This window comes from Nannobrachium achirus (assembly GCF_963921795.1).
Source record: "Nannobrachium achirus genome assembly, chromosome: 5".
Classification (NCBI taxonomy): Eukaryota; Metazoa; Chordata; class Actinopteri; order Myctophiformes; family Myctophidae; genus Nannobrachium; species Nannobrachium achirus.
This window is the reverse complement of record NC_137814.1, coordinates 50,997,540-51,141,718: the sequence shown is the minus strand read 5'-3', so window position 1 is coordinate 51,141,718 and position 144,179 is coordinate 50,997,540. Positions and strand designations below refer to the sequence as shown.

At 42.8% G+C, this 144,179-nt stretch overlaps 3 protein-coding genes across 4 annotated transcripts; 1 reads left to right on the top strand and 2 right to left on the bottom strand.

Annotated features, from left to right (window-relative positions):
- Nucleotides 1–41,963: 41,963 nt before the first annotated feature.
- On the top strand, nt 41,964–42,749 carry LOC308285387 (nicotinamide/nicotinic acid mononucleotide adenylyltransferase 1-like; the record flags this gene model as incomplete). The annotated part of the gene is made up of 1 exon (XM_080726122.1): nt 41,964–42,749. One exon carries the CDS (start codon nt 41,964–41,966, stop codon nt 42,747–42,749), a length of 786 nt encoding a protein of 261 aa, XP_080582248.1.
- A 7,619-nt stretch (nt 42,750–50,368) lies between these two features.
- epc1b (enhancer of polycomb homolog 1 b) lies at nt 50,369–104,324 on the bottom strand (the record flags this gene model as incomplete). 2 transcript variants are annotated; one of them, XM_080726512.1, is made up of 15 exons in its annotated part: nt 50,369–50,610; nt 51,271–51,661; nt 52,572–52,713; nt 53,439–53,557; nt 57,335–57,789; nt 58,521–58,669; nt 59,528–59,617; nt 60,725–60,889; nt 61,335–61,482; nt 61,811–61,959; nt 63,634–63,840; nt 67,558–67,703; nt 74,163–74,322; nt 102,175–102,273; nt 104,061–104,324. In XM_080726512.1, 13 exons carry the CDS (start codon nt 74,260–74,262, stop codon nt 50,538–50,540), a joined length of 2,334 nt encoding a protein of 777 aa, XP_080582638.1. In that variant the 3' UTR covers nt 50,369–50,537. The 2 variants fall into 2 exon arrangements, with proteins under 2 accessions (XP_080582638.1, XP_080582637.1); XM_080726511.1 differs by lacking the exons at nt 102,175–102,273; nt 104,061–104,324 and adding an exon at nt 99,982–100,134.
- A 1,138-nt stretch (nt 104,325–105,462) lies between these two features.
- LOC308285960 (integrin beta-1-like) lies at nt 105,463–137,961 on the bottom strand. Its single transcript, XM_080726907.1, has 16 exons — nt 137,647–137,961; nt 119,209–119,275; nt 118,371–118,456; nt 115,724–115,946; nt 115,126–115,296; nt 114,095–114,333; nt 113,245–113,400; nt 112,461–112,556; nt 112,242–112,331; nt 111,757–111,897; nt 111,463–111,665; nt 110,695–110,933; nt 110,374–110,596; nt 109,619–109,854; nt 108,720–108,886; nt 105,463–106,883 (listed from the first exon to the last, which is right to left on the bottom strand). The coding sequence occupies exons 2-16, from the start codon at nt 119,273–119,275 to the stop codon at nt 106,818–106,820; spliced, it is 2,403 nt and encodes an 800-aa protein (XP_080583033.1). The 5' UTR covers nt 137,647–137,961; the 3' UTR covers nt 105,463–106,817.
- Nucleotides 137,962–144,179: the final 6,218 nt, after the last annotated feature.

Below are 144,179 nucleotides of genomic sequence, written 5' to 3'. Positions count from 1 at the left end.
GCAGCTAATTATGAAAGATATCATGAACATTTTTAAATTAAAAAATAGACTGAGTCCTGCAAACATTGTTCTGGGAAAACCACTGCCAGACCTAAGTCAAGAAATAGATAAATACTTGTATAGAATTCTTTGAATTGCAGCTCTAAAAGTTGGATGTTGGAACTGGTTAAAACCTTTAAGTCCAACACATCCAAAATGGAAGGAAACAGTTAAGGAAATATGAACACACACACACACACACACACACACACACACACACACACACACACACACACACACACACACACACACACACACACACACACACTCCTAGAGAGACAAGCTTGTTTGTCAGGAAAGCGAAAAATGTTCCGATTCTATTTTCCAACACACATACCCTGCATGTCACCTGTTGAATTGAATCCCGTTTTCAAGAGAAAAGAAGAGCTTAAAACACAACTAGGTTAATGCCACCCGGAAATGTACTTAACATGTTTTTTAAAGTACTTTTGAAGCATTTAACACATTTAATGCACACTAGATGTCCAAAGCCCATCATAGAGCACCAACATAGGGTTAATATTGTAAAAGCTATAGCGACATATTAAAAGCGCAATGAATGGGAGAATATGGAGGATTGCACGCTTTGCCTTACGTTATCGCTGAATGGAAGTGATCCGCGGGCTAGGGCTTCACGCATGGGCGTGAACGGTGGCATGTAACCATCCATAATATAAAGTGATTTTCTGAAAAACCCTGGACTAGTTTGGCTTTTGCTCAGCCTTCGACACCACAGGACCCTATTTAAAACTCTCGAAGTAGTTCAGGAAAGGCACTAAAAGAGTTAGTCTTCAACTCACCTGCTACGTGTGTGCTAGTGGTTTAGGAGTAGCGGAAAGATGGCGTAGCGGTAGCAGACAGCTGTATATTGTGTAGGGGACACACCCACAAGCAACGTGATTGGCTCACAAGCACACGTCATGTCACGCGGCTTATGGTCGGTCGCTTCAGGCTTGAAAGTCAAGCGACAGGTCGAGCCAGACAGACACACCTAAAAGCCACCTCTGCATTCCAAAACACACACTGGAGTGTATCGATATTGCAACATAACATTTGTTTGACGTTCCATTTGTTCAATGCGGGTGAATGTTAACCTGGTAAAATGACTTTTGGAGTGCCGGGGTGGGTCCCTTGTGCACTCGTGCGAGTACACGGTTTTGTCTATGTTTTGTGCATAGACAAGATGTGCAGCACATGCATCAGCCTCGACATCAGCAACAACCACACTGACCCCTTCCCCCTCCCTACCCTGGAGAAAGGGTCATCATTGTGTGTGTGTGTGTGTGTGTGTGTGTGTGTGTGTGTGTGTGTGTGTGTGTGTGTGTGTGTGTGTGTGTGTGTGTGTTTTTCAGAATTGCCTATAGTTCGATTCTGACAACTGTAAAATAAATAACAACACAAACTGGGACATCATTTAGGCCAGTGTTTCTTTTTTGGCTTGAGTATCCCCTTTCCCTGATTTCTGAATCCAAGTACCCCCTTTACCCAACAACATTTTGCTCATAAAACTGCAATTAATCCCATAAATATAGTGGCAGGCGCATACCAGTAAGACTCCCTAATCGGGAGATTATCTCCACAAATAGGGCAAAAATGTGTTTTTCCAAAATCTTCCTGATCCATGTTGATGACATGAGTGTAGACATGCTGTGTAGTGATTTTCGTGATTTTAGGGCAAAATCTGTAGGAGCAGTGTCCAAAAATGTGTTTGTACCAGACAAGTTTGTCTGGTACATGGGTATCTTGGAGGTGTAGCGTATTTGTACAGTGACCAGGCCCATTGCAAGATGCTGTACCCTACTACTGTGAGCCACCCTATGCTTATGTTGTGATAAGCGGTGAGTTGTCCCCAAGAAGGAAGACCAAGCACGACCCTAATCAGTTTGTTCTGGGCTGTTTGGAGCTTTAACTTTAAGGCAATTGGGGCATCGGGATAACATACAAGGATTCCATAATCAGTTAGGGGCCAATAAGTGCACCTCCAAGAGTCTTCCATGTTTTATTATTGATCAGCGGGGCAACCCTCTGCAAGAAACAAATTCATTGGTTGACTTTTTTGATTACCTTGGTACTTGTACTGTCCTCAATATAAGTTGCCCAGCAAGATATCTTGACAGTCAGATAAACTCCTCCTTGACATTAAGACTCTGAAGACAGTTGTTTCATATCCACAGGTTTTATAATGGTTCAGGAAGGTGAAACTGAAACATACAAATATGCATAATCAAAGTTCACATTATGCATAATCAAAGTTCACATTATGTCAAAAATACTCATCTACAAACATCAACAAACATGTAAGCATTATGTACATACCCACGATGCTATCAAAAGGCGTATGATGAAGTAGATGTGGCTGGATATCACAGATACAATACACAGCCTCTCTGTGCTTCTCTAAATGCAGCCATGTGCTAAACAAACTGACTTCACTTCCTGGTTTACATCCTGGTTACAGGTGATCACATGACACACTACTGGTCACATGGCTACTGATACATTCTGTTCTTAAAGTGACAGTACCATATTACAGAACATACAGAATGATTTGAAACAAAAAACAAGACTTATAAAATATTAACTTGCAACTTAAATGTTGTAACTAGACACTCCCCGTCTGGCGTGGTTACACGTCACTCAAAAAAGCTACAATAAGACAGCATAAAAACTTCTAAGCATTTGGGGGGAGAAGAAGAATTATCTCTGTAACAGGCCTGCGGAAGAGTGAAGTCCCTCCTGGTTTTATAACCTTGACCTCGACTTGGCGCACCCTGCCGTCTTTGCTAGGGAAGGTCTGAGTTATCAGTCCAAGAGGCCATTCGTTTCTCGACACTTGACTGTCCTTGAGGAGAACAACACTTCCTGGCTCGATGTTTGGATGAATGGACTGCCACTTCTTGCGTGGCTGTAGTGTTGGGAGGAATCTCTTCCGCCAGCGGTCCCAGAAGGTGTTGGACAGGTGCTGAACCTGACGCCACTGACTCTTGAAGAGGTCCGTAGCTCCAAAGTCACCTGCAGGAGCAGGAACACTGTTCACCTTCTGTGTGAGTAGAGCAGCTGGTGTGAGTAGGAAGGGATCATCAGGGTCCGTTGTCACAGGCACAAGAGGTCTGGCGTTGATAATGGCTGCTACTTCTGCCATAAAGGTTACCAGGACTTCATGCGTAAGCTTGTCTTTCAGCTGGAGGAACATGGAGTCGAGAATTCTCCTTGCGAGACCAATCATTCTCTCCCAAGTCCCACCGAAATGGGAAGCATGCGCAGGATTAAAGGTCCAGGTGCAGGCTTGGTCTGCCAAGTAAATCTTCACAGCTGTGTTGTCAATGTTTGAAGGTATCTTCAAGTCCTTGCATGCACCAACGAAGTTGGTGCCACGGTCTGACCGAATGTGCTTGACTGGCCCCCGTACAGCAATGAAACGCCTCAGCGCGTTGATAAAGCTGGAGGTGTCAAGGGATTCGATTACTTCAATATGAACGGCTCTTACGCTCATACAAGTAAAGATTACAGCCCACCGTTTACTGTTTGAAAGGCCTCCTCTGGTCCGACGCGAAGAGACATTCCAAGGGCCAAACACGTCAAGCCCAACATTTGTAAAAGGCGGGTCCATTGAAAGACGATCTGCTGGAAGGCTGGCCATTTTCTGGATGCTAAGTGGAGCTCTGAGCCGTCTGCAGGTTATACATTGATGGATGAGGCTGCACACTTTCCTCTTCCCACCAACTATCCAAAAGCCAGCTGATCGGATGGCCCCTTCCGTAAAGTGACGCCCTTGATGGTGGATCTGTTCGTGATGGTGTCTGATGATTAAGGTTGCGATGTGGTGTTTGCCGGGAATGATCAAAGGAGTTCTTTCACTCTGATCGAGGCTTGAATGGTGGAGACGGCCTCCGACTCTCAGAAGGCCTTGTGCGTCAATGAATGGATCCAGATTTTTGAGAGGACTACTTTTGGGTATCTTCTCGTGCTTTTGGATACATTTGATCTCCTGACTGTAGACTTCCTCTTGTACTGCTCGGAAGATGATAGCTGAGGCTTGATCGGATTCTTCGGTTGTGAATTCTGCCTGACAGTAATGCCAGCCCTTGCAAGAGCCGTCCTTCTGAGTTGTCTTGAAGAGACGGGCTATGTGTAAGAGGCGAGTAATAGCACGACTTAGTGACTTCCACGAAGAAAACTTGGTGAATCTTTGGGAACCAAGCTGCTTGGGAGATGTGGCAGTGCTTAACGTGGAGACTATTGGCCGGATATCTGGGTCTGAGTTTGGATCGATAAGGTCGTGAGTGGTCTCAGAGATGCTTGGGTCTGGTAAGGAGAGAAAGGCAGGTCCACTCAACCAGTTGGTGTTCTTTAACTGGCATGCAGCAACAGAACGTGTCGCAAGATCTGCAGGGTTTTGGTCTGTTGGCACATACCGCCACTGGTCTGGACTGGAGGATCTTCGGATTCGCAGGACCCGGTTACTGACATAGACATAAAAGCGTCTGCTTTCGTTTGAGATGTAACCCAGAACCACCTTGCTATCCGAGTAGTAGGTTATGGCATCGATCTGAAGGTCCAGTTCTGCTGAGACTAAGTCCGCTAACTCGATAGAAAGCACTGCAGCGCAAAGTTCCAGCCTTGGAATTGTGTGCTCAGGACGGGGTGCTAGCTTGGCTTTCCCCATTACAAACCCAACATGAATTACTCCAGCAGCGTCCGTGAGTTTTAGATATGCCACTGCGGCGATAGCTTTGGTTGATGCGTCGCAAAACACGCACAATTCTCTCCTGACAGCTGCTGAAGGGGAGGTTTTGGCATAGGGTCTGGAAATAGAAATGTTGGACAGTTCTGACAAAGAAGCTCTCCATGATGTCCAGGCTTCTGCCATGTCGTCAGGTAATGGTGCGTCCCAGTCACCATTCTCAGTAGTAAGTTCCCTTAGAATAGCCTTGCCTTCGATAGTGACCGGTGCGACAAATCCAAGGGGATCGTAGAGGCTATTAACGATGGACAAAACACCTCGCCGAGTGTAAGGTTTTATCTCATCAGAGACGCTGAAGAGGAAGCTGTCGGTTTGGAGGTCCCAATTGAGTCCGAGACTGCGTTGCATTGGGATAGTGTCTGCCTCGAGGTCCAGGTCTTTAAGGTCACTTGCATGGTCTTTGGGCGGAAAGGCTTCCATGAGCTCTTTGTTGTTTGCCGCAATCTTATGCAGCCTCAAGTTTGATTTGGCGAGGACATCCTGTGTCTTTTTTAGCAAGTCGATTGCAGCTTCGACTGTAGGCAATGACTTCAGACCATCATCTACATAGAAGTCACGCATCACAAAGTTCTTGACATCAGGATCAACGCTGAACTCGCTGCTCTCAACAGATTGCTGTAGGCCATGAATAGCCACTGCAGGTGAGGGGCTATTACCGAAGACGTGGACTGTCATTCGGTACTCCACAATATCTTTGGAGGGGTCGTTCTCTTGGAACCAGAGGAACCGTAGGAAGTTCCTGTCTTCTTCTCTCACTGAAAAACTATAGAACATCTGTTCTATGTCTGCCGTAAAGGCAATTGCTTCTTTCCTAAAGCGGATCAGTACCCCAAGCAGTGCGTTATTCAAATCAGGCCCAGTTAACAGCACATCGTTGAGCGATACACCGTTGTATTGGGCGCTCGAATCAAACACTACTCGGATTTTCTTGGGTTTCTTTGGATGGTACACGCCGAATGTTGGCAAGTACCACCGTTCTTCCTCTTCACTGATAGGAGGGGCTAACTCAGCGTGGCCATTTTTTAACATCTTGTCCATGAAGCTGAGGAAGTGTTCTCTCATTTCAGGCTTCCTCTCAAAGTTTCGCCTGAGAGACATGAGACGCTTCAGTGCTTGGGGCCTGTTGTTTGGGAGCCTTTGACGTGGGTACTTAAAGGGTAATGGGGCTACCCAACGGTTGCTTGAATCTCTCCTTAGCCCTTCATCCATTATTTTCATGAAGGAGATATCCTGGATTGAGGGAGCCACCTGATTGTCGTCTTTGGTTCGCTTGAAGACAGTGCATCCCAGGTGGTCAGGATCACAGTTAGTTTGCTCCTCAGATGTTGGGGGGTAACTGGTGACCTGCACATCACTGTAGGTTTCCTTAACATGAAACACGTTAGGGCAAGGTTCAAAGAGAGTAGGGCGTTTTAGCTCTGTGGTGTTCGTGAAGAAGGTGTTGACCGATGGTGGTTTGTGTACACTACCCAGACATACATTGCCTACAATGACCCAACCCAAATCCAACTTCTGGGCATAGGGTAGGTCGTGAGGGCCGTTCACCTGTTGGCGGACTTTATGCACCCTGATAATGTCCCGACCCAAGAGAAGCAAGATCGGGGCGTGTGGGTCAATGTCCGGGATGAGGTGTGCGACTGGCTTCAGGTGAGCATGATGGAGTGCAGCATTGGGGGTTGGAATCTCATCTCTATTATTAGGAATGTCATTACATTCTATGAGACTTGGCAGTGGAATGCAAGCCGTTCCATCCAGAGATTCCACTACATAACCACTGGTCCTTCTTCCTGTGGACTGTTTTACTCCAGCACACGTTTTCAGCGTGTAAGGAGCGCTTGGACCTTGGTCACTGAACACGTCGAAGAACTGAGAACGAACTAGCGACCTGTTGCTTTGTTCGTCCAAAATCGCGTACATTTTCACTGCTTTGTCTCTTTGATCAGCTGGATATACTTTGACAAGACAGATTTTGCAGCAGGATCGGTCTGTCAGATCTCCGCCACAGACTTTAGTGCAACTGGCGGTAACCTCAGATTGGGGCGAAGTTTCCTCCTCCTCCCCGCCGTGCTCAGGTGCAGGAGCCACCGCTACTGTCCAGGGTGCGGGTCCGGGGTGAAGCGCTGTGTGGTGTCTCTCACTTTTGCATTCGGAGCATTGCACTTTAGCTTGACAGTCCTTTGCAAAATGTGTTGACGATGAACAGCATTTAAAGCACACGTTATTCTCCTTTAAGAATGTTTTGCGTTCTTCAATGGACTTTTCCCGGAAGGCACGACATTTACGTAAAGGGTGCGGTTTTCTGTGAAGGGGACATAGCTTATTGCAGTCATCAGATTTTGTTGGGGTTTCGCCAGCATCAGTTGTTGCTTTGGGAGATACTTCAGTTTTGCGCACAAGGACTTCCCGTGGTTTGTTTGACTTCCAAACCGTTTTCTCAGTCTTAGGAGTCATGTCTGACTGAGACAAGAAATTGAAGCTTGGATCGCTTACAATGCTAGCTTCTTGGCAAATGAACTCCACGAAGAAGGAAAAGGGGGGATAATGGACATGATTTCGATGCTTAAAGGATGCACCGGCTGACGCCCACTTTTCTTGTAGGCGAAAAGGGAGCTTCTGCACTATTGGGTTGACTCCTCTTGCCGTGTCGAGGAGAGAGAGACCAGGCAAGTCTCCTTCTCGCTTGGCAGAAAGAAGTTCCATTAGTAGATCACTCAACTTTGTTATCTTAGCATAATCTCGGCTTGTAATTTTTGGAAAGGTTTCAAGTCGCTTGAACAGAGAATCTTCAATCGCTTCTGCTGAGCCATAATTTTGATCAAGTCTGTCCCATATCATTTCCAATCCATCCTCCGGGTGGTTGATGTGTATTGCTCTTAACTGTTCGACTTGTTCTGCAGAGTCTTTACCAAGCCATTTAAGCAGAAGATCCATCTCCTCACTTGCTGTCAGATTCAATCCAATGGTTGCAGACTCAAAAGAGCGTTTCCAGGCTCTGTAGTTCTGAGGCTTGTCATTAAATTGAAGTAAACCTGTAGCCACAAGCTCACGACGGGCTAGGTATCTTACAAAGTCATTCATGTTCGAGTTGTCATTTTTGTTTGGAGATATAGAAGATGGCATGGGAGTAGAACGGCTGTCATCTTGTGGTCTGGAATGCTGTGCATGAGTAGTAGGTTCAGTCTTGAACCTAACTTGAGATGCGGTAGGATGAGGGAACTGAAAAGTAGTACTGGTTTGACGTGGAATGAAAGCTTTGGCTTGAGGTTTGAGCAGTGAAGGTGACATGCTGCGGCTAGGGCGTGTATCTGTTTGTACTTGGACGCCATCATCATGTGATTGGAGTTCTGTCTCTTGTAGTTTAACTTGGTCATTTACATATTGTTCAGTGCGTTGTGCGGCATTAAAGGAATCAAAAAGGTTTAGCTCACAACTGTGTCTTTCGCTGGCTGCATCGGCAGCAGCTTCAAGTATTTCCGCTTTCGCTTCTGCTGCAGCTGCCTCTTTTCTATAATTGAGCATGTCCATGGATGCTTCCACTTGGGCCATCCTTGTAGCCATGGATGCTTCCAATTTAGCCTTTTCTAGTTTTAAATCAGCCTCCTCTTGAGCAAAGGCAAGTCGAGTTTTTGCTTCCTCCGCTGCTGCTCTCGCCCTGGCTGCGTTAGAGCCAGTCGATCGTGCTGAACATGTGGCTCGAGAGCGTGTCTTTAACGACCTTTTCTCCGAAGGTGCTTTACTAGTCATGGCGTAGTCCAATTATATTCTTCTGTTTAAGCACTGCTATGCTGGTCGACCACTGGTAGCGTGTGACGACGATTGTATCGACAACTTCCAGCTTGCAAAACGTTATCTTGCCCTCTAGAAAGCCGTGGTTTCACTGTACTGTCCTCAATATAAGTTGCCCAGCAAGATATCTTGACAGTCAGATAAACTCCTCCTTGACATTAAGACTCTGAAGACAGTTGTTTCATATCCACAGGTTTTATAATGGTTCAGGAAGGTGAAACTGAAACATACAAATATGCATAATCAAAGTTCACATTATGCATAATCAAAGTTCACATTATGTCAAAAATACTCATCTACAAACATCAACAAACATGTAAGCATTATGTACATACCCACGATGCTATCAAAAGGCGTATGATGAAGTAGATGTGGCTGGATATCACAGATACAATACACAGCCTCTCTGTGCTTCTCTAAATGCAGCCATGTGCTAAACAAACTGACTTCACTTCCTGGTTTACATCCTGGTTACAGGTGATCACATGACACACTACTGGTCACATGGCTACTGATACATTCTGTTCTTAAAGTGACAGTACCATATTACAGAACATACAGAATGATTTGAAACAAAAAACAAGACTTATAAAATATTAACTTGCAACTTAAATGTTGTAACTAGACAGTACTCATTTTTTCACGGGATTTGCCCCCAAGATGCAACCCAGGTAGCAGATGTAGTTTTTCTTGTTATCACAGTGTCACCTACTTTAATTGTGAAGTTCTCGACTTTATTGAGTTTATGACTAGATCCAAAGAGCATACATTCGGTTTTCCCTAGGTGAATTGAGAGTCTATTGTCATTGAGCCAGGTGCAGATCTTGTTAGTTCACAGTTTAGGGCCTTTTTGACCTGCAGTATGTTGCTGAGACTAGGAGAGCCGAGTCATCCGCAAACAGAAACAGATTGCAGTCACAAGCAGATGACATGTCGTTTACATAAAGCCTATTACTACATATATTACTAAACCTTTCAAATAAATGAAATGGAGTAGAAGTACAATATTTGGATCCGAGATGTAGTGGATGTGTGTGAGTGTGTATTATGTGTGTGTGTGTGTGTGTGTGTGTGCGTGCGTGCGTGCGTGCGTGCGTGCGTGCGTGTGTGTGTGTGTGTGTGTGTGTGTGTGAAGTAAACCAATGTGCAAACACAAACACAATGTGCAAACACAGCAGCAAGATGCATGAGCTGCTGTGGAGAAGGATATCAAATGGAACCCAACCACCTTAAAAACCATATCCCTGCACTGCCTGCTATAACCTTGATACATGAAAACTCTTACACTCTTTTCATTTGTACATATTTTGTTCTGATTGTGTGAAAACAGCGAAAGAGGTCAGAGAAGTGTGCCCAGCAACACCAGAGGGAAGCCAGCATTCCACCAACAATGGGGCTCCCCTGCCCTACCTGTGGACGGATATGCAGCACATGCATCAGCCTCGACAGCCACATCTATTGGCACCAGCGACAACCACACTGACTCCTCCCTACCCTGGGGCAAGTCATCATCGTGTGTGTGTGTGTGTGTGTGTGTGTGTGTGTGTGTGTGTGTGTGTGTGTGTGTGTGTGTGTGTGTGTGTGTGTGTGTGTGTGTGTGTGTGTGTGTGTGTGTGTGTGTGTGTGTGTTCAGAATTGGCACAACACAAACTGGGACATCATTTAGGCCAGTGTTTCTTTTTTGGCTTGAGTACCTTTCCTGATTTCTGAATCTAAGTCCCCCCTTTACCCGACAACATTTTGAAGAATATAAAATCAACACTGTGGGTAAAACATTTCATTCCAGTTTTCATGTCAATAACTTGGGGTAACAACTATCAGGCTCACTCCAAGTTTCTCCTTGTGTCATCATTAAACATAATACTAAATATTTTCCCCCTGCTAATTCGATGGTTTTTAATCATTTAACTATGAATAATATCATGAGTTTAACTATTTGTCTTTTTGGGGGGCATTTTCGGGTACCCCCTGCAGTACCTCTGCATACCCCTAGGGGTACACCGTACAGTACACGTTCCCCATTTGAGAATTACTGATTTGAAAAGAGCAGATCTGTAAGCTCATGTATTGCAGTTTGTAGGTGGCCATACAAATAAATACAATCCTGGAAAATGTTAGATATTTTTTATTATTTCTGAAAGAATAGGCTATATTTTTCTTTAAAACGAGCAAATGAAAGTGGAAGAACTATAGAAATAGGCCTACATTTAAATGTAAAGATAGATCAGGAACCTTCACCACATACACATACTGTAGGAGGCCTCGTTGAGACACCAGAGTCGACCAGACATGCAACCAGAGTGCTGTACAGTAAAGTTAAACAAATACCCAGCTTAAACCGGGGGTTCTCAAAGTGAGGTCCCCAGATAAATTATTTAATAAAGCACCGTAAACCTATAAATAAAGGTTCCATTATACGTATATGGCCAGAGTTACAGACTCTCAAGGAGCCATCATGGCTCCCTGGAGTCCAGGGACCCTCATGGCTCCTTACAATCTCAAAGTGTGGTACAGGGCCTGGACAACACAACTACATTGTTTTAGTGACCCTTGCAAATAAAATTAAAAGAAAACCCAAAAAACATTTCTTAACAAGTTAAGCTCTATGTATAGCCTACTTTTTTGTACAATAACGAAAATAGCTTTTGCCCATATTAATTACAATGCCAGGGAGAATGTATTTGACATATATTTTGTAAAAATGGTGATATTCTCAAACATAAAGAAAGATCAAACATATCAGACCTTTACATTTACCAAAAGGACATCAAAAGTGCTTCAAAAGCAGAGGCTGTGTGAGTGCATTAGACTATAACTCTAAGCACTGGCAGGAACACACCAGATAGAGGCATAAAGCAGTGATTATTTTATACAGTACCGGCTGCCAGGCATGGCCCCATGTATTGTAGACAATAATGATAAGTAGTTTCTAATGTTGAATGGACCATTGTAAGTTCTGATTCACGATTCTGGATAAACAGTTGAAGATGGATGGGTGGGTGGATGGATGGATGGATGGATGGATGGATGGATGGAAGTATAATAGGTTGTGTTGTCCCCCATGGTGTGTGTGTGTGTGTGTGTGTGTGTGCGTGCGTGCGTGCGTGCGTGCGTGCGTGCGTGCGTGCGTGCGTGCGACCGACCGTGCGTGCGTGCGTGTGTGTGCGCAAGTGCACGTGTGTGCATGCGTGTGTATGTATTATGTGTAGGAGTATTAGGCGTATTATATGTGTGTAGGTGTAACAGAGTAGGTTGCGTTGTCATCCATGGTGTGTGGGTCGAGAGTCTGGTAGGTGGAGTCTGCAGGATCGTTCTCATAGGCTGCCTGAGAATAACATTAATAACACATTAATGAACAGTATAATATAATATATCATATAAAACATGTGTACGATCAGTGTTAATAAAAGGTGTATATGAATGTTAATGTAAAACATGGCTATAATAACATGTGTATATATACTTACATCAGTGGGGGAGCGGTTTCCATTGGGGGAGAGGTTTCCAGTGGGGGAGCGGTTTCCAGTGGACACAGGGTGACATCTGACTGAAAAACAAAAACCTTCAAACACATCAAACACACACATAAATAATCAAAATAATGTGAATGTTGATCACATTTATATTATAGTAATTTATATGTTCAAATAATGTTCCTCACATTAGGGCATTAACGACAAAGTCGACAAGTCGACTGAGTCGACTTCATTACAAAAGTGCTCCATGTCAGCATTCAAACTACATTACATTTGGTATAACATGGTTCTATTGTGAAAATAGCAGATCTACATGTAGATCGTCTATTTTCACAATTTCTGCCTCTATATATTTGACAATTTGGACGATGTTTAATTTATCATTTTAGAGGTATTAAAAAGTCCTTAAATTGGCACTTGAAATGTGAAGATACCCTCTATATACTTAAACTTTATGTTGGTTTGTTTACAGTTGAGTGAGAAAACAATGTTGCAAATTATCATCTGGGGACCCCCCAAAATAATTGGGGGGTCGTGTGTGATGTGATGACGTCATCAAACGATAACGTCGACTTAAAGCCATACTGTGTAAGTTGCCCAACTAGTGGTCATTAGCCCTATAGCAAACCGCGGTCGCGTCCGCGTCTTTCGTCCGTTTTTCGTACCTTCAGACCCCCGCGTCTGCCTCCACCTCGCTGAGATCTATCTTTTAAGGGGTCCCTTGTTCCTGTGCGTTCAGTAATTCCAGAGATACGGACTCCTTCACCCTGCCTGGTAGGCGAAATTACCTAGAGAAGGGATGGTACAAACGGGCGACAACAAATATGGCTGCCATAGCGACCCCACTTCAAGATGCGCTGTGATTGGCCGGCAGTTGTATAACCCTCGCTGTGATTGGCCGGTAGTGTGATGACGCAATTTTGGCGCGAGATCCGGTCCACGGCAAGGATCTCAGTTTACATATAGAGAAGGCTTTACAGGCTGAAATTCACGGCGCGGATCTTCTAAAACTTTTGTGATTTAATAGTTAGGAGAATTTTAAGATTTGTTTTATAAAAAAAGTTACATAGTACAACTTTAACTCAACTTTTTACTGAGTCGAGTCGACTTGCAAAAATCACAAGTCGTTAATGCCCTACCTCACATCCTAGACCAGCAAACTTTCAGCAGCATTTTGTTAAAAATTAAATTTTGTGTTCAAAGGGTGAATTAATGATTATTAATCATCTCTAACTCTAACTAGCACCCCTGATGGATTACACCAGAAGTGTTAAAATAGTATATCTGAGAAATACTGTTTTAGAGAAATAACAATTTCATAAACATTAACTTTAATCCACTGGTTTGATTATCATATGAAATCTGAATGCTAATGACCTGTGGCCTTATACTGTATATGTTGTACAGACCTATTAGAGCTGTGATCACAATGAAGTTGATAACCAGAGAAATTATTGTGAGCGGACTGTTGGGCCCCGTCTGACAGGTTGGCAATTCGGCAATCTCTTTACACGTCGGACAGGTTGGCGGCTTGGCAGCTAAATAAAAATAAAAAATAAAAATAAGACAACTCAGCATCATTGTTGACCATATTATTGTTATTTGGGGAACAATTTTCAGACGCTTTGCAGACAACAATGATCCCTGTGTCATAGAGTGAGTGACAGTCAAAGGAATAAGGTTTCTAAACAGAACAGAGCTGTACATTAAACACAGAAATCAGGGAACAAATGTCACTACAAAATAAATTACAAAATAGCATTACAACCTATTAATAATGTTCCTCACACGGTATTTACTTGCGGTTAGGTTTACTGAATTGAGTACAATTAGATTATGCATTAAAGTCTTAAATCTTTCCACAGTCAGGATTCTTGTCATGCTTACCAGAGATGAGATGGAAGATTTCATCGAAAAAGGAGGTGTTGTCTGCTTTGGTGCAGTAAAACAGTCGGTCTTCCACAGTCACCTTGTGAATGAACAGACGGTTCACCAGCTTCACAGAGTACCTGTCTCTGAAAGTCTCATTGTAATAGGCACTACTTGTTACTTTTTTATTGTATGTTCTCAGGATCTTAACAGGACCTCCTCCCAGTAGCTTCATGTTCCACATGATATTATCTTCATCCAGGGAACATTTTAGGGTGGTGTCTAGTCCCAGTTCCACAGGTACATCGGTCCATTTCAGAGTGTGGACAGCGGACTTAAAAACTCCACAGAAAAACAACAGCATCTGTACGTATTTCCCCATGTTGTTTAAAAGATGTTTGGCGTGAGTGAAGCTTCCTTCTAATGATATCAAACTCATATAACCAATTGTGAACATCATGTGACTTCCTTTTTGTCTAACGGATGCTGTTCAAACCACATCTAAAGCAGGTAAACAACAACAGGAAGTTAAAGCTGCTTCTTTCTCAAATACAGGATATGCTGTTATAACTGCAGATGACATTGGAAGCAGTGTGGTCAAGGTTCTCAATTGTCTCAATGCAGCCGGTCTACAATCTTACAACCTTTCGGATAGCAATGCGTTGTGAACTTGTAGATCGGCTATTTACGCTAGTTTGGGTCCCTCGGAGACATCACATTTCTATTTTGTCTGTCAGGCTAAAGCTTTTGGGAAACAATGATCTAAAGTAGTTTTGCTTGATTCATAACGGAAGGAATTGCTAAGCCTACCATTATAGATAGCTCAATGGAAAGTGAGGCAGTAGAGTGGTCATGGGTCCGATCCCTATCCCAGACAATATAGTCCTGTACCTGGCATATAGTCCCGTTCGCAATTTGGTGTTAGGGGAGTTTCTCACCTGAACTGAGTCAGTGGGTCCCTAGACATGAAAAATCACAGTGGTGCTTGTCCGCCACACACACACACACACACACACACACACACACACACACACACACACACACACACACACACACACACACACACACACACACACACACACACACACACACACACACACACACACACACACACACACACACACAGATTCTCTCGGACAATTCACCACAGCTTTGCTTTTACTGGGTGATTTTCTTGCTGACACAATGGAAACCTGTAATTGTTTTGAGTTCCGTACCAAAGTAGCTCTTTTTAAACAAAAAAGGACTAAATGTACACATGTGTGACCGTGTACTGAATGAATGTTAGTTTAAGCTACTGTACTGTACTGTAAAATACACTGAAAATGTAATCTGCAAATCCAAGGTCGTCACTGACGGAACCAAGAAAGCTTTGTTTGAAATCTCTGTCACCTGTGATCACTGTTAAATATAGTATGTAGACATGGTGATCATGTGCATTATGCATTATTTTTGTATAAGGATACTTGAAGCAATTTGTACAAGTCCATCCATCCATCCATCCATCCATCCATCCATGCATCCATCCATCCACATACATGCATCCATCCACATCCATCCATCCATCCATCCATATCCATCCATCCATGCATCCATCCATGCATCCATCCATCCATCCACATCCATACATTCACATCCATCCATCCACATCCATCCATCCATCCACATCCATCCATCCATCCATCCACATCCATCCATCCATCCATCCATCCATCCATCCACATCCATCCATCCATCCATCCACATCCATCCATCCATCCATCCATCCATCCACATCCATCCATCCACATCCATCCACCCATCCACATCCATCCATCCGTCCATCCACATCCATCCATCCATCCACATCCATCCATCCATCCATCCATCCATCCATCCGTCCATCCACATCCATCCATCCATCCATCCATCCATTCACATCCATCTATCCATCCATCCACCCATCCATCCATCCACATCCATCCATCCACATCCATGCATCCATCCATCCACATCCATGCATCCATCCATCCATCCACATCCATCCATCCATCCACATCCATCCATTCACATCCATCCATCCATCCATCCACCCATCCATCCATCCATCCACATCCATCCATCCACATCCAAGCATCCATCCATCCACATCCATGCATCCATCCATCCATCCATCCACATCCATCCATCCATCCATCCATCCATCCATCCACCCATCCATCCATCCATCCATCCACTTACTGTACTGTACTTTACTGTACTCTACTGTACCTTACTGTACTGTACTTTACTGTACTCTACTGTACCTTACTGTACTGTACTTTAAAGTACTCTACTGTACCTTACTATACTGTACTTTAATGTACTCTACTGTACCTTACTATACCTTACTGTACTGTACTTTAATGTACTCTACTGTACTCTACTTTACCTTACTGTACTGTACTTTAATGTACTCTACTGTACTCTACTTTACCTTACTGTACTGTACTTTAATGTACTCTACTGTACTCTACTTTACCTTACTGTACTTTGCTGTACTCTACTGTACTCTACTTTACCTTACTGTACTTTGCTGTACTCTACTGTACCTGACTGTACCGTATTGTACTGTACTTTGCTGTACTCTACTGTACCTGACTGTACCGTATTGTACTGTACTCTACTTTACCTTACTGTACTTTGCTTTACTCTACTGTACCTGACTGTACCGTATTGTACTGTACTTTGCTGTACTCTACTGTACCTTGCTGTACCGTATTGTACTGTACTTTGCTGTACTCTACTGTACCTTGCTGTACTGTATTGTACTGTACTTTGCTGTACTCTACTGTACCTTGCTGTACCGTATTGTACTGTACTTTGCTGTACTCTACTGTACTTTGCTGTACCGTATTGTACTGTACTATGCTGTACCTTGCTGTACTGTATCTTACTGTACTACCTTACTGTACTGTACTTTAATGTACTCTACTGTACCTTACTGTACTGTACTTTAATGTACTCTACTGTACCTTACTATACCTTACTGTACTTTAATGTACTCTACTGTACCTTACTGTACTGTACTTTAATGTACTCTACTGTACCTTACTATACCTTACTGTACTTTAATGTACTCTACTGTACCTTACTTTACCTTACTGTACTGTACTTTAATGTACTCTACTGTACTCTACTTTACCTTACTGTACTTTGCTGTACTCTACTGTACTCTACTTTACCTTACTGTACTTTGCTGTACTCTACTGTACCTGACTGTACCGTATTGTATCTTACTTCTCTCTCTCTCTTCTCTCTCTCTCCTCTCTCTCTCTCTCTAACCACCCCCCACCCCCCTTCCCTCTTGAAACCCGATACTTTTGTGATGAGAATGACAAATTCACTCTACAGAGGATTGCGCAATAGGTATTGCGAAATAAGCATACAAACACAAACTGTACGGTAAATATGCATTTTGAAAAGATGACACTAAGTGGATTACGTTCAGCATAGCATGCAGTATATATTTCTGTAATAATGGTGACTTCCAACATGACCGAATGTCGGGAACCGCCGAACAAAATCAGCCTTTGGCCGTCTTGAGTTGGTGTGGCTGAGATTGGCCTCTCTGTGTAGAATCCATGCCGTACGCCACATACTGACTTGATTATGCTTAGTTTAGTGTGGTATCAACTTCAAGTACCGAAAATAGACGACCTCCAAGCTCACAATGCGTCACGCTCATAGACTGTATAAATATATGGACAAAGCGAAGCCATTGGTTTAGGGGCTTTTAAGTATGACATCATTTTGTAGGCAGAGGAGCATTTCTGCCCCCAGTTTCCGTGAATCTTTTTACTATTTTTACTATTTACACATTTTTCTTCTCTTTGTTGTTGAAAGGAAAGTGTTAGAATTATACTTTAGTCGTTATTTTTGTCTCGGATCTGTTGAAAATAGTGAGGGACAGAAAATGCTCTGGGGGCAGATTCTCCTCTGCCTACAAAATGATGTCACGGCTTAAAAGCCCCCGGTCCTTGTCATGGGTGTTGCCATCATAGATTGTAAAGGCACCAAAGGATGCTATTGGCTGCCAACGGTCACATGCAACCGCAGGGATACATGGGAGAATGTGGTCGGAGCCTCCCGAAATACAGCACACGAAGAAGAACACAGCCGGCTGGTATCAGTTTAGTTGGCCACGCCCCCCGTAACTTTATAATTTATTTTAAAATAAATTGTACCAAATTTCGACAAAACGCATATCATTGTGATTGAAAGGCATTAGTTAACTAGTGATAGGAACCATACAGTATTCATGAAAATGTTAATTAAGGTTAGAACACGAAAGGGGAAAATGAATGGGATCCAATGGAGAACAATTCTTTTTGCGATCGGCCGGGGGGAAAACAGCGCAACTAGCGGCCAATCATAGGAAGTTTTACTTCCGTATTGGAGTCATTTTAAATCGGCAGAACTATGCCCCTGGTCACGCTGCAATGTGTTGTGAGCTTGGAGGTGTGCTATTTTCAATATTGTCACCAAAAGGCCCTTTTAGACACAGGCACAGATCTGTCTGTCTGTGTCCCTTTTATGCCCGTGTATGTGCCGATTCCGGAAGACCCTGATGTTAGACATCAGCTCCTAATACGGAGATTAAGAAACTTTCTCGCTGGTTCCGGAAAACCGCGTATCGGGTCGAAGAACGCATGTGCCGTTGGGACATAATTGGTGCACTGTGGAGAACACTGTGGAAAGAAATAACGCACCTAGGTTTGATATAAACTGATTCAAGGTGTGGGTTATAGTCTCATACCACAGCAACCAGCCAATCAGAATCAAGGAATGGAACTAGCCGTTTTAGAATGCTCAATATAATATGGTACGATATTTGTCTACTGGGACTGTGTCTTAGAGGAGGGCTAGCTGTGCCTTGGACAATCCTCTTGTGCAGCACACACCATACACTGCATTGCAGGTCACATTTTTAGAACAATAATCACTTTAGCACCCCATTTATTGAGATAAGCATAGAGCAGTGTTTCTCAAACTTTCAAATTTCAAGGTCTCCCCTTAACTCTGACAGTGTACAAACGGGTTAATTGGGTTCCATTGGTACACTGTCAGAGTTACAGACTTGTATGGGTCAATTTAGGCCCACAGAGTCCCTGGAATCCACCTTGAGAACCGCTGAGCATTTACTTCTGGGCATTTCTTTTCCCAGGAGAATGGGCATAAGCATAGAATAAGGCCTAGGCTACACGGATCTGGATTTTTCATATATCACGGTTTTTCAGATATCCACATAGAAAAATATCTAGGTCCACACGACAAAGATATTTAGGTGAGGTCTAAAATAATCTGAGTCCCCAGACCTCCACTAGGGGGACAAGCACACACACAGCAAAGTCTACAGAGATATCTGTGTTCCATATGGATCCAGTGAATTGGATATTTTTCAATGTCTTCACTTATTTATCCGGTTTTGAAAATATCCAGTTTCACGGCCGAAATATCCAGCTTTGTGTGGCTACAAGCCCCAATCGCATAAAGAAATGTCTAGCTTCAGAAATATCCAGCTCTGTGTGGCCGGCACCTACAGTAAGTCAGTAATGTAATAACCAGTAAGACTCCCTAATCTTACTGGTCTGACCTACGGTTGCTTATCTCCACAAATAGGGCAAAATTTAGTTTTTCCAAAATCTTCCTGATCCATGTTGATGACATGAGTGTAGACATACTGTGTAGTGATTTTCGTGATTTTAGGGCCAAATCTGTAGGAGCAGTGTCCAAAAATGTGTTTTTAAAATTCGGCCTGAAGGTGGCGCTATATGGGACAGATTCATGTTGATGGGATGAGTGTAGACATACTGTGTAGCGATTTGCGTGATTTTAGGGCAAACATTTTAGGAGCAGTGTCCAAAAATGTGTTTTGCAAGAATCGGCCTGATGGTGGCGCTAGAAGAGGGCCATGTGAGAAATGAGGGGTGGGGTGTCCGCGTTGCCTTGGCGGACGAATAGGTACCGGCCCCGGCTCTCCCGGACGCTCCTAGCCCGAGTTACGGCATTTTATGTGAGCTGCAGTGGAGGGGGTCCTCCACTGGGGGTGTCACCACTTTTGCTTCCATTCTGGAGCACCAGGAGTGGGTGGTCCCCAGGAATTCCCCGTGAGCAGCCCCGTTGGGGTGGTCATTTGGTCATTTTTGCACATTTGGTCATGTTTTACACCTGGGGGTCCCCCAGGGACCTGGGGGTCCCTGGAGCTCCGGGGGTCCTTGGAGGTTGTAGTTTGGCAGGTAAGGAGTGTGTGTGCAAAATGTGGCATGGATGGGGGCAACGGTTGTGGAGATATGAGCAGGGCAAAAGTGTGACGTGTGACGTGCGACTCACAGAGGGACATTTTTTTACACCTGGGGCCCCCCAGGGACCTGGGGGTCCCTGGAGCTCCGGGGGTCCTTGGAGGTTGTAGTTTGGCAGGTAAGGAGTGTGTGTGCAAAATTTGGCATGGATGGGGGCAACGGTTGTGGAGATATGAGCAGGGCAAAAGTGTGACGTGTGACGTGTGACTGACTGACTCACTGACTCACTGACGGACGGACAGCCGGTGGAGGTTTTGGTAGTAAATGCGACCTACGGTCGCAATAAAACCTAACAAAGAGTAATACAACTTTTTTTGAAGCGGTCCAAGGAGTGGCTTTGTCTGTCCCGTACCTGTTTTTTTGAGGATTCCCATAGATTCTCAAGGAGTGAGAATGTCTGTCCCGTACATGTCCCGTGCCTGTCCCGCAGACCCGGCTCCAGGATGAAATGACTAAGGGGGCTTTTGAAAATTGTGAGGGGGCACCCCGGTGCGCATGAGTCGGGCTACCATCAGCTACCATCAGCATCATGCCAGTCATTCATATGAACATCTCCTCTGCTGTGTACACACTAAACTAGACCAAACTGTCTGTAATCCATGCCTGGTGTTTCACTGTTTACTGAACATTATAGTTAACAACATAATAGCTGATAAAATAGGCTAATAAAATTGAGTGCCATTAAATAGCATTTATTTAACTAAAGTGTACAATCTGCAAACTGTGAATAATGTATTCAATCAATCAATCAATTAATCAATTAATCAATCAATCAAAAAGCTATAGCACTAAATATGCAATGTGTTCACTTTCTCTCACTGAGAGAGTTGCAACATTTATTTTCTGTGAGGGAAACAAGTGAACAGGTCTATGAAAACAAGCCCAAAAGAAGCAACCATTTTCACCCTTTAGCTGTATTACATCAGCTAGTTTCAGAATTAATCTTGAAAGCAATGCCAAATAAGCAACTACACAGGAAAACAAAATCAAAGTCGCTTATAATAAGCAAACCTGGCAACAAGACAGGAAAACAAGACCAAAGTCACTTATAATAAGCAAACCTGGCAACAAGAGACTTTACAAGGAAACAAGACCAAAGTCGCTTATAATAAGCAAACATGGCAACAAGATACCTTACAAGAAACGAGACCAAAGTCGCTTATAATAGAAAACCTGGCAACACCGCAGTTCCGTGGGTCTGAATGCAATGTGCGTTTGGCAGACTTTTTCCAGTAATGCCAGCATTAACCAACATACCGGTAAATCCTTCAACAATGTAAAATCCTGCATCATTAGGCTGGGGGAAAAACACAAACTCTCTCTGTCTCAGTGTCTCTCCTTGCTAGAGAGAGAGAGAGAGAGAGAGAGAGAGAGAGAGAGAGAGAGAGAGAGAGAGAGAGAGAGAGATATCTCGCACTTATCTGACCAAGTTCTGTTGATTTCTCCAATTATACAAATACAATGATAGAGGAATTAAGCCTATAGCCTATGCGTCTGTCTCAGTCATGAGAGCTGCTGATAATAATCATCAGATAATTAAAATTAACAGTATAATACTGTTATTGTAATCTCTATGACAATAATAATATTCAGCCAATATTTTTGTTGATCACCCAAAACAATCTCATAAACCGGTGGTAGCCCCCAGCCCCCCACCCTTGCAACAACATAAAACATTATGAAGAAATAGGTTCAGCAGAATTAAAGGAGTAGTTCACCCCCAAAAAGACTTATTTTCTATTGATTACTCACGCCATGGAGAATTTCAATAATAGGCTACTTTTTTGTATTTGTCTCATTCCTAAGACAAAAATGTGGGGGACGGGTCCCAGACCCGGAATGAATGAATGAATTAAATTAGATACTTAAAGTGTGGTTCCTGTGGAAATAAGCCTCGGCTTTCTAGGATCTCCTTTTAGTTGACCTTGTATCAGTGATTTGTACTGTCATGAAACTGTACTTTTTTCTATTGCAAACTTCTAATACATTCTTCAATCAATAAATCAAAAATGGGGGTACATTTGTTGTATAAATTATTGCCCTATAGGAATATGACAAAAAAAAACTAAAAATATTATTGAACTCAAGTCTCCATGGTGTAAGTAATCAATAGAAAATAAGTCATTTTGGGTGTAGCCTTTTGGGGTGCTAGTGTGTGGAAAATGTGTTGGCTACTCACTTGCTACAGCATCATGTTGTTATGTTTATCCACATGTTTTGCAGTGTGACTTTGTTGGCTCAGTGCTCCAGGGGCGGACTGGGCATCTGGCATACCGGGCATTTTTTTTTTTTCAAAAAATATTTTCCGGGAGTAGTGAAAGTTACAGGTAAGGTGAGTGCGATATGAAATGTAAGCTTACCATAATCACAGTAATCCTTAATCATTTTCAATCATATTCAAGGGCTTTTGGAGAAATGAGACAGACACAGAGCCCTGCAGAGGGGAGGTGATTGTGTCAGACTCTGTGTCCAGCTGGCAGCTGATGCCAATAAGTAGTAACGGCCCCTTGTTAATGGATCAAAGGAAGGCAATTATGTCTCTCTGCACTGTCAACTAGCTGCTACAGATGCATACTTTAAGCAGACTGGTTAATTGGTTCTTAACTTATTTTGTTTCAACTTTAAGGAGTGCATTTCTCATAATAATAATAATAATAATGGTGGTATAAGAGCAGCAACAACACTAGTTACTAGTGTCAACCTTTTCTCAACCTTTTTTCTGCCAGGGCACACATTGCCAAAAGATCCCAGCTTGCTAATGCTAAGTTGTTATTTGCCAATGTCATGTTCATACTCCCCTTGTTGGTGAGAACTGTACGCTAACTTATACAATTTATGGATTGTGTAGTTGCCTGTGGGTTGTAGTTATCGTTTATGTTGTTCTGTAAAAGTTGTGGTATTAAGAGCTTGTGTATTTGTATGTGCCTCGACCGGATGAGTCGGTAGAGTATCCGCGAGCGCGCTGGTTGTGGGGGCTGGTCTGGGCTAAGATGCCAGGGCTGAATTTTAGTCCCAGTCCGTCCCTGCAGTGCTCTCGGCAGAAGATCATCCTTTGTTCGTTGAACAAAGGAACGAACAAAGGATGATCTTTTGCCATGAAACATGATCGGAGAGTTGTCCAACAAGTGGGTGAGCATGTGTGCAGAGGGGAATTTTTTTTACTTCCTTTTTTTCTGTATTAGAGCCAAACATGTCTGCTTAGAGCAATGGTTCTCAACCTCTGGGTCGGGACCCCCGGGGGGTCCCCACATTATTTTTTGGGGGTCCCCAGATGATTAACTTAATGTGCAACATTGTTTTCTCACTCAACAGTAAACAAACATAAAGTTTAAGTGCGTAGAGGGTACATGCACATTTCTAAAGTGACAATTTATGGACTTTTTTTTATAAAAAAAATTACAAATTAAACATTGGTCAAATTGTCAAATATTAGAGGCAGAAATTATGTAATAGCCGATCTACATGCTCACAATGCCTCGCGCTTGCATGTAGATCGGCTATTTTCACAATAGAACCGTGTACAATATCCTCAAAATGTAATGCCTCAACTCTTAGTGCTCGTCAGGGTGGGGGGTCCCCCAGTTAAAATATGATTATTTGGGGGGTCGCGTCCTGAAAAGGTTGAGAACCACTGGTTTAGAGCACTGGAAACTGATGTGAAACTGATGTGTTTCTTTGTGTTTCTACACCAATATGATACCCAAGTACCTGTCAAAATACTTTGTAAACATTAAGGATGTCCATAATTACAACACCAGAGGCAACGCTACAGATCACTTCCAACCCAGAGTCAAAACCAACAAAGGGTCAAACTTGTTTTTCTGCTATACCACCAAAATGTGGAAAGCCTTACCGAAGGCCATAAAGGAGTGTGGACTGTGGATCACTATAGCATCCTTTAAAATTGCCCTGAAAAACCACTTACAGGCAGCAGCCGTTCGCAACTGGTAAAAAAAAAACTAACCTAGCCCAACCCTACCCTCCCCTGCCCCTTCTTTGTATATACTTACTGTTTGTTTAGACTTACTGTTTTCTTTTTTTGTTCTCTCGTTTTTTTTTTTTCCTTTACATATCTACTGCATAGTACTGTGTTCTATTCGTCTGTCATTCAATGTTATATGAGATACTTTAATGGTTTCCTGTGGAAATAAGCTTAGTCTTTTCATGGATCTCCTTTTAGTAGACCTTGTACCAGTGAACTGTACCGTCATGAAACTGTACCTTTTCCTATGCAAACTTCTAATAAAGTCTTCAATCAATCAATGCGACATCTGGTGGACACAGAATGTCTCAACATTAAACAACCAGTGTTGTCTGTGGCAGGGTCGTCCGCTGCTACAAGCAATATAAGCAGTCGCTTAGGGCCAAGGGCCACACCCTCTACCACAGGGCCACATGGCCCACAAATAAATAATAGTTTATTTTTGCTTAGGGCCACCACCAGAATCCCAGGGCCGGCCCTGCTCCCACATGATCGTCCCCTTTTCCTTTCTCATGTCTGCCCGGATACAGAATCACAGTCTTTATTGTTACATCACAGGTGTAAACAGTGGGTGAAATTCATTTTTCTGCAAACTCATCATTTTGATTGTTTCCAGAAAAGAGAGAGAAGGGTGGGATGTGTGTGTATGTGTCCCCAGTTAAAATATGATTGTTTTGGGGGTCATGACCTGGAAAGGTTGAGAACCACTGGTTTAATGGACCACACAATGGAAACAAGCATTTGGCTTTCATGGGTCATCCACGTGGTGTGTTTTTAACGCTCCAGGCAGTTTTTGAGCTGCTTGATTCAATATTTAGAGATATCTGATATTCATGTTATCAGACAGCCCCCTCCTATATAAACCCACTGATCTTTGAACACTACTTGACATGGATGGAGATAAGAAGCAGAAGTTGCCTGGGCCTTTGAAGAGCTCCCATGGTGATTCTGTAGCAGCGAACAAAAGCCAGGCATGGACTGTACATTCATGCCTGCACACAATATAGCACGCACACAGACACACTTACATACAGAAAGGCAACTCGTCACTGTCAGGCAGAAACCTTGTATCTCCAATTTTCAAATGAGTATGTTTTCTTATTTTTTATTTTTTTTTTGAATTAAAGCCCTACTTCATCATACAAGAGTGTCGCACAAAAGTAGTGAAAATAGCAGATCTACAAGCGCAAAACGCCTCACGATGCGACAAAAAGGAAGATTTTGGACATAGGCTGCAAGGTTTCCACCCGACAACAACAAAATGCACAAACTGAAACTAACACTGCAACACACACACACACACACTCTCATTCTGAGCAAGCTTATATATCAATCAATTCTCTCTCTCTCTCTCTCTCTCTCGCACGCGTGCATGCGCGCGCGCACGCACGCAAGCACACACGCACAAACACAAACACACACACACACACACACACACACACACACACACACACACACACACACACACACCTCGTAAACCAATAATCCTGCCTTCATTCACGTCCCCTCAGGGGAACATGGGGGTATATAAGCCCTACACGTTCTCCTTGTGTTGAGAACCAAAGTGTGTGGGTGGCTGTGAAATTAAGATTCCCTCGGACAATTCACCACGGCTTTGCTTTTGCTGGGTGATTTTCTTGCTGACACAATGGAAACCTGTAATTGTTTTGAGTCCCGTACCAAAGTAGCTCTGTTTTCTTTTTTTAACAAAAAAGGACTAAATGTACACGTGTGACCGTGTACTGTACTGAATTGAAAGCTACTGTAAGCTACTGTACTGTACCGTAAAATACACTGAAAATGGAATCTGGCACTCGGTGCCACGCTGTGAGCTTGTATATTTGTGTGTGTGTGTGTGTGTGTGTGTGTGTGTGTGTGTGTGTGTGCGTGCGTGCGTGCGTGCGTGCGCGCGTGCGTGTGTGTGTCGGGCGTGCACAAGTCTTTCCAAGAGGCCTCTTAAAAGGCAGCTGCACACTCTGACCTCTGCGTCGTAAAGGGAGAGACAGTAAGCCTCTGTTGTGTGGTAAACAGGCCTGTCTGTGTGTCTGTCTGGACCTGGCGGGTTGCTAGGCGGCACTGCTCTGACATCGTCTATCTGTCTGTGGGATTGATTAATAGTCACGGTCAGACGTATTGACAGGTGCCCTGCAAACTGTCTCATTAACTGGTGGAAAGTAACTAAGTACATTTCGTTGTAGTCAGGTGGAAACCTTGTATGTCCAAAACCTTCCTGTTTTAGTTATTATCTATAAAAATATTTAAAATAGTGAAAATAGCCGATCTGCAAGCACACAACGCCTTGCATCGTGAGGCGTTGTGTGCTTGTAGATCTGCTATTTTCACTAGTTTTGTGCTACGGTCTTGTATGATGAAGTAGGGCTTTACTTTACGAAGAAACGTACACGTTGGAAACTTGGAGATACAAGCTTTCTGCCAAACAGTGACGATTACTCACCCCATGCACTTATATGTTTTTGTTTTCGTCACATTCCTAATCTAATAATTTGATGACCAGCAGTGGTTCCCTATGGAGACACAAAGAGCCTGCTTTGTGTCTGCACAGCTCCCTATGGAAATTCAAGCCATGAATTTTACACTTTTACGTTACTCAAGTATGTCCATGCAACGCTTTATGAACTTTTATAGTTGGCATTTAACCACTTAAAACCCAGCATCCTTATTCTGGGGGGAACATTCACCAAAAATAGCCAATATGATGTTGTGAGCTTGTAGATCTGCTATTTTTGATGAAGAGGCTTGGTGTACTGTTTGCTGAAAAAGATCACACCAAGTACAGTGCAACTCATGGTCTGTTTTACTACGTGGTTAAACTGATCAGTGACATTGATACATTCCAAATATTATCAAAGTATTCAGAGGCATCCCTGAGGAGGACTTGCGTCACGACACACATGAGAAACCCTGGTTTAGACACCACGTCTGCATGCCGTTAAAGTGCTCCAGGTTTGACTTTGATGCTTTCCGTTGAAATGAAAAGCAGACACAGCGTTGAGCCGTGACACAGCCAGGCCGGAACGGGGAGTGGTGCTTTGGAAAGAAACAACTGCCCATACATACCGACAACTCTGTAGCCTACATCTGACGTGTGTACAACATTATCATCATGAGGTCTTGATTTGATTCCAGACTGCAAGTTTATTTCCCCTTGTGTTCTCATCTCATTAATAAAGCCCTAAACGTCCAGCACATGTATAGTGACGGTATATGCGTGTATATGTCACAGTTAGTTTGAGATTCAGTTAGATTGAGAACAGGAGCGCTCGTTTTTGTGCACAATGTGGAGCAGGCGCCGCCTCCTTCGGGGAACTAGGAATAATTTGACTGAGGTTAGGGTTAGGATTAGGGTTAGGTTTAGGCATAGTTTTACTGAGGTTAGGTTTAGGGTTAGGGTTAGGGTTAGGTTTAGGGTTAGGGGTTAGGGTTAGGTTTAGGTTTAGGGTAAGGTTTGGTTAGGATTAGGTGTTAGGGTTAGGTTTAGGCTAAGGTTTAGGGTTAGGTTTAGGGTTAGGGGTTAGGGTTAGGTTTAGGGTAAGGTTTAGGGTTAGGTTTAGGCATAGTAGCATTCACCAGCGTGGGACTAATGCAGTCAAATGCTCTACCACTGCTCTACCACTGGGACATGAGGTGAACAAAAACAAGCGCTCCTACCCCAATCTAACTGAGTTACCCAAACTAACTGTAACATATACACTGAACAGATGTTCATTTGTTACAAGCTGTAGCCTATATAGGGGCAGTGGTGGGAAAAGTACTCAAATGTTTTACTTAAGCAGAAGTATCAATACTGCAATGTAGAAATAGCCTAGACTGTTACAAGTAAAAGTCTAGAATTCAAAATCGACTTGAGTGAATGTACAAAGGTATTGGCATCAAAATACAGGCCTAATTAAAGTACCAAAAGTGAAAGTGCCCATTATGCAGATTGTCCCATTTTCAAATGTATAAAAAACTTTTGAAAATAGCAGATCTATAAGCACACAATGCGAGAGGCCGAAATGTACATAGGGTTGATGGGGTTAATGTGTGTTTTGTAATAATAATCAATCTACATAGTCACTAGTAACTAAAGTTTTCAAATAAAAGTATACAATATTTGGATCCGAGAAGTATAGTGGAATAGAAGTAAAAGTACTGGAAATTGGAAATACTCAAGTAAAGTGCAGATACTTACTGTACTTATTTTACTTTACTGGAAATTGGAAATACTCAAGTAAAGTACAGATACCTCAAAATGTTACTTAAGTAGGCCTACTGTAATAAAGTACATGTATTTAGTTACATTACACCACTGTATAGGAGACATGGCTTATCTCTCCACACCATTGTTCTGCACTATTAGAACAACAGTGTTGAGGTATTTGGGGAGATGATGGTTACAGGCTACGTGTCACGGAAAGAATGGATCAACCATCTAAACCCCATACCTTGTTGAGTGGAGTCCCTCGGGGCTCTATACTAGTAGCTTTTCTGTTTTCACTCTACGTTAAAGGAGTAGTTCACCCCCAAAATAACTTGTCTTTGATTGATTACTCACGTCATGGAGACTAAAGTTCAATAATGCCAACATGAGATAATGGCCTTCCCTACAAGATTGTGTTGTGAAATGAAAAACATGTACAAGCTCACAACGTGCTTGTGACACATTGTGAGCTTGTAAATTAAATATTTTCAAATAGTCATTGTGGTTAAATAGATATTAGTGCAGTATTAACACATTTTGCTTGGCACCCCCTGGAACCCCCTTAAGAACCCCTTTAGAATCACTGCTTTAGATGATGCCAAAGGTGAACATTTATTGACAAGTGCTGCCCTCACAAGTAACAGCTTAATGCCGTATATAGCCTACTACAGTATACTTTGTCGTATCACAACAACTTGCAAAAATAGCAGATTTATAAGCTCACAACGTGACATTTCTGCCTATTTCGACATACCAAAAATGAGCAATCTTGTCGGTGAAGCCAATACAATAACACATAAAGTCTACGTTATTTTCCTATTGCAGGAAAGCAATTTGTTCTTCCCTTAATCTCATTCCTGTTTGTAAATACAATAACAGTTCTTAATCCAATTACTTAATGAACCACACACGTACCGCCAAATTCAATTCCCTCCAGTTGGTTTGGTCCAGTGCCAAAGGCAATGACGTCATCAATCTAATATGTTGAGAAATGTTTGTCGGCACCCTCCCAAATATTTATCCTGCATAATGAACAATGGACAGAGAACAAACAAATGATTAATGTGTAAATGTGCAACCAATTTGCCAATAAAGATAACTGAATTTAAACCATGCTTGTGTTTGCTCTTCAATAAAATTGAGATTAAACAACGCTTATGTCTTTGCTTATAAAGCTGCAACTTTTATGCGCAGCATTTGAACCCCAGTCTCCTGACCAAGAGACCACATTTATACGACTCTATACGAAGAAAGGATCTGTGCTTGTTCTTATGAGCCTAAAGGCCCATTCCCACTAGGAATAGATAGATACAGATAAAAAAAGATATCTGCCACAGATATTTATTTTATCTGTGGCAGATATATTTTTGAAGCGGTGAAAGCCGCTTCCAAGGAGTGGCTTTGTGTGTCCCATGTCCATATATGGTAATTTCAGTCCAGAATGAACAGGTTTTATCAAAAACTAAATGTGTGTCCCATGTCCATATATGGTAATTTCAGTCCAGAATGAACAGGTTTTATCAAAAACAAAATGTCTGTCACCTCATGTCCATATATGGTCATTTCAGTCCAGAATGAACAGGTTTTATCTGTCCTGTACGTCCAGAATATGTGTGTAGTGTCCGTCCCGGTCTGATGATTGGATATTTTGAGGATTGGTCAAGCTTCACATGACACATAGAATAAAAGTTCACCGCTTCACTTCGAACCGAGGTTTGATTTTTTATCTGTATCTACCATCCACTTTGAATGGAGAAATATCTGGAGAAAGAGATTTTTTTTATCTGTTATCTGGCCCAGGAATAGGCCATAAGCCAGGTGTCATCAATGTCCGTACAGCACACAAACACAATGCAATGTGCAACGAAAGCCCTCACTCTACAAATAAGATAAAACTATGATTTAAATCGCAAACACAGAGTAGACTTGGACCATATGGACAATATGCCCATGTATGGAGTTCCCTGATGTCATCAATATTAAGCCCATGTGTGTCACAGTGCGTGACACCTCATCCCAGCTAATCCATATTTGGAAACATATGGCCACATTTTGGCCAACTTAAACAACCAACCACGACACAACTCACGCAAATTAATTCTGTCCTTTTATGCCCATTTAGAGATCCCTGATTTCAATATTAAGCCCCTCAGGAATGCCCATATATGGACATATTGTGTCAGTCTCATGTGGTCTATGACATCAAACATCTATGATGTCAGTCATCTCCATATTTGGGAAAATACAGACTCATTTTGTCCAACCAGGTCTGTGAATGTTTTTGGTCAAAGTTGATCCCATTAATAGTCTTTAAAAGACAACAGATCGTTGCCCTTTGATAAGCCACCTTTGTAAAATATATCAGAAATTGAGTCAAAGAGTTGCAATTAGTGCCTTCTGAACACATTTATTTTAAATAGTGGTTTAAAATAAATAATCAATACAGTGATCTATACAATAAAACATGATGTATAAAATAAAACAAACAGCATAATGGCAATTAAGTATTGCTTTCACAGTAACAGTTAAAATAGCAGTTGCTGATAATCAAGTTATTTCATTTGGATCATTGTCTTAGTTTAAATGAGCTAGCCAGTGGTCTAGCATCTTTGTCCCTGTCTCGGTTGTCCAGTGGATGTTGTCTCTCCCGGTTCTGAAGTCCTGCTGTTGGAGTTTGGGGAGGTGGTTCTGGGCTGCGATGGCGGCGTTCAGGTCCCACATGATCCTCTGCTCACGCTGCTCCAGGCGCTCTGAGAAGGTGACCAGGGGTACGATGATCTTTGCTGCTGGGAAAGATGTTTTGGCCGTCGCCACTGCCATTTCCATGGCCTGTACTGCTGTGGTCGGTGTACGCCGGGAGCGCTCGTTGATTCCGAAGGATAGCACGACTGTTTCAACCTGGGGGGTGGGTTTCACCTTCTTGAGTAGCTCCACGGCATGCTGGAACTTTGCTCCTGGATAGCTTTCTATCTGCAAGTCAGCCTGCGTGAAAGGTGGGATGTTACTCAAGTTGGAGTCCCCGATGATGAGAGTCTTTTTCTTTGGGTACAGGTTCCATGTCTCGTTCTTTCGATTGGTGTTGGGGTGTCTAGTGGGACGAGAAGTCAGGCACAACCGTGGCACTGTTGTTCGGCTCTGATCGCACACCTCGCTGGCTGGGATCTGTGGGGTGGTGAGCTTCGGGTCGCCTCGTGTCCCCCGGTTCCAGCTCCGCCGAGGGGCCCTTTGGGGTAGTGGTGATAGTTCCGGAAAGTTCTGCGTCAAAGACATGGAGCCCCTCTGCAGTGATGGGGTTTGCAGCTCCCACATTCTGTGGGAGGTCAGGGTGGTCCCCTGTGGTGAGGGCTGACGATGCATGTTGACTGTTGTTCTTTTTTATATTCTCTCTGTTCTCTGTACTGCTCCCTTTTCTCGTGCTGATCTAATGTCTTTCTCTCGTACTGCTACTTTATATACAGGCCGTGCTCTGACGTCACAGTGATACAGTCGATTCTGATTGGTCAATCACAGGGCTCTGACATCACAGTGGCATATGTTTGTTGATGTTGCTATGGAAATAGTCTGCTATGTTTGTTGATGTTGCTATGGAAACAGTCTGCCTATGTTTGTTTATGTTGCTAATAATTGCATAATAATACCAGTAAGACTCCCTAATCGGGAGATAAGCGACCGTTGGTCGCTTATCTCCACAAATAGGCCAAAAGTTTGTTTTACCAATTATCAAGACATACGGGCAGTTGACAGTTGCCATGGTTACTCATTGAAGTTGAATCTCCATATATGGAGATAACCTACGCATCACACTAAGTCTGACCTCACCAGCCCATATTTGGGCATGAGCAACTTATGTCTCCATATATGGAGATATGATGACATCACACAGTCCTCAGCCGATGATGTGGCGTGATGTCATACAATACACAAACGAGCCCTACAGTATAAAGGGGCAATTCTTGCCAGGAAAGAAGCATTTCTTCGACTCAGACCTTATCGCCAGGGTTGGCTTATAGCAGCTGTCGGTAGGACCATATATGGATTCTGTTAGTGTGGATCTCCTAACAGGGCATCATCTGGGATACAATCCCTTTTATGCCCATATATGGAGATCCCTAACAGAATCCCTTTCATGCCCATATATGGAGATCCCTAACAGAATCCCTTTTATGCCCATATATGGAGATCCCTAACAGCATCCCTTTTATGCCCATATATGGAGATCACTAACAGCTAACAGAATCCCTGTTATGCCCATATATGGAGATCCCTAACAGAATCCCTTTTATGCCCATATATGGAGATCCCTAACAGAATCCCTTTTATGCCCATATATGGAGATCCCTAACAGAATCCCTTTTATGCCCATATATGGAGATCCCTAACAGAATCCCTTGTATGCCCATATATGGAGATCCCTAACAGAATCCCTTTTATGCCCATATATGGAGATCCCTAACAGAATCCCTTTTATGCCCATATATTATGGAGAAATCCCTGCTCTGAGTATCTGACATCAGTGTGATGTCACCTGTTTATGCCCATATATGGAGATCCCTGCTCTGCGTATCTGGTTGCTATGGTAAACAGTTGGTTGCTAGGGTAAAAAAACATGGTTGCTATGGTAAACAGTTGGTTGCTAGGGTAAACAGTTGGTTGCTAGGGTAAAACCATGGTTGCTAAGGTGGTTGCTAACGTACACTAACAGACCAGCAACAACAGACTGTTGCCACAGCAACGTACACAAAGGTTTGTGTACACATGTGGTGTGATGTCATACTGATGCGGAGATATGAGCAGGGCAAAGGTGTGACGTGTGACCGACGGACGGACGGACGGACGGACGGACGGCCGGACGGCCGGTGGAGGTTTTCATAGTAAACTGCTCCCTGACGGTCGCAATAATAATAAGGTACAGTAACTCAGAATGTTCTCATCGTTTACCTTAACAAACAAACAATTTACCATAGCAACCACTGGTTTTACACTAGCAACTACATATTAAACCATAGCAACCATTTATTTACCATAGCAACCACCTGTTATAGCCTAGCAACCACCTCTTGGACCCTAGGAACTGTTAATTGTACCCTATTAACCACCTGTATTACCCTAGCAACTAGCTGGTTTACCATAGCAACCAGCTGTTCTACCATAGCAACGACCTAATAGACCCAAGAAAACAGTGTTTTGAGCTTGAAGATCTGCTATTTCAAAATACTATAATATAAACAGGCAGTGCTCTGACCTCACAGTGATACGGTCAATTCTGATTGGTCAATCACAAGGCTCTGACATCACAGTGGCACTGTCATTCTGACACTGCACAACAGGCCTCTGGTCTGACATCATTTGTTGATGTTGCTATAGAAACAGTCATGTTGATGATATCACAGTGATGTGGCGTGATGTCAGAGTGGAAGCATGGCCTGGTGGCTATAAAGGCACTGGAAGGTTTAAGATAAGCGGCAGTTGTTGTTGACCTGTTGCAAACACAACTCTTGGTGATCAAAGGTCTTCTATTGTTCTTTATTGCCCGGGGTTTCAGGATGGAGTCAAAGGTCTCTCGGGTCGCACAGGGCCAGGGTTCCTCAACATCTACACCCCAGAACATGAACTACAGCAACAACCTCCTGCACCCAGCCGTGGTCGGCAGAGTCGCTCAGCACCCATTGACTCTAGCACATATAATGCCTGCTTCAGGCCAGCCTCACAGACCAGGGCCTGTTGCTTCAGGCCAGCCACAGAGCCCTGGAGAGCCCGGGGTGGCGGGCCATTTCAGGACCATCGCCGCCACACCTCAGCTGGCCGTCAGACCACCACAGACCGCCTACCTGCCCCCTGGATTTGCCATACCTCCCAACATGGTCCTGATTAAAACAGAGAGGGGCATGGCCATTGTATCGCAACACGTCCTGGCTCAAATCCAGGCCAAAGCACACCAAGGCCAGATGGTCCCCAACATCCTTCCGCGACCCGCCACCCTGGCGGCCCCAGCGGTGTTGCCAGCCTTCCGAGTCGGCGCACCCCTTCACCCGGCATGCGGAATGGCGGGCAGCAAGAACCCCGTTAGCGTGACCGCTCAGGCCAACCAGAAGCTGAGCGGCCTGGGGGGCGACACCTTCCGAGACGACATCAACGACGTGGCGTCCATGGCGGGCATCAACGTCAACGAGGAGAATGCTCGCATCATGGCGGCCAGCTCAGACCTGGTGGGCACCAAGATCTGCTCCTGCAAGGACGAGAACTTCCTGGCCACGGGCCCTCTGCAGCGGCGCATCCTGCAGATCACCAAGACGTTCGGGGTGAGCGAGGTGCCGGCTGAGGTGGTGAACTTCATCTCCCACGCCACCCAGTGCCGCCTCAGAGGCCTGCTGGAGAAGGTGTCGGCCGCCGCTCGGCACCGCACCGGCGGTTGCATGGCCGCCGAGGGAGGACCGTACGAGCAGTCGTCGGACGTCAGGGCACAGCTCTGCTTCTTCAAGCAGCTGGAACGCGTGGAGAAGCGGCGCTTGGACGAACAGGAGAGGGATACGCTTCTGAAGGCGGCCAGGAGCCGCGCCAGAAAGGAGGACGCCCAGCAGGCCTTTCTGAAGCGGAAGGCCAAGGAGATGCGGGAGCAGGAGCTGGCTCTCATTCGGCATAAGGACGCCAACCTTGCGGCCCTCAACGCTATCGGCCCCCGCAAGAAGCGCAAGTTGGACTCGGAGGTCGCTTCTAGCAAGCAGGAGCCGCGCTCGTCCGCAGCCGTCACCGCCCTCCAGACGCCCCGGAAGCAGGTCACGCGAGTCAACCTTAGGGACTTGATCTTCTGTGTGGACCAGGAGAGGCCCCGGTCTTTACTGCTCTATAAGGCACAGCTGATGTCACGGACAGAACGGCCCATACAAGGAGATATGCATGTGTGTCACGTTTGATACCACAGGTCCAATTTTATTCAGCGTTCAGGCTAAATGTAGGTTTATTTAGAGTGGTAGTATTTTCACTGCTGACAGTACATCAATGTTGACAGCCTATTGAGCTATTGTGACAGCGATTGTGATCAATCTAAAACAATTAGTATATTGTGTAAAAGTACATTTTCTTGAAACCTTCATATATTTTTTTGAAACTTTCATATGTTCTAGGTCAGGGGTTTTCAAAGTGGGTGACGGGGCACCCTGGGGTCCAGGGGGTGCCGCAAGATCATTTGATAATATTTAGAATTTATATGGACACTTAAAAAACATATTTAGTATAATGTTATACTTGAAGTACAAAATTATTTTCTGTCAGTTCTAACCAAAATGGCTTTTATCTCAACGTTTTCCTCGCAACATAATCATTAAAATATGCTATAAATATAAGGTGCTGGGAGTGAAGATTATGAATATAATGTAGGGGTGCCTCGATGAAAACAATATTTATAGGGGTGCCCTGAGACAAAAAAGTTTGGGAACCCCTGTTCTAGGTACTGTAGTGGCCATATTTGGGGTGTACATTATCGTACACTTGGAGGCACAAACGGTACTGAGAGTGTTCCAAATAAGAAGTCACCAAGTTGAGTTTCTGAGCGTTTGTTTATTTAACGAACATAGCAATAATGGTGTGTGATCTGTTTCATGACAATGAGAGAGAGAGCACGCTAGTCCAGTGACAGTCCGTGGACTGTCAGGAGAGAATGGCCCCGAATAGCAGAAAACTTATAGGCCTATATATTGGCTGGCCCTGCCCCCTAAGCACAAGGGGATGGAGCAGCACAATAATGGAATGGAACCATACAAGCAGGTTTCCGTTATTGGCTGGTCGCTGCACAACATACAATACATGTTAATTACAAGGAAACAGAGTGAGCTGCGGGTGGACCAAACAGTCAAACAAGTTAGTGTGTGTGTGTGCGTGTGCGTGTGCGTGCGTGTGTGTGTGTGTGTGTGTGTGTGCGTGTGCGTGCGTGCGTGCGTGCGTGCGTGCGTGCGTGTGTGTGTGCGCGCTCCCATAGGCCTGGGCAGACATTCATGAGAGTGAGAGAGTGACCACACAGGTTTCTGGTACGCTCAAGTATGCATGACCTTATCCCGAAGGCCTTAAACAGACCAAACCAGAACTGTGTAATATAATTGATCAAACTAATGTATAATTATATAAATGTACTGCCCTAACGACACATTGCACATTCAGTGATGTTAAGATTTAGAATTTTTATGGCATACAGCTCATGAATAGTCCATATTTTATAATATTACAATATTACACAAGACCACTCAAAATCAAGGATTTATAATAGAGAAATGTCAACCTTCTGAAGTCAGAGTTGCTTGAAGTCCAGTGGGAAGTTTCCGCATGCAGTTATGATTTGGGGTGCTAGGGCACCTCCAAAGCTTTTTTACACAATATTCTATTTCTTTTTTTTTTATTGATCTGTATATTTGTAGTGCTTTGACAAATCTGTTCTGCCTGTTGACACTTGACTTTGTAGAGTTATAAAATTACTGATACCGATAGGTTAACGTTATAATAACACTGTAACCCAATATTAAAGAAAATTATTTTAATTTCGTAGGCTCTGCATCTTTGTCTATTTTGGAGAACAGATGAATTACTAACCAATAGAAAGAGATTAACTATAGAAAGATGCAATTGGAAATTGCAAGTGCTGTGGACTCTAATGGGGAGCCAATCAAGGAGGCTGAAAGGGGTGTTTGTTAATGTTTAGCCTCAACAAATCAGTCCTCTGCATATTGTACACAGTGTAATATATGGGCCCTCTAAGACATCAGGGATCTCCATATATGGGCATAAAAGGGATAAGGACTGATCGATACAGAGATCTCCATATATGGGCATATCATTTGCGAAGCTGCCCAAATCTCTAATCTATCTATAAATGCGAGAAGTCTCTGTCTGCGTGTATGTAACCCGCGTATCTCGAGAACCGTTCGTCCCACCGGCTTCAGATTCGGCACGCGCGTTCCCCGCCGCGGCACGGAGTGCAGTGCCGGGTCTCAACCCGACCCGACGCGCGGTTTTCCCGAACCGGCGCGAAACGTTCGGAATCTCCTTATGCGGGGTTGATTGTTGACATCAGGCTGTTCCGGAGGAAATCGGCGAAAGCTCTGACTCATTGTGACATCACTTCATAAAAGGCTCTGACATCACGTACGCCACATGAGTCAACAAAAAATCTCTGTGAGTGTGTATGTATGTATGTAATCCGCGTATCTCGAGAACCGTTCGTCCCACGGGCACGCGCGTTCTCCATATATGGGCATAAAATGAATGCCCCCATATATGGGCATAAAATGGATTGCAGACAGACAGATACAGATATCTCCATATATGGACATAAATGGACAGAGGCAAACAGATGGTCAAAGATCTCCATATATGGGCATAAAATGGACGCAGACAGACAGATACAGATATCTCCATATATGGGCATAAATGGACACAGGCAAACAGATGTTCAAAACGGGTCCTATGACAACAGGTATAATGAGGTTTGCATTAAAGGGGGAACCGGCACTGTGTCTGCAACACAGTTGGAGGCACAGACAGATACTCCATATATGGGCATAAAATGGACGCAGATAGACAGATATCTCCATATATGGGCATAAAATGGACCCAGAACTATAACTGCAGTGATCTCCATATATGGACATAAAATGGACGCCGACAGACAGACAGACAGATACAGATATCTCCATATATGGGCATAAATGGACACAGGCAGACAGATGGTCAAAACGGGTCCTATGAAAACAGGTATAATGGGGTTTGCATTAAAGGGCGGGGCATTCATTCCCTATTTACATTACATGAGTCAACAAAAAATCTCTGAATATCTCCATATATAGCATATATGGGCATAAAATGGACGCAGAATCACAAAGATCTCCATATACGGGCATAAAGGGACACAGACAGACGGATACAGAGATCTCCATAAATGGGCATAAAATGGACGCAAATGGCATATATGGGCATAAAATTTACGCAGAATCACAAAGATCTCCATATACGGGCATAAAGGGACACAGACAGACAGATACAGAGATCTCCATATATGGGCATGAAATGGACGCAAATAGACAGATATCTCCATATATGGGCATAAAATGGACCCAGAACTATATCTGCAGTGATCTCCATATATGGGCATAAAATGGACGCAGACAGACAGATACAGATATCTCCATATATGGGCACAAATGGACACAGGCAAACAGATGGTCAAAACGGGTCCTATGACAACAGGTATAATGGGGTTTGCATTAAAGGGCGGGGCATTCATTCCCTATTTACATCGTTCCCGAGTTGGCCAGGTCGCCGACTAGACGCTGGGCTGCCAAAGAAAACAACTGACAGATTACAACTTGTTCAAAATGCAGCAGCCAGAGTTTTAACAAAAACTAAGATAAGAGAACATATTACTCCAGTTTTAGCGTCGCTACACTGGCTCCCGGTTGTTTTTAGGATTGATTTTAAAATTCTTTTACTTGTTTAAAAAGCTCTAAATGGTCTGGCACCTTCGTACCTCTATAACTGCCTGCATAGATATGTTCCAACCCGCCCACTCAGGTCCTCTAGTGCAGACCTACTTGAGGTGCCAACAATGACATATAAAAAATATGGTGAAGCAGCTTTCTGCTTCTATGGACCGACAGCTTGGAATAAACTACCACTACACCTAAGACAGGCAGCCTCGGTGGATAGCTTTAAAGCACAGCTCAAGACCTATTTCTTTACTCTTGCTTTTAGCTAAATTTTTTAATCCCTATGCTGCTATTGACGTCCGCACGGCTCTGAAATTGTTCTTCAATGTTCTATGCTTTTATTTTTTCTTGCTTTATTGTAATCATTTTACTTATCTCTTTTTTATGTATTTTTTATTTCTATTTTACTTTTTCTCTGTTAAGCACGTGTGCTTCATTTTATGCTCTGTAAAGCACTTTGAGCTGCATTTCATGTCATGAAAGGTGCTATACAAATAAAGTTTTATTATTATTATTATTAAGAGGTGGTTGCTAGGCTAAAACAGGTGGTTGCCATGGTAAATAAATGGTTGCTAGGGTCCATTAGTCAGTTGCTATGGTCTAATATTTGGTTGCTAGCGTAAAACCCAGTGGTTGCTAGGGTAAATCGTTGGTTGCTAAGGTAAAAATGGGAACATTTGAGTTACTGTGCCTTACTATTATATTATTATTATGAACATTATTATCATTATTTCTTATATTATCTCCATAAATGGTATATAAACAAACATAGCAGACTGTTTCCATAGCAACATAAACAAACATAGCAGACTGTTTCCATAGCAACATCAACAAACATATGCAGACTGTTTCCATAGCAACATCAACAAACATATGCAGACTGTTTCCATAGCAACATCAACAAACATATGCAGACTGTTTCCATAGCAACATCAACAAACATATTCCACTTTGATGTCAGAGCTCTGTGATTGACCAATCAGAATCGACCGTATCACTGTGATGTCAGAGCATGGCCTGTATATAAAGTAGCAGTACGAGAGAAATAAGTTAGAACAGCACCAGACAAGGGAACATAACAGAGAACAGAGAGAATATAAGAAAGAACAACAGTCAACATGCATCGTCAGCCCTCACCACAGGGGACCACCCTGACCTCCCACAGAATGTGGGAGCTGCAGACCCCATCACTGCAGAGAGGCTCTGTGTCTTTGACGCAGAACTTTCCGGAACTACAACCACTACCCCAAAGGGCCCCTCGGCGGAGCTGGAACCGGGGGACACGAGGCGACCCGAAGCTCACCACCCCACAGATCCCAGCCAGCGAGGTGTGCGATCGGAGCCGAACACCAGTGCCACGGTTGTGCCTGACTTCTCGTCCCACTAGACACCCCAACACCAATCGAAAGAACGAGACGTGGAGCCTGGACCCAAAGAAAAAGACTCTCATCATCGGGGACTCCAACTTGAGTAACATCCCACCTTTCACGCAGGCTGACTTGCAGATAGAAAGCTATCCAGGAGCAAAGTTCCAGCATGCCCTGGAGCTACTCAAGAAGGTCGAACCCACCACCCAGGTTGAAACAGTCGTGTTATCCTTCGGAATCAACGAGCGCTCCCGGCATACACTGACCACAGCAGTAAAGGCCATGGAAATGGCAGTGGCGACGGCCAAAACGGCTTTCCCAGCCGCAAAAATCATCGTACCCCTGGTCACCTTCTCAGAGCGTCTGGAGCAGCGTGAGCAGAGGATCATGTGGGACCTGAACGCCGCCATTGCAGCCCAGAACCACCTCCCCAAACTACAACAGCAGCACTTCAGAACCGGGAGAGACAACATCCACTGGACAACCAAGACAGGGACAAAGATGCTCGACCATTGGCTAGCCCATTTAAACTAAGACAATGATCCAAATGAAATAACTTGATTATTAACTTGATTAACTGCTATTTTAACTGTTTACTGTGAAAGCAATACTTAATTGCCATTATGCTGTTTGTTTTATTGTATACATCACTACTGATAATGATAACTAAATATTTATTTTACCACAATTTTAAATAAATGTGTTCAGAAGGCACTAATTGCAACTCTTTGACTCAATTTCTGATATATTCTACAAAGGTGGCTTATCAAAGATCAATGGTCTGTTGTCTTCTGTCTATCAAAAACATTCACAAACCTGGTTGGTTGTTTAAGTTGGTCTGTCAGATCTTCAAGCTCAAAATGTCACGATGCGACATGTTGTAGGCTTGTAGATTGTCTATTTTCAAATAGCCAAAGTTTAAATAGGGCTTAAGTGGTTAGGGTTGACGTTGTTAATTCTTGTTCTGTATAGCCTATAGAAAACAAGCAGGCAGTTACAAAGGTAAAACAGCTGGTTGCTATGGTAAAACATGTGGTTGCTAGGGTAAACCAGCTATAGTTAACAGGGTCCTGTTAGCAGTTCCTATGGTCTAAATCTTTAGTCATAAGAGGTGGTTGCTATGGTAAATAAGTGGTTGCTAGGGTCTATTAGTAGGGTAAACAGTTGGTTGCTAAGGTAAACAATAAGAACATTTTGAGCGTACTGTGCCTTATTATTATTATTTATTATATTATCTCCATAAATGGGTATAAACAAAGGCATAATGCACCCATAGCAACATCAACAAATCTAGGCAGACTGTTTCCATAGCAACGTAAACAAACACAGGTCACTGTGATGTCAGAGCGCTGTCATTGACCAATCAGAATCGACCGTATCGCTGTGACGTCACAGTCTGGGCCTGGCCCTTGCCCGTCCCATGTTTCTACCACACTTTGCTCGCCCCCTCCCCTCCTGCGAGTACCTGATTGACAATCTGTACTGTCTGCTCCTCAGTTGTGTGTGTTGTTTTCTGTGTGCTTATGTTTATGGTTTAAGTTAAGTAAAGTCTTTGTTAACCTGTCCTTCGTGGTTTCCTGCCTTTACTTTGAGTTCTGCATTTGGGTCCTCACCACCGCCACACCAGATCATGACAGTGACGTCACAGCACTGCCTGTATATAGAGCAGCAATACGAGAGAAAGACATAGAACAAACAGAATTAAAGTCAATGGAGTCCCAACGTCTAACCAACGTCGTTCTGCTGTCGTGTGGCTCGTTCAACCCCGTGACCAACATGCACCTGAGGATGTTTGAGCTCGCCAAAGACTACCTGGAGGACACCGGCCGGTACAGGGTGGTGAAAGGCATCATATCTCCAGTGGGCGACGGCTACAAGAAGAAGGGCCTGATCGAAGCTCACCACCGTGTGCTGATGGCCCAGCTGGCCGTAGATGGCTCTGACTGGATCACAGTAGATCCCTGGGAGAGCTTACAGCCCGAGTGGACGGAGACCGTTAAAGTAGCGCGGCATCACAGCGAGGAACTGCAGGCAGGCGGGCAGAAGGACGAAGAGGTGCAAAGGAGGAGGAACAAGAGGGCCAGGAAGGAGCCTTCTCCCCAGGATCCTACACCTCGGCTGATGCTGCTGTGTGGGGCCGACGTCCTGGACTCTTTCTGCGTTCCAAACCTATGGACGGAGGAGGACGTGGCCGAAATCCTAGGCCTCTACGGCGTGGTGTGCATCAGCCGCCACGGGGCGGACGCCGAGAAGGTCGTCCACCAGTCGGACGCTCTGTGGAGGCATCGCAAGAACATCCACGTGGTCCGCGAATGGGTGACCAACGACATTTCGGCCACTCACGTGCGGCGAGCGCTGCAGCGGGGACAGAGCGTCAGGTACCTGCTGCCCGACCCTGTGGTTCGGTACATCCAGGAGAACGACCTGTACAGCGCCGAGAGCGAGCGGAAAAACGCAGATGTTCTCCTGGAGCCTCTGCGGAGAAACACAGATTAACCTCGCCTACCAGGCTTTCTCCCGAGAGAGAGCCTGGTCTGCGTTTACTAAACAGGTCGTTTGATCCGGTCTAGACAGGAAGACCTCTTACGTTTTTCTGTAGTCCAAAACGGACTACACTTTGGCCGGAAACAACGACCGGAAACAGTTTCAACCCAGTTAGCGCATGCGCAAGTCGTTAGCCATGTAGTTAGCGCATGCGCAAGTACGGGTTAAAACTGTTTCCGGTCGTTGTTTCCGGCCAAAGTGTAGTCCGTTTTGGACTACAGAAAAACGTAGGAGATCTTCCGCTCCCGACCGGATCAAAAGCCCGAAATTGGAAGCCAGCCCAGGCTAACACAGATGTCTCCTCATCATAACTGTCATCATCATGGACTAAACATCCCACCTTTCACACTGACTTTCAGATAGAATGCTACCCATGAGCAAAGTTCCAGCATGCTGTGGAGTGTGGAGCTACTCAAGAAAGTGAAACCCACCCCCCAGGTTGGGCTCGCGCTCCCATCGTACAACGACCACAGCACAAAATGCCATGGAAATGGCAGCTTTCCCAGCAGCAGGAACCGTCGTACCTTCTGGTCACCTTCTGAGCGCCTGGAGCAGCGTGAGAAGAGGATCAATGATCCAAGTGAAATAACTTGATTAGCAGCAACTGCTATTTTAACTGTTACTGTGAAAGCAATACGTAATTGCCATTATGCTGTTTGTTTTATTGTATACATTGTATATTGTATTATTGTATATATAATCACTGTATTGACAACCAAATATATATTTTATACCACAATTTAAAATAAATGTGTTCTGGAGGCACTAATTGCAACTCTTTGACTCAATTTCTAACGGTATATTTTACAAAGGTGTTTTATCATAGGGCTGGGCACAAACAAAGATCTGTTGTACAGGCTGCAGCATCAGAAGGTTCTCAAACTATGGGCTCAGGGCACCTCTATTAAATATTTCATCCCCAGCTTCACTTATCTTTATGGCATAATTGACTACTTTGACAATAAACATATTAGGCCCTATTTGAATCATTATAATGATATTACTATCATGATTACTATAAGATTAAGTGGTGGTAAACATGTGGTTTACTTAGATTAGAATACTGCAATGTAGATTACTACAGTAAAAGTCCAGAATTCAAAATGTGCCTGAGTAAAGGTAGTAACATTTTGGCAACAAATATAGTTAAAGTACAAAAAATAAAAGTACCCATTATGCATAATGTGCCATTTCACAGGTTTCAAATGTATACATGTACCAATATATATTGAAATAGCAGATCTTCAAGCTCAGAATGTGTCACCATGAGACACGTTGTTAGCTTGTAGATTGGCTATTTTCAAAGTTCTATTGAGAAAACATATTTTCACAATTTCTGCCTCAAATATTTGACAATTTGGCCAATGTTTAATTTGTCATTCTAAAGGTATTAAAAAGTCCTTAAATTGTCACTTTAGAAATGTGCATATACTCTCTATATACTTAAACCTTATGTTGGTTTGTTTACTGTTGAGTGAGAAAACAATGTTGCACATTAAGTTAATCATCTGGGGACACCCCAAAATAATTTGGGGACCCCCCTGGGAGTCCCGTCCCACAGGTTGAGAACCACTGAACTAAACTATATAACTATAAATGCAGCAATCCTGGCCCCTCATTGGCTGTTAATGATGACTTTGCCAGAAATGCTAGTCCCTTGGGCTACAGGCTTAAACACACACGGCTACCTACCTACCTACCTACCTACACAGCTGAACGCAGTACTTGCGCGCTCTGCTGGCGCGAGTAATATACTTTACTTCCCATCACAGCATGGATACACTCTACGTCCAGGCAGTGTTTCAGTCAATGAAAAGAAGAATGTTCTCAGCTTCACACTGTGCAAGGTCATGATGCTGCTATAGCAACACTGTGGCTGAGTCCTCGTCTTTTGTCTGCAAGGTCCTTTTGTGTTCGCCGTCCATGACTCAATGACATTTCATCACTTTCTTGTTGAAGAAAAAGTGCAGATTTGAGCTGGTTAGTATTACTAATTTTGAAAGCTTTTGCATGAACAGCTGCAGCAGCACTGACTGTACACTAGTATACAGGTGATAAGGTGTGGGAGTCTGAAGGTCTGTGTGGAGGAGGTAGTCCAAAATCTTGAAACATGTATCCCATACCTTGCATTTATGCGTCATTATATTGTCAATAAAAAATAAAAAAAAATCGTGTGAAATGAGCGGTGCTATTAGAGTTAATTTCGTAAAGCATCCTGCAAAGCTTGGCCAATGTGATGCTGGGCGTACAACAAACTTTGAGCGCTTTGTGCAAAGATGTAAGCCTGATGTAGGCCACGCTTCAGAGCCCGGACAAAGCCAGATGTTGGAGCATAGCTCATACCAGGAGCACTGCTCAGAGATAGTTTTAAAATACCCTATGGTGGTTCACCTGCTGGCCTAGCGGTCCAGGCACATACCACCACATATAGGCTCTGATGGATGTCAGTGCGCCGCAGGTTCGAGTCCTGTTCCAGACGACCTTTGCTGCGTCTCTCCCCATCTCTCTCCCTCAATAAAGGCAGAAAAGCCCAAATCATAATCTTCTCTCGCTCTCATCTAAATCTATACATACACACAACTAGTTATGTGGTTAAGTCTCCAATGAAAGACACTGACACCCATCCTACTGTTTACCTGTTTTTATTGACAGTATTCATAGTGTGAAACTTTACTACAGCATCCTTTTTTTCCCCTTATCTCTTTACTTCAGACCACAGGAAGTAGGTGTAGGCGATGAAGTCATTACTCAGACATGTTCCATTCGTATTAAAACTGAGAATGTCAATAAACTGTCATCCCTCCAACTCTCACTGGACATCACCAGCAGTTTTTCCCCGGAAGAGGCAATTATGTGGTGACATACCAATAAGATCTGGTACCAAGCAGAGCAGAGGCAATGTTTCCCTGGCTGGGAGAAAACTCTGTTCCAGTCGATTACTTTCCACCCTTATACCAAATTTCCCTTTTCGACTAATCTAAATTAACATTTAAATGTTGTCCCTTATCCTCCTCCCACCTAATGTGTTTACCTCACAACTATTCCTAACTGGCTTTTTTAAAACTGTAAAAAAGGCTGAATATAAATTCAAGCTTTTATTTCCCCCTCTAGGCAATCAAGCTTTTATTTCCCCCTCTAGGCAAGCAAAGGGTATATTTTCTGATATTATAAACAGTTCAATGCTGAAAGCAATGAGAGTCGACTTCATGTTTCAATGCAGCAATCTACTGAAGTAAAATGAGTTTCATCTTGCCTTGTTAAGAGTGCAAGGGTTTTGCTGGGATATTTGATCTTTCCAGATGGGCGTGCAAAAAAGATGTCAGCACTTTCAGCAGTGCATGTACAATATGTGACAATACAAATGTATGCTTAATGTATGCTGTCATACAACTAATACCAAGTATTAACCCATTTAGACCTGGAAAGCATCATTGTCATTTTAGATTTTAACCATATTAACCATTATTTTATACTTTTAGCTATTCAAAAATAGCAGATATACAAGCTTATAGTGCAGCACCGAGTACAGCACTATGATCTATTTCTGAAAAGTCTGGAAACCTTGTGCATATCTTTGAATATATTATACATTTTAAAGCAAAGGGTTGTACCCGGAACAACATATTTTGAGATGGGGGTCCGTGGACAAATACATGCCACTTTTAGACATTAAAACGTTTGAGAACCACCAATCATAGAAACACTTTTTTCATAAACCTTAGAAGGATTTAGAAGACATTCATATTTATTCACCTAAATCTAATACTAAATGCAAGTCTTTCTGCTTTTGCCCATGTATTACAATAACAATTTGCTTGCCTCGCATTGCATTGTCGACTCTAAATGGTGATATTGGGGCACTAAGACTTGAGTAGCTTTTAATTCCGTTTACATGTTAAAACTAAATGTAACATACCTTGTTTTTTTGCCAGGAAAGTTGAACTTGATGGATTTCCTGCAGTAGGCCTACACGTCTGCATCATTCTAGCTGCTGGTTGTTCTATTGTGGTTGAGATTAAAGGTAATCTTAAAGCAACTGTTAATTCCTTTGATGCAATTTATTTGTCATGGTCCATTACTGAACAACTTGTTTGGCACTACAGATTAATGAATGCCCTAACTTCCCTCGCCGCTTGTGTCCGAATTTGGGTTGGACGGGTATAATTTATGGCTGATATGACACACCATAGATGGCATATTCTTACAAAATTATAACATACTGTAATAACTATGATGGTTGATAGTATATGGTCCGAAATCTATGCAACTTAAGTCCTTTGTCATTTTGGTTTTAACACAATAGTTGAATCCTCTGTAAATAAGAATTGATTGAATAACTTGAAGCAAAGTTTTGTAAGGTATCATTCAGCATCACTACCTGCAGTCCAGTAGACTGGAGACACAGTAACTCTTTGATCCTGTGATGAAGGAGTACATCTGATCCTTCAATGGACAACAGTCAGAGAGAAGTGCCAAAGGCCCCATGCAATTAAACTCTTCCTTCATGGAAAGAAAACACGGATACAGGAACATAAAGCACTGGTTCCCAAACAGTGGGTCTGGACACATTTATGGGTCGCAGACAGATTTGTATGTGTACTTTTGTTTCCTACATTTAGTTTTTTAATTATCAAAGAAATATATGTAAAAAAGATTGATACATTTTACGAAGAAATTAAGAACATTTTAAGGAATTTCATAAATTAGAAAACCCATGTCTAAGAAGTAGTGAAAATAGCCAATCTACAAGCTCACGTCATGGTGCAAAGCGACACGTTGTGAGCTTGTAGATCTGCTGTTTTCACTAGTTTGGGTCCCAGGTAAACGTCTGATTTCGCTTTTTGGTCTCGACCTGAAAAAGTTTGGGAACCACTGACATAAACCAAAGAATAACCAGACATGCTAGACTTGCTAGTCCAAAACACATAATGCCCTGGGTTTTTATTTGTTTAGTGTGAATTCTCCGTGATTTGTGTATAAGTGTATGTGTGTGGGGGAGGGGGATTCTACAAAACGAAAAATACAAAGTTAACTAAAGCTTAATTTATACTCCATAAGCAAGGGTGTCGCTTGTCAAAAATAACAGATCCACAAGCCAACAGTGGCTTGTGGAACAAGCCAACAACTACGGAGCATGAGGTAGGGCATTGGAACGGCATTCAGATACAAAGAGAAAGCACAAGTAGCCTTGTTCAATAGCCAGTTTACCCACCTCTTCACAGAAGAGAGCTCATTTGAGTATATATACTTGTATATATTTTATTTTCCAAAGAAGGCACCCGATAACTTGTGGTTCATGACCTCATAGCCTTCTGGAGACTTCTAGAGGCAACAAGGATGGTAAAGAAAAGAATGAATAGCTCATGGTTAGCGATGGGACGATATGAGAATGTCACGGGCGGTACATTTGCCAGAAAATAGCAGATCGACAAGCTCACAATTTGGTAGAGTGAAAGAAAGACTGTATCAAGTACGTCATTTACAGGTCCGTTTTACCATTTATAGAGCGCTTAAATGGTACCGGATATGCAGCTTGGGAAATAGGTGAATTGATCCCAGTGCATGACGGAGGATAATTTCAGGATACATTTTAATCTTCACGATACGATTATTGTGAGTTTTTTAATCACGATAAACTCTAATAACGATTATCGTCTAATCTCTACTCATGGCATCCCCTCCCCAATTACTTTTCCTTCTTTATATTATTATACTACTTTATAAACTGGAATGATGACTCATGTCGAGAAAGTTAGTGACCTTTCCTTCCTTAATGGCCTCTCTTTTCCCACATTTTAGGTCAAGTAACAAAAGAATGAAGAGGAGCATATGGTAAGATCACGGCGAACAGGGAAGATAAAAACAAATCTAAATCATCGGGAATAGGGGACTCTTTTCAGAATACAATAAATAAATAAGGTTAGGTCCAATAGTGGTAAAAATAATCATAAAAGCAGCATTAATCAACAAAATAAAAACAGTGCTTAGAAGGAGCAATGACAGCTGGGGCAAAAATTATGGTTTTATCTCCATTTCTTTGTTACTTGTTTCTGGAATATAAATTATAAATGGTAAAACATGATGGGAAGTGATGAACCTACTGACAAACAGACACCAGGAAACCTGAACACTCACTTCCTTCTTACTCTGTAGGATTGCATGTCACCACTTATTAGGGCTGTCACAATTATTACATACTCGTCTAATGTCAATTATTTTGCATAATGAAAAATGTTAATATAGTTTCAAACACTTTCAAAAAGTAGTGGAAATATATTTCCACTATCAATGTTCTTTTCTGAAGTATAAAATAGTCAAATATCTCAGGAATTTCTTTGTATATTAAGTTATGCATCATGATTGCCATGTGCAACTTCAAAGCCTAAAAGCCAAACAGGAATGTAATTGTCAACGACAAATACGCAATTAAATCGTTAATCGCAATTATTTGAGTGACAATTAATAGTCATGCAAAATGTCATAATCGTGACAGCCCTACCACTTATTCCACACATACACTGCGATAAGTATAAATGCATGCCACCACTGATTCAACACACACCGTTAAGGAACGACCACAAACGAGCAGCATTCACACAAATTGCCTTTGAAACCTCCGCGGGTGGTCTTGGCAACGTACGTACAAACAACAACAACTGAAGGACTAAGTTCATACCTGGAAAACAAGACTACAGGGAACCAACGGAAAGATGCAAAGAAGATTAAAACTGTGGGGTTTGGGGTGTGTGTGGGGGGTGTTGTACAATAAATAGATCAAACAGCAGGTTTATGCACCATGCACGTTGATGACACATTAGTTTGTGTGTGTGTTTGTTTTGCGGTGACAACTCTCACAACCTCACACTTGCACCAGTTGCAGTTTGTCGATTTGTCTCTTTAATTTCATTTTCTTTTGTCGTCTTTTTTTCTTTTTCTTTCTTTTTCATATATCCCGAGTGCAAAACATCACAAATGAACATTTCTGTATTCAAGTAATGTTATTTACAAGAACAGGGAATAAAGGGAGGGGACAGTAGAGAGGGGGAGGGGGGGGGGGTATTACAAATATGCAGTACTGTACATATAATTGCCATATTCATAATTTACAGATGATCTCTCATTTTAACAGTAACAAATAGGAAAATGAAAAACAAAAGAGAAACAAACAAAAAAAGCAAAAAAAAACAATGTACGAGACGAGCATTGCAATTAAGTCCCAAGAACAGTTGCCGTGGAAACAGCGTGCCGTAGCGCATTCCGCCCGCTGCTTGCATTCACGGCTTTCATTTTTTCTCTCTCTCTCTCTCTCTAGACGATGCATAGCACCTAAAAACAATGGAAGTTATCGCCGTTGTCGGCTGGAAACCTCGTATCTCCAAGTTTCAAATGTGTCCGTTCTTTCGCAAAGCAAAGCCCTGCTTCATCATACAAGGCCGCCGCACAAAAGTAGTGAAAACAGCAGATCTACAAGCACACAACGCCTCGCGGTGCGAGGCGTTGTGTGCTTGTAGATCGGCTGTTTTCACTAGTTTAAATCATTTTTTAAATGATAAACGCAAAACGAACGGTTTTGGACATACAAGGTTTTCACCCGACAACGACGTTATGTTTTCCTCCCTGCTTCGAGTGTGCCAACACACACACACACAGTCACACACACATACAAACAAACAAACATACACACACACACACACACACACACACACACACACACAAACAAACACGCAAGGACACATAGTGCTACGTGACTTCCATGGCCACTGTGTTGTCCGATAGACTGTTTAGTGCTGGCTTGTCTTGATCGTGATTCTCCCTAGGGACAATTATAGAGAGGGGGAAAAAAACAAATCAATTATCCTTCGAGACTTAACGAGCTATTAACTTACAACAATTCCACTCTTGGCTTCATAAATGGCTCGGTGAGGTCGACGCTATTTTCATTTTCAGAGCAGTCGTTAAGAGCGATATAAATGCTGCAGATTTATTTATTGGTTAAAGTGTACTTGTGGAATAATTAGTGAGTATGCAAAGTACTGAAGAATAAGAACCATACACGCACGCAACATGCAAGTAGGGGTACAATAGTTAAACAAATCAATTCATTAGATTGTAAAAAGTTATTGGTAATCAATTAATAATAGATTTAGGACAGAAGTGAAATTCTTTTCGCTTTTTTTTAAATAGCAAAAATAGATGATCTACAAGCTGTGAGCTTATAGATCTGCTATTTTGTGTGACAGTGTTGTACGATCAAGTATAAAACATGGCCCATTATGTAAAAAATGTATAATAGTTTTTTCATGTCGATTTGTCTTGATTAATCAAAAAATAAAAAATAAAGTAACTGACAGAATAATCACAAAGAAAACAGTTGATAGATAGAGCCCTAGATCCATGATCATCGAATGATAATCTCTCTCACACCCCGACTTGTTTGCTTCACTCTCACACACACACACACACACACACTCACCTGGGCACCATATCCAGGGGCGGGGCCGAGGCGGCGGAGGCCATCTTGGGTTTCTGACAGTTGGCGGTCGCCGTGGCGGCAGCGGCCGCCGCCGCCGCCAGCTTCAGGGCCGAGGAGGAGACGGCAGCGCTCAGCGTGCGCGGTGCGTGTGCGCGCTTGGCCGCGGGCACGCCCAGACGCAGGCCGCCGCTGCTGCTGTTGGTGGTGGTGGTGGCGGAGGTGGGGTTTCCCAGTAGGACCTGAGTGGGGGTGGCGTTGTGGGAGGTGGGGTGCGTGGTGGTGCCGTTGTTGTTGTTACTGGTGGCGGTGTTGGGGTGGAGGAAACCTGGGGTGGGGGTGGTGTTGGGACATGGGGACGCTGTGCTCGGGAGGTGCAAGCCCTTGTAGACACCTGGGTGAGAGATGGGTGGGGGGGGGGGTTGGGGTCAGGGTGAATTGTTTTGGGGGAGGGTTGTGAGGTGGAGTGAAGGATAAGATGTTAGAAATGAGGAGGCATGGGATAGCAACGTCTTGACAGAACAACACTAGCCTGGCTAAGAACACTAGGATGACATTAGCCAGACTGATAACATGGATTCATTCTGAGTGAATTCATGTTAACAGTCCTGCTAATGTCAGGCTAGAATAACACAGGCGTTGGGATCCGGGACATCTCACGCCATAGCTGATCGTGTCGAGTTGCAAGACTACCATCTACCGAGGTGTTAATTTGATTCATCAAACCAATATTTCTTATTGACAATGTTTGCTGAGATCATAGAATGCTGTGATCATAGAAGATCTAAAGCAATTTTTCGGTTTTGAACTACCCAAAATCCAAATCTGATCCAAACGGATAGTGATAAAAAGAAAATGTCAACGAGACAATATGAATGTCCACTCTAAAAACTTTGGATTTTGTATTCAATCTCTAGTTCAGCCAAGTGTTTAGAGACTGAAATGCAAATCTGAATTGCTAAGAGCAACATTTTTACTTTGCTTCCCAACAGGTTTTCTTGTCTGCTCACAGCACGGCAGAGTGCTGCGAGCTTGTAGAACTGCTATTTTTTGAAAAATTGAAGATTTGGTGCAAGTCTTTGAATAATTTTGACCCAATGTCTTCTAAATCGTTTTTCTAAATCGGTGGTTCTCAAACCTTTTCGTGTCAGTGGACCCTCAAAATTATATCTATTTGGGCCGTGGACCACACCCATCTCAAAATATGTTGTTCCAGGGACCCGCAGAACCAGAGATTTGAGTTACAAAAGTTTGCTTTAAAAAATATATATTCAAAGTCCTAGCAGTACTAGCTGTGCTGGTACCTGAGGGGGACAGGATACCGTTGACGCCTCCTCCCAGGCCCAGCTCCTCCTTGGTCTTGATGGCCAGAAGTTGATCGGTGGTCACCAGGGCCGACGCTGCATACTGGGCGCTGGCCTGGTCCAATGTGTTTGTCACCTGACCCTGAAGCATGGGAGGAACAGAGACCTTAATCTCAACGACTCACAACCCTAGTCTTCTAAACTAAAGATGATAAAGGATGAGAGGGAAGGTAAAAGGACAGACTAGAGTGTTTCCCAAACATTTTAAGTCGTCACCCAAAAGGGAAATTAAGACGTTTACTAGTGCAAATAGCAGATCTACAAGCACACAACGTTCTTCGCGCCACGTTGCGAGCTTGTAGATCAGCTATTTTCACAACTTCTTAAACGTAACCAACCATGTGCTGTGAAACCCCCGTCATGCAATACGGGACTCTGCTTCAATTATAGTATGATGATTTCTTAGACTTTTTCCAATGTATTTATCAAGTGATCTTTCTTAAAAAATAATAAAACGAAAGAAAATGTAGGAAACAAAACATTAAGGGACATTTACTTGCGACCCATACAAATTGGTCCGTGACCCAAATATGGGTCCCGACCCACTGTTTGGGAAACAGTGGATTAGAGAGATACTCCAGAGAAGGTTGAGAGAGAGGCGGACATTTGGTGCATCGCTCACTAACACATCAGAAAAAAATAAAAAATAAAAAAATAACTATGCAGCAGATGAGTGTGGAGAGAGTGTAGCAAAGAAAGAGGTGTGTGTGTGTGTGTGTGTGTGTGTGTGTGTGTGTGTGTGTGTGTGTGTGTGTGTGTGTGTGTGTGTGTGTGTGTGTGTGCGTGCGTGCGTGCCTTGGGCCTGACCTGTGTGCTGTTGGCAGTGTTGCTGCTGGCTGTGAGTTGCTGCTGAATCTGTTCCAGCTGTTGTCTCTGCATCTGGGCCAGCTGATCCTGATGCTGCTGGTATTGTTCTGCTGTGACAACTGGGACACACACACATATGATCAACTCAGATATTCATTTAAGTCAGTATGGCGGTCGTTGATTTCGAGCAAAAACTTCTCATCTCCATATCGTTGTTTGTTTCTCATTGCTATGGAGTGTTCGTTCAGTAACAGGAGTCGCCATGTCGGGATACCAATTTGATCTAATCAAGAGAGAACTCACACGATGCAGGATAAACAGCTGAATTTGAATTGAAGACAAAGAAACGGGCAGACAACATTGGAACTGGAACACCGGATATTCTAGTGGGTTTTTCTCCTGAAAACCCACTTGAAAATGTATTTTCTGTTTATTAAAGCGCTGGAGAGACAGGGAGAGCTAGCCTGTCACTTAACTATAGATATTCTCGATTGATACAGCTGAAATACGCCATTTTTTTTTGGTCTTCTCCTTCAAACATGCAAATGATTTTCGTTAACAGGTCTAACGTTGTTGTGGACATGACTTGAACACAGAAACTGTATTCACACAAAGTATGTGGCAGCCTTATTACAGAAAGACCGCAGCATCCAAATAAGTCATCTGTTTTTTTTCTTCTGGAAATGTTTTCCACTGCCTTCTTGTCGTTTCAGAGTTCTCTTTATCAGCTATGTTGTCAGAGAAAAACATTCACATTAGAAGGGGAAGGCTTGGATTGCAGGCCTTTCATTTATTTTAAAAAAGGGGGAAGGCTTGCATTGCATTTACGTCAAAATTGTAGTTGGGTTGCATGAAGGATACAAAGCCACCTTTTGCCTTTAATGTGCCAGTTATTACACATTTTGTTGCGGTAAGCAGCATTCGATGTGTTGGATAAATCCAGAAGGATACAACTAACAGCAGCTCTGGGAGCACTTGCAGAACCAAATCATGCTTGAAACACTGCTAGAAGTGTATGAGTTTTGATTATAGAAGATGTTGATATTTGATGTTATTCATAAGGAGGTTCTGTCCTTAACAGATAGCCTTTCCTTTTCATTGTTCAGTTACCTGTGTACCTGCCTCCGTCTCTAATACACACTACTTAGAACATTGAAGTTGAGAATAAAGAGAACCTGCACGATGGTAACGTTTTTCACGTTTCACTCTTTTACCAAGAGATCCTTTTACCTACACATGTAATATTTTCAGACAAAGGACCTTCGCATGTCTGCTATCATCAACCACTTCGTTTTCAGATTAAAACAATTATATTTCACTCAAGCAACTGTTTTACATTGTTTTCATACCATGGATGTGAGATACCGTATCAAACATAAGGAATTTAATTATTAACAGATGTACCAGTTTGAGCGTTGAGTGAATTCCATCAGAAAATACATTGATTACACCTAACCTAAGATGGCAAGTTTGTTTTATGGAGTTGTACATAATGTTGTAGAAACCTAATTTAGAATGCACTGTAACTGAATGACAGCTGACCGAACACAATATTGGCCAATATGTAAAATATGTATGCATTAGCGTGTTAAAACAATGTAACTAAGAACAGATATGTGCAGACAACTATGTAGATTTTAGCTCAGCAACATTAAAGAAAATATTTGTAGACCAAAGATACTCAAGGTGACTTTTCTTTTCGTCATGATTGCATTTACCAATCAAGAGCCAACATGCATGTTAGAATTATGACACGTTACAAATTAGGGCGGCACGCCCCTACACACATTTCTATCTAAATCCCTTTCAGATTGTACCCAGTGCCTCACTATAAGAAAATAGCAGCCACTAGCACTCTGAAGTCCATCTGGTACTTTTAATTCATTAAGGCACGGGCGGGATACGCGGACACGTTTCAGCGTCACGCCTTCCTCTACGTGAGGCTGTCATTTTCTTATTGAGATTGTGTGTGCCGTGTACCCGGCAAATTGCATTTATATAGACGGAGTGTGCTCGTTTTTGGTTCTACTCAATTCCTCCTCCACTCTAAATAAAGTACGAACGTGTTCAAATGTAGTCCGTACTCATTAATCTCAGCGATGGTTTCATACTAGTGAGTCACATTAATAAGTGCTGCTGGCATCATCATGGCAACCGAAACTTAAAAGGTTTTACAGACTGTGAATTACTGACAAGCCTACAGGATAAACTTATTGAGTCAGCTACAGATTCATGTTTTTATTTAATCACAAGAACCTTAGCCTTCCAAATCTGGGGTGAACATTTGGCAAAAAAAAAAAAAAGAAGGACATCTAGAAGCTCACAATGCAATGCGACATAAATAAGCTTGTAGATCTGCCATTTCTATCGGAGATTAGGAGCATAGAGGAAAAAAGGGGAGAGCTTAGAATAGATCCCAGAATAGACCCATATCAATTAAGTAGGCTATACAGGGTTTATGTGGTTAATAAACATGCCGAGCAAATCCTGAATCTTCAGTTAACCAATCACAAATCAACCGACATCAAGTTGTTCTGTCTAAACTGCACTTAGGTGAATCACAAGGTTTTCTATTGTCTTCAACGTGCGCTCCAGGCAGAACATCCTGCTTACCCATCACATACCTGACACAAAAAGCCCTTTCAAAAGCTCCAGGTAACTCGCCAAGTTTCAAAACGATCGTGAGACAAACAACAACAAAAAAAAAAAAAAAGGAAGAAAAAAGAACAAAAAGGGTTGGTGTGGGCTATGATTTCTTTAGCTAAACGTAGGCGTATGTTGGTGCAAAGATTATCTCATTCTATACACTCTGTGTTCGCAATGCAGTCAACACTGCATCGTCTCATCACTCAAGTGGTGTGTGATGAGACGAGCCAGGGCCAAGAGTCTGCCCACGGAACATTGGCTGTTCCCTTGGCTTTATACCGTCTGACGTTTGAGCTTAAAGTGTCATTGTTACACATGTCCAACTCAAAGTGTGAAAGGCGTTCGTGATTTGTGGGTTCATTATCGGCTCTCCTGGAATGCAACCCCACAAGGCCATCTTCACAATGACCATGTAGGTAAACTGAGCTAACATATCGTCACTGTCGGGCAGAAACCTCGTTTCTCCAAGTAAAGCAAAGCACTGCTTCATCACACAAGGCCGTCGCACAAAAGCAGTGAAAACAGCTGATCTACAAGCACACAACGCCTTCGGCTCGCGGTGCAAGGCGTTGTGTGCTTGTAGATCGGCTGTTTTAACTAGTTTAAATCATTTTAAAAATTATAAATACAAAACAAACGGTTTTGGACATACAAGGTTTCCAACCGACAACGACGATATACATCTGTGGATGTACTGTACACTGTGCCTGCCTAAACCGACAATACATGGAATAGAATAAAATGTGATTTGTGAACTTTAAATACCACGCTTTAGAAACTCACAACGAAGGCACTCAATCGCAGCGGCATTAGCAACATAAACACAAAAAAAAGGAATAAAGAAAAGAAAATAGCTATGCGGAGGAAAGAGGAATTGATCCGACCACATCTTTACCCCTCCATTCTTGGCCAGTCACCAGTTACCTCTCACAAATATAGCTTGGCTCAGAGAGAACCTACTTTCAAAAAACTCCAGCCAGCAAAAAGCTTTGATTATGGGCTTCAATGCCAATGGTGTGTGCGTGCGTGCTCATGTGCACACGGAAATGCACAACGGAATTGAGCAGAGCGTGACTGTGAAGCGTAAATGCACATGGTAGCTTTTGCGCCCAAGATAACCAACCGAACCACAACGTTCCTGAACGACAGCATAAACCGCACAACCGCTCCGCCAAACCATTCGACGGCGGATTTAAACGCGCGCGACGGCCTGCACCCACGACACGTTCGCCCGTCTAGTCCCAACTCACCGGCGACTGGGGCGGGCGGGGCCACCGCCCTCCCCCTGGGAGGGGGGGAGGAGGCCGAGAGGCCGGCGCGTCTCAAGCCCCGGCTCAGCCTCCTGAAGAGCGGGTGGGCGTCGTCCAGCCGGTGTAGCGGCAGCGTCCGCGGCCTGAAGTGCCTCCAGCGGCACGCCTTTATGTTCAACAGTATCTGACTGAGGTCCGTAGAGGAGGAGGAAGAGGAGGAAGTGAGGAAGGAGGAGCTTCTGTCCGAGGTATTCGTTTCTGAGGTACTGGCGAGCTTGTCGGCGGCGGGCGAGCGCTGCGTTGTTGTTGTGGTTGTAGTAGTAGTTGTTGTGGAGGGAAGCGGCGAGGGCGCGGGAGGAGAGGAGGAGGTGGGAGGAGACGGCCGGAGAAGCAGGTCGGGGTCCAGTCCGTGGAAAACGTTGTCGTAGTCTGTGTGAGCCCGGTCCAGCAGTATCCTGTCAAGAGGGAGGGAGGTAGCATAGTCAGCATTCTGCCACAACTCTCAAGTACAGTTACCACAACTCACCAGTACAGTCAAACACTGGTTCTACATGCATACAAACTTATCCAACACACTGGTCTGTCACACTACTGCACTGTTTCTGTGAGTAAGCATCCCCCTTTTTCCAGTTTCCTACATTTAAAAGTAATTTTCCTATGTCCCATGAGCCTTTGCGTGAAAGGTGGGCATCACTTCCTGTCCTCTTAGCTGTTTCATATGATTGGTTGTTGTGCTGCTGTGGCACCTGAATCTCTGCATGGTGATTACTTGGTGCTTTGTTCAGTGATTTGAATCAGCTGTGTAGAGGAAGTGAAGCACACATTTTACCCCAGTAAGCTTGTTGGGAAACTGGTGGATATAGAATTTCAAAAGATATAAAAACGTTTCAAACGTTTCAAACAATTTCAACATTTTTCAAAAGTATTTCATAAATTAAATGAGTCTTAGTGAAACTAACTCTACAAGCTCACAACTTGGCGCAAAGCAACGGGTTGTAAGCTTGTAAATCTGCCATTTTCACTGGTTTGGGTCCCGGGCAAACGTCTTAATTTCTCTTTTAGGTCTTTTAGGGAACCACTGTACTGTACAGCAACAGAAGCGAAATGCCTCACTAAAACAAACTGAAACAACAGAAAACATCTATTATGTAATGATAATTAACTAGGTGATCATAAAGGAGCAGACCTGCCGCCCCTGCCGATGCGCCGTCGTGCCATGCCCAGGCAGGTCCGTGGCACCGTTAGCGTGGTCAGGCTGTAGCGATAGCGGGCATCGCCCAAACCACCATCCCAGGGCCCACACCACCTCCAGTTACGAACACACTCCTGGTGAGCCTGCATAGAGAGACCGTGTTAAACATGTCTAAAATAGAAAAATAGTCTTGTCCTGTGGTAAAATACTTGATAAACACACACCTAGGACTGTGTGTATATCATCGCTTTATCAGCGCTTATTGACAATATGGATGCATCACCATTCAGGATTTAGTTTTTCATATGGCAAGATACAAGGAGAGCCCCTTTTAGTCATGTGTTACGTGCAAGGTTTTACAAATAAATGTATAATCAGAAAATGATCTCTTTAGACCTTTTAAAAAACACTATGGACTGCCAGGAGGATTGGAAACTTTTGTTTCTGAGCGGTTTCCAATGCAAAACAGACCAAAAACAAACAATGACTTTGTCCTTTTATTGTGATCTGTATTGCAGTCTGTTATAATACCATTTGATTCTATAATTTGTGATGGTGGAATCTTAAATACGACAATACTCCAAATGATTCTTAGGTGTGTTTTGTTTTGATCAAATAGGCTAGAATTTTCCCTACAAAATCAATCACTTCCAGGCATTTCTAGCACTTGTGTGGTTTGTGAGGGTGACCACACAGTGTCTGGCTGAAAGGTTTACTGTGCAGCCTTAACCTTGTTGCATGTATTTAACATGCAACATGTTAATGCGTTACTTTAACCTTGTTGCATGTATTTAACATGAAACATGTTAATGCATTACTTTACCCTTGTTGCATGTATTAACATGCAGCATGTTAATGCGTTACTTTACCCTTGTTGCATGTATTAACATGCAGCATGTTAATGCGTTACTTTACCCTTGTTGCATGTATTAACATGCAGCATGTTAATGCGTTACTTTAAGCCGCTGGCGGTGCAAATGTTAGATGAAGGGTTCTCTTACAGCATAGTATTGGCAGCCTGCCATCCTGCGGAAGGCGAAGTTTCCATCTGGGTCGTTCTCCTCCTCTGCTTCTGAAGAGCCAGAGTGCAGCTGCAAACAGAGAGGTCAGTCAAGAGGTCAACAGGCAGGTTGTGATGAACAACAAGGAAGACTGATTTAAAGCAAGGGTCTTCAACAGGGGGTCCGGGACCCCTAGGACTAGGGGGTCCTCAGAGTTACCACAGGGGGTCCTCCAAATCTTTGTATTACCACTTGAACCCTAGAGTCCATATTCTGAGAACTTTAGCCAGAAATATATTTTCGGCAAAGAGGTTTGGTGTAGAGGAGAAAAAGAGCAGACTAAGTACAGAGTGAAAGGTCAAGTTTATTAAGTATTGACGGTGGTTAAATATCTGAAAACCCAAATTAACATGAATCCAAAATAAACTGATGATTGTCAATTGCTGTCAAACGATGAAACTGTATGCTATCTATGGGTTGTGGGGGTCCCTGCTTCATCTCTCAACTAAGGGTTCCTTGGTCTGAAAACATTGAAGACCCCTGATTTAAAGGAATCCTATCCTACATATAGCGTGTTTCAAATATGTTGGTGTAACCCACGATAGCTCCTTTAAAATTTGATAAACAGGGAAGCTCCGTAATTAAAACCTGTTTGTCTCTGGCTCTCTGCACAGGCACCATAAAATGCCAACACATCTCTCCAGTTTTTTTGGACGCACTCCATTGGCTCCCTGTCAAATACTGAACGATTTAAAACTTTTGTTATACGAGGTCAGCTGGCCATCCGTTACTAGCTTTACCAAGAACCCCACTGAAAACCAGGGGTGACGATTGTGGAAAACAATTTCACAAGCTAATCGAGCTTGTCCAATCACACACAATGTTCTGTGAAGATAGTTTCCATTGGGCTGTCCCGTCATACTGCTTCAGTCTGTGTTCATTCCCTCAACAGAATGACGACCAGCAGCTGGACAGATTTTAGTGGAGATCAGCAGGGACAAAGGGAGTAACTGACAACACTATAAGGAGCAGCTCTGTCCGAGTCATTCAATGTCGTAATGTAATAACTTTGTTTTTTTCTTCTTTTAATCGCCTGCAATCCTACAGGTTTGAGGAGATAAGAAGCGTTTTTCAGCGAGCACCTTGTCGTTTTCAACTGGTGGAAACGGCTCTACAGGCCTGTTTGGGTGTGTGTACCTGTGAGAAGGGCTCGTCGTCGGAGCTGGGGAAGTCGTACTGGTTGAGGTCCTTGGCGTTGAAGACGATGGGGCCCGCGTGGTGGCCGCCCCCCGACGACAGCGGCAATGCTTTGGGCTTCTTCTCGTACTTCCTTTTTTGCCGGGGGGCTTCCGTCTTCTCGGGCTGAGGGGGGTGAGGTAGATTCCACATTAGTTAACATTTAATCTAAGCATAGCTTGCTTTGGATCATTTCATATTTCATATGAGAACAAAATCGAATACGCTCCGACAATTGTTCCTTTTGTGCTCAGGATAAAATGCAGATGTTCATGAAAAGAAAATGAAAAAGAGAAAGTGCAAGAGCTCCAACAGGTTTTGGATCTAGCAACCACAATTTCCTAAGCACTCACTTTGATGACATTACCAAATCAGTGATTCTCAAAGTGGAGTTCGGGGAGCACCGGGGGTCCTTGAGGGGTTTCCAGGGGGTCCACAGCTAATTTAAGTTTATATAGCATCAAGATCAGTTTAACCACCAAACCCCCATTTCATAGGTCAGCGATAGTATTTGAAAAGGACATGTGAGCTTGGTTTGTGAACCATTTAACTCAATGAAAGATCTTCTCACCTTGATCTTGTAGTCCTTGTGGTCCATGTGGTCGGGGTGTCTGTACTGGCTGGGGAGAGGAAGCAGGGGGATGATCTGAGGTTTAACCAGAGCCCTCTGGGCCAGCACCTCCGCCAGCACCTCACCACCATAGTCCGACATGACGTTCCTGGACCGACAGAAGACAAAAAAAACATACGTCATGACGGGAACATGGTTAATATTGCGACCGTCAGGTCGCAGTTGCTATCAAAACCTCCACCGTCAGTCAGTCTGTGCATCACGTCACACTTTAGGCACTACTCTTATCTCTGGCATCATTGCCCCTATCATTGCCAAACTTTGTACACGGGAATGAATAGGGTCTAACCCGACAACAAACTATTGTGTCAGTGAAAATAAACAGTCAACACACATTTTTCGTCATAGTTTTAGTCAACGAAATAACTGGTTAACATGCAACTTCTTTCCAGGAAAACAGAATGTGTTTGTCTTACCTCTTCTCAAAGATCTCCAGTGTGAGGTGGAGCAGCTCTCTCTTGCTCTTCTCTCTCCTCTTGATCATCTCCAGGATGGTGACGGCTCGGCTCAGGTCCCGTCGCAGCTTCAGCATCTTCTCATACGACCCCTCGTCATTCTTGCGGTTCTGATGGCGAATTTGGAATCAGCGTTTAGAATTAATGATAAAATTAAATCATGAAGCAGAATAGTGGGAATTACGTGGACCTTTTCCCACGCGGTGACATCATTTAACATGCGGTAAGGTTATAATAACAAAGAAAGGTTGACAAGCGAAACCATATAACTGTCATAATATGGAAAGGGAGAAGGGGTTACATCACATTAAGAATAATTATTTGTTTATATAAAAAGAAAAGCTGCCGTTTGTAAAAAAAAATCCAGCTGATTGGGAAAATAATGCAAGTTGCTGTTGAGGTTTGGGCTGCACTAGACTGTTTAACCTGATAGTTATCACTTGTACCAAGTCCCAGTTCTTTACTTGACCACATGGTGGCACATATGTTCTTTAGAATAAAGTTGACAGCAGCACAGATCCACCATTGGGAACACACCATGGGGGAAACAGGTTTCAGACAGTTCCAACACATTTTCTAGGTTTAAAATAATTCCCATAACATGTGATCAAATTAGACTTAACAATTTGAGTTTCCCTACTCTAGACCATGTCACTGTTAACTCCAGACCACTCCACAGCAAACCCAACATAATATCCAAAATGTCTGTAAATGCAAAAGTACCTCAAAATAATGTGTATGTAGCAGTAGCCATGACCATTTTTCCATGCAGCCCCAAAGGTTTTCTTCTATTCCTGATAGTACTGTACTAGACGGTCCCGATTACTCTCTTTACACAATGCACCTTTTAATTACCCTTGTGCCTTTTTCTTTTTACTGCTAGCCTAATACTACCAGCCACCCACGTGTCCCGGTCTGTCCCCTTTTTCCACTATGCCTGCTTTAGGAATTGCCTCCTTGGGAGAAGAGTACCATTTCGTTGTTGTCAGGTGGAAACCTTGTACGTCCAAAACCTCTCTTTTAGATATTTATAATTTTAGAAATGATTTGAAATAGTGAAAACAGCCTATCTACAAGCACACAACGCCTCGCATCCCGATCGGCTATTTTCACTTGTTTTGTGAGACAGTCTCATATGCTACGAAAAAAAAAACAGACACATTTGAAACTCGGAGATACGAGGTTTCTGCCCGACAGTGATGATTTGTAATCAGGGTTCCCACACATTTTTACCTATTCATTTCCAAAACTTTTCCAGAATATTTAACCCAATTTCCAGGACTATATAACAATAATTCACCTCAATAACAAGTCGCTTACTCCTATGTGCATGCCCAAAGACATGTAGTATAATATGCCAGTGGTTCTCAACCTTTTCAGGCCGTGACCCCCGAAGTAATCATATTTTAGCTGGGGACCGGGCACCCTGACGAGCACTAAGAGTTGAGGAATTTTGTATAACATGGTTTTATTGTGAAAATAGCCGATCTACATGCTCACAACGCCTCGCAACTGCTATTTTCAAAATTTCTGCCTCTAATATTTGACAATTTGGCCCATGTTTAATTTGTCATTTCAGAGGTATTAACAAAATCAATAACCAAAGACAATGCATAGCTATTTTTTCCAGGACCTTCCAGGACCCTTGATCAATTCCAAAACGTTTCCAGTACTGGAAAAATATTTCTCTAATTTCAAAATATTTCCAGAAATGTCATGACCGTGGGAACCCTGTGTAATTGAACTGAACGTCTGACCCAGAACTCGCCGCACGGGATTCATACCTTCCTGGTCTGCATCTTCTCCGTGCGTCGGCGAAAGGCCACATAAGGGTCGCTGGTGCTGGAGCCGTCCCGCCTCTCCTGCTTGACCAAAGGGATGAGCGAGGAGCCCTTGCAGGTTTTCCTCTTACGGCTCCAGTAATCAAACACCTCCTTGATGAGCTCGTCATCCTCCTTCAGGAGCAGCTTGGCCTCTGGGAGACTCACCGGCTGGGAAGGAGGAGCAAAACAAGCATCAGAAAAGCCCATATAATGCAAGGTAATAAGACTCAGCACTTCTGCAGTGATATGTGCAGCCCTGTGATTATATCAGGACCCCTTTTCTTCAAGAACACCTATATTTGTGTTTTAACCCATTAAAGCAGGGGTCTTCAACAGGGGGTCCTCAGCGTTACTACAGAGGGGCCGCCAAATCTTTGTGTGATACGATAATTCTTTTAAAATTAACAACTTTAACCCTCGCATCCCAACTCTGAGGAGAACCTTGGCCAAAAATAGCAGATCTACAAGCTCTCAACGCCTCGCAACTTTTAGATCTGCTATTTTTCGGCAAATATAGGTTCGGTTTATTAGTAAAAAAGTACAAAGTGAAAGGTCAAGTTCAGTAAGTAACGATGATTTAAGTGTTCAAAAGTCTGAAAAAAGAAAAAGAAAAAGAAAAATCATTCACATGACTAACAAGTTTATAAATCTATCTATGAAATCAATGAAAATCTGTATCACACATTTATACAATATGTAGAGGGGGTCCCTGCTTCATGTCTCTCTCAGCTAAGGGGTCCTTGGCCTGAAAACGTTGAAGACCCCTGCATTAGGGATATTTCACTTAAAAAAAAAAAAAAAAAAAAAAACATTTTATCCTCTAAAATGTAATTAAAAAAACCTGGCCAGCTCACATATTAGGACTGCAGTATGATTCACCAGAACCAAGGACAGTGTTTTCAATGAATCTATCATGGTTAAAATGGAGTTTGAAGTTATAATGGGTTTGTATAGGAAAGGGGGCATGCAGTGATGTTAATAGGTTTTTAATGTAATGAGTCCCGGGACCCAAGACAGGTCTTTCGGATGAGTCCCAGGGATATTTTATGGGTCCCACAAAAATTCAACGCGTCATGTCATTTTTGACAAAGTGCAGCATTTAACTTGAATTGGTTATTATATGGTTATGTTCATGTTACGTAGAAATGTGTCTGAAAGAAATGAACCACAATTCCAAATCTTACAATTTTAATACTTCCAAATAGTCATGTGATGGTTTGATTTTTTTTATACCTAACCGGTAATATCGGATGTTGACCACTTGGGGGCGTAGATAGAAGCTTTTACCGAGTCTTCATAATCAACAGCCACCTGTTATTTTATATACATCGATAATATATGGATCTTCTAAGTGAGATCATGATGTCTCCTGTTTGTACTGTTACTGCTTCTATGGAATGGGGGAAATGCCGTGCTTGTGTTTGCTCTGCTGTACAGAGAAGCAGTGGACTGGGTCAAAAACAGTGGATTAGGATTGCTTGTAGATCGGCTACTTTTGTTTTGAACGGTTGATCATAGAGGGACGTGCGCGGGAGGGCAAGGCCACCAAATGGACGGCGCCGCCACGAAAACACTATAATCAATCAAAACAGTTAGGCAGTCTAGGCTACATACATACTGTCTCAGATAGCATACATGCTAGGCTAGCTTGCTTCCTCCTTGTTGTAGTTGAGCCAATAAAGGTTATTTGACCATGTTCACCACAACGTTAATCGTCGCTATTGTTGTAAAGACGCAATGAAGACCTGTGTGGCTTCTGACACGTTGTCCAATGTCCACCACATCTATAAACAATAGCGCGTGTATCCAGTTGTTTTGAATGAAGAGAACAGAGGGAGAGGAGGCGGGTCGCTGTGTGTGAGCAGTGAGCTGCAGTGTCGAGAGTGACATCATGTGTCTGCGCCGTGCCATACACGTTCTGTGGGGGAACCCTTTTCGGTCACCTGATACGCTGTGCCACTATGGTCAGAGAGCGGCCCGGTGCTACGCTAAAACTCAGGCACCCATTGAATTCTGTGACCAAGCAGTGTCGCACAAAATGGCGTCGTGGATTCAAAACACAGACTGACGTTAGTTTTATCGTCTGTTTTAAGACTTTCTACGCGGATTTCATTTGTGTTAACGTAGGGTTAAGTAGCATGCCTTCACCCATGAACAATGGTGGCGTCTGTGGACTTTTTAAAATATTTTTTTTTTCGCGACGTGGTAAATTATTTTAACGTGGATTCCAATGGAGGCAATGCGTCCGTGGGACCCCACAGGGACGACGTGAATGCGTCTCTAGGCAACGTGAATGCGTCAGAGACGCGTGATGCGCACGTATTGACGTCACTCTGATAAAATGAATATCAAACATCTAAATACTGACTCAAGCAACTTAAAAAACTGTCCCGGGTGCTCCCAAAAGCCTCATTAGATGGTAAAATGACCAAACGTTGAATGAAGTGAATTAAGTGTAAGAGATGGTGAGGCTGGGGGTCTTTTGAAGTGGTTTCCAGCTAACTGATAGCTAGTTGACCATGTACATTGGGGTCCCAGGGATAAATATAGTAAATGGAGATCTGTGGACTAGTGCAAATCAAACAAGGGCTCACTGAAATAAAAGGGTGAGAATCACTGACAGAGCACACCACTACCTCCTCCTTTACCTTTAACATTGTGCAGGGTTATACAGGGTATCTGCACATTTATAAAGTGACAATTTAAGGACTTTCAAGACAGTTTTAATACCAAACTGGCCAAATATTAAGTAAGCAAGAGGCGAACATTGTGAAAATAGCAGATATACATGCTCACAACACCTCGCAGTGCGAGGCGTTGTGAGCATGTAGATCTGCTATTTTCACAATATTTATCTGTGGAACAGAGTCACATTAAAATGTAATAACTACAATTCCAAGTGCTTGTCAGGGTGGGGGTCCACAGTTCATATATGTTTATTTTGGGGTTCACAACCTAAAAAAGTTTGAGAACCCCTGCTCTAGCTAGGGATGTGAAAAAAAATCGGAAATCGACGCGTCGATCGACTCACGCTCACCGCGACTCAAAAAGTACGAGTCGAAAAGTCGAAGAATATATATATTTTTTTATTTTTCAAAAGTTTTTCCCCCAAAAAAGGTTTTAATCGTTCAAAAACGTTATAAGCGTTAATGTTTTCCATATGTGAGAGGACCGTGTGTGTGTGTGTGTGTGTGTGTGTGTGTGTGTGTGTGTGTGTGTGTGTGTGTGTGTGTGTGTCTGTCTGTGTCGGAGACGAGTGCATGCCGCCTGCATGTGTTGTGCATTCGCATGCATGCGGCGCTAGTCAGGTCCGCGGACTACTGGTTGAGAAACACTGCTGGACCGTGCTGATGTGCGCGTCATAGCAGTGCGCGCTGACTTGCCTGACTGTATCTCTATGGACTGGATGCTTTTGTTTACCTCCTGCCTCTGCATGCACGCTTGACACGAAAGCTCGCTTGTTAATGGCAGCGTCGCCGTTGTGTGCGATGATCACAAACCACACTACTCGTCGTTAACGTTAATGCGACACACCGGGGATATATGAGAGCGAGCGGTCAGCGCTCCCGCACGTTCCATGGACTTATTGTCACTCCGCTTCTAGTCTCTAGAGAACAGACTCCATGCTAACAAGGAAGAGCAATTATGTATTATATCATTATTATTAGGGCTTTGATGCAAGTTCTGATGGGTGCAGCATACGTTGTGTTGTTTAAAGTAATGCGCCGTTGTGCTGCTCTCCTCTCAGCTGCTGCTTAGCGAAAAAAAAAAGTGAAAAAAGTCGATCGACGCGTCGATTTTCGGCCGCGACGCGTCGATTCGCCAATAATGCGTCGATTAACATCCCTAGCTCTAGCCAGTCCACCATCTCTATGGGAGCCTTACCTGCTGCCCGCTGCCTTTCTCTAGCCGGTCCACCATCTCCTCGAACTGCAGGCAGCTGATCTCCATCTTCTTCTTCAGCTTGGTGATGAAGGCCTCGTCGTCCACGTCCAGATCATAGTCGGGCTGCTCCGTGTCCAGGCTGAAAGCTGCACAGACGAGAGGGAGAGAAAGAGAGAGAGACCTCTGGTTAGTTTTACACGCCTGGTCTTGTCATAAGAACAAATATTGAAGGAGAGACAGGGTCCACACGATTGATTCCTTGTATCGACTTGCAACAATCATCCTAAATAGAAGTTGCAATGAGTTGCATTAGTGTGTGGGCTGGCCTTTAGAAGCTGTTGTACTGATCTAGTCAACAATATTGGAACATTTGCCTTTGATTTATTGTAATGTTCCCCTTTTCATTCTCCGACCTTCTAAAATGTTTTCAATTCATCCATCTCCAGCAAACACCCACTCAAGAGTTTTATCAAGTACATTTCATATTCAGAGGTAGTAAAGAGAAGGACTCATTCATAAGTGTATGAAATAGTCCTGGGCAATTAACCAAAAATATCTTTGAGACAGACATTTAAAACCTCCAACTAACTTGTTCATGTAGGTTCATCAAAAAACTATGTTGTTGTACAATGGTGTCTTAAAGGAGTAGTTCACCCCCCAAATGACTTTTTTTCTATCGATTTCTCACCCTGTGGAGACTTTTTTACTTTTTGTAGCATTCCTAAGCCAATGATTTGGAGACAAATGCATTTGGGTCTCCATCCGGAATGATGATGGCAGGGTAAATTGTATAAGAATTGTGATTTGAAGTCCTAGCCCTAGTATGAACACAACTTACCAAAAAAAAAAAAGAAAATTGCCTATTAGAGATTAATGGAAATTGAGCGTCAAATAAAAAATGAGAAATTAAATCCCTCACAAGAGCCTGAAGTCACATTCCCAATTCATCACTCCATTGGTCTCAGTAATGGTTATTGATTATGCTATTGTGTTACACTCTTTGTGGCATCCTGGCTGCCCACAGCGCCATCACGGTTGTTAAATAAGGAAAACACTTCTGTAATTCAGATCTACAGTAAGGCAGCACACTCCCCAGTAACTGGAAATGTACTGTATATGTCCTGGACTGTACTGTATTTGTCCCGGTGCTGGCCAGCAACTAAATCAAGCCTAGGACGTATCTGCAGCCCCATCTGCCTTACTGCCTCCATTAAAAGGAACAGAGCATTTTGGGACTAACATCAGGCTGATTTAGAGGCTCCCTTTCATATTAGGGATGTGCTAGCCTGGGCTGGCTTCCAATTTCGGGCTTTTGATCCGGTCGGGAGCGGAAGATCTCCTACGTTTTTCTGTAGTCCAAAACGGACTACACTTTGGCCGGAAACAACGACCGGAAACAGTTTTAACCCGTACTTGCGCATGCGCTAACTACATGGCTAACGACTTGCGCATGCGCTAACTGGGTTGAAACTGTTTCCGGTCGTTGTTTCCGGCCAAAGTGTAGTCCGTTTTGGACTACAGAAAAACGTAGGAGATCTTCCGCTCCCGACCGGATCAAACGGCCCGTTTAGTAAACGAAGACCAGGCTTTCCCCCAGCGGAAAGCCTGGTGATGCGAGGTTAGGGATGTGCAGGTTGGAGTTGAGAACCCCACATCTAATCAGTAGCTTTCAAGAACAGGTTGTTACATGTGTTGCGCCATTTACACGAACAACACAGAGAGTGTCTCCGACCTAATGATCATCATGCACATTAACAAATGCAACCAGGTGAAATGTTAGCTTGCACTCATTTTGGTCACAGTTTGGAGTCCTCCTTAGACAGAGAGGTTCAGAAAAAAGGCACAGCGACAGAGGCAGCTGATATGAGAAATTGGAGAACAAAAACGTCAGACCGGCCTGACAGGCAACCATCAATGTTGATTCTTAACTCTATAACCATGTACTTTTGAGAGTGAAAATTGCTGATAAGTTCATCGTCCATACCACAGTGCAGATGAATTTCACTGTAATGGCCAGTCGAGCCTTGGTTTTGGACGCCACTGTTTGATTTTTTTAGGGAAATTATATTATTTTATATGCGGCGCTTCGTGAGCTTGTAGGTGCGTCACACACCGGTGTGCGACAAAATCTAACTTGGCCCACCCGTGTTCTCGTGCTCTCCTGGGTCTATGGGTCTCCCCTCCTGTGAGGCTCCCCCTATGTTAACAGCGGCAGCGGCTCACTAGTCGCTTGAATGTGTGTTTGTTTTGTTTTAGAAAACCTTAGACACATGACAGACTTTACCATAAACATTTGTACAGTTCGTTTGCGCTACTTTTCTATGTGGTTAAAGGCCAGGTTTCTCAGCTATTCAATAGGCATTGTTAATTAAACACTGGTTTGGAGCTGGAGCTTTCCAAACATAGCGCTATCGTGCGCAGTGAATTTCACTATCCGATTCTCCGTCCGAATCACCCGTGGCGTACAATGAGGAGCAATGATTTGGGAGTGGGGGCTAGCAATGCTAGCAGCAGAAAGTTTAGAAACCAACCCACTCTGAATCGCTGACTTCATTTGGGAGGGGAAAATAAGCCGTCTGTGGTGCGTCACTGAAACAATGACTGATAGACACAAAGGACTTCAGCTGTTGTGGTTGTAAATAGACACAGCAATGTTTTGATAATGGGCACCTTGCCAGTTGTGTTCTGATTTCTTTCTGTGCCATATATCCTGCTGACGTGGCCACTGTGTGTGTGCACCATTCTTATGTAGTTTAGGCTATTTGATTTGTCTCCACAGCGTGTGGAGAGGGAAAGGTAAAGTTCTTGATTGTGTTACAATTAGCTACAAAATAAACTGTAAAAACCTGAGAAGGGGCGGGGGAGAACCTGCTTTGTGCGCACATGCATGAGGTGCCCTGTGCCACTGTCCCATGTTAAGGGAAACACCGAATACCATTCACACCTAATTATACATACATTTTCATTCTTACATACTCCCAGCACCAACTCCAAATGCACCCCGCACACATCCAACTAAGCCGTCACTTCCACTTAGCGGGTGGCCACTTCATTAAGCACACGCAAAAAAAGTGTCCTTATACCTCACACATTTCTAAAATCATTCTCTTCTTTGAGAGAATGTTCAATTAGTCTGCCAAGGGAAATTAGACTCCTCCAATCCATCCCTATCTCTCACACACACACACACACACACACTCACAGGCCAGCACATGAAGATTGACACATTAGTTTAGACAAAGAACACAATACACACTTCATCACACAAACCCAGTCTCACACAGCCACAAGGGACGGCCATAAATAAACACACACACACACACACACCCACCCACATCAGGGAGGCAGCAGCACGCACCACCCAGACAAGGGGGTTGACAGCGTGTAAGTGAGATGAATTCAAATCAACCTGACCTGGAGTGACTCAGCAAATCAGTGTCAACACTGAAGGCACGTTGTCAGACAGTCACCTCAGCTCTCACTCAGGCAACCGTTGACACTGGAACTTCAAACTGCATAACACCACCTCATTTCATCAATTCCTTTTGAGTTTCATAGTAACAAAGTTGCCATGGAGGTCAAAAAAAGTAAAGGGCATTCAACGCCGCTGCAACGGTCTCTAAACCGCTTGTGTTGTTAAACGGACAGATTGAGTTGTTCACACTTCAGTGCCCTGATGGATGATCGTCATTGACAATTTGAGTCTTTACAATGCCCAACGTTTTCAACAACCCAAAGCAGTATTGAGCCATGTAGCGGCGGAGACTGGCTTGAGAGAGGCATGTAATAAAAGGCTGGGGAACCCCGTGTTAAGTGGCACCAGAATAGCTTGGAATCAGACCAACCTGCCAGATTGGTCCGATTTGGTCTGATGTGGGTCTGACCCCGCTCAACTGTGAATCCATTTCCTCACCCAGAAGAGTTGGGTTGCTAATCAGGGCCCAGTATTGGTCTGGTCTAACCGATTGTGTCCAGAGATAGAAGTACCAGACTCATATCCACGCAGTGATAGTCTAGTTATGCGAGGCTAGCGTCAGAACAGACACTGAAAAAATAACGGCAAGCCTTCGCCAATTAAAGGTACATAGAAAACACCAAAACCACAGCAGATTGATTCCCCTGTAAACTAGTAAACTAACTATAACAGCAGTAAAGACGAGCTACAGCGTTTCAAAACAAGCAATCAAAGACCAAGTAAAGGCCACTGTTACTAAGATAAACGTTAGCTCAAGGTCTCTTCATTTCAAAGTTAAGTGCTGATAAATTATTAGAGGACCTCAAAGAAAATCCATTTAATTACCTTTCAATAATAGTCTGTTAAGCACAACAAACCAACTGAACAGGGTTTGGGAGCCAGGTTTGAACGTCCAATACAGACCCAAAAACAAAACAAAAAAAACTGTTGACCTGATCCGGGACTCATATTGTCTGAAACCTTGTTGTACTGTGACAATATTCACAACACTCACCCAAAGTCTGAAAAGCAGAGATTGGGAATAGGTTCACAAAAAATGTACAGTTGCTTAGTAACCAAATGAAATCAGCAAATGGACTTGCCACACCGTTTAGCAAAAACATTACATTGTGTCGCCTTAATTCTGCAAATCCAATGCATATGAAATAACCGGTTTCTAAGGGGGTCTTTATACCAGGACGATTGGAAACGCTGCCGGTCTCGTTTTGGATTTATTACCCAAAAAACGTCGCGTTTACACCTTGTTGTTGGTTCGTTTTTCTGTGTTTATACTACAAGTTGACAACGCATGAATTCAAGCAAAATGTGTCATGTTCCCAGCCTACATAGGCCTATACTGTGTATTTACCCTTCAACTATAAAATATATATTGTTTTTAATGAGACATGCTTTGTAATTAGGCTATGCTCCCAAATCCATATTATTATCGTCTGTTCGCATATTCAATGAGTCCCGCAAAAGGAGGTTTTTAGCGAGGTGAAGTGAAACACCAACAAAAGTCACCTGGAAGATGAAGGTCGGAACATTTATAGCCTATGGAGCATATTTCTGGACATTATCTACGGGGATGGGCTATATTAAGTGAGTTCTGTCTTCTATCTGCAACACAGAAGTATGCTATAACGCACCATGCGAGGCAGCTAACGGAGTAGCCTACAGAGGCACATATGGGTATGGTAGTCTACCATACCTTGATTACAAGGGAAAATAATAAAATGTAGCCTACTTCTTAAAATAAATTCATCATGCCTGTTGCTAAGTATTGGCAACATGACTGTCTTGCATGCGTGCCTTGCACGTGCAAGACCAGACAACAGTCATGTTGCCATACCTTAGCTCTTACTGAACTGACGCACTGCACTGGGATGCGGCGCAATGGAGGATGATGTGCCGTCGCCGTCGCAAAATAAACTAACGGAATAAATTAATGAACTGACGCCATACGCCACTGGCAGTCTGTTATTTCACTGGAAGTCACAATCATAGCCTTCCGTTATGGCTTTAAGTAAATTGCCTAGTTTGGAAGCAACATGCGTGCCTTAAGAGGAGGCTAGACGCACTGGAGAGAAAAAGCGACATGATTTCTTTGACTGGAGGAGAGGGAGCGAGGATATGGAGGAAGTTTTTGTGATGGTCTCTGACTGACTGGACAGTTATGTTTATTCTGTCTGTCTGTCTGTCTGTCTGTCTGTCTGTCTGTCTGTCTGTCTGTCTGTCTGTCTGTCTGTCTGTCTGTCTGTCTGTCTGTCTGTCAGCAAGACTCAGCATATTACAATAACTCACTCATTACCTGAAGTCCGCTGCGTCTGTGATGTGGCGCGGTGCATGAAGAATTAATCCAGTATTTTTTGGTGAGAAGTTGAAAAAGGGGAACGCAAAATAGTCATTAATCATTGGTTTGCTTTGCTTAGAATGGAATACCATAGCCTAATGGTTTAATTTAACTTTGCGGAGAGGAGAGCTGTTGCAACTCCGACAGGCCAGCTAGGGTACCAGCCCAGGTGCGACGACTTGTGCGTAATTAGACATTTTTAAAAGGCTTTCATATAGACTACTCCTGACATTTTTCAAATGAGGTTTGTGCTAATAGATCACTGGGCTATTTTCTGGGTTTTAATTAGGCCTACAACAACACAAATAATAATAATACATTTTCGGTTAGTCTGACAGACTGACACTTTATGCAGCAGGGGAAGGGGAGCAGAGGAGGGGGTGCTATGACATCATTGCACTCTCCCTCACGGCCGAATTCCGATATTACACCGTTGCGAAACTGATGCGAAACCGCAGAAATGCACTTTCAGAGCCGAATTCCGAAAAGTATCGGTTAGGGTCATGAAACCGCGTCTCCGTGTGTCAAAATGGCCGAATCAATAGTAAAAACTATCGTCTACAAAAAAATCGACCTCATGTAATGACCCCCTAAGTGATTCGGCATGAGAACCCGAGGTATATCATGATGAATATTTGGCAGCTCAGGTGTTGACCCAACAACTTCCCCCGGGGCAATATCCATGACATACCACGACAAGCACCATGTTGTTTTATTAACAGCAAAATGCCACTACCAACTCAACAAGAAACTAAAAAAAATAAAAAATCAGCTCTGAACAGGGGGCATACAACTCACGCTGTATGTGAATAAGCTGCTTTGGCATCTTGAAGTCCCCGGGGTACAGGGACTCGTAGTAGGCAATGTCGCTCTCCGCCTCGGGGACAGGGATCACCATGTTGTCCCGCTTCTCTCCGTACACCTGCTGGGCAGAGATGGCCCGTTGGAGATGGTGCTCCTATGGACACACAGAGAGAGGGAGGGAGAGAATTTAATCTTCACACTCTTCCTATAAAATTCTATTAGGAAGATCAAACTTAACACAGGGATCTTCCAACGTTTTCAGGCCAAGGACCCCTTAGCTGAGAGAGAGATGAAGCAGGGACCCCCCCACTCAAGCCTATATATTGTATACAATTGTGTTGCAAATAAAAAATGTTCATAGATTTCTTAGACAGCGTAGACTTGTTTGACAGCACTGTCATCAGACAGTGTATGTTGGATTAATGTGTACCCGTATCTTCAGACATTTAACCACTTCAACTGTCAAATACTTTGTCTGCTCTTCTTTTCCCTCTACAACAAGCCTCTTTGCCAGAAATAGCCGATCTACAAGCTCACAACGCCTCGCGCTGCTATTTTTGGCTAATGTTCCACTCATAATAGGGATGCTAGGGTTCAAGTGGTTAATGTAAAAAAAAAAAAAAAGTATACGATTATTTTGCTGACCGTTCACACAGGACAGCTGAAATGTTAAGAATGCGAATGAAAAGTGGGCATGATTTTCACATGGGGCGGCCATAGCCTGCCTGGGGAACCAGAGCCCCTGGTTGTCGCAGGTACGAGCAGGCCAGCAATGTGTCAAAGTGTCAAGACACGCTCCGCACTCCTGTGGGCAGCACTCAGCTGGGTTAAACTGAAAACTGAAGTTCCCCTTGGGATAAGCTAGGTGTGTAAAGAAAATTAAAAAGAAATACACTTCCATTCCATGCACTAAGGGTTGACTGCTATGCGGGACCCTCCGGGAACAGTTTTGGGGTCAAGTGAAGGGCACATTGAAAATGCACCGTAGACGTGATAACAGCCTCCTCTAGTCTACGGTGTAGACAAATTAATATCCTTAAACATATTGGAATGACACTTAACTATAGCAAGCACAAGCGGCAGTAAAAGCTGTACTAAAAACACAATATGCACTTATTGCACTACCACAATAATAAGTTGCCTACAAAACACTCCACAGTGCAACGCTATCACTTCCCAATGAAGATTGGTGTACGATACCGTTAGTCACATTGTCATGTTGCTCATTACTAATAAAATACAAGACTGATTAGGCGTCATCTGCGCCTGGCATCTGTTGACATACAGAACTGTTTAAATAGCTGTAAAATTTTCAGAGACAGTGAAGGTTTTAAAGTACTATGCGAGCCAACTTTATTCTGTTTACAAGCATTTACATAATGTCTGTGGGAGCTGGGAAAAAAATGAAAAAAATAAAATACAAAGATTATTTCATTCAAAATATGTGGGTGCACCTAAATGATGTGTTGGTGCACAACATGTCAAGCCAGTGCAACCACTGTAAAAAGTTAGTCTGGAGCCCAGGAGAAGGGTTTGGTTTGCCTGGTAATGTTAACTACTGGATTTGAACTACCTGTAAATTAATAATGCTTAAAACTGTAACTAATGTCAAGTTATACGACCATACTTAACAGATCTACAAGCTGCGACACGGTTATTAGGTTGTAGATCTGTCGTGTGTGTGATTCGACAACGTCGTGCAGCAGAGTATAACTAGGCCTGAACACATTATGACGCAATATTGTATGCTTTAAATATAAAAAAATAGCAGATCTATAAGCTCACAGCGCGGCACTAGCTTGTAGATCTGCCATTTTTGAAAAATTGTGAAAATTAGAATTTTGACCCGATTCTATAAGTGTCTTTTGAAACCTTCTAAGACTTTTTGAAAAACCTATGTTTCTATGTCAGCAATCTGGCCAGCCATCGTCAAAGAAAAGGTCCTTTTCACTTGAACTGGAGCTCAGTTAGTCTGTTCTTGAGAGACTACTATGTCAGTGGTTCTCAAACCTTTTCATGTGAAGGACCCCCAAAATGATATGTATTTGGCCACGGACCCCCATTTCAAAATATCTAGTTCCAGGGACCACCCAGAAGCAAAATTTGAGTTACAAACGTTCGCTTTGAAAATACATATATTCAAGGATTTGCACACATTTTCACGACTTTTTCAAAAATAGCAGATCTACAAGCTCGCAGCGCGGCACTCGGTGGCGCGCTGCGAGCTTGTATATCTGCTATTTTTCACTGGTTAAAGCATTCAATAATTCTAAGCCTAAATGGGTTAACCAGGAAGTCACGTGTGGCATCACCAGTGTTTTCAAAGCTTTAATTTACCAAACACTTTAGAGCCCCATTCACCATGCTTGCCCTGGAATATTAACAGGAAATCACCTGGCAGTGTGCCATTATACAGGAGGAACATGTTTAGGACATAATTGAAAGTAATATTTGCCTTACAAAGACAGCAATATGGGCTTTTTGTGTTGATGCCTTTCCAATAACATGCATGCAATGAAGTTAGTTGTGTTTCCCTCAAGGCCAGATGCATGTATATCGTCACCGTCGAGCAGAATCTTCGTATCTCCAAGTTTCAAATTTGTACGTTCTTTCGCAAAGTAAAGCCCTGCTTCATCATACAAAGCCGTCGCGCAAAAGTAGTGAAAACAGCAGATCTACAAGCACACAACACCTCGCGGTGCGAGGCGTTGTGTGCTTGTAGATCGGCTGTTTTCACTAGTTTACATTTTTAAAATGATAAATGCAAAACGAACGGTTTTGGACATGCAAGGTTTCCACCCGACAACGACGGTATACTGTATGTCCTTGAGCAAGACACTGAAGCCCTATGATCTCAATGAGGGTGCAACCATGCACCTTGCATTAGTCTGTGTGTGAATGGGCACATTTGACAGAGGGAGAAAAAGAAGAGAGAACATGATTTTCTACCTGAATGTCCCCAGGGGGATTGAATAAGGTAGCCCAGCTGCAGTGTCTAACACACACTGTATAGCACTTTGGATAAATGCACTTCGGAAATGCAAACCATTTCCCATTTCAATGCAAAGTCAAATAGGATCCATTTTCAGGCTACGGTTCTATAAAAAAGGTAGAACCAGTCTACTGCACAATCCAATAAGAGAAAGATCCAATAAGAGAAAGAAACGCTTTAAAATGTGATGCAAATTCAACTGCAGTACGAGTCTATAATCGCAAATTCAAAAGAGGCAACTTCGAGAGCGAGCAGGAAAGCGAATCACCCCAACCTTGACCCAGACTCCCACGCACCTGATGAGAGCCCAGGACAATCTGCATCCGTTGAAAACAACACGCTGATGCAACACACTGATGCTCAGTCCTTCACTCATCCAAACTGCTATCAGGTTGAACAAGGTTAACTCCCAATACTTTGACACACCCACTTTCACAACAATCAACTCCCTGTTACTGAATGTACCAACAATCTGGTGTCCCGTTTGAATTTGACACACCAAATGCAGGCACCTGGTAGACACCAGACATTGTCCCACTGTGGAATGTAGCAGAAATGCAAAAGTCTATCCACAACTTTCTAACATCCCATCGTGCATTGCGCAGAAGGCAAGCTGCATTTCCGGTGTCGCAGCCGAGTGTGATCTACAAGCTCGGTTGTAGATCACACACGGTTGCATCTGCGATGCGACGTGAGCTTGTATGTCTGCTGTTAACTGAAGTGTCCCGCAGATAATGCTACAGTAAAGTCTTGCGGAAACAGGTGGATTGGGTTTCTTTTTTATTCATTTCATTTAATGTCAGAGTCCATTTAAAAGTGTGTGAGCTGTCGGCTGCTGGGCCCAAAAAAGAACCTTGCTACAATTGTAAAGTTGTTGATGTAATAATGCAATTAAAGTAAATAAACAGCCTCATCTCATCCAATCAAAATGAAATCCAAATTACTCCCATAACCGTGTAAGCCAGTTATGTTGGACTGCATTGTCCTGTGTCATGTCTCAGAAGAGCAGGGGCAATAACAATTTCGATTTGGCAGTGAATTGGCATAAAAGTCACGTCCATAACAATATTAATCCTTGATATGGATAGATTTAAATGTTCAGAGCTCAAGATTAATGTGTTTTACTTGGCACTGGTGTTTCCAATTAAAGAATTCAGGAACACGAGCCAAAATGTAGGAACAAGTAGAATATTACGGATCACCATAAAATTGTGAAAGTAGCCTCAACATACATGGTATGAATTTAAAATGTAGTGTCCAAACAGCTCTTCAATGAGACCGAGGCATCAAACATCTCCAGGAGAGGAGAACCCTCTAAACTGATTCCAATCACATATTTAACCGCGTATTCATTTGTTCACATTCATAGCTCACTTGATTTGTACAATTCAAAAGTTGTAAAATAACTGCAGTGCAAATATAGTAACAGGGTGTATATACACCGTACGTAATTACACTGGCCAAAACTCATTTGCTCAAATACAGCAAGCCATGCGTTCTCCTACACCTAGTTAGCACACTGCACAATAGTCTACACCACACACTTGACTTAATTGTGAGAGACAGTGTGGAGATTGTTAACAAAAGGTAACAACTCCCATGACATTGAAGTGGTTTGTTTTGAATGCAGCACACACAGTACACAGTCTGCTAAATATGCCACCGAGAAACACTACAAATGTTTTCCATTACCTTAAATGTTCCCCACTGAACGCACAAGAATGGAAATGGGGTCCTATGTGAACCGTTTGTCCGGCTACAAGTATTGTCCAACGGACAGCAAGGCTGTACCAAAACAATCGCCCTAGCCGCTTATATAAAAAGGAAATCTCATCTTATAACGGAAGACATGATCCCTGAGCAGAGAGCAGAAATACGGATTAAATTACTGGAACTGATTAAAGTGTTTGGACTCCAAATACAATCTCAAACTGCAGTGCTGTGGAAAGCTGCAGATTGATTCACTTGTCTTTAGTCAACTATAGCAGTGGTCCTCAACCTGTGGTACGTGTACCACTGGTGGTACATGAGCTCCCCCCTTTGGTGGTACACAGAGGAGTCACCCAAAAAAAGAAGAAAAAGACAAAAGTATAGTGAAATATTTAGAATATTATACTCTCAATGTCTGTTTCATGTCTGTCTCAGTGTCAGTGTGTTTGTAGTTCACAAAAGAAATTGACTTTTTCTATCGGTTACACACCCCATGAAGCCTTGAATTCATGATGTTTTTTGTTTTTGTTGCATTTCTAAGCCAATAATTTGATTGTTATGGTGGTGCATTGAGAGACAGATATTTTCTCAAGTGGTACATGGTGTAAAAAAGGTTGAGAACCACTGGACTATTGCAATCATCCGTCTCTAGTCCAGTGAAGTTGAATGTTTACATCTAGATGTTATTCATTATTATATTTATTGCAAAATATATTATAAACCAATGCCTGTTTACACGGTTTGTTTAAATTATGTATGTTTATGTAAATACAATATATTCTATAGTCTTACAGTGATTCTCAGCCTTTCAGACTGCACATTAGGCCACGGATGTCAATTTGATATGGTTTTTAACTTTGGGACCACAGTGTACATTTTAACATTCCCCAGTGTTATTCAACTCTGTGTACAAATGGTTTGCATTAGTTTGAATGCAGTGTCCAACACACAAAGCAGTGCCTCATTAACCTAAAAGAATAGAAAAGACATTTGATTGACTGATTAGGGGTACAACACCTGCAGCTATAAACACATCAAATTGCCCCGTTTGAGTCAGCTAGGAAGGCCAACCGAAATACAGAAGTATGTTCTTCTGTATTTTGTGTTACTTTGCGTTTTCACCTTTTTTTTTTCAATAATATGTAATATATTATTTGTTTTACGAAGTAATATGCTATAATATTACCGTTTTGGCAGAGTAATCCCTTACTTTACTTTAGTAAATTATAGTAAAGTAAAATTACAGTAATATATTACTAGCAACTAGTTACTGCCCAACACTGCCCATAACATTGCTAATGTGCTGACGTGTTAAGCCATTATCGGTGGTGTAGACTGTAGCAGATTACAGTGGTTCTCAAACTCTTTTGGATGCAGTACCCCTTATTACGATTTCTGAAGCAGAGTACCCCTTCCCCTAAATACAGCATTTTGCCTAGAAAAATAAGTCCAGTTCCCATGCCAATACGTTCAAAATAAAAGAGCATAACGGCAAATAAACATTGCTTTCTATCCAATAACAGTTGTAGGTTCACACAAATGCTGTCTCGATGCTTTATTATTGATCAATGACCATAACACTAAAATGCATATTTCTTTTTATTTCTCAACTACCGCCATTTGAGAAACACTGGCCTATTCTAATGAAGCAGCTAGGAGAATAGGCTACGCTCACTTACTGGAGGACCTTAATCTCTCACTAGCAGCAAAGTAAAGCCACAACTGGCATACTGCTGTATCCCACAAGCTACAGGGTTGCAAGCTTGTCAGCATGCCAACATGCCCAGAGTGCCTCATAGGGGAGAAAACGCAATCCTGTAGGAGCAGCTACACACATGTTGCCCGTTGCATCTAGACCAGTCAGTGGTTCTCAACCTGTGGGTCGGGACCCCCAGGGGGGGGGTCCTCAAATTATTTTAGGGGTCCCCAGATGATCAGCTTAATGTGCAACATTTTTTTCTCACTCAACAGTCAACAAACCAACATAAAGTTTAAGTGCATAGAGGGTATCTGCACATTTCTAAAGGACTTTTTAATACCTCTAAAATGACAAATTAAACATTGGCCAAATTGACTAATATTAAGAGGCAGAAATTGTGAAACTAGTCAATCTACATGCTCGCAACGCGATCTGCTATTTTCACAATAGAACCGTGTTATACAAAATGTAATGCCTCAACTCTTAGTGCTCGTCAGGGTGGGGGGTCCCCAGTAAAAATATGATTATTTTGGGGGTCGCGGCCTGATGCTTTGTTGCATGGTAGACATGTGGACCTTTATTGATTTGTCTCTCACAGGTGAAAAATATTTCACACAATTTAAATGATGGTTTAAATTGTGTATCATTACACCCCTATCAATGACAAAAACAACTGCCACTCAGGCATATCAGGCGATGCATTTCTTCTGCATCTGCTGACAGGCAGCATGGGAATTGGCAAATACTCTATTTTATAACAGTGAATGCACATTGAACCATGGATGGTGCACGTCAGAATTACCCTGGTCCATGTCAACCCTGGAAGAGCTAACGCCATATTCTGTCTAAACCCATCTTACATTGAACCAGCAGCTCCTCCAACAAGAGGAGGACTCAAAGACTTCACCCACACAACCATCCTTGTATCAGTGTACAATTGAATTGAGTAGACTCAATTTGCTTTAAAAAGCACAGACCAACTCTAAGAGCAGTGACAACACTTTTTTTTGTGATTTAAGAAATAGTTTCATCAGGGCTATACTAGATTCAAAACTGAACGGAGCAGATTGGATATGGATTTACTTCCCCAAAACGCAAACGAAACAATCACAGCAGACAATGACCCTCTTGCCTCAGGTTGGCTGTCTGCCCTATTTTCCAACCACTAGTGTGATTCCAGCCTGACATGTCTTGTCTGTGTCTGTGTCTGTGTCTGTGTGTGTGTGTGTGTGTGTGTGTGTGTGTGTGTGTGTGTGTGTGTGTGTGTGTGTGTGTGTGTGTGTGTGTGCGCAATATGCCTGAAGGTAGAGAGCCTTCCAGGCATGAGACATTTGTGAAATAAATCCCCCATTATCCAGTAAGGCAGCTAGACAGTCCATCAATCCCCATGGTAGTCACATTTTGTCAGTCTGTTATGCTGCTACTCAGTCACTCACACAGATACTCCTTCGCCCAGCGAGCTAGCTAGTTAGTCAGTCAGTCACTCAACTAGTCAAGTCACTCAACTAGTCAGTCTCTCAGCAAGTTAGTCTGTAACTCAAGCAGTTGCTACATGGCTAATCAACCTGTCACTCCATCACAAGCCAGCTAGTAACTCATCTGATTGGTCAGTCACTCAGCTAGTTAGTCACTAGGGGCAATCAGTCACTCAGCCACTAGCCAGCTAATCAGAACAAAGACTTAATTAAGGAAGATACACCATCACGGCTGGAGCCACTGGTTAACATGGTCCAAGAATCTCCTGTTGTTTTGGCTTGTAAAACCTCTGTATAGGGACTTAAAATGTTACATATACATTTCTGTTGCTTAATGTACTTTGTGAAACCTTCGGAGATTATTACGACCTTTAACAGGCTTCACCTGGACATGCATTTATCCAGCATGTGGACACACACAACACCACCGACCGTCAGTCAGTGTACAAAAGTGAACTGACTTTTCAACAACATGCAGAGAAACGGGAGGTGATTTTCCTTTGAAACTTGCTGAAATAAACTGACATTTATAGGATGGCTTTTTCTGTAGCTTGCAACAGCTTTTGCAATGCTGTAGCATTCTGTTACATGAAAGTGAACGTAACTCCGCATGGACCGTCTGGACACAGGAAAGCCTGGTGACGCGATGCTTCTTTTTTCTTTAAGATGACATTGACACAGGATTATGGAATATATCTGTATTCTGTAGGCCGTCACTAGGCAGTAGGCTGCTACTTGCTAATGTTTACTGAGTCGCAGGACCAGAGCATCATGCTGTGCAGTGCCTGTGCAGTATCATCATAGACACAATCGGCATAAAACCGGGAATTTATTTCAGTGCCCGGCCGATCCTGGATGTGATTGATATTGATATAGAACCAGCCTTTTTTGATCGGCGGGCGATTGATCGCCCATCTCCACCAGAGACAACATGTCTTGCCATTACATCTTGGGTCAGAGTCAGACCCTCAGTTAAGTGAGTGACTCCATTAGTCCCCCAGTCAGTCAGTTGTAGTAGTAGTAGTAACAGATCTCTTGGCCCTGGGCTGGGCACTGTGCCACTGGCAGACAGTCTGTCAACAACACAGCATGCTGCTGCTCTTGTTCAGCACGCTCTAGGAGACAGACAGCATGTTTGAGTGCTCATGTTTTTCCCTGTGGCTGTGTGAGAGCAGGCCTGACATAGAGCAGGCACAGCGTGTGTGCATCAGTTCAGATTATTATTTGGCCAGGTAGGTAGGTTACTAGCTCTGGTCCATCGCGTCACCTCCAGTGACGCCCTGACAGACCTGTCGCCAAATGAATAGACCGCGTTTTCTCACCCCCTACGAGTGCTCAACTTCAGTCAAAATAAACAAAACTACTTCACTACTCACCAAACAAAAGGTAGTTTTGCGTTGTTGAAAGTCTATTCTCCACGGTGGTGAGCCCCTCAGCACCCCACCCAATCTGCAAAATACACTATTTTTGGCATGAATTAAGTGCATCCAACTCGACCGCCGCTTATTTCCGGGTTGTGAACCATTGTATCTGCGGTGGCCGCTGGGTGGCTCGAGGTGGGTGCGTTTTATTTCATGACAAAAATAATGTATTTTACAGAGTAGGTGGGGTGCTGACTGCTGAGCAGGGGCTCACCACCGCCGAGAATAGACTTTCAACAACGCAAAACTACCTTTGGTTTGGTGAGTAGTGAAGTAGTTTTGTTTATTTTGACTCAAGTTGAGCGCTGGTAGGGGCTGAGAAAACGCGGTCTATTCATTTGCCGACGGGTCTGTCAGAGCGTCACTGGAGGTGACGCGATGTACCAGAGCTAGGTAGGTACATGTCTAGTGTGTCCACTACAGCAGCGGCTATTGGTAGTGTTTGCTCTGTGGCTTGTTGGACATCCCTGTTCAAGTTGTGGGTGACCTGCGCTAAGCAACTACAAGCTGAATGTAGGACAAGTCAGTGTGTCGACTCGACAAGCAAGTACGTTACCTTTCTCTTCTACACACAAAGCACTGCTCAAAGAACACAAATCTACACATCTTAATGCTGCACTGTCCACAACCTCGTCACAATAGATCCCTGTACATTTAAAAGTAATTACATGATTCCTAGATTGCAGATAATTTGATTTATAAGCAAACATCAGCCAAAGCGAGGCAAAGCAAATAGATCAGCAGGAGATGGAGAAACGTGATTAAAGGGATATTTCAATTTAAAAAAAAAAACTTTTGGTCATTGTATCGTCTTATCAGGCTTTTATGAACTGGAAGAGCTAACGCCATATTCTGTCTAAACCCATCTTACATTGAACCAGCAGCTCCTCCAACAAGAGGAGGACTCAAAGACTTCACCCACACAACCATCCTTGTATCAGTGTACAATTGAATTGAGTAGACTCAATTTGCTTTAAAAAGCACAGACCAACTCTAAGAGCAGTGACAACACTTTTTTTTGTGATTTAAGAAATAGTTTCATCAGGGCTATACTAGATTCAAAACTGAACGGAGCAGATTGGATATGGATTTACTTCCCCAAAACGCAAACGAAACAATCACAGCAGACAATGACCCTCTTGCCTCAGGTTGGCTGTCTGCCCTATTTTCCAACCACTAGTGTGATTCCAGCCTGACATGTCTTGTCTGTGTCTGTGTCTGTGTCTGTGTGTGTGTGTGTGTGTGTGTGTGTGTGTGTGTGTGTGTGTGTGTGTGTGTGTGTGTGTGTGTGTGCGCGCGCGCAATATGCCTGAAGGTAGAGAGCCTTCCAGGCATGAGACATTTGTGAAATAAATCCCCCATTATCCAGTAAGGCAGCTAGACAGTCCATCAATCCCCATGGTAGTCACATTTTGTCAGTCTGTTATGCTGCTACTCAGTCACTCACACAGATACTCCTTCGCCCAGCGAGCTAGCTAGTTAGTCAGTCAGTCACTCAACTAGTCAAGTCACTCAACTAGTCAGTCTCTCAGCAAGTTAGTCTGTAACTCAAGCAGTTGCTACATGGCTAATCAACCTGTCACTCCATCACAAGCCAGCTAGTAATTCATCTGATTGGTCAGTCACTCAGCTAGTTAGTCACTAGGGGCAATCAGTCACTCAGCCACTAGCCAGCTAATCAGAACAAATACTTAATTAAGGAAGATACACCATCACGGTAAGTATAGGGACTTAAAATGTTACATATACATTTCTGTTGCTTAATGTACCTTGTGAAACCTTCGGAGATTATTACGACCTTTAACAGGCTTCACCTGGACATGCATTTATCCAGCATGTGGACACACACAACACCACCGACCGTCAGTCAGTGTACAAAAGTGAACTGACTTTTCAACAACATGCAGAGAAACGGGAGGTGATTTTCCTTTGAAACTTGCTGAAATAAACTGACATTTATAGGATGGCTTTTTCTGTAGCTTGCAACAGCTTTTGCAATGCTGTAGCATTCCGTTACATGAAAGTGAACATAATTCCGCATGGACCGTCTGGACACAGGAAAGCCTGGTGACGCGATGCTTCTTTTTTCTTTAAGATGACATTGACACGGGATTATGGAATATATCTGTATTCTGTAGGCTGTCACTAGGCAGTAGGCTGCTACTTGCTAATGTTTACTGAGTCGCAGGACCAGAGCATCATGCTGTGCAGTGCCTGTGCAGTATCATCATAGACACAATCGGCATAAAACCGGGAATTTATTTCAGTGCCCGGCCGATCCTGGATGTGATTGATATGGATATAGAACCAGCCTTTTTTGATCGGCGGGCGATTGATCGCCCATCTCCACCAGAGACAACATGTCTTGCCATTACATCTTGGGTCAGAGTCAGACCCTCAGTTAGGTGAGTGACTCCATTAGTCCCCCAGTCAGTCAGTTGTAGTAGTAGTAGTAGTAACAGATCTCTTGGCCCCGGGCTGGGCACTGTGCCACTGGCAGACAGTCCGTCAACAACACAGCATGCTGCTGCTCTTGTTCAGCACGCTCTAGGAGACAGACAGCATGTTAGAGTGCTCATGTTTTTCCCTGTGGCTGTGTGAGAGCAGGCCTGACATAGAGCAGGCACAGCGTGTGTGCATCAGTTCAGATTATTATTTGGCCAGGTAGGTAGGTACTAGCTCTGGTCCATCGCGTCACCTCCAGTGACGCTCTGACAGACCTGTCGCCAAATGAATAGACCGCGTTTTCTCACCCCCTACGAGTGCTCAACTTCAGTCAAAATAAACAAAACTACTTCACTACTCACCAAACAAAAGGTAGTTTTGCGTTGTTGAAAGTCTATTCTCCACGGTGGTGAGCCCCTCAGCACCCCACCCAATCTGCAAAATACACTATTTTTGGCATGAACTCATCCAACTCGACCGCCGCTTATTTCCGGGTTGTGAACCATTGTATCTGCGGTGGCCGCTGGGTGGCTCGAGGTGGGTGCGTTTTATTTCATGACAAAAATAATGTATTTTACAGAGTAGGTGGGGTGCTGACTTCTGAGCAGGGGCTCACCACCGCCGAGAATAGACTTTCAACAACGCAAAACTACCTTTGGTTTGGTGAGTAGTGAAGTAGTTTTGTTTATTTTGACTCAAGTTGAGCGCTGGTAGGTAGGGCTGTCACGATTAGGATTTTCTCCAGACGATTAATTGTCATACAAATAATCGCCGATTGACGAATATATCGTCTTTTTCCCCCCTTCATTTTATGCCACTATGATAATAGGCTTTGAGCTCATACTCACACTGTACCTTAATGAGCAATTTAATTGATTTTTAAACATCAGTTCAGTGGTGTAAAGTAACTATTAAGTACATTTACTTGCTAACTTTAGCCCTATTTTATACCGTAGCTATTTGAAAATAAATAGCCGATCTGTAGGCTCACAACGCGTCGCGGTGCGTTGTGAAAATAGCCGATCTACAAGCTTGCGGTGCGTTGTGAAAATAGCCGATCTACAAGCTCACAACGCGTCGCTTTGCGTTGTGAAAATAGCCGATCTACAAGCTCACAACGCGTCGCGGTGGGTTGTGAAAATAGCCGATCTACAAGCTCACAACGCGTCGCGCTGCGTTGTGAAAATAGCAGACAACTGCAAAAATAGCCGACAGCTGAAAATAGCGACAGTAGCCTAATAGGCCTAATGTTTATCACGACCACGATCCAACATCTATAGTTAGTTAGTCGCCGTCTGTGTGTAATCATCATCATCATCCTCTCCACAGCAGAGCAGCAGTGCTAAGCTTAGCTCTGGTCTGGTCCATAGCGTTAGTGGAGGGAGAACTCCACTAACGCTATGGACCAGAGCTATGCTAAGCTGCAGTAAAGGCACTGACTCCAGTCCTCTGTGTTGAAACGAAAGTGAACGCCTTTTTCTGTATCGTATCAAAAGGAATATATAGTCCCGGGATGTGTATGGTACATGTGTCTGTTCCGACCGTCTGGAAAAAACAAACTGTTTAAGCATTTTTAGTTAGCCAGCCAGCCTGCCTGTGCTGTGTGACAGTGCGTGCCGTGCTGCTGTTGTGTTGACTGACTGTGACTGAGGAGGACCAGCATTGAGCGTTCACGGGTCCCCGTGGCAACAAGGGGGAGGCGCATTCAAGAATGCAAGTGTTGACGTGAGGTTTAACTTGTTTAAGAATGGTTTTATTGTCAAAACTCACTACTTTTTTAATTAAATTAGATAATTGACGATAATCGCGAATATGAAAAATATTCGCGAATATGAAAAATAATCGCGAATAGACGATTATGTATTAATCGTGACAGCCCTACTGGTAGGGGCTGAGAAAACACGGTCTATTCATTTGCCGACGGGTCTGTCAGAGCGTCACTGGAGGTGACGCGATGTACCAGAGCTAGGTAGGTACATGTCTAGCGTGTCCACTACAGCAGCGGCTATTGGTAGCGTTTGCTCTGTGGCTTGTTGGACATCCCTGTTCAAGTTGTGGGTGACCTGCGCTAAGCAACTACAAGCTGAATGTAGGACAAGTCAGTGTGTCGACAAGCAAGTACGTTACCTTTCTCTTCTACACACAAAGCACTGCTCAAAGAACACAAATCTACACATCTTAATGCTGCACTGTCCACAACCTCGTCACAATAGATCCCTGTACATTTAAAAGTAATTACATGATTCCTAGATTGCAGATAATTTGATTTATAAGCAAACATCAGCCAAAGCGAGGCAAAGCAAATAGATCAGCAGGAGATGGAGAAACGTGATTAAAGGGATATTTCAATTTAAAAAAAAAAAACTTTTGGTCATTGTATCGTCTTATCAGGCTTTTATGAACACCCCGAACAGTTTTTAATTTGCTTGATTCAATATTTAGATATGTAAATGTTACCAGGTCCTCCTCTTCCAGGGCTTCTCCCCATGTGTGTATGGGGAGAAGCCCTGGAGGAGGAGGGCCTGGTAACATTTACATACCTAAATATTGAATCAAGCAAATTGAGTGTTCATAAAAGCCTGATTAGAAGATAAAATAAACAAAAGTCTTTTTGAAAGTGAAACATCCCTTTAACTGTAGCCTGTGTAGGACATTTATTGTGTCCTAACCCTAGGACACAATAAAACTTGAACATTCATTGTTAAAATAAATTATTTTGAAAAGTGCTTTTATTTATGATTGGTCACTTGTCCTAAAACTGACAGATCTGAACCGACTTTCAATTTAGTTTGGCATCCTGTCCCATTAGTGGGCAACTCTCTACTAATAGCCGACTAGCAGGCTGCTACTAGTAGTCAGCCGGCTTAAAAGAAGTAACTATCAAGCAGAAATCAAACCCCTGGCAAATGTAAAGCAGCAAGCTATCAGACTAACAGTTGTCACAGTTATCGTTTAGTGACAGAGCAAACTGCAATTCAAAGTACACCTCAACTAGCTTTTCCCAAATACCCATCCTCAAACACCATCAGCCTCTCTGAAGAAAAGAAAAATATGCAGCCCCTATGTAAACCCCTGTCAGTTAGAGCTGCTTGCTTAGTAGTGCGTGTTCCAAAACTAACTGATCTAAGCGAATATTTCAGATTGCAAGGCGTTGGCATTGTTAGATTGTACTCGTTAGATATTTCACCATTTCCACAAAAAAATGCTGCTTTTTCCCCCCATGATTTTGTACATTTGCCGAGAGCTTCTGGATGCACAAGTCTTAACTTTAAGGGCACTATCCCAGTAACCCCTTGAATTTACACCTTTGTGTAATCGCAACACACACACACACTGGAACACACTGAACACAAACATCCACATAGGTGCATAGTAGCCACATAAATCCAGATTTTGCAACTAAACTGGCCACAAAAACATTAATACCATCAGTTTTAAGTTAACCACTAAACTTTAAAACAAGCGACAAGCAACACAAAACATCAGATAGGTTCAGTGGATGTCCTAGACCAGGGGCTCCAGACAAGGTACAATTTAGTGACACTCTTGTTCTGGGTGACTTACAAATGCAAGATCAAAGCAAATGGAAAGAATATAATATAGTGTACAGCAGAATATTTACACTGTCTTTCTCCTAGTTTTAAACCTTTCAAGGCCTTGATAGCGGAACAGCAAACCAATGTCAACATCACTGTTCTTTAATGCTTTTTCTAGTTAGCACAATGAGACAATAACAGACCCCAATCTGATAATAAGCGACAAACACCACTGTAGGGGTGGGCGATATGGTGATAAATATTTTTGATCTGATGGCATATCCATGCCCTTTTCAGATAGAACGTATAGATCGTCATACACTGGGGGAGCCACTTCAAAATTCCTGTTGAATAGTTAAAAGGGAGATTCATTGCAGATTTTATTAAAGGGGAAGACCACCCATTTTCAATATTGAACTATGTCATTAATATAGCATAGAGGAGTTGTGTGGAAATTAAAATCACACCCGTGTGAAGTGGAGCTGTGTGTGTGTGTGTGTGTGTGTGTGTGTGTGTGTGTGTGTGTGGATCATGTGTACCGATTTTTGTGACATTTGAAGAAAATATGTAGGAAAAGGAGCAAAAAGTGTGTTTTGGAGAAAATTCAAGATGGCGGAAAATCTATCATGGCGCAAATGGGCGTGGCCTATATGGGGAGATGCGTCATGACCCAAGGAATCCAGGGAAAAAATATTTTTAATTTTCCGACCTACGGTTCAAGAGTTACAGGCCAAAACGTAAAGTGGGGTGTTATGGCGCCACCATGCGGCCAAATGACACAATTATTTTTTATTTAATCCTTGAAATCATTATGAACCTCCTCTCCAAGTCTTGAAACTCTAGCCCCTATGGTTTGCGAGAGACAAATAATTGAATGTGAGTTTTTGCGATTCCCATTATAAGTCAATGGGGAAAATTAATTCACTAATAAATTAATGTCAATTAAACTATAGAACCTTTCTCTTAGAAAAGTAATAGCCCACGATTCCCGAGTAAGCCGGTCGATTTGACATATGGCACGAGTGTGTGGTGGCAAAACTGTGGGACTAGTGGCGTGCCGAAGTTTAGGAAGTTCAGGCTACATACAGACACACAGACAGACACACCCACACAGCCACGTATAGGGAGCCTGTGCTTCACACAGCTCCAAAAAAAAAGTTTCCCCTCTTCTGTGTTGCCTAGAACTGGAGGATTGATTTTGGAGTTTGTATTGCAATACAACACAATGTGATGACATCACACCGTTGTACTTTTGAAAATGGGTGGTTCTCCCCTTTAACTATAAATGTAAAAAGTAAAAACACTTCTAAGACAGTCAAACGATGTACAAAATTCCCCAAGAGGAAAATTCACAGCACGCATGGTTCTCTTTATTGGCAAGTATCCTGATTCAGTATAGAGAGCTAGAGACAAGCAAATATTTGTATTGACCTGTCAACCTGTCAATCAAGACACTTGATTTGCCTTGTATTGACCCGTCAACCTGTCAATCAAGACACTTGATTTGCCTTTAACCCATTAAGACCTGAGGCTGATTCTAAAAATATCTCTTAACAGCTTTTTTGAAAACACGTATATCAGTGGTGCTCACACTTTTTCCATTTCAAGGACCCCAAAAACAATTATGTATTTAGCCGTGGTAGTTTTAAGCTGATGGAATGGGTCTAAATCTGAACAAATCCATTTTCTACATCTGCCCTGGGCACAAGAACTAGGACCTGATGTTTCAGCAAAGCACCTTCGCCTGGTCAGAGAACATGTTCATTTCTGCAACAAAGATCTCAGCAGCCAAGTGACAGGCATGAAATGTTGTTTGTGTTCCGCCAAGCCCTGTACAGCTAAGTCCACAAGCTATCAAACTGATGTCCAATAATGCAGCAGCAAAAACAAAACATCCTCAATTACAAGTAGGGATGCAAAAGTTAGTTGAACAAATCGATTATAAAAAAAAGCCAACGGCCAGGAGGTAGAAACATCTCTGAAATCCCTCTCGTAACAATGTCTTCCATGACAGAAAAACTTCCAACAGGGCATTGGAGGGAGAACCAGGTGTTAAAACCACCGGTTCGAGTGACCGACGGAGCAAGCCACAGTTGCTAGGCAAATTCATTGAGCAAATTACTGGGTGGGTGAGGCCTGGGTGCCATGGCATTGGTCTGACATTTCATTGGTGGTCCTACATCCCATTCGTCCGAATCTGGTGAATGTCAACCTGGTGAAAATACTATGCCAAACCTAAACCTAACCTCAGTAAATGTGTTGTGAGCTTGTACATCTGCCATTTGTTGGCAAATGTTCCACCCCAGGATAACGGATGTTGGGGATATTAGATTATCGCGATATCGTAAATCGTCATTTCTTTGGTCACAATAATAGTGACATGAAATTTTCATATCGTCCCATCCCTAGTTCCTTGGTTTAGGTCATCAAATCAGTCAATTGCATTCCATTTGTACACTCAAAACGTAAAAAGTTTGAGAACCACCAACGGTGTGATAAAAGCGGTTCCGGAAAACTGTGCCAAATGTCAATGTTGGATCCAGTTCAGGATCCCAACCCTAGCTAAAAAAAAACATTAGTTTAGTTAAGTTCAGTGGATGTCCTCTGAGATGAGATTTACTTTATTAATTAATCCCTGAAGGGAAATGGATCAGGTTTTAGACCAGTGGTGCACCGTCTATAGAGATTCTGTTCCTTTGTTATCAAATCAGTCAAATAGAGGGAGGCCATCAAACACACATTCCCTCTCTAAGAACCCTGTCATGGAGACAAAAACTAACTAAAGCAGCCCCTAGAACTGTTAATGCACTGTCCATTATGCAGCAGTTCCCACTAGGTTTTCCATAATGTCGTATTTAGGGGGGTGAGGGGCACATGTGTTGGTAAACAAAAACGTATCTGGTAAAGTAACTATTCCTAATTACTTCACCAGCCTTACATGACCGAGCGGGGGGGAACCTTCAGTGTCAGGCTGAAACTCCACTGTTATGTCAATCACATCATCTGTGTGGTTTGAGCTCCAACGTCTGGCTTTGCATGTACTGTACTACCAGTCAAAGGTTTGGAGACAACTCTCATTCAATGTGTGAGAGAAACTGTGTCCAAACGTTTGACTGGTAGTGTAGGATGCATGTATTGTATGAACAAACACAGACATAACGGCCCATACAAGGAGACATATGCGCTTGTCGTGTTTGATAGTAGCCCCATATAGAACCTCACCCGTCGCTGCATACTGTTGTGCTCCGAGATGAGGTCCTAAAAAGATGGCGTAGCGATCGCTGGACTGCCGCAACGAGTTGGAAAACACTCAAAACGACATTTTATCCAAAAAGTAAAGGTAGTTCCGAGCTCCCAGACTGTAGTTTACCAAACCTCGGTAGATAAAACATCAACCACGGCGTTGGGAAAACGGTTTAAATCGCTTATTTAGTCTCATTAAATTCAGAAAAGCCCCCGGCGGCAGGTGCAAGTACTGCATCTTTCCCATTGTAGCAGATACAGGCAACTGCCGCCGGGGGAGTTCCAGTTGAATGGGAAAACATTACAAAACTAGCGATTTAAGGGGTCGTTTCATGCAGTAGTTCATATTTTATGTACCGATGTTAGGTAACCACAGTCTGGGAGCTCGGAACTACCTTTACTTTTTGGATAAAATTTAGTTTCGAGTGTTTTCCAACTCGTTGTTGCGGCAGTCCAGCGATCGCTACGCCACCTTTCTAGGACCTCATCTCGGAGCACAACAGTATGCAGCGACGGGTGAGGTTCTATATGGGGCTAGTTTGATAGGTGCGTTTTTTTCATATCCATTGACCACCCTGACCAAAGGAACACGTTATGGAAGTTGTGTGTGTTCAAAGTGGTGGCAGGTGTATATTATGAAATAGGCTGGACACGGCAAGGAACAACACCATACGTTTGTTGCCCTACAAAAGTCCACCTTTTATATCTTGCTCAATGGATTGAGCAGAATGCCATCATTGCTCTACATAAGCCCAACTTTTAGATATAACGGTATATATTTCTCAACAGACTGAGCAGGATACCAACACTGCTATGGTTTGACTCCCTTTAGCAACAGCCATGCCAATAATGCAGTGGTTGTAAATGTATGGCATTCAGTGCAGTCTGCCTTTCTGCAACGGATTGAAGTAGCAGTGAATCACTAATAGGCTGAGAGAAGATGCCTTCCTCTAACGTTACGCTCATTCCAATGGCTCACTGTGACCCCTTTCCATGCACATGTGCTTGCACAGCCTTCTGCTATTGGATTGCCAACAAGTCATTCCCCTGGTATCCCCCCTATTCCCGTTTGCGTCAACTTCCTCTCAGCACTGTCCACAATGAGATGGGGGAAAAAAGCTCATAAAACCCACAGCCTTGAGTGAAAACACTTCAGCTGCCAAGGCTAATAAAGCACTCCATTTGTTTACATCCACGGCAATGGCTATTTGCTTGAGAATAAATAGTTAGATTGCGGTACGCGTACGGAATATGAAGCATAAGTGGGATGCCCTGACACACGCAAATGAAATACTCTCCTCCAGACCACAACAGTGTCTGGAAATAGCCTCGTAAATGACCACATACATCACTGTCAAGTCTGCTGAGGAAGCCGGGGCCCGCTTCTCCCTCCTCTAGGCTTGTCATCTACTGTCCCAGACACTGTAAATGCCACTTGGCATGATGGACAACTGCTCAGGGGGACAGGGGTGGCCTGCTAAGCTATTTCAGAGTTGGCTGTGGGAAAAGTGGTGTCGTCGTGAGAGGCAATGTGCTTTCTGTGCAAAGCATAGGAGGGAAGGCAATAACTGCAGGGCAACGTGGTCCACTTCCACCATGGCTGGCAAGTTCATCTAGGCAACAGGTTTTTTGCAGGTAAAATAATGATATACAAATAGGTGTTGGGGAACAAAGTTCTCAAAAGTAGGCTAACCGAAACATTTAACATTTACCAAAAATGATCTAATGGGCGAATGACTGTGAATCACTCAGGGTGCTACATCAACACTCACCAAGACTGCACTTGCGGTCGTGAAACTGTTACATTTCTGCGAGTACATTTTGGAAACCATTTGCCAACATGTCCTGTAGGAATGTTTCATACACAAGCGAAATGTTACCTGTGCAACTGTAGATCCACCTGCCGCGCTGCTTAGTATGCTATTGCCTCAGTCAATTGATAGATACAGATAATATTGAAAATCCCATGCTATAACTTCCTGGAGTGATCAAGCCGGTTCTTTATTTTCACTTTTTCACAGCAGCACCATATTTATTAATTTAATTTGGGGACGGCAGGAGCAGGTGATGTCCTGCCGTGTTAAATGTTGTGTGTGCTGAGGTCGTCCTATAACCAGTTACACATTCATTAATGGTTACCCTAAACGGCTAACCTTTAACGTCCCAATCAACAGCCATCTTCTCTTTTGTGGAAACGTTCCTAGTGCAACGAATCACAAGCTACTGCTACCTACCACAAGCATATGTAAGTTAACTAACGGACTAAAACTTCCTGCATCAACATAGCTGGTAAATAAGTGCCTGATAGTGCCTTGGTTAGATTTTAACTAAAATGTATAGAATTATTAAATACAGGGTCATCGTAAATGGGCGAAAATGCTGCCCTATACAACTTTCTGTTTCACAATGTCAGAGCCAGAGGGACTTTAGACAGGTGACATGATACATTCCAGCCCAATGAGGTCACACAGTGAGAACTGGTGGTCTGCCAGCATGCGTGTATGTGTATTTAAGTGCCTGTGTGTGTGTGTGTGTGTGTGTGTGTGTGTGTGTGTGTGTGTGTGTGTGTGTGTGTGTGTGTGTCGGTCTGGCAGGCATGCAAACACAACAGATCCCTGTGGGTTCCCACCGAGCCACAGACACCGACCTTGCTCTCTCTCCCACACAACGTAAACACAAGACAAAGTGTCTGGCCCAACACAAACAGTGTACACGTGCCGAGGGAGTCCCAGCAGCTCAGACTTTCCCCTCTCCGAATACTATGCTTGCTGCTGCCTGCAAATTACAAAACCAAATGCTGTGACCAAACTATGACTTATGGCACGTCAGTCGACTGCAGTAAGTGTCTGCGGTCCTGATACTACGTTGGGCAGTGTAGCTTTAACTAAAACACAGGTACTAGCTGTTACCGAGTTCAATGTTACAATTAATTATTGTTAATCAGCCACATAGTATAAGGGTCTGCAGGGGTTGACAGACTTGACACTAAGGTCTCAGAGTCATTTGCCCATCGGGAAAGTACAGGTCATGCCCACTTGCCTGTAAGGTCCATCGTCCATTATAAAAAGGTCAAATTTTTCATTATCATCACCAGGTCTCAGGTTACAAGAGGGAAAGGGGGGGGGGGGGGGGTCAGATGCACACACACACACACACACACACACACACACACACACACACACACACACACACACACACACACACACACACACACACACAGAGAGAGAGAGAGAGAGAGGGGGGGGGGGATCTAGAACAAGAATCAAAAACATAGATCTAGAACACAGAATTCATAGTTCTAGGCATATTGCGCAATCCACAGTTGGGAGCGAAGTGTCATTATCATCACCAGGTCTCAGGTTACAAGAGGGAAGGGGGGGGGGGGGTCAGATGCACACACACACACACACACACACAGAGAGAGAGAGAGAGAGAGAGAGAGAGAGAGGGGGGGGGGATCTAGAACAAGAATCAAAAACATAGATCTAGAACACAGAATTCATAGTTCACACACACACACACACACACACACACACACACACACACACACACACACACACACACACACACACACACACACACACACACACACACACACACACACACACACACACACACACACACACACACACACACACACACACACACACACACACACACACACACACAGAGAGAGAGAGAGAGAGGGGGGGGGATCTAGAACAAGAATCAAAAACATAGATCTAGAACACAGAATTCATAGTTCTAGAACACATAGAATTCATAGATATAGAACACAGAATATTACAGTACAGTACAGCAAGGTACAGTAGAGTACAGCAAGGTACAGTAGAGTACAGCAAAGTACAGTACAGTAAGGTAAAGTACAGTAGATTACAGTAGAGTACAGTACAGTAAGGTACGGTAAGGTACAGTAGAGGATGGATGGATGTGGATGGATGTGGATGGATGGATGTGGATGGATGGATGTGGATGGATGGATGGATGGATGGATGGATGTGGATGGATGGATGTGGATGGATGGATGGATGGATGGATGGATGGATGGATGGATGTGGATGGATGGATGGATGGATGGGTGGATGGATGGATGGATGGATGGATGGATGGATGTGGATGGATGGATGGATTGATGCATGGATGGATGTGGAATTGTGGATGGATGGATGGATGGATGCATGGATGGATGTGGATGGATGGATGGATGGATGTGGATGGATGGATGGATGGATGGATGGATGGATGGATGGATGGATGGATGTGGATGGATGCATGGATGGATGGATGCATGGATGGATGGATGGATGGATGGATGGATGTGGATGGATGGATGGATGGATGGATGTGGATGGATGGATGGATGGATGGATGGATGGATGGATGGATGTGGATGGATGGATGCATGGATGGATGGATGGATGGATATGGATGGATGGATGGATGGATGTATGTGGATGGATGGATGGATTGCCATTTACACTATTTTGCATTTTGGAAAAAACTGCATATTTAATGTTGAGCTATCCTAAATTTGTATTGCTTAGCTGCCCACTGGACTGTATCCATCTCTGGGTACAGGGGACTTTCACATAGGAAAGGGGCCAGGCCCCCGCAGGGGGCTTTTTTCTAGTTTGATTTATTTATAAATAAGCAGATTGTACATCTGCCGTTTTTCACATGACAAAGTAGGCCTATACGGGGTTTCAGTGGTTAAACATGACTAAAAGAACCTTGCATTTCTATGCACAATCAATCCATATGCATCTCAACAAAAACTGTTAACTGACATCTTCAAAACCCCTCAGCAGCTGACCCTGGCCTACATCTTATGATAATTTGACTGTTACATAACATAACCCTGCCTTTGAAGTGGCACACTCCATACAAACACACACACACACACAAACCCCCCTGCCGCCTCCAGAGTTCCACGTGCCGTCGGCCTGCCAGTCCTGCTGTGCCATCTGACACACTGAACCCCTGGTGTCAGGACGCTAATGGCATGACAGCAGCAAGGCTTAAGAATACCCGTCACCATCTTAAAAGGTCTTGTCTCAAATTATAGCCTAAAAACACAATAGTTTGATATAGTTAATTATAAATGGACCTAGAACAAAATGCTCAGAGCGGAATGGCAGTTGGCACAGCAAAGTGTGATTAACTGAATATCACCATTTGCGCTTCATCTTAGCATATTGGCATTTGGCAGTTGTTAAACCTTTCACTGTCTTTAATAACACTGGCTGTTTTGTGTTTATGTACAGTAAATCACGATACAGTGCTACAAACCAGTGTAATGTTTTCACATTTGAAATTTGAGGGCAGTCATCACCAATAAATCATGATACCTTGCTTAAATTATGCCATTCCTTTATAATGCTCTTTTCTTGTATGTATTATTGAGGATACAATAGAAGGGGAATCAGAACAAAAATATTTGTACCCTTATGTACCTGAAAACATGTAACAAAACTAAAACTAAAAAAAGAATGTCCACTGCCGTCGTGGTTTTATATTACAGGACAAAACCTGTAATATAAAAGACTGACTGATGCAATGTTCTACTGATGAAATGTGTGCAACAGCACAGTCAAGCACTGTCTTGCAGGACACCCAACGTATTACTACTTGTTACAGTGCAGAATGCAGGCGCAGTGACAGGGAAAATAGAGAACCTGGTCAGCCAAAGGAAAAACTGACACGACCAGACTACAGCTGGCGACCGGCAGCAACTGCCCTCCATCCATGCTGTGATTTATAAAAACAGACCCACGGTAGAAGCGTGGTTTAATGACAGAGCAGAAAATGACGAAGAGGTCTCTGTAGTCGCCACTGCAATCCTGGAATACCACCTCAGCCCCAGGCTGACCTCTGAGGACTGTCTAGGGAAAATGCACGGATCAATAAATCACTGAACCGAGATGACCTAACAGCTGTCAGGGCGAGTGTGGCATTAAAGTTGAGCGACACCTAAACAAACCCATTTATACGTTTTATTGCCCTTGTTGTGATATTAGTTTGGTGCCTTATACGAGTGTTTCTCAAAGTAAATGGACCCATACAAGTCTGTAACTCTGACAGTGTACAAATGGAACCAAATGGACCCGTTAGGGGAGCCCTTGAAATGTAAATGTTTTGAGAAACACTGCCTTTTATCAACACAGCTACTCTCAGTAAAAACACTGTAGGCTCTCACACAAACCTACAAGAAATCAGCCTCCACTCAGACCAGGTAAGTTGACCGCCGCTTCATTCAGTGTCATCTGGCTACAGTTCAGATTTGTGTCAGAAAAGCACCATTCATGCTTTGCACTAGACAGCCACACTTGTGCGTCCCCAAAAACAGGTCACCCTGCCATCCAACACGGTTCAGGGAACAAAACAACAGAAACCATGCTGTGCAGTTTATCAGTGTTATTGTGTGGCACATTGTTGACATTTCTCTTAGTGGTGGAAAAAGTACTCAGATTTAGTTTTTTACCTGAGTAAAAGTATCAGTACTGCATTATAGAAATACTGTTACAAATAAAAGTCTGGAATTCAAAATGTACTATATATAAAAATAAAATGGCAGATCTACAAGTTGTCGCAGATTGGCCATTTTCAAACAGCATAGGTATAAAATAGGGCTAAAGTGGTTAATGTATGCTTTATAATATTATAAAATATATCTGCAAAGTAACTAGTAAGTTGTCAAATAAATGTACTGGAATAAAAGTACAATATTTGGATCCGAGATGGAGTGGAAGTAAAGTATTGGAAATACTCAAAAGTACAAAAAGGAAATACCTAAACAATGTACTGAGGTACAGTACTTGAGTAATAAATAGCCTATGTAGTTACTTTACACCACTGATTTCTCTGGCTGATGGGACAGGTAGGTGACAGTCAAATTGAAATCAGTAGCTCCCCCTTGCACTGGCCCGTTGCAACTACGCCAACAACACACACAGGCCCATCCCGAAAACAAGACAAAATGTCGGAATAGAAAAAGTCACGTGATTCCTTTGTGCTCTGAAAAACATCTCACACACAAGCAAACCGCTAAAACACCACATTTCTCCCAGATAAAGACGTGAGGGACACTCGCGCTGCCAGCCGCCTCGCCAAAACACCGCTAACGTGCCGTTAAAGGGCTAAATTCGTCGTGTTTGTGGCGGTGCGATGAACGCTGGCCGCCATTTTGTGAAAGCTTGCGCAGGAAAAAGAGGGGACACTTCTCATAATGTAAAATAAAAATGATGAAAATGTTTATTTTGCATTAGTTTATTCTGGAACAGTGAAAGCATTACCGATTCCTCTTCCTTTTCCATCCCCGTGGGCATCTGCGGCACTGCCCGGTTAATGGACGCATATTCGTGCAGGTCTGGTAAATCCTCGCAGCGGAAGACGGGTAGAGGCTTGGAAGCGTCCAGCGCCCGTGCCCGAAACGACAGTTTGCTCATGTTTTTATTTTTCGAGACGCAGTATAAATCTGTCCGATCTCCTAATGTTCACAACGGTGTCGGGTAGTAGAGCTTTCATGGATGTTTTCTGTGCTGTTATTCTTTTTAACTTCTAGATATTAAAAAAAAAAAAAAAAAAAAAAAAAAAGAAGGGCGTCGCCAAAAAACTGAGCCGGGGAAGGCCCGGATCTTGGTCGCTCTCTTTTCGGACTGTAGCTCCGCTTGCCACCGCTGGTTCAGTACGCCATGGGCTGCAACATGGCGGACATTTAAAACTCTGGAGCTACACTTTTACTCGCAGCTCTGGTCCAACCCCCCGTTCACACCACGACCACTCACACACGCTCCCGAGCGCTTGCGCGTTCGCGATGATTTTGGAAAGGGAGGGGGGGTAATATTTTTTTTGTTGCAAAACTGATATTAACTACCCCCTCTTCCAGCACTCAAGCATACAGAATAGATCAAAGTTTCCCAGAACAATTTTTATGGGTCACGACTCAACTCTCTGCTCTATAGCCTATGTAAAGTGTCTTGAGATGACTTATCTGATTTGAATTGAATTAAAAATATAAACATTTCAAAAGATTATATTTGTATATAATTAAAAAATATATATATATAGGCCTATAAACATTTCAAAAGATAATATTTTTATATAATTTAAAATATATATAATTTTATACATTTTAAAATACAAACAAATCTAAAATTCCATAACAAATTGTAACCCGATCTACAAGCTCACAACACCGCATTGTGAGCTTGTAGATCTGCTGTTTTCACTAGTTTGGGTCCCGGGCAAACGTCTAATCTCTCTTTTGGGTCTCGATCTGAAAAGTTTGGGAACCACTTGAATAGATAATTGATTGCGGTGAGAAAAATAATATTGGGCAACTGAGTGTGTACAAATTAATTTTCAAATTCTTATTTTTTTTGAGAGAGCAAGAACTTAAACCAGTGCCAAATTAATTGAGTAAGCTTTAATATGATTTGTATGTATGATTCTTTTTGTAGGTTTAGAAAACAGAACGTTTTGCAAATGGGTTTTCAATCATATATAATAATATATTTAAGATTTGCAGATTTGTTGGCAGTAATCAATCGAATACATTTTAATTGAGGTTTACAATGCAATGCCCTTCTGGAAAAATGTCAATACTCAACATCCCTGGCCACAGATTAATCAAATGTCAGGGAAACATCATAGGCCTAATATAGAATATATCATTTTCTGCAGTTTTAAATCTAAAAGCCATTACAAGAAGTCAATAGTCAAGAATGTGAATTAATTTGATTTTGGAAAAATGTTTTTCATGGAACGAAAGAGTAAAATATTTATCTGCAGTTCATTACCCCATGTCAGACTTCACCCAAAAGCAGTAGTTTGACTACCCTTTCTTTGCAATTTAATTATATTCCTAGTTTTCAAAAGCCAGGTATAATAGGCAATTTAAAGATAAGATTGTTTAAATAAAAAATATTTGGCTTGTAATGTGTTTATTTCAAGCACTCTAGACTAGAGAATGTTTATTGCAACATTTCATAGAAACATGTTTTGCCTGAACAATGGCGCCCTCTTCTGGTATGATAGCCAAAACACAACACTTGATGGTACTAGTATACAATGATTTTTGTTTGGGACTTGCATTTTTAAAACTGCAGCTCCTAGCCTCCTACCCAGAAAGACTGACAATTGGTCTTGTTCAAAGACACTTTGACAGGAGAACTTTCTTTGGATGAATATAGACAAATGGCAAATCGAGTGGCAAAGTGAGTTTAACGTCGTTGCAATGAGATAGGACTTTTCTGGGGCTGTCAAGGCCAGAAAGTATTTTTTTATCACTCAGGTGTTCCCGCATAACTTCCAGCCGGGTATGATGTTGTCATGCGCATACCCTCTATAGACATTGCGGGGATAAACACAGATTCACTGACAGACACCATCTCACTCAGATCTCACTCAGATCCAAACACATCCACAACTCATGCATGTAGGAAGGAAACCCACAAGTCTGCATATTTCATAAAACATCGTCTTACCTAGTGGTGACATTGGATTTAACCTGGGTCCAAACAGAAGAGTTTAGGTGTCTTATTATTGTCATCCATTGCTAAATGATGTGCCTGGACCATAATGACCTGAAAATGTAAGACAGAGGCCAAGATGTTTTATTCAAACATTACATTTAAATTGATCACAGATTTAAGTTATTATTCACTGTGGATAAAATGGAAAAACAAAGCATGGCAATTTCCTGCACAGTGTACTCAACCTTTCTGTAAAAAACTAAATCCGGTTTTCAACCAGGTAGCCTAATTGGAATTTGTATTTTCATAGCCTAATTGGGACTTGTATTTTCACACATCAACATGGATTGTGGTGTGCAGCAGCTGGAATAAACCTAGTTACTGCAAGGGATTAGAACATGTTAATATTGATATGTCCATCAATCAACCTCGTGGGTGTTAGTTAACCTGCCCACCAGACTTTAATGAGTCTACCAGCAATAATTAGTAGTATTGGTAATGCATGCATAACTTCATTAGGTTCATGGTCTGTTTGACCTTAGCGCAAGATGGGTGGGGTTTACCACTAGCCATACATTATAATTCTCTTAAGAACTTTTATTTTGAAGCTAATAAAGGTCTCTACAAGAGTTATAATGTATGGCTAGTTTACCACCACAATATGAGTGCCAGAAACCTAAACCAATCACAGGAAATCATTTAAAATCGAATTGGATGTAGTGCTGCTTGACAACTTTAACCTGACATCACCATGCTATTGTAAGCCCCACCCACCTGGGAACAGTCAAGTCGTTTTGAAACAAACAAACCCCAAAGAAAAGAAACCCTTGCTTGCAAACGACTGGCCACTGTCTTGACTATTTGGACTGCAACCAGTTCGACTAGTACTAGTAGGCCTACCTATATTGCAGCAGCAGTAGCCTATGTCAGAATGAGACTTCCCTGTCCTTGAGTCTGGGTCATTCTGAGTTATGACTAAGGTTATAGCAGCATTGCTGCTCATAGCAGTCATGCTTTTGAGGCCATGTAGGGCGGTGGTTCTCAAAGTGGGGTCCGGGGACCCCCAGGGGTTCCCCAGCTAAATCATAGATAAGAACCAAATGGTGCCATAATGTGGCTGTAACTCCTGGGTGTGCAAATAGAACCAGATCATTGCTAGAGCTGTAACAATATACGTATATATTTTTTAATATGAGGGTCCTTGGCATTATCTTTTCAAACAGGGGTCCGAGGGCTAATAAGTGTCAATTTGGGGGGTCCTTGACATAAGGTTTGAGAACCACTGATGCAGGGAGTGGATTGGTGCTATGGAGCTAAGATTAGATAATGCAGGGATCAATTGGATTGTGATCTATGTATGCAGGGCAGGCCATGCAGGGCCAAGCAGTTCCCCTGCAGACCACAGGCGTGCCTGGCACTGTTCAGCCGCACAGCTTTGATAGCCAATGATGGAAAGAAACATTGTGTGATGTTTTGTCGTCAAAATATATATAACAATCCACACCGTTAGATAATGTTATCAAAATACCTCAACCTCACATTCTATAATAACCCCCCATCCCTCCCTCCCTAAAACGAAATTTGGCGACCTTTCAGTTAACTAGTTATGCGTCTGAGGGAAACCTAGCGATTTGTAGTAAACAAGGTACGATTGGCACTTTTCCACTTTTTACTAAATTAATTTAATTAATCGACATAAAAACTGCATTTTCGAGGAGAGGGTTGGTGGAGGAACTTGTGTCGATTAATCGTGTTTTAGCTCTGAACTACAGCCAGCTGACCAGCCAGGAATTTGATTGCGTGTATGAAATCATCTGATGCCAAAAGCACTAATTCACCACCCCCCCCTTTTCTTTCCAAAAATGTCAAGTTATAACAATCAAAACGTGGGGAAATACCTTTGCGAGAGGACGGCGAAGGAACACAAAACAATCCAACAACATTTCTACAGGTCACAAGTTTAAAACGCCAGGCAGAGAGGAGGACACACGACGTTATCGTTTAGCCAGCAGGAGCTAAAAAAGAGGGCTAGCTTTCCTACACTTAAAAAAAAAAATATTGAAACAATGAAGCCGTCATCCCTCCATCGGAAACTCTCGATTTCTTCGTTTTAATCCATCCAATCCGAAACCGTCCGTCGATTGAAAAACGTGAACTTTGGTGTCGATGTAAGAAGGAAAAAAAGCCAGGTTGAAACTAGAGAGGTGGAAAGCAAAGTGCTACTGTTGGGGGTTAACAACTTTGGCTGTGAGAGACGGCTCCCCATTGGACAGCTGTGAAAGATGGCTTTTCATTGGGCGGCTGTGAAAGGCGGGTTCTCATTGGACGGTGGACGGCACCAATCACCTGTGGAGAGCTCCGGCTCGAGAGGTTGAGTCAAAACAATAAACCCCATTGCCCCGAGGGACAGTCGTTGGTTGTCAAAGGACTGCCACTGACAACATTGTCCAAAAGTGTATAATCTTGTAAATTGATGAATTAACAATTTATCAGTTGTATGTTTTCCCCTCTAAAAGGAATAGTTCACTCCTAAAAAGATTTGTTGGGAGCGGTGCTAAACACTCCTACGTCTGGCTTTGTGTGTATGTCCCTATGTTTTGCAACCGATTACTCAACCATGGAGACTTGAATTCAAGCATATTTTTGTTTATTCTCACATTCTTAAGCCAATAATTTGTGGATACTCTGTGTCAAAGCAGGCTCTTTGGGTCTCCATAGGGAACCACTGCTTATCAAATTATAGGCTTAGGAATGCGACAAAAGCAGCAACAAAAAAATCTCTATGAATTCAAGTCTCCATTGGGTTAGGGAGTAATCGATAGAAAGAAAAATATATTTTGGGTGAACTATCCTTTTAAGTGGTTGCCTGACAACCCACTAACCAATCACAGCAGCGTGATTGTCCCTCCGAGATATGGGATACTCTAGAATGAAAAGATGTGTGATTGGCTGGAAATATTGCAATAATAATCTTTGCTGTAGCCTATTTACCTATTATTCATGTGTCTAGGATCTTTAATAAATCAATTAATCTTATAAGTCTCTTACTTCACTTCAAAACTCTGGGGTGGAGCTACAAGGACCAGCTTGTAGACCACATTATGTGGGGGGGGGGAAGAAAAAAGAAAAATTAAAAAACATTTTCAACTCAAACAGCTCAGTCACATAATCATCTACAATTATTAAAGATCAAGACACCAATTAACACCTCAGAATAATCATTAAACATATCGATTAACACCTCAGAGTAATCAGCCACACAAGAAAGCAGTAAAACAAAATGGGGTTAATTTGTTTTGGGTCTTTATTCAATAAATAATTTCAGAAATAAAGAATTGCAAATGTGAATGTGTTGACGAAATAAAAAGGCACTTAAAAAAAACAAGGGTAAAAAGTGGAACCTTGACTTTTGTCTTTTCCATTACAAAATTAAAAATTCTATGAAGATCTGATCATTCCCTTAACACTGATCTTTTTTGTTACGGCTAAAATGAAATGTGGTCACCCTTGTCTAATAAACAACTTTGATCGAGGCACCGAAGAAGTGATAACGGACATAAAAAATACAAACAAGCCGGAACAGACTCACTGAAAACAGCACCCCATCCAAAAACAAGACAAACAAAACAAAAAAACAGCAAAGCAAAATGAGGCATTTTAAAAACAAGAGTTTTAGTTAGCAAATAAGGCAGGTTCACATGTATTTGGCATTGCTAGTATAAAGAATCATGGTCCTGAGTGTCTTTTAAAAATCAAGCGATTCAACCTGGAGCCAAAAGCTAATGCTACTGTACACTGGCGTCTTTCTCATCTAGAAAGACCACCTAAATAACAACGATCTGCTCTCGCCAAAGATACAATTCAATTGATTGTTTGGATGGAATACATCGATACAAAACACATACTATCTCCTTCTGACCCATTCTGTGATTACATTTATGGCTTTACACAGACTCGATAGACTAACTGTACACAATTCATTGCTGCCACACGTGGCCAGCTAATCGCTACATCCAAAGAGTTCCATTCTAAAATGACATATCATCCATTTGAGTCCCCTAAAGAATTAGCATCACAGGTAAGCACACATTTAATGACACTGAAGTAATGAACCTTATGAAGGCATCTGCTTACTACTAACTACAAAAAATGTTTGACAACAGAACTTGTGCTTTAACATATTTCTTCCCCAAAATGGAAATAAAGCATTTTGGAATAGAACCCACCATTTCCTGTCCCACACAGACTTCCAATTCAACCTTCAACAAAATACAACAATGGCTCGAAGGTTCTTAAAGAAAAGGCACAAACTAGGCTTCCGGTTTACCTTGCCAGTCCTGTGGCAGAAAACAAGTTTCAAACATTCTCTCAACTTCCACAGAGAAAAAAATAAATGAAGGAAAAAAACGACAATAAAAATACAGACTGTACAGCTTCCAAATGATGCATAGAAAGAAAGAAAAAAAAGTTAGTTAAAACATTAGGAAATAGTGGCAAAATGCAATGCTATCATTTGGTGAAACATCCAAAAACAAAATAGTGAGACCTTAAAAAAAAAAAAAGAGAACTACCCCCCACCCCCCACCCAGAGCTCCCCCCATCCCATCCCCATATTCTTTTGCATACAGTGTTGTCATGACGAAGAGGAAACTCCATCATTTGCCCTCGTACTTTGGATTGACGACAGTCGTTACGGCACTCTTGTAAATGGGATTCTCGCCCTGAAGAAATGGAGAGAGAGATTGAGAGAGAAAAGAAAAATGATAAAGTTGAGTCAAAAAGGTGACTTGTGAACGTTGAGTAATGCCACAATTAGATATAGCACACCACAACACTCGTCAAACCATAACATGACTTAAACTGCATGTTTTCAAAAGAAATTCAGCAAGGTGTGTTTAGCACTACTTCACATGCAGTCTGACGGAAGTAATTTTCAAGTAGAGGGTGTAGTAAGGAAGGATATACTACAGATAACAACAATACAGATATAGTTGACTTGTTAGCAAATATGTTATGTTGTATGTCAAGTATGTTATATGTAGTCAAGTTACTTAGATGGTACGTATTGCTGTGTGGCATTTTGTGTTCTTGGCTGTTACTAGTGTACAGTGCACAAAAATGTTTCCTTGACTGACTAGCAAAGAATATCTATCTACATTGCAATTGATATTTGATGTAAAATATCAACTTGAGCACAATATAGCTTAGTGTAATGAAACACACTGTTAATAAACCCAGCATGCAGTTAACAAAGTAAATGTAACCTACAAAAAACAAAACAGACTTTCTCATCCATTACTAAAACTTGTTTTGGATGACTTTATTAGTGAGGGTGTAGACTGGAAACTGTAAATCTATGCAAATTCACCCAAACATTAAACACTCCAGCAGCAGAGTGCATGCAGTAGGACACACACAGACAATACAAACTTTGTCTTATAGAGCTGCGGCTTTATTCCCATAGCTGGGATTCTGGAACTTATTAATGGGGGTCTTGTAAATGGGATTCTCTTGCTATGGTGGAGAATGTCAAGGAAAGACAAGACAGAAACAGCAAAGGAAGAAAAAGATGGTTAACAGAACAAGTTGGAAAATCGAAATAAATCAAACATAACTAATAGAAATGGTAATTTGGCATTAAGCAGAAAAGATAATCCAGGCTTTGGGTTGGTAACAGATCTATTTGTTAAATCAGACCAGCAGTATGTTTCTCTTTCTTTCTTATCCTGGGAAGTCTCATTAAAATCAAAGATCTGTTTTATAAAGGTGAACAGACGGAAGAAAGAAAAAAAAAGAAATAAGATATGAGCTCAAGCAAAGTTAGGAGGAAAAGGGCATGAGAGGGAGTAAAGGATAGAAGAGTCAGCAGTAACACTCCTAAAGGAATCTACTTGAGTCATATTTATATTTATGAATGTGAGCCACTGTTGAACTGGAATCCGTCTCTTGTTTGCTGCATGGCCATCCGGCTGAGCTGCTAGGGAGATTTCCTACACAGCCTCTCTGCTCTGCCCCCAAACACATGCACACTTCCTTGCCTTTTATGGATATGCAGTACTGCAAGTTCGACAGTGAGGGGCAGTACTGGCAGTCGAGGGGAAGGGAACAAGCCACTCCCTCAACAGATGGATACCAGTATGGTAGGAAAGAGCTGAGGTTCTACTCTGTTCATGAGAACAGCAGGGGGACACTGAGCTAATCAGAAATCACATCCCCTGAATGCATCTTTCAGATAATTGTACTATTTTAAAACTCCATTTAATTTCTAGATTTTTATTCTTATTGGTTTTCTTTCCCACTTATATATGTATTACTGATCATATTGCATCTTTGCTGTTCATTATTCAGAGATTTGCTTTTGTTTCTTTTGGAGACCCACTTTTAAAAACACAGAACAATGTGCTGGTAAAATTAATGTTAAATATAATTCTAATTATTTGCAATGCATTTCTGTAATTGCCAGACTACATGGTATTTCTGTCATTTCTAACATGTATGAAGCCTTGCCATCCTCAGTCAGTGGTATAATGGTTACAGACAGGTATCAGTGGACTTACCGTGTCCCACTTGGCGTTCATCTTCTCCTTCTCAAACTTGGCAAACTCTCTGCGGTCATGGATGATCATGAGCAGCTTCCAGATCAGCAGCAGGGCTAGACCAATCAGCACGATGCCTGCTACTACGCCCGCCACAATGGGGATGATGTCAGGGCCCGCCGGACACTCTGGAAGACAGCGAACGAGCAAACAACATCCTCACACAGGGAACGAACACGCATCATTTGTATCATCCTCTACAATGACTGGAAATGTCACATTTATATACTTGAAATCCATAGACATAAATACGTAGACGTGCACCTTGCCATAATTCCTTTGCAAGAAATATGCCCGAGTTGTACGACTACAAAAGCTGTTCTGTTTTATAATCATTACCGTTATTATCTAAATATGATGAGGTGTTTTGGTATGGTATCCTATATCATAAAATAACTACCTACCTGTCTAACATTTGTAGCAAACCAATTGAGAATTCAGGGAGTTATGATGATTTAAAATGGGAATCGACCTCCTGCTTCCATAGATATAGGGTGTGCCAAATGTAGTTCTAAGAGCGGCCATTTCTTGGGTAAACACAGCCTTACACAGGTGTTCTGATTAGACTATAGCATTAGTTCTATGCAATCAAACAATTGAAACACCTGTGTTTTTACCCAAGAAATGGCCGCTAAGGACTACAATGACGTAGCCGCTGGCACACACTATAGAGGGGCGGGGGCCATACATAAATAAGGAGTCAAAGCTTGACTAATCAATATGGCGGTACCACATTGACACGTCTCCCCCAATGAACAGCAACATTCAATGAGGTATCGTCGAGTATACAAATATAATTAAAACCTGCTGGCGTCAAACACGCCTATAATTTCCCAAAACGCCTTGGCACTGGCACTCACCCAGCGTTTCCACAACAAAGACCTCCTTGGTGGTATCGTTCCGGACGGCGTAGGTGTAGTAGAACCAGCAGTCGTTGGCGTCGCGCTCCTTACAGTGGGTCAGGGGGAAGCTCTGGTCGGTGGGCTGGGGGAGCTTGTCACGGTCCTTCACCTTGATCAGGTTGAAGTAGCTGCAGTCTCGCTGGCATGTGTCCTTCTTCTCACCGGCCTCAAACGCCCGGCACTGCACACAGTCCCTGAGGAGAGAGAAATATGTAAATGTATTTTAGTTTTTGATTGAAACAACAAGATATCAGTACACAACCTAAATTCATCAGCCTACGGGAGGGCAGATATGCCCCGATATGTACAAAACGGCGTTGATAGGCAATCCCTTTAGTACAGAGGGGGGGGGGGGGGGGGGGGGGGGGAGCACGGGAACATACCGGATAGTGCTGGGTACAGGAACCTGAGCATGGCTTTTGTGAATCCCTGATCTCCAAATGTCAGGGCAGAGGCAGACCACACAAGGCCTCTGAGCTGGTGGTTCATATATTGTGGCCTCTCAAAAAGTAATTTCTCATTAATATTCTCCTGCCGGAATTACATTCTACATTCTGAAACCTATGAAATATAGCTATTTTCTTGATGGGACGTGGGACATAGTTTTGACTCCCACACAAATGCTAACAGAGTGAAATGGAAAAATCTGTAAAATGGGATTTTGTCAGTAAATGCCATCTTGTCATCCAATCTGCCAAGTTATGGAAACTCACTTGTGCTCCGTGCAGACTCCAGGGCAGGTGGGGCAGATCTCACAGGTGGTGCCCTGGAACTTGGGGTTGGTGCACTTGCAGACGCCACAGTCACAGGTCCCGCGGCCATTGCAGATCTGCCCATTCTTGGCCAGACAGGTGGACTGGTCCAGGGAACAGTCACAGGCACTTCCGGTATAGTTGGCATCACAGATGCACACTCTGCACTCACAGCGTCCATGTCCTGAGAGAGAAGAGACACAAGCAGAGGAGAGGAGAGGTGAGGAGTGTTGCAAAGCAAATCATGGCAAAAAGTCACGCAAAGCATTCCAGAAGGCTTACCTCCACAGAGTTTGTTGTTGGAGCGGTCACAGTTGAAGTTGTCACACTCGCAGTACTTGCCACTGTAGATCTCGGCAGGGTTGTCCCGTTTCTTGCACTCACAGGTGCCACAGACACAGTCTCCGTTGTTGCTGCAGATATCGGTGCCGTTGTCTTTGCGGCAGTTGGCGTCCAGATCCTCCGTCCTCACCTCGTCCTTGCTGCACTCGCACAGCCTGCCAATACGCCCCTCGTTACACCTGGAAGGACAAAGTAAAATGCACACAAGATAAATACAACAGCATTGAGCTGACCAGAACATAATATAATCATAAATATAATATATACATGGACATGTAGCCTCACGTTCACTATTATAGAATGAATGAAAGACAAGTCTAAGTCAAAAACTACAAGACACATGGACAACATAACAAAAACCCAGGACTATACCAGTTCATATTTACAAGGAACGAGTCCATAATAAGAGACACCAACAGGACATATACTGTACGAGTTCATATTTACAAGACACATACTGGAAAATACTGGACCAGTTTTCCAATGGAAAAGCGTACAAAAGTGAGTTACACATAATGTTATTATGCACCATGTAACACCAATCTACTAAGATAGCCCTCAGGCAGCTTTAACAGGGATTCAGTTGGTCTGTCTATTTCAAGGAATGTGGTCAGGTGGTCCTATCATCTTTACAGATCAATGGAGCTTCATGGTTTGACTATCAGTGGACAAGGAACGTAATAGCAACACTTTTGTGTCCATTCTTACTTGCAGGCTCCACATTCAAAGGTTCCGTTGCCTTGGTGGCATATCTGACTGTTGGGCTGTCCTCCTTTGGAGCATTCACAGTCGCAGATGAACTTGAGCACGATCTCCACCTCCTCCGTGAATCCCTGGGGCTTGATCTTAATGCTCTCTGCTTTGCCGTGAGACGGACACTTCTGGGACTCCACGGAAATCTCAAAGTGCACCTGAGTAACAGAGGGAGATTAAAGTTACTCTCAATTTCTATATACACGTTCACAATCTTGACTTCTTTCTGTTGTTAAGTTGAATTAATACCTCATCTCCAATGGAGATATTGGAGCACTTCCTCCCGTTTTCACCGGTCCCGACCACGCCGTTCTTACAGATGGCCTTGTACGTGATGGAGACTCCCTCAGGCAGCCTGCCATTCTCCAGAACCACTTCAGATGACAGAGACTAGAACACAGAGGAGAGAGGTTAATGCTCACCACAAAATAGTTTTTCATACAGCAACAAAGTTGATCCTCTGTGATTTTCCTTTGGTAGTTGCATATAGTATTTATCAATGGACCTGTTCTGCAGATGGTACGGTACCATTAGCAGCAAGCATCCTGTGGCCAGGTTCATGCATTCCCTGCATTTACCATTGAAACTAAGGAGCAAAGCGTGTCTAACAAGCCATGCCTTTTTTGATTTGTGTGTAGAATGTCATCTTGCTATTTTTAACTGAGTTTGCTATTCGTAACCTCGTTTAGAAAAGCGCTATACATGTTTCTTGAACACACTTCTGTTCAACTCACATTGTAAGCATCAATAATGAGCTTGATGACGTTACTGGAGTTGGAGGACAGAGTTCCCACAGCCGACTTGGGGATGAGATTCTTCAACTCCTGTAAGGGACAGAACATGACATTTGATCACGTCAAATTCTTTGTGATATCACACTTGGCTATAATCATTGGGTGACTATGAAGTCTTAAGAGTGGGAAACAAGTTCTACAGAAAGATGACGGCTGTACCTTGTAAACGGGCTGGAACTCCTCTGTGACGGCAAAGATTGTCTGGATGTTGTGGTCACTAAGCTTCTGCACCAGGTGTGCAATGGAGGGGTAGTCCTGTTATTTAAAAAATAATTAAATGAATTAAAAAAGAAAACTATGGGAACAAGAAAACACCAGGGTTCCCACACATTTTTACCAATTCATTTCCAAAACTTTTCCAGAATATTTAACCCAATTTCCAGGACTATATAACAATAATTCAGCTCAATAACAGGTCGCTTACTCCTATGCGCAATGCCCAAAGACAGGTAGTGTATGCCGGTGGTTCTCAACCTTTTCGGGCTGTGATCCCCGAAATAATCATATTTTAACTGGGGACCCGGCACCCTGATGAGCGCTAAGCGTTGAGGAATTTTGTATAACACGTTTCTATTGTGAAAATAGCAGATCTACATGCTCACAACGCCTCGCAGCATGTAGATCGGCTATTTTCACAATTTCTGCCTCTAATATTTGACAATTTGGCCAATGTTTAATTTGTCATTTAATATGAGATATTAACAAAATCAATAACCAAAGAAAATGCATAGCTATTTTTTCCAGGACCTTCCAGGACCCTTGATCAATTCCAAAACTGGAAAAATACGTTTCTAATTTCAAAATATTTCCAGGAATTTCATGACCGTGGGAACCCTGAAACACTCAACACAAACAAACAACAGCAGTGAAAACACGGAAGTCCTGAAGAAAACTAAACATTAGGTAAGAATAACTTGGTCACAAACTCCTAGGAAACACATACATAGTAGTGGCTCATGGTGTACACGTTGTTCTCCAGGTGACATTTGCCATCGTTGGGCAGGACGATGCCACCCAACTTGCCATCTCCGGCGAAGTGGAAGCCAGCGTCGGTGGAGAACACCAGCAGACGAGTCACATTCCTCCAGCCGATTTGTTTCTAACGGGGCAGAGACAGACATGCATGCGATTCATTTTGAGTTGGGAGTCCGAGTAAACAGAGGGCCATAGTGTTCCTTAGCTATTGCAGTCCAACCAATGACATACTCCAGTGTGTATCGGGCTGTTAAGTATGACATAATTTTGTAGGCAGAGGAGAATTTCTGCCCCCAGTTTCCGTGAATCTTTTTACTATTTTTACTATTTACATATTTTTCTTCTCTTTGTTGTTGAAAGGAAAGTGTTAGAACTATACTTTAGTCGTTATTTTTGTCTCGGATCTGTTGAAATAGCGAGGGACAGAAAATGCTCTGGGGGCAGAGTTCTCCTCTGCCTACAAAATGATGTCACGGCTTAAAAGCCCCATAGGGCTGTCACGATTATGACATTTGATTTTACATGACGATTAATTGTCACTCAAATAATTGTGATTAACGATTTAATTATGTTTTTGTCGTTGACAATTACATTTCTGTTTGGCATTTAGGCTTTAAAGTTGCACATGGCAGATATGACACATAACCTAAATATACAAAGAAACTAAGGACATATTTGACAACTTTACACTTTAAAAGGAACATTGATAGTGAAAATAGCCGATCTACAAGCTCACAACGATTATGTAAAATAATTGCGATTAGACGATTATGTAATAATTGTGACAGCCCTAAGTGTGTTAATTGAATGCTTCTCACCTCGCAGACAGCCACCTGCATGATGGCGTCAAAGCCTCCCTCGGGAGAGTCCAGGTTCCCCGAGATCTGCTGCTGACTGACCAGATTGTTGAACTCGTCTCCTTCCTTGGTGAGGCTCAGGACGTTCTTGTAGCTGAAGGGGCTGGTGCAGTTCTGGTTGCCCGTGCAGGGGTTGAGGAGCCGGGTGGGCGTGGTGCTGATGTACGGCATCACCGTCTTCTCCACAAAGGAACCGAACCCTAAGAACAACAAGGATTGTTTGCAAGGAACTGTACTATACTGTACTGACGTATTGCTGGGGTGAAAACAGGTTACATAGAAATGCAATCGTCTTTATGTATAGAGAATAGGGATGGGACGATATGAAAATTTCATATCACAATTATTGTGACAAAAGAAATCATGATAAATATCCCCAACATCCATTATCCTGGGGCCAAACATTTGCCAAAAAATAGCAGATATACAAGCTCACAACGCCTCGCAACGTGCCGCGTTGTGAGCTTGTAGATCTGCTATTTTTGAAAAATCGTGAATATTATATATTGTCTTTTGAATCCTTCTAAGGTTTTTTGGAAAAACCTATGTTTCTATGTCAGCAATCTGGCTAGCCATCGTCAAAGAAAAGGTCCTTTTCATTTAACTGGAGCTCAGTTCGTCTGTTCTTGAGAGACTACTCTGTCAGTTGTTCTCAAACCTTTTCATTTGAAGGACCCCCAAACTGATATGTATTTGGCCACGGACCCGCATCTCAAAATATTTAGTTCCAGGGACCACCCAGAAGCAAAATTTTAGTTACAAACGTTCGCTTTAAAAATACATATATTCAAAGATTTGCACACATTTTCACGACTTTTTCAAAAATAGCAGATCTACAAGCTCGCAGCGCAGCACTCGGTGCCGCGCTGTGAGCTTGTATATCTGCTATTTTTCAATAGCTAAAGCATTCAATAATTCTAGGCCTAAATGGGTTACTGAAAAACAATTTCATTTCTTTGACCCATTTAAACGTGAGTTTGAGATGCCCCTACCGATCCTGAAGTCGGAGGTGATCTCCTGCATTTCCCTCTTGAGCTCGGTTCCCAGGTTCTTGACGTTCTCCAGATCGTCCTTCATGGAGAAGGACAGGTCCATCAGGTAGTACAGGTCGATGGGGTAGTCCTCCGCACGCTTGAACTTCAGATCGAAGGTCTGAGGCTCGCCTGGTAGGAGAACGATACCACAGTATACTATTTACTGACATACCTCCCAAGGAACAACAAATTACACATTTGTCTTATTCACCTTCATCCCAACCCATCCAGACTTTTGTATTGTAATAGATAATGTGGACTACTATGATAAAAAAAAAAAAAAAAACATTGTGCCGAAATTCAAACATAATCCCACTGATCATTATGGGACCATGGTATTGTGTTGTTGGTAGGACAATTCAAGTGCCCATTGTTATTGCGACAATACTATGAGAAACGGCACATCATGTCCGTGTGCGCTTTTTTACGGTCTATGGGTTTGCCACTCTGACATCACGCCTCTCATGCTCTGACATCACTGTGATGTCAGGGGAACCAAATCCCTTTTATGCCCATATATGGAGATCCCTGTGATGCCAGATGATGTCATCTTTACCAGATCGAAGGGTGAGGGTGAGCTTCTGCGGCTGGATCTGAGTGATCTGTTCGGGGTCTAGTTTCTCAGCCACGTCCTTCTTGCGGTTGGTGACAGGCGTGTCCTTGTCAACGACCTTGCTGCCGCGCGGGTTCTCGATCATGCTCACGTTGCAGTTCCTTTTCAACAGGGATGCCAGGTCGTCGCAGCGGGCCGACTTGGACTCGCCCTGGTTGAGGAAACCCTGTTGTGAGAGAGGAAGGAGAAGAGAGCCACTGTGAGTTAACGGAGATCATTGGACATCATCGCATTACAGCAGCGTCTCAGCATTTAGACCAGAGGTCTTCAACAGGGGGTCCAGGACCCCTAGTTACTACAGGGGGTCCTCCAAATCTTTGTGTGATCGAAACTTTTTTCTCCTTTTTTATATTAACCACTTGAACCCTAGCACCCATATTCTGAGAACTTTAGCCAAAAATAGCAGAACGACAAGCTCACAATGGCTCGCGCTGCGAGGCGTTGTGAGCTTATAGATCGGCTATTTTCGAAAAAAAAGATGGGGGAAAAGAGCAGACTAAGTACAGAGTGAAAGGTCAAGTATTTGACGGTTCAAGTAGTACAAATTGACATGAATCCAAAATACACTGATGATCGTGCTGTCAAACAATGAAACCATAACCTAAAAGGTTGTTGCGGTCCCTGCCTCATCTCTCTCTCAACTAAGGGGTCCTTGGCCTGAAAACGTTGAAGACCCCTGATTTAGAGGAAGGAATAACCGTTCTTTGTTGGGGAACAAGGGAGTATAAAGTCAATATATGCGTCAAACCGAAGGGTTTAAACTTAAAACCCTCAAAGGGTACTTGGTCATCACATGGTTTGTATTGCCGTTTTTCAGGAATTTAGACCTAAGGGAATAACTGTTCTATACAGGATTTATTTTTAAAATCACTTCAGTTGCCATTTTATACTATGTAACTCGGATATGTTCACATGTTGAGCCTGCAGGCAAAGCCAAGAAAAAAAAGCAGGACAGTGCTTATTTCTCTCATTCATAGACTCTCTGTCTTTATGACATTTCTGTGCAAACAAATAATTGCCATTCTATTTGAAAATGTAAACAAGGATAGAGTCAGATTCTACAGATGCGACTCCTGGATCCAACGTCGATGATATGCAATTCATTATTCTCGGACAACAAGCATAAAGGGAAACAGATGAGATGACCAGTAAGGTTAATTAAGTGTATAGATTGAATGCACATGATACAGAGAGTCTGAGACAATGCACAGAGTCAAAACAGCCTAATTCCCAGGACACCACATGACCCGAATAATCCCTTTTCTCCTCTGCATCAAACATTCATCAACACGGTTAGATTTATTTTGTTGAGTTGTAATCTAATCTAATCTAGAAGAGAAATTCAGTTCAATTATATCCCATGGTACTATAAATATTGCAGTCATAATAACAGACATAAAACAACTTCACCAGTTTGGGTTTGAGCACCAATGAAATAGAAACAAACGTTTTTCTTTTTCTTTTTTTGATGAGTTAACAATCTTTGCAGATGGATTACCACCAGTCTGCGGAGTAGGGATGCAACAAAATATATAAATGAAAAAAGCTTTTCATTTATATATGCTCACGATTGTGACCTTTTAACCACTTATGCCCCATTTTATACTTAGATCTTAGAGCTGATCAGCTTTTTAATGTCATGTCAACGGTCAGTGGTTAAACCTTGTCTATTAAAATGGCTGCTGTATCACGTGTACAAACATTAAGACATAATTTTATCGAATACTTTTCTGATAGTGTAAAATCTAAAGAGTGACATCTCTGTGGTTATTTGCTTTGAGCTATAAAGAGAGGTACAGGCAGGCTCATCAAACAGGAAACAAATGCCAGATCTAAAATAACTCTTGTCAAAACATTCTCAGGTGACTCTCCTTATCTGATCGGTTTCAGATAAAGAGAGGACTCATATTGAACTCATATTTATTTCCCACCTCTGCAAAAGGTGTAATAGAAAGCAGTATTGTACTAATCTACTGTTTTGATCAGTGGAGCCTTACCATGCCAGAAATGAGTACAATAAATTATACTTATCATTCCAAATAGCATCACATAACATACAGTAGTCTCTTAATAACCACGTCAAAATATTTGAACTAGATTATTTTAATAAGGTTTGGTTATGATTAGGATATTTAGCCCAATAAAAAAAATCAAACCTCGGTTCGAAGTGGAGCGGTGAATCTGAGCAGCTATACTGTGTGTGTGTGTGTGTGTGTGTGTGTGTGTGTGTGTGTGTGTGTGTGTGTGTGTGTGTGTGTGTGTGTGTGTGTGTGTGTGTGTGTGTGTGTGCCTGCACAACAGCGCCCCTCCTTTAACATGTGTGGCCAATCAAGGTATTGCCAGGCTACGGACATAGCCAGCCACATAGCCAGCCACATAGCCACATAGCCAGCCACAGACATACCTGTCTATTGGGAGCGCTTTCACCGCTCCAAAAAACTAAAGACATAAGAAATCAGAGTTGACCAAGGAACCAAAGATACCACTGCTCCAAACATACACCCCCGCCTCTCCCAGACATCACTCAAACAAAACAACGATCACACATATGATAAAATAGTAACATGCCAGCTTTAACAATGGAACTCACTTCGTCTGTGCACCATCCACATGTTTCAGAGACTTGGATACATTCCCCACATGACTGTGCATTTGCCTTGATGCAGATACTCCCCTCTGAAATGAAAACACAAACAATTCATGTATATGGAAACAGTATTATTTTCCACTTGAACCCCTGTGTCCCTATACTGAGGGGAACGTTTGCCAAAAAAAAAAGAAAAACGTATCTACAAGCTCACAATGTGTCCCGTTGCAACATGCTGTGGGCTTGTAGATTGGCAATTCTTTGGCGAAGAGATTTGGTGGAGTTAAGAAGAGCGTACTACAGTTTCAACTCAGGTCTGTTTTACTAAGAATAGGGTTTAAGTAAGCACTCACTTCACTAGGTCATTGGACACAGTCTGAGTTGCTGGCAGTGAAACATGGTATAGGCTACCTTCCAATTCAAAAGAAATGAGTCATGCTTCAAGCAGTGTTTCCAAGAAATGATGTAATCTTGTAAAAAGAAAAATATTGACATAAAACTATAAATGAGTAATTGATAGTATGGTACCATAGTTTACAGCACATTTAGGAAAAAGCCAAATTGACTTGGATTCTACTATAGTGTAATAATGAGTGGTTGGCTTGGCGCATGCTATAGCCCACTTACTTACTTCTATGACAACTAGTAATCTTGGACAAACACTGAAATGGGTAGCATGTAAGAAGCATATACGTTGTACAGTATCTGGATTTTACAGTAGAGACACGGGAAGGAGAAGCCTAGAAAGAGCTTGAAGTATCAATAATTGTAACTAAATTATTTGATATTTGTTGTCGTCAATAAAGAAATAAATCATATTAGAATGTGTTCTGCATCTTACCTTGTTGTGCTCTGCTGTTATGAAGGACTGATAATAACGTCGATATCAAAAGTAACCGAAAATCCATCTGTAAAAAGACACAAAAGGAACAGGGTTAGTCGAAACCAAATAGTCAGTCAAAACCACTCATTCCATTTACAATCAATGCAGAAGAATAAATAAGATTCGATTCCTGCCATTGTAATACAAAACAAGCAACAAGCCCATGTGTAGGACTGCAGTGCAAATACTAAATAGCTGTATCTCACAGTATAATAATAGCCCACCCCAGGCTAACAGCCTCAGTTTGGAACTGTGGTCACATGTTTGATGTTAACGTGATTCCTGGATGAGCAGCTTCCTCACTCACAGCAGGTATCAGTCAACAACATGTAAACAGGAACCAGGCCCAGTGTTACTATGCTAATGCACTAGTTTGTGTGCATAGCTTGTATACATGTGTTTATTTCTCAGCTTTTTGTTTGCAGGTCGGGTATGTGATCTGTTAAAGACCACCTTTTCACGCATATAAAAAAAAACTAATTGAATGCCACGACCCGAGATTCCAGAGATATTCCAGATGTTCCAGGCCACCACACCGGAGATTCCCGAGATATTTCTTTTATACGATGGATTCGAGTGCCGTCTTTTGTCATCGGTCACGGACCGCGATGGTGCACTGCACGCACGATCTGCGTGCATGATGGACACACCGTGACCACAAAAAAGGTACGAAAATTATAAAATAGCGTGACAGGGAACCCTCAGCGTTTTTTTTATGGTGCCAGTAAATTAGTTAATGCCCCTTTTGGGGCCCATTCCTAGCATGCATATAGCCTAATGGCCAGGAACTGCCCAGAGGAAGACTGTTGCTGTACCAAAGTTGCAACATGTCCAAGCAGCATTTGATGACTGAGGAGGAGGGCCAGCTAAAACTATATTCCCAAATATGGAGGAACTATTATGCTATGTCCAGACACCACCACTACCACAAACCACAGTATATTATTTTCTGACGGCTTTTGGAGACAGTCCCAGATGTTGCTCTGCACTCCTAACTAGAACTAGACTGTATCTCAGGAGGAGATCTTCAGATGCGGTTTTACAATAAAGTCTGCAAATTATTTCAGCTGAACTGAAGATGAGTGCATTAACATTAACCACTGAATCCCTTATATACTTTGTCGTACAACAAATAACGTAGCAGATCTGTTTTGCTACTTTTGAATCGTTTTGAAAATGTTCACATGTAATGACATGCCAAAATAGGGACACTAGGTTGGAAGTGGTCAAACGATTAGCACTGACTGAGCGCAATAGTAAAACAACTAGAAAAAGTGCTCCTCGGAGCACAAGTCTTCACCAGGTCAGGTAGCTTTATTAAGTTATTGTGGGCAGGCAAAGTTCAGAATTCAGTCATTATAGAGGCGAGTGGAATGTGTTAAGTTGAGAGGTTAATGTTGATGAAGTTATTGCACACTCGGACGCTGCATTCATGATTTGAGGCATTCTGTTCAAAATGAGCTGCCTCTGCAAACTTTAGACGCCAATCTAAGCCAATCAAGGTGGACAATGAAAGATTGGACAGATCCGTCTCCGATCACACCACTATAGACGTAATGTGTACCGATGGGCATGATATTTGGACAAAATTTCTAAGAGTAATATTAAAAGAAATGTTTCGTCACACAGACGGACAGACAGAGGGGGCAAAACAGACTCAGCCTTCGGCCAGGTGGAAACAATAATAAGAAACAAAGGGAGTTAAAAGAACTGAGAAAGATAGCAGTGTCTTCTTTAAGAAGTCTTCCGTTTCCTCCTGATCACACACTGTCACTAAGCGTGCATCAGGATGCAGTCCAACTAAAAAGAGAGGTAAACACGTCAGCCGATTATGTCCATTTTAAATCATATTGCTTACTTCAAGCAAGGATGCCGCTTTTAGTTCATTCTTGAATCTTGTCTATGGAAATAAGGTCTAATGCTCACTGTCTGTTTGGCATGACATCACCTTAATGACAGATTTAACGGTGGGCCAACATTCCTATTAAGCTAGGTCTTGTCTTGACAAGGACACCGCATAACAGAAAACAGAGAGGGGTGTGTGTGTGTGTGTGTGTGTGTGTGTGTGTGTGTGTGTGTGTGTGTGTGTGTGTGTGTGTGTGTGTGTGTGTGTGGGTGGTCCCTTATTTGGTCAGGCTGCTTGCTCCATGCCTTCCCTCCCCCTCCTCTTCATTCCCTGTGATTCCTCTCACCCTCGGTGACACATTTCCGTCGACCGCCTCCCCAAACCTCAGAGTTAGCAGCTTACTGCAGTCCTTTCGCACTGCCCCGGTATGATACACAAACCCAGCCGGGCAGTGTTGACTGAAGCTAAGTCAACAGCTGTGTGGCGACTAGAAATAGGCCGACCTCTCTTCACAATGCTATTTCTTTTCCTGCAGCTTCGTGACTTCCCAACGTACAAGATGATGGACTTGCTGCAATTGCATCCATTTGGCTCTATACATTTTGTTTTGTGTATACCACGGCCTTATGGTACGACTCTATATCATTTTTCTAAGCTGCGCTTTGTGAGAAAGTTGCAGAGGCATCGGAAATACCAGCACAGCAGTGGGTCAGAGGGTACACGCCTCTGTAAATCTACCACATCCTGTGAGACTATAGGGCCTAAAGGCTATATCTCTAAACTTAGTGCGATTCATATTATCAGTGAGACTCTTAGGAGCACCAGTTGTGTGGGGTAGGAACACCTCATTGCATTGAGGAGACTTGTTGCTTGTAATATTGCATTTGATCGCAAATGCAATATTACAAGCAACACGTCTGATGCTGGAGTATGTATGTACTGTATATTCAAGCTTTGCTAGTCACTTGTGTGGAGTGAAACGGCACTGGGTTCTAGTAAACAAAGAGTCTACAACATCCTGTGAACCCACCCCTAGAGAGTCAGAGATGCTAATCATAATGGTGGTGCAAACCACACAGGAGGTCAGAAATGTTAAACAGCTCTCAAAGGGTTTAAGACGACTACAAGTTTTGCCAGGTTAAGCTTATGCCAAAAAGGTGTTATGTTCCATGTACAGTATACAATATCTTGTTGGATTAAGGGCATTTTACAATGGGCCTATACCCTAGGGAGATTCATTGATAGGCCTGCTAATGTAAGGGGAGTTGTGCCTAATTGCACAAAAAAAGTAGGCCTACTAATGAAAGGGGAGTTGTGCCTAATTGCACAAAAAAAAGTAACATCAAAGAAAGGCAAAAACATTATCTTATTGTTGAGACAATAAGGCCTGCACATTGCTGATGTGGAAAGAGACTAGTGCTTATACTGTGGCTATTGAACCGTGATACACTGATTTTGTAAGACAGACAGTATACAAGTACATGGACTAAACAAGTTTGTACCAAGCTCAGAGTCAAATAAGACACTTGGGCAAAAGCGAGAAAAAAGGTCTCAGGAACCAGTCAACACAAAAACTAGACTGAAACCAGTTCAGAATGAAGTGGGACCATTTCCAGATAATTCAACCCCATAAACAGCTGTAATGATCGCCGTGTGTACCACCACATTCCTTAGAAGCCACTTGTGCTAAGGAATGTCTCATAGCTCTGGGTGTCATCCTGCAAGCAGCAACAAATTGCAGGGAACTGTCAGGAATAAGAGGCATCCGGGGGTCTTGTGGAATTGAGGAGATGTCATCATTTATGGTGTAAGAAGTAAAAACAGATGTTTGCTCCCCAGATGATGAATTATCATTATCAGTTTCAGTGCATGATATGGATTCAAAATCCTCTTACTTGGAACATTAGGACACTGTAGGGGTCATCCAATTTGAAACGAGAAGCAAATTGAATTGTGTTTAAAATCAGATTTAGTTGCGGTAGCCAGGACAAGTGAGGGTAATTCACCAGTGACAGTTGCACTTTTAATTCTATGACTAATTGCGATTAACGATTTAATTGTGTATTTATCATTGACAATTACATTTGTAAGGCTTTTAGGCTTTTAAATTGCACATGGCAATTATGACACATAACTTGAATATACAAAGAAATTACTGACATATTTGACAACTTTATACATAAAATATAACATTCATAGTGGAAATAGCCGATCTACAAGCTCACAACGCGTCGCATCGCGACGCATTGTGAGCTTGTAGATCTGCTATTTCCACAACTTTTTTAAAGTGTTGAAACTATATTAACCTTTCTCAACATGGAAACGATTATGACGATTATACAAAATAATTGCAATTACCTCAAATAATTGCGATTAGACGATTATGTAATAATTGTGACAGCCCTAGTGACAGTTGTATGAACGTAGTAGAAACTCGAGTGACCGTTAGAGAGATATCACTCACTCAACAGACGAGGAACTAAATCTTCAGTGCTGCTTCCACAACTGATAAGCAAGCAATTCTCTGGCTAAAAGAGTCAGTTCAGCACTGCAGCCACAGCATGGTGGTTCAGACGCAGAACCATGAAACACAATGAAGAATGTCAACTGGAGATTCCAATGCAGTGATAAATATTACAAGAAAAGTAATTAAAAAAAACATCAGGCAGTCTTGTAGCCTAAGTTTAGGACAAAAAGCTGATGCGTTTCAAACCCTTTCATATAGCTACATTTGACAGCATAATACCAGTAAGACTCCCTAATCAGGAGATAAGCGACCGTCAGGTCTGCAAAAATCAACCTCATGGTGGCGCTAGAAGAGGTGCATGTGAGAAATCAGGGGCGGAGGTTGTGGTTTGCCAGCCAAGGAGTGTGTGTGCAAAGTTTGGCATGGATAGGGGAGATAAGAGTAGGGTCAAAAGTGTGACGTGACGGACAGACGGAGGGACTGACTGACAGACAGCCGGTGGAGGTTTTCATTGTAACTGCGACCTGAACCAACCTCAACCACTTTGCTATCCTGTTTCAGAGACCTCAACACTCCCAGTGAGACACTCTGGGAATTTTACACGCTATACAGCTGGAGCTGCCCGTCTGACTCAACGGTTGGGAAAATCCATTGGGCCATTCATGGAATTGGAAACCATGACATAAGCTGGCAAGAAGCCATGGTATGGTGTGTGGGGTGGCTGGGGGGCATATCAGTTTCAAAAGAAGCTGTGAATCAAACATAGGAAACAGTCAGTGAGTTTAATGTGAACGTTAAACCCGCACATATCTAAGTAGCAGCTTGCATCTCAGTCCAGTCATGTAGATTTTCTATGCGTCTGCTACTTTCCGCCCCTGCATCCTTCTTTAGTACGTTCACGTAGGTAGGTAGTGATCGATGACCGCGTGTTGCCAAGTGCGCTGGCTGTGAGCTGCCGGTGATGATGACAGTGACCAGCCAAACCCCATTCTCATCATGGGAGGCCAATGCTGAATAGATAGAGCGCCCACCTGGGAAACAGAGGGTTCGACACTTGACCCCTGTCCCCAGCAGCATGAGGTTGGACACACTGCCCATTGCACTCCCTCAGTGCATGATATGGATTCAAAATCCTCTTACTTGGAACATTAGGACACTGTAGGGGTCATCCAATTTGAAACGAGAAGCAAATTGAATTGTGTTTAAAATCAGATTTAGTTGCGGTAGCCAGGACAAGTGAGGGTAATTCACCAGTGACAGTTGCACTTTTAATTCTATGACTAATTGCGATTAACGATTTAATTGTGTATTTATCATTGACAATTACATTTGTAAGGCTTTTAGGCTTTTAAATTGCACATGGCAATTATGACACATAACTTGAATATACAAAGAAATTACTGACATATTTGACAACTTTATACATAAAATATAACATTCATAGTGGAAATAGCCGATCTACAAGCTCACAACGCGTCGCATCGCGACGCATTGTGAGCTTGTAGATCTGCTATTTCCACAACTTTTTTAAAGTGTTGAAACTATATTAACCTTTCTCAACATGGAAACGATTATGACGATTATACAAAATAATTGCAATTACCTCAAATAATTGCGATTAGACGATTATGTAATAATTGTGACAGCCCTAGTGACAGTTGTATGAACGTAGTAGAAACTCGAGTGACCGTTAGAGAGATATCACTCACTCAACAGACGAGGAACTAAATCTTCAGTGCTGCTTCCACAACTGATAAGCAAGCAATTCTCTGGCTAAAAGAGTCAGTTCAGCACTGCAGCCACAGCATGGTGGTTCAGACGCAGAACCATGAAACACAATGAAGAATGTCAACTGGAGATTCCAATGCAGTGATAAATATTACAAGAAAAGTAATTAAAAAAAACATCAGGCAGTCTTGTAGCCTAAGTTTAGGACAAAAAGCTGATGCGTTTCAAACCCTTTCATATAGCTACATTTGACAGCATAATACCAGTAAGACTCCCTAATCAGGAGATAAGCGACCGTCAGGTCTGCAAAAATCAACCTCATGGTGGCGCTAGAAGAGGTGCATGTGAGAAATCAGGGGCGGAGGTTGTGGTTTGCCAGCCAAGGAGTGTGTGTGCAAAGTTTGGCATGGATAGGGGAGATAAGAGTAGGGTCAAAAGTGTGACGTGACGGACAGACGGAGGGACTGACTGACAGACAGCCGGTGGAGGTTTTCATTGTAACTGCGACCTGAACCAACCTCAACCACTTTGCTATCCTGTTTCAGAGACCTCAACACTCCCAGTGAGACACTCTGGGAATTTTACACGCTATACAGCTGGAGCTGCCCGTCTGACTCAACGGTTGGGAAAATCCATTGGGCCATTCATGGAATTGGAAACCATGACATAAGCTGGCAAGAAGCCATGGTATGGTGTGTGGGGTGGCTGGGGGGCATATCAGTTTCAAAAGAAGCTGTGAATCAAACATAGGAAACAGTCAGTGAGTTTAATGTGAACGTTAAACCCGCACATATCTAAGTAGCAGCTTGCATCTCAGTCCAGTCATGTAGATTTTCTATGCGTCTGCTACTTTCCGCCCCTGCATCCTTCTTTAGTACGTTCACGTAGGTAGGTAGTGATCGATGACCGCGTGTTGCCAAGTGCGCTGGCTGTGAGCTGCCGGTGATGATGACAGTGACCAGCCAAACCCCATTCTCATCATGGGAGGCCAATGCTGAATAGATAGAGCGCCCACCTGGGAAACAGAGGGTTCGACACTTGACCCCTGTCCCCAGCAGCATGAGGTTGGACACACTGCCCATGCCATTCAGAGCTCATGCAAGCGCTCTCCTCACTTTAAGGTCTTGCTCTGCTGACAGTGCTAAGTTGACCCACCCATGATGAGCCCAAGTATTTAAAGGCATTGATTTCTTCCAGTGCATTGCCTCCGGTTGTCATTAGAGGTGGATGGTCGAGGGGGATGCCAAGGGGTATAGGTGAAAGACCAACGCTGGCAGTGGGCACACTCCTGGGTGTAATAGTGAAGCAGAGTTCTTGCTTCCATCTGCTGATAGCCTCCTGCCTAAGTGCATAGCCCAGGACTATAATGAAGAGGAAGGCAGAGGCTGCACGGCAGATATAGATTGTGTCAGCAAGCCCTCTACAGTGCATTTCCTATCAGCCAGTCTGACCGATGATCACTACATCACTAAACTGCTGTGATCCACTACAGCTCACAAAATGTACCGGCTATACAGGGTTCCTGTAGGAGTTTCGTGCTTACATATGCAATCCCGGTGGGTGTCGTTTGGGACCCTGAGTGAGTCACAGACATTTGACCAGTCTAAATATTACAAGAGTTTAATCTTATCGATGGTTAATGACTCTCAATGAGTCGGTTATTGGTCATCGTAATGCTCAGACACATGCGCACAGACATCAAAGGGGGCTTGAGCCCCTGCCCTTTTATCAGTGTATAAAGAGTGCCCTCTCCAGAACCATGAATGCATTTTTTACTATGGTGAAAGAAATGCCAATGCCCTCTTTCCATGCCATACCTGAAGGCAGCATTCAAGAGAATTGCTTTGTCCAAACTCTCCTGAACTTGAATGCAGCGTCTAATGTTGAAAAACTATGCATACCGTAATCCAGTATTAAATTGATTATGCTTAGTTCAGTCAGTGTGGTATCAAGCACCGCAAATAGCCAACCTCCAATCTCCTGGTCTTCTATTTTCAATATTTTCACCAAAAGGCCCTTTTAAAAATGTCAGCCCCTGCCTCTCTAACATTTCTGCACGTCCCTGGTAATGCTTTACCTCTGATGTCGAACGCCGCTAAGAATTGCTGTCAGACAGTAACAGAGGACTACGAGGTAGTCAGCAACTCAGCATGACACATTGGTGGTGAGACTAATATTTAGAGTAGCGGGGATCAACTCTGCAGCACCATGGCTTTGTATGGTCAGGTCTAACAAGACGACAGGCAGACACGCTCTGCGTTTGTAAGCTCTCGCTGTCTCATATATACTACAGCCTCTAATATACAGCAGACCTTTTTTCAAGTTTTATATTAACCAAAGATTCTCTGTAAGGAGGATAACACACTGAGCTAGGAGAGGTTAATAACATAAAAATGCCCGCTGGCCTACTGGTCCAGGCGCATACCACATAAGGCATTGCCACATAGGCATTGATGCCTGATTGCGTCGCTGGTTCAATTCCCGATCTGGATGACCGTTGCTGCATGTCTCTCCCCATCTCTCCCCCCATTTCATGTCAGTTTACTGTCCTATCGAATAAAGGAATAAAAGCCTGAAAAAACTAATCTTTAAAAATAAAAAAATAAAAAGTGACCCACATGCTGATGTGAACACTTGCATGCTCTAGTGTAGTGGGGTTCAGATATAAAATGAATATTGAAAAATAGTCTACTATGATATATTCAAACTAGATCTCTACCAGCTGGACAATTTGCCATAAACTTCAACAAACAATGTTCAGCCATTAACAAGACGAAACCTAGCGTCCCTATTCTGGGCATGTTATAACATGTTATAACATGTAACTTATAATAGGTGAACATTGGGGGGAAAACAGACGAGAGATTTGGCGTTTAGGCAAAAAAGACGGGTACCAAGTATAGACCCCTGGGGGATCCCAGTCAACAAAGTAGCGAACAGTTAACCATTTGTAACATAGCTGGAAATCAATAGCCATCTCGAGACTTTTGATTACATGAAAACAATGAGGGTTGGATTAACATTCGCGGTTAATGCAAATCAGAGAGCACATAGGCTACCCCATAGTGCATATACACGTAGGAATGTTGTAAAACGTTGATTTACAGGACCAGACAAAAGGATCATCAATAATCTCAGAGACAGCTGCCGCTGGGGAGCGCCGGGGGTAACTCAAGCCGACAGTGTCTTCTTGTCATGGTCTGCTGCCTGCAGACAGGTCAGGCATTTTGATTCAATCTACAGTCTGAAGGCATGCCTTGAGGACCAGTGGCGTGCTCTCTGTTATGTAAATTCACTGGGCACATTCCACCGAGAACACAGCTAGTTGCCTTGCAAAAGAATCCGCTCCTTGTGTGATGTCCCTCCGCCCACAAACTTAAGCGCTAGAGACATTATTTTGGTCTGGTATCTGTGGTGAAACAGAGAGAGACAGAGTGCTGGGAAACCATTAGAATGTGGTCTGAGAACGCTGGACCATATTGAAATATTAAAAAAAACTAACACAAATTCCTACCGAAGTTTATTCATAAAGTAATAAAACGTGACAGAAATACAATTTGTATTCGATTTATTATTCATCTCATTTTAGTTTTAGTCTGGTGTGTATTCTGAATTGGTTCATACGTTAATGTTATGATTATGGCTGGAGTGTCCTCCTAGTCTAAAAGGACATCTGCATAATAGTATTCACATGCTGGGAATGAGAAATGTTTAGCCAAAACACTGACTGTAGACTGTTGAAATTCATTTGAAGTCAAGTGTGTTAGAATTGCAGCCTCATTTCAAATGAATAAGTACTACAGAGTTCACTGATTAAACACTTTTAGCTGCTGGTATGAATAAGAAGAAGAATAGAAGGATAGATAAATAGAACATCGGATTGCATTTTTTTTTTTTTGATAATATAAATTGAGAATTGATAGTTCATTTGGTTCACATTCACAAGATTGAGGATTTAATAATCCAAGTTATATTATATCCTAACATAACCAGGCAGGCAATGCCAGGCATATTAGCTATAACAGACCTATGCCTCAGCTATCCATGGTATCTGGTAGGTTTGGCTGGAAGACATTAACTTCTGCATCTAAAACTGTGTTGGGATTTTCCCTGATTGTGTTGGGCTCTTCCCAGAGCGTCTGTGACACTTGAAAAACAGGAGTTCAACATGGGGGCGTTCATCATCACAGACATGTCACCAATCTTTTTGTAGCGCGCGTGCGTGCGTGCGTGCGCATGTAGGAGTCCTCATCCTTCCCCTTGTCTTTAATTATTTAAAGTGGAAAACTGGAAACGTCTAAAAACAGTGCTGTTCATTGAGAAAAATAAGCAAGTTTGTTCGTCGGCCAGAATGCAGAGTAGGAGTATACGCACGTGCACGCACGTCTTATTAACCTCTATGACCTGCTGCTGAGGTCCACAAGGTTTTGAACAGACCAACTGTTTGCTCAAGGTGCAGCTAAACACAGCCGTAGTGTAGTCTGGAGAATATCAGGTAATAATTAACAACGCTCTGCTTTAGAGTTGGAAAGAGTGCAGAGTCAGACCAACACCCAATAATGTTGTTCAACATCTACAATTCACCATGATGGAGTAATAGACAACCAATAATTCACACAGGAATGATTAGTCCATTTTGATGACCATATGAATGTTTGCTCTCCCACCACTTATGCATGCTGCACGCATGAGAACACTTCATTTTGAAAGCAACCATCACAGGGTTGCCACAACAACTTTCCGTTTCATGTGAGTGGGTGCCTGGGTGGTTTCTCGGTTAACCATGCACAGAGATGTTGCACTAGACAACAAAACAATAAATGGCTGTTCCAGTAGTTTCACACTATGGTCTTTTACTTACATAAATTGAAAGCTTACACTTGTCATTTATGTGTTTAGACTCTTGAAACCCCACAAAGCTACACTGTAACTTTTTTTTTCTTAATTATTTTGATCCCACGGTTTTGTAACCCATTTTCCACCCAGTGCCAATGCCCAAGCTGTAATCCTGGGCGCTGCTCTCCCTCTGCCAACCTGGGGAGAATCCCGAACTGTCTGAGCTCATGCTTCCTTCAGTGCATAAGTACCTTCAGTACCTACTCACTGTAGGTCACTTCTTATCACCTGACAGGGGGACTTCCCCAGTAGGACGTAGTGCATGGAAGGAACATTTTATTCCAACCAGTTTTTCCCACCTCCATCAGGCACCCCAGCTGGCCAGGGGGAGCCATTATTGAGACCAGGATGACTGCATGTTTGTTGTGAGGGTACCTACCCTAGGGGACACGGGGAGAACATGCAAACTCCACACAAAAAGGCCCTACACTGCAGGGTTTCCTGCAGCACTTTACAGGCCAGGCGCCCCGCCTGGCCAGAAAACCCCCCCGCCCCCCCAAGGGTATAAAAAAAAAAAAAAAAAAAACAATTTTTTTTTTTTTTTCAAAAAAAAATTTTTGGACCTCCAACAATGTACTAGGCATGATCGCGATCGCGAAATTGCATGTTTAACCCCCATACCAACCCTATCTTTCAAACATGGCAGCCATGTTTGTTTACATTTGAAGAAAACATAAGGGCTGGTATCTCCTGAATGCCTGAACGGATTTCCAAGCTAATTTTTTTGTTTGAAAGCTGTGAAAAGCGTGTACATGCATAGTGCATCATCTGTGCACGAATTCGTACACCAGCGTGCACACTATTTTTTTAACCCTTTGGTGGCGAACCGGCAATATAAGTTATTCAATGTTGAATAAATGTGGATGATAGCATGTAGTTGTGTTTTCCGTCATCATGGGCACATTCATGTGTTTTTTATAGGGCAAAAATAAGAATTAATATTAAAAATTAAGTGAATTAATTACTCGAATTAATTAATTAATTATCAAAAAATTTCTGCGCAGGCGCTTCGCGCGTGCGCCATGAGATCCCCCCCTGGTCAAGACTTTTTCCTGCAGGAAACCCTGCACTGTAATGTTTGAGAGTGTTATTTTCAACACAGAGTATGGCAGAGTATGTCGCAACAATATACTGTAACTAACACAACTACTTGGTCTCCCTGCACTTCTATAGAGTTTCAGCACTTGCACAGGGAACCTGGGTTCGAAGCTCTGGTACGACATAAATGTTACAGAGTGCAGCATTAAATAGTCCAAACAAAGGTGTGCTGTGTTGGCTGATCTAAGTGAACGGGTGGGGGTGTAGGGGTTGATCAGGTTATGGCTCCTCCATATACCTCCAAAACCTGATCAACCCCTACACCCCCACCCGTTCACTTAGATCAGCCAACACAGGGATGCCGACAGAATCCTCGCTAAAAACCTCAGGGCAAAAATCCACTCGTCCGAGACAGTTTGCCCTCCTGGCCCCTAAGTTGTGGAATAAACTCCCTGTCGCACTTAGAACAACGGACTCACTCGCTAGCGTTCGCCGTGGACTGAAGACTCACCTTTTCAGACTCCACCTAAACCCATAGCACTACTGAAACACTCAATGACCATACATGAAGCTAGTTAGCATTTGTTTTTAGTTTTTTTTTAGTACCTTTCTTTTTTCTTTACCGATTATATTGTTGTTGTTTATTTCTAGATTGATATTCATATGCATTTGTTATATTGTTGTTGATGTTCTGACTTATTATTTTGTTATTATAGTGATGTATTATCTGCTTATTGTAAGTCGCTTTGGATTAAAAGTGTCTGCTAAATGCCTAAACTTAAACTGTAAAGGGAACTGATGTGCTCAAAAGAAGTGTTCAGAGTATGATTGGGGCTGACCCAAAAGCCGCAAAAATAGCAAATTAAGTTGTCAGTAGTGCTCCATTAATCACTTCTACATTCCACTAAAGCTCTATTGCCCTGCTTTTGTTTTCTTCTAGTAGGTTTTCATCAGAAATACCCATTTAACTCCACAAAAGCAAACTTTAAATATATTTTTATGATACAGTGCTACAGAGCTTTGTTTTTATTTTGCCGACACACTTTCTACCAATAAAAGCTAGTACCCAATTATACAAATCGTCTTCTGTACCCTGAAGGCTCGATTCAATTCTGTTTTCAATTTTGTTTAAGGCACTTTGAGTGGAAGTGATTTGTAACGTTGACACCCTAGCCTAGGAGTCCATCTGTGTTACATGTTTGCATTTAGTTGAAGTCACTCCGGATAAACATATGAGCCTGCCTTAAATGGAAATGACAGAGCATGACAGCCAATCAGAGGTCTAGATTAATCAAGGCACGTTATGTGACATAGTATCTGTGTGGAGAGCGGAGCACCACAAACATCACACAAACCACCCACATAGCCTTCCTGTGACTATGTTCAGAATACAACCACATCAACCTGATAAACAACACTGAGAAGCATCATTTTGCATTGCTCTACCCATTGCAACTATATGAGAACTCATAACGAATAGGACAATATAAAAACTGTAGCCTCTCTTTCATTTATGTTCAGTTACAGTGATTCAACAAGCCAGATTCCTAACACTGGAACAATGGATAATACATTTTAAACAAATCAACTCAAAGCTAACAAAGTTATTCATGATGAAGCACCACACCACATAGGGCTGTCACGACATTTTACATGACGATTAATTGTCACTCAAATAATTGGCGATTAACGATTTAATTGTGTTTTTGTCGTTGATAATTACATTTCTGTTTGGCTTTTAGGCTTTGAAGTTGTACATGGTAGATATGACACATAACCTAAATATACAAAGAAATTACTGACATATTTGACAACTTAGTACTTAAAAAATAACTTTGATAGTGGAAATAGCCGATCTACAAGCTCACAGCGGGTCGCGATGTGACGCGTTGTGAGCTTGTAGATCTGCTATTTCCACTATTTCGGACATTTTTCAACATTCACGATTATGACAAAATAATTGCGATAATGTCAAATAATCACGATTAGACGATTATGTAATAATTGTGACAGCCCTAACACCACAACTTCCCCAAGTAACGTCTAGTGTGAATGGGCCGTGCAGGGAAACATTCAAAACTAGAAGCAGTGCTCTTCCGAGCACAGGTCTCCACCAGGCCACACAAATCGGCCTGTTATAGCGCCACCATGAGGCTGATTTAAAAAATGTGGGGCAGAGGTTCTGAATCAGCATCCAGGGAGTGTGTGTGCTCAGTTTGGCAGCGATCGGGCCAACGGCGCCGGAGATTAGCTGGTAACAACCAGGCCACACAAATCGGCCTGTTATAGCGCCACCATGAGGCTGATTTGAAAAATGTGGGGCAGAGGTTCTAGATTGGCATCCAGGGAGTGTGTGTGCTCAGTTTGGCAGCGATCGGGCCAACGGCGACTGAGATTAGCTGCACACAAACTGCGAGGACACACGGACACACGGACACACGGACGGACGCACGGACGGACGGAGGGGAAAACATACTCTCCCTCAGCCTTCGGCTGGTGGAGACAACAAGCCCACATTGTTATTATGCTGGGTGGGTCCATAAAAATCAGATGAACTCCCTTCCCCCATCTTCCCTTCAAACGACCAGCCTGCCTGCCTGCCAGTCCCCCCACCTGCTGCTGAAAGTCACAGTCCACTTTCTGTCCATTAGCTCCCTGAGCAGCCTGGCAGGACCCTGCATCCATTTCCTTAATTAAACCAAGCCAAACCCCCGGCCCCTCTTTTCCTTAATGGCCTGTGGATGGATCAGGAAGAGGAACTCGCTTTATCTGTGAACACAACACGCTAAAAGGAAATCCAACCTAAACACAGGAATGCCCGGCTTTATCATGACTATTACTAGTCTACTTTCATGTGTTGCCATTTTGGCATAAACTGATATAGAATAGTTTTATTGTGCTATCCTGCTTCTTTTTCTTGTGCTTTTGACTGAGCCCAAGAGTCACAAGTTAAAGCATGTTTTGCTTTATTTCAGATCAATCTTTTTGCTGACTACTCCATTTTTTGTCTTTTACAGCATTTGTCAATACAGAAGAACCGCTCAAAAAGAAGCTGCAGGGTCCTAGCACCTGAGGATATTTTGGAATGCAACACCGACTTGGCAGAAACAGTATTTATTCATGTTAACTTTAAATAAATAGTATATTTCCTATGCCTCTATCATTTTGGCGTGAGTGTCGGGGGCAGACGCTGGCAAATACAAAGGGTTTAGAAAGGTTGACAAAAAACATATTTATGTGGCATGGTTATTGTGGAAAATATACCAGTGAAAGATTATATCAAAATAACTTTTAGGTAACTGTAGGTAACAGTAGGTAGTTTAGCCTTGCTCAACTTTGACAGAATCTGAACAGATGAGATGGGATGAATAATGAATTGTAACCGTTTTGTAACTTTGGGCTAAAAACGGGACATATTCTGCTCTTTGCCTGGAACTTCTCCCTAATGGGGGCTGGGAGGAGATACCCATCACCAACCATCCTCGGGGAGATGAGATAACGCATTCCCCTCCTAACCACCAGCGCCATACTCTCTGTCATTGCTGTGGTGGAATGTCTTTTTTAACACACAACTTAATTTCAACGTGCATACTTAACAAACTTAGTAAGTTAAGTATTAAGTAAGTACAATTTGAAGGCTTTTTTTGTAGTTTTGTATTTGTTATGTCCTACTCTGCAACCTACTTCTTGGCATTACACACAGGCAGACAATTTATATACGGTAGTCCTGTGTTCTTCAAACTTTCATATCTGGTTCAGGCTCCAACAAAACACAAAGGGCTGAGCTATGTATCACCAATATTCCACCACTCACTCACTCACTCTGGTCTATTACAGCCAGGCGTGTAATCCATGACTCATACTGTATGTGTCAGTGGGTGCAAAAGACATACCCTACTATTGACTACAGCAGACAACTTTGGGAGGCTGAGTCTGACCTCTCTCACTGTGCCGGACGCTCCTAGCCTACCCAGCAGCCACCATTGTTCTGACACCAAAACAATGTAACTATGGGAAGTGACTCAGTTAGGAGACTGACTTGGTAAGAGAATGTAGTAAGACGTGACATACCAAGATTATTGGACTAGTATGCAGGGGGGACAGAGGGACAACATCTCCCCCTGCCAAGGAAGTAAGCCTGGTACTGTATGTATATGGAGGTACACTGCAAACTCCTCAGTGTCAATTTACCTCAGAGCGTAAACATGGGCCCTAAATAAACACTGGGGCGCTTTTTTTTACAGTATGTGTGATCTACATGTGTTGTATACGATCAAAGAACTGCAGTATGTTCCTTGATATAGCAGCAGTTGCTATATTATTACAGGGTTGTCTATCTATAAGCACTGACAGTCTACTAATTAAACAGAGCCACTGTGGCCCCCCTATGACTAACTTAAGATGTGCGGCAAGAACTTGGCAAGCATGAGTGGAGGAGGGAGAATGCGGATTACTGTTTTCACACAGTTCAACAAATCATTCCCAGCAGCCACAGCAAAGTGAGCTGGACGGCTTGCCTGGTGCCTCTCCTTGAGCTAAGGAGAGAGACGGAGGGAGGAAGAAAGCGCACCCTCAGGCTACAGGGTTCGAAGTGGGTGAGGCTGGTATAGGCAAGACCTATCTTGTCAGGCTTTACATTCTGCACAGTGAGCTGGTCTGAATCATGGCTGTGGGGCAAGGATCAACAAAGAGCCTCTGGTTAACCATCCTGGTCTCCTCCGAGGTGTCCTGGATTTAAGATTAATCTCAACCACAGTTTATGTGGCACATGATGTGCATTTGGGCAGACAAGTTTATGTTCTGCGTGAAAATGAGTCTTCTCTAATTGGACGCCTTTCAACTTGATTCTTTTCATTAAAAGACAAGATTTAGGCTGCTTTACTGGTGAACTAGATGCTAGCTGGGAGCTCAGACTTACTGGGGACGTGAAGGAATTAAAAAGTGGGCCAAGAACTGTGCAGCATTCTCCTTTAGTTCCATGCAGCAACAACAGCATAACTCCCAAGACTTGCCTTTATGCCTTATAGCCAGGACAGGCTATCTATAATCTGGTAGATACTAAAGTCTTATCTGTCTGTGGTAGATAGATCCGTCTCAACTTCCTGCCAATGCAGAATAAGACAGGATATTCTACTAGACCCACGTGTTTTATAAGTAAAGATACTGGAATATACCTACTTACATGTCCAAGGAGAAAGGGAAAAGGTGCCATACATAGGCTATAAGAGTCTATTACGTTTAGAGTTATTTCAGGACTGAGAAGGTCTCCTACAGAAATACAATTCATACAGACAAAGCATGTACGAATTCCTCGGGGAAAGGGAAAGTCACAAAGTAGACTACTAAAGTAGCCATTATCCAAATACCTAGGCCACTGACTCTCTTTACTCGATTTATAATGATTTCAAATGATTGCAGCTCATCTGTTTTGGCTGAAAACTTTCAAACCCCAGTCAGTGTGTCCAAAAGAAAAACGTACTTTCGCAACAACCAAGTTATCTGATCGCGAAACAACTAGATTAGAAGAAACAATGCTGTAATCGTTCCATTCCATGTTGAAAAGACCTTTTATACTGGCCCTCCGGTCATAAAAACAGGGCGAAGGCCTAGTTTTCCTTCAGAAGAACCAACAAAGGAGGGTTTCAAACTTCAGGAGAGAAAACAAGCACGTTTTTACAAAACAGACACCAAGTTTTATAACAAAACATTATCGACAGGCGACAGCTATATTGAGGAGAGAACTGACAAAAGTAGCCTAACAGTCGGACATAAAGTATCCACACCAGTGGTGTAAAGTAACAAAGTAGCCTACCTGTACTCAAGTACTGTACGTAAGTAGAATTTTGAGGTATTTGTACTTTACTTGAGAATTTCCAATACTTTTACTTCTACTCCACTATCATCTCGGATCGAAAAAATATACATTTACTCGACAACAGTTATTTGAAAACTTTAGTTACTAGTTAGCCTACTGTGCAGATATAAATGACTGTCTATGCCTCTTACAAAACATTCATTAATCCACTTTAGCCCTATTTCATACCTAGACTATTTAGAAAATAACCGATCAACAGCTTGTAGAACTTCTATTTTTAGTACATTTACTTTTGGTGCTTCAAGTAGCCTATATTTTAATGCCAATACTTTTGTACTTTTACTCAAGTACATTTTGAAATCCGGACGTTTACTTGTAACCGAGTGTTTTTGTACATTGCAGTATTGATACTTTTACTTAAAAAACGTGAGTATTTTTTCCACCACTGAGTAGCCTATCCACACCCAAAGATGCAGTCATCATCCTCTCTCTCTTTGTCGTTCTCGTTGTGTGAGAGTCCCGAATGGAATGGCCGTGGAACATGGTGGGAGCAGTTTATACATGTTATCATTATTAATCACTGCCCACACAGATCAAACAACTTACCTTAGTGGTGTATCCAGAGGTAGTGTTTGATCTCTGGATTCACTGTAACATCTGCGGCAACAAAGTATCCGTCCTTTAAAACAAAAAACGGACGATCAAAAACTGTGTTGTTGAGGAGTGGGGTCCACCGTTCCGTTGATCCTTGGATGTAGCCTTTAAAAAACGGGAAAATCTCTCCAAAGTCTCTCGCGTACGTTGTCCGTTTAAATCAACGTCTCTATGCCAATAAAAGCAGGGTTGTACAAAAGTTTAAAAAAAATCACGGGATAAAAGGGAGCAAAGAGCCCTGCTCTGCTCGCCCTGGACACGTTACAGTTACAGTCAGTCCTGAGTGGGGAAATCGTTTTTCCCCTTCAAGCCGCTATAATAGAACAAGCTCTCCTTAGTCCCGCCCATACAGGAAGTGACGTAGGAGGCAAGCACTGAGCACATTGGGGGGCATTGATTGAACCAACCATGAACCCAGCCTCAACCTCAACCCCCATACCACACATACCCCCCCATGCTAGTGTGTTGTTGACCCAGTTCTCACACACACACACACACACACACACACACACACACACACACACACACACACACACACACACACACTAGTCTATGCATGCACACATCACATACCTGTTTACACAAAGTCTCCTCGCTGCATGCAGACATAGGCCTACAAGCCCAATACACTACAGTCCCGTTATTTTTCATCTCCAGTAAATGTCATTGTCTAATTCAACCACAAACAAAACACAAACACATACACACAACATTGACAGGACCGTACCTATGTTCCCCAGCCAGGTTACCCCCACAACAAAGGTTCTTTACCAAAAAAGGTCCTATGTTCCCCAGGTTCTATGTTCCCCACTTACCCCCACAAAAAAAGGTTCTATGTTGCCCACTCATCCAAAAATGCAGGAAACATTCATTTCAAATGATTAATAACAACTCAAAACACAATAATGGGGAGAAATTACGAATACTAGTGGGGCAGGGGGCACTAGGGACATCTGGACACCATACTTTTGTTATGACTGGGCATCTGGACGAGTGCCCTGCTAGAAAAACCAGCACAGACCAGCACAATTTTCATGCTGGTCTGTGCTGGTCTATGCTGGTTTATGCTGGTTCATGCTGGTCTGTGCTGGTGCTGGTGCTGGTCTGTGCTGGTCCCATGCTGGTCCACCAGCACAGACCAGCACCAGCACCAGCACAGACCAGCATGAACCAGCATAAACCAGCATAGACCAGCACAGACCAGTACAGACCAGCACCAGCACAAACCAGCACATGTTGTGTTTTACTGCTGGTCTGTGCTGGTGCTGCTGCTGGTCCAGCATAGACCAGCACCAGCACCAGCACAGACCAGCATGAACCAGCATAGACCAGCACAGACCAGCACCAGCACAAACCAGCACATGTTGTGTTTTACTGCTGGTCTGTGCTGGTGCTGGTGCTGGTCCAGCACAGACCAGCATGAACCAGCATAGACCAGCACAGACCAGCACCAGCACAAACCAGCGCATGTTGTGTTTTACTGCTGGTCTGTGCTGGTGCTGGTGCTGGTCCAGCACAGACCAGCATGAACCAGCATAAACCAGCACAGACCAGCACCAGCACAAACCAGCACATGTTGTGTTTTACTGCTGGTCTGTGCTGGTGCTGGTGCTGGTCCAGCACAGACCAGCATAGACCAGCACAGACCAGCACCAGCACAAACCAGCGCATGTTGTGTTTTACTGCTGGTCTGTGCTGGTGCTGGTGCTGGTCCAGCACAGACCAGCATGAACCAGCATAAACCAGCACAGACCAGCACCAGCACAAACCAGCACATGTTGTGTTTTACTGCTGGTCTGTGCTGGTGCTGGTCTGTGCTGGTGCTGGTCTGTGCTGGTCTGTGCTGGTCTAAGCTGGTCATATACAAATAGGGACAAACACCCATTTTAACTAACAGGTTCCAGTGGCGCCGAGGATAAGTGCAGGACTGAAGTGCCGGAGGTAGTAAGTTCAAATCCCACTCACACCCACAATGTCAAAAATAATGTCACAATCTAATATGGAATACAGAACAGGATTCAAGCACCAGAGCAAAGAGCAGATTAAACCAGCAAAGACCTGGTCCACTTCTCAGGGGGGTCCCCCGGGGGTCCCTGACCACACCAGCACAGACCAGCACCAGCACAGACCAGCGCTGGTGCTGGTCTGTGCTGGTTCATGCTGGCTTAGATGGTGGGACCAGCACAAACCAGCACCAGCACCAGCACAGACCAGCTAGAAAACACAACATGCGCTGGTTTGTGCTGGTGCTGGTGCTGGTCTTACTGCTAGTCTTGTGCTGGTTTTTCTAGCAGGGTGGGCACCTGGACATCTGGGCAATAGGGACATGTGGGCATTTGGAAGAGTGCATGGGAACCTAGACGAGTGGGCACTTAGGGGTGTAGACCATTTCCTGCATTTGAGTTGGGAACAGGAGGCCAATGCTTTCTTTTTTTTTTTTGTGGGGAACTGCTAATAGTAGATCCTTGTTTTGGTTGAGCAGGAACCTTTTCGTGGGGAGGGTGAGTGGGGAACATAGAACCTCAGGAACATAGAACCTTTTTGGGGGGGGGGAGTGGGGAACATAGTTCTGGGGAACATAGGGAGAACCCCATGTGGCACTTATGAGCTTAGACTGCTTTTTGGCACTTTATGTATACATTCTTCAAGCTCAAGGGTTCATGGTTCAGCACTGCTGTACTCTCACCCGGTTATAGAGACACTCTCTAACTAATGGGACAGACCTAAATGCAGGAAGAACGTAGCTTTGTTTGACACTCACATCAGCTGCTCGAGTGTGAAAGTTCAAAGTCAAGGGAGAAATGGTGTTATAGGCAGCGGTGTGACAAGCCAGATATGTGGCTGCACCCACACACACACACACACACACACACACACACACACACGCACACACACACACACGCACACATGAGCAACTCTGAAATGAACTGCTACACACGGCCACAAACATGCACCACCGCTCACTTCAAACTTGGTTTGATTGTTTTTCTTTTCATACTTCTGTAACATTGTAACCTTAAACTGCTTTGCTGCCTCTGGGCGACTGATTTCCCTCCTTGGGATAATAAAGGTAGTCTACATCTCTCTATCTATCTAATCAAGTTCATGGGTCTTCAGCAGGTTCAGAGTTACTACAATCCAGGCCCATCATGCTTTTGTGTGATAGGAGCAACACACACACACACACACACACACACACACACACACACACACACACACACACACACACACACACACACACACACACACACACACACACACACACACACACACACACACACACACACACACACAAAATATATGTATGCAACTGAATACAGCAAATTATTAGCCAAGATAATGAGTTTACCACACACAAATACACTTTCAATTCAGTCAACACCTATGATAGTGCTGCTGGCAAATGAATATTTGAAGCCATCAAAGCTGGAGGCAAGAAGTTGTAGGCAACCCAGGCACCTAAAAGAAAAGAAACTGTGGAATGCTTAAAGTTTAATATGCATTAATTTTGTACAATATGGTGCTGCTTTGTCATTGTCCTGAACAACTTTCTTCTATAACTTATAGAGATTTTTGGTGACATTATTTTTATGTGGAGCTTGCAGCTGGTATCGAGGCAGTGGCACGGCAGTTTATAGTAGCTAGATGATGCATGATAAACACGTCTAGATAACTTCCGGCCGTACCCACTGAGAATTAGTATGACCACGAATGAGTCAGAGATCAGCCACATGAGAAATATACTGTATAGAAATTGGGCTGAAGTGTAAACATATTGATTTTATTTTAGTCAGACTCTGACTGTACATCAATAATCGTATTAATTATTTAGCACAGCATTTTCACTTTAGCACACTTAGTATATGAGCCTCACACTTAGGCCCCTGGGCAGATCCTGCATGAGTCCATAGGCCCCTGGGCCTGAGACCATGCCTGAGACTGCCTCCGGTCCCCAATGTGAACCTCAACAAATCATATCAGGGGTGTGGCACAGTGTGAATTAACACAGGAATGACCCTGGCAACATATCAATAGTCCAGGTGTGTTAGATGTTTAGTAGGCTACTAGGCTACTGCTATTTCTCAGGTTGAAAAGAAAGAGGCCACACAGCTATTCAGCCACAATGCAAATAACCAACATTTTGACTGTAACAGTCTTCCTTTTCAACCACAGCTAATGAGACGCGAAATTAGTAGAATGAGTTTGGGAACAGACTGAGACGCCATGAGACAAAACACATACAATTAATTATTTTGTAGTCGTTTGCAAGAGGAAATGTATTTGTCACATTAGTAACAACAATGCAGCAGTGGTAAACAAAGGGAACATGGAAAGACATTTTATGTCAGGACAAAACGCGAATCATTTGACAAGACTTCTGCCAAAACAAGAAAGAAAGAAGGCACTGAAATCTCATACATGAATGTATAAGTTTAGCATAATGTACATGAAACTGGATAAGAGTGCTGTCACCAGTGTTTAATTTGTCTCATCATCAGCAACAAATGCACAGATATGGTGAACTAAAGGCACTTGAAAAGACTCTTTTGGACAAGCCTCAAATCATTTGCGTATATGGGCAACCAGAAAGGACAGCAAAAGTAAATGTTTTGTCACTTGAATTAGCCCTTGGGGGGCCCAAATATTTGCCTATTTTACCTGTTCGTAAAATGTTCTAGAATACCCCTTCCATTGACCTTTAGGCCCAAATCAGTATAAAAAACGACGAAAACAAATCCCTATAATAAGAGACGACTAACAGGCCTCACACAACAGCTGTTAATACTTATGGCTCCATTTGTTATGATGACATATGAAGTCACCATCTAATCTCTTCTCCTTACCTCACCACACAGTCATTTGAAATCTTTTCTATATATGTTTACTGAGCATGTCTTTTGTGGTCAATTTGTTGCCAGTCTTTGGCAAGTTACTTTCAAAATGTAAAAGTTGTTACATTAATGTTAAGTTATTACTTTCTGTGCCAAATGTTGCTTTATCTGTATTCACTTTCACAAATACGCCCTCAAATGGACCATCAAGCCTATAGGTAGGCTAAATTGTATAGAGAATAATGACCCAATAATGGTATTGGTAAAATTCAAATCTTATGTGTATATCTTACCAAAATCTCAATGTCATGGTGTGCCACAAACAACTCAGTAGCTGCAGCACCCTCTGTTGGCGCAGAGTATACACAGCAGGTTAATACCCTCTGTTTATGCCTTGTCTATCAGACATAGCCTACTGGCACCTTTTAGGCTTTCTATCACTGTATCTTTGATTATTTTATGTTTAGTATCTGTGGTGTTTTTTTGTATTATTTTTGTTGTATTGTTATTTAGAAAGTCCAAATAAAAGTCTAAATATAGCAAATTATTTAATTGTCGTGGAAGTAGGGAAATATTATTACACAACTAGAAATACTGTTCCTATGAAACAGTGTGGGTTCGCTGCTCCCTCATTGGCTAAAGGCCCTTCCTTTGTACTGTCGGACAGTTTTTTTAGGGGAATAACCTGAGTAGCCTATATGAAGATTTGGGAGAACATACTGGCCTGGGAGAACATACGCTTTCAGCGCAGTGGAGAATAAACTTGGTCTATAAAGATTTGAGAGAACATACTGGTCTCGCCCAATGATTTCATGTGGGTGTTGTTGTTATTTAAATAAGGTTGCACTTGTTGGTGGTGATGTCACCAAGAACGCTGCTTCTCATTGGCCTAAAGGCCCTGTCTTTGTACTGTTGGCAATTTTTTTGGGGAGAATAAACTTGACCTATAAAGGTTTGGTATAACATACTGGTCTCGTCTTTCAGACGAGCCCACAATAATGTGTTGCCCCAACTGCCGGTGGCACCCTGAGAGAGGTACAGACAGACAGACAGACAGACAGACAGACAGACAGACAGACAGACAGACAGACAGACAGACAGACAGACAGACAAGACAGTGATAAGGCAGGTAGCCTTGTCACTAGGCCTATATGGTCTAAAAATAAAAAAAGGAAACAATGTGATCCCAACTGGTACAGAAAATATCCCAAGCAGGAAACCTCACCCATCTATATAAACCACCAGAACCACATAGAGCTTTTCACACATTTGTCTTAGATAGGCCTATTGATTTAACACAATTGACTATTGTAGTTGCTGCAAGGGGGAAAAAACTAAAACAAACATGTACTGAAATGTGAATGTGTGGGAAAAGTAAAGTTATGAAATTGTTATGAAATTTGTAATGATCTGTGACAACACGTTTTGTAGGAACAATACTGCCACCTGGTGTTTATAATACGCACAGCACAAACTGAAAAGTATGATAATAAACCATCATCTTCCCCTGCAGAAGTACAGAAAGAGAAACTGTTTTAATTAGAACATTTATTTGATCCAATTCTTTGGAATGTAGTAGTCATTGATCAGAGTCTGAGACAACAGGGACGGATGGGTCTGGAGGCTGACCAGAGAAGTTAAAGTAGGCCTAAA

What these genes read in the sequence shown, in the direction of transcription:
- LOC308285960 (XM_080726907.1), bottom strand. Translation starts at nt 119,275, where the DNA reads ATGGATTTTCGGTTACTTTTGATATCGACGTTATTATCAGTCCTTCAT. An exon ending in TAACAGCAGAGCACAACAAG is followed by an intron (nt 118,457 to 119,208) that starts GTAAGATGCAGA and finishes TTTTCATTTCAG; the next exon opens with AGGGGAGTATCTGCATCAAG. An exon ending in CAACAACAAACTCTGTGGAG is followed by an intron (nt 110,597 to 110,694) that starts GTAAGCCTTCTG and finishes CTTCTCTCTCAG; the next exon opens with GACATGGACGCTGTGAGTGC.